We start from the raw sequence: 144,179 nt of genomic DNA, 5'->3' as shown, positions 1-144,179 counted from the left end.
TAAACAATTAGAGGGAAAAGAACTAGTGTTTATACACAATTTGTGATATAAAATATACACATAAATGGGGGCGGGGCCGGACCGCCGAGCAGAGCAGTCGCAGGGAAGATCAGCTCCCGCACACAATGACCCTATAAGCCCACTACAACCGATTTAAATCATCCAATTTACCCATCACTGCGACCCTCGATGGATGGGGGCCACTGGACCGGGGAGAGGCTTGCCCGATGAGTTTTAGTACCCCGGAGGGGAGTTCTCTGCTGCAACGGGCGGGAGCTCTCTTGGCGGTGAGTGGAGTGGACGGCCGCCGCTCCACTATCCTGCCACCCGGAGCCTGATAACCACGCTACCCTGGAACGGACCTGGCCCTGATCCCCCCCCCCATGGACCGGGGGGGTAATCCCCGGTCCTCACCCCGTGGCCGCACTCGGAGACCTCACAGAGACGGCCTGAATCTAAGATGGCGGAGGCCGCGTGTGACAGCATCGCCTCATGGCGCCTGATACAGACCGCTGATCCCCGCAGAACAGACATGCCAGGCACCTCACAGTGACTAGACACAACGCTGCATCCCCCCCCCCAATCAATCAACCCACCAAACAGCATCCCCTATCCAGCAGCAGCCCAAGACCAGCAACAAGCCTCCTAGACACCTCACCTAAAATGGCGGATGCCACGTGCGCTGAAGGCAGAGGGAAGGAACATGGTCCACCCACGCTCATAACTAACAGCACAGCATCCAGACACAAACTGGCCCAATATCAACAGCAGCCAGCTATAAGCACTCACTCTAGCTCCCTGGCAGGCCGGGTGAAGAAGGAAGAGATGGAGATACAGCAGGGCAGCGCACGCATCACAGCAAGGACTAACGTCACCCAGCAGACGAAAATCTACCCTCCAGATGAGTCGGAAAGCCGGTCTCACATGCAAGATGCCGCACACCTCTCCTGGATTGCCAGACAACACGTCCCAGCCAGCTCTGACAAAGCCACGACGTATACCTGACAGCCGGTTTGTAGCGGGACCATGCTAAGCTCACAGAGGGCATCAGCTAAACAGAGACTCATGTGGACATTTTGCTTATGTGCCCCACCGACCCACACCTACCTGATATGAGTATCGCACATACGAGAACCAAGCTTACATGCTAAGTCACCCTCCTTAACCATACTTAAGCTTGGCTACAAGGGCCTCTAGAGTGAATATTTTGTCTCACACAGTTAAAGCAGCCACCCAGCTACCTACCAGCAGCATGTATTGCCCATACATATCGCCCTAAACTGGAAAGATTAAACTACATTACCATAATCTGAAAATAAAAGCTAAACTCACTCATCAATGTTTAGAGTCAACCTGTACACAATACAACAATGCGCAAAAGTTCAGGCATTAAACCTTACTCTTCAGGCCCCTACATGCCTCCCCTCAGGCCCACACTAAAAACGCGCTCTGAGAGGGCTAACATGTTTTATTACTACCTTTTATTCATTTTATTAATGCCCGACATATTTCTCTCACATTGCGTAGCTTCACATGTATTGTGCTTTAACAACAAGCTCCAGGGCGACTACACTTGCTTTGGACATTCAGACATGTACCTTTATTTAATCTTAATGTCAGTATGCTTAGCCGATTGTCATATTAGTTTGTATGCTTGTTTGTATGGCACTTCCAGCATATATGTGTAATTCTTCATGCACTCAAAAATAAAGAATAAAATATATATATATATATATATATACACATAAATAAAAACATTTTAAACCACATAAAAACTCATAAAAAGATGAAAACATTATATACAACTTATATTTATATATATATATACATCTCAAAGTCAATAAGTTAAACCTTCTAGAGAGAGGGTTTTCAATTTGAAAATCCATTTCATTTTTGTTTTGTTAAGTAATTTTAGATGGTCACCCCCTCTCCAGGGTTTATCTATCTTCAGAATACCAATAAAATGTAATGAGTTAAAATCATCATTATGAGCTGAAACTGAATGTGTTTTTTATAGTCCTAATGTGCTCATTTACTCTGGTTTTTAAATGTCTTGTGGTCCTACCCACATATTGTAGACCACAATCGCACTTTAATAAATATATAACACTGGTTGTATTGCATGTAATAAGAGACTTAATTTTAAATTCTTGAGTTAAATATTTTTTTTTTTTGTGTGCTAACTATCATTACTTGGCAAACTCTACATTGGCCACAGCTGTAAAACCCTTTAAGCTCTTAACCCTCTTAATTTTTTTGCTCCTCTGTATACCATTTTAGGCCTATGTCCAATAGCATCTTCTAATTCCTTGTTTTGTTCCAGAATAGGCCAATGCTTGTTTAAAACATTTTTAAGATCATGACTTTGTGTATTAAAATAACAAAATGTGTTCATTCCTTTAAAGATTGGGGTTTTCTTTATATTTTAATAGTTCTTCTCTTGGTTTCAAGTGGACCTCTAAAAAATGCTCTTCTACTTCTTTATTATATAATTTTTGGTAAAATTGTTTTAATTTATTAGATTGTTCAAAAAATGTACCTTACAATTTGGTTTGATCCTCGTGAATTGACCCTTAGGAATGTTTGTTAGCCAAGGTAAGAAATGGCAACTTGTTTTATCTATATAACTATTAATGTCAACCTTCTTTTAAAAAGTGCTGGTTTTAATTCAGTCGGATTCTATTAAAAAAAAAAAAAAAAAATCTAAAAAAATGCACTTCCTGGGTACTAATGTCAGTTGTTAATGTAATACCCGAGGAATTAGAATAAGAATTTTAAAAAGTTAAAAATGACTCAAGTGAGGCACGGCTCCCTTTCCATACAAAGAGTATATTATCTATATACCTTCTGTAGAGGACCAAGTTTGCAATCCAATCATATCCGCTGTAAACAAACGACTCTTCCCAATATGCCATGAACAAATTTGCGAACTTGGTCCCCATGGCCGTGCCTCACTTTTGTAAATAAACATCTCCTTCGAAACAGAAAAAGTTATTCTGTAAAATGGGAAATTCCATTGTAACGGATCGATGGGCACCCCGACTGGGAACCTCCATTGATGGATGCTCCTAGCGCTTCCTGAGGGCTCCAAGCACTCCAGCCGACACCATAACTACCGTAGACTCCTCCAGACAGCAAGGCAGGAACAAGCTCTTACAAGAGCTTAGTAGTGATTTAGCAAGGGAGTATGACAAGCATAGCAATCCCTTGTAGCAGATTCCCCCAATAAGAGACGGCACTCCAAATTTAGGGTGAAGTAGAACTGAACTTTTAATCAAACACTCTGCTTTTATGCCCATTTTACAAATATAGTACCGCCCATAGGGTTTTGCAGAACAACCAGTTAAACACTCCCATTCATTACATGAGAAATCCTCCCCTCTGCCTGTGATACAATTATCTCAACACAATAGACTAACTTAATTATCACAGGCAGAAAATATACAGTTTTTACAAAATATTAATAACTTACAAAATATACATGCCATTCACATAAAACATAAATTTTTCAGTGAGAAATTGACCGACCGCACAGCCCAAATCTATGGAACTGTTTTAGGCAGGAAAATGTGCTTGCGGTCGGTCATATAGGGACCTCCACCTAACTTTTTAACCCCTGAACGGATTGCCCTGATTTTTGAGTATGTTTATATTTCAAGTATGCTGATTCTGAAAATGTTTGTGTGAATGGCATGTATATTTTGGAAGTTATTAATATTTTGTAAAAACTGTATGTTTTCTGCCTGTGATAATTAAGTTAGTCTATTGTGTTGAAATAATTGTATCACAGGCAAAGGGGAGGATTTCAGATGTAATGAATGGTAGTGTTTAGCTGTGTTGTAACGTATTGATTGGTTGCTCTGCAAAACCTTGTGGGCGGTACTATGTTTGTAAATTGGGCATAAAAGCAGAGTGTTGGATTAAAAGTTCAGTTCTGCTCCTTATACTGTGTGTCGTCCAGTTATTGGGAAAGGTGATGGGATATTCTTGGATTGTATTACTGATTGTGCCTGTTACTCTCTTGGATTTACGTGGAACATAAAAAACACACACAAACCCCCGAGATACGGATACACTTTGACGTGAGACCAAACACTACACCTGGGAATCACAAACGGGTGGACCGCACAAGCCCTGCGCCCGGTCCTGTGCAGGTGCTGTCTAGGCTCGATACCCCCCTGACGGACGTCCATTTTGCACTGGTGAGGTGGCAGGTAGGTGGCTCTCCATAGAGTATACCGCTCTACACCCCAGCCACAGGTGTCAAGTCATAGCGGACCCCATAAGTGGGATCCTACTTAAACCCTATATTTAGGGACCCCCCCTCCTCTTTCTTTTTTCTTCTCCCCCACTCTTCCTCCTCCCTATCTTCTCCCCCATCGCACCTATTGCACTGAGAGCTTGGTGCCTTCCTCCCTCTCCCCGGGATGGCCGCCCCGCCTCCCCCTCCGCCGCACTGGCCGACGACTGCGGGGTCTGGGTTTGCCCCGGCACCTCTCCGGCTCTGGTCGAACAATGTGCGAGGCCTAAACACGCCTGAACGGAGGTCTCAACTGCTGCGCTCCCTGTGGGCAGAAAGAGCATCGGTTGCGTTCCTGCAGGAAACCCATATCAGGGGGGTTGTGGGACCCCGGCTGAGGGACTCGAGGTACCCCCAGGGATTCTTTGCAAGCCACCTCGACTGCCAAGAGATCCGGGGTCGCAATCTTGATAGCGAACACGGTACCATTCGAATGTACGGGGCAATTGGCTGATCCCATGGGACGCTTTCTCTTTGTTAAAGGCTCCATCACAGGTACTACATACACACTAGCAAGCATATATGCCCCCAATTCCAGACAGCATAGATTCCTCAAGAAAACGCTGCTTAAACTCGAAAAATTTTGAGAAGGACTACTACTGGTAGCGGGAGACTTGAATGTCGCACTAGAACCGCGAGTGGACACATCTAGGGGAGTTAGCTCCTTCCCTCTACATAGTTTGCAAGACATCAAAGAAACCCTACGCGGAGCGGGCTTGGTGGACTGTTGGAGAGCTCTTCACCCGAGCGACAGGGATTACACCTACTACTCCACAGTCCACAAACGATACAGCAGACTGGACTATATCCTTATGGCCCCCGAATCCCTGTCCCTGCTTGTGTCAGCCGAGATTAGGCCGCTTGGGTGGTCTGACCACCATCCCACACTAATGATTATAGACTCTCCTCTGCACAGACCCAGAGAACGCCATTGGAGGTTGAATGAGTCGGTCCTAGCAGATGTCCCAACTGTCGTGGAGATCCGTTCGGTACTGACCTCGTTCTTTGCCGAAAACGAAGACCAAGACATGCCAGCCCTGACTTTGTGGGAGGCCCATAAAGTGTAGTGCGGGGGCACCTCATTAAACTGTGCAGCCAACGTAAGAAGGAGCAACAATGGCGCATGGAGCAGCTCACCAGACGAATCTCGGACCTAGAGGCGGCTCATAAGACCACACAAACGGATAACGACTATGCAACTCTGCTGGAAGCCTGGAAGGCTCTTCGCGATATACTACACCAAAAGCTCCAACATACTATCCGAAAGTCTCACCGATTTTTCTACGAATATTCCAATAAATGCGGCAGGCTCTTAGCACGCATGCTACAGAAGAAGCGACGGTTGTGCCACATCTCCAAACTTAAAACTAGGGAGCAGACGGTAACCCAACTCCCGGATAAAATTACTGACTCATTCCGGGAATACTACCACGCCCTTTACAATCTGCCCACGGAGACCTCTCCTGACTACCTCCAAGAACACGTTACTAAAACGCTGAGCCGAGACACAACAGAAGCACTAGAGGCTCCCATCTCGATAGAGGAGCTCCAGGTGGCGTTGAAGGGCGCTAAACTTAATAAGGCTCCAGGCCCGGACGGACTGCCCATCAAATACATAAAGGAATTCGGAGATGTGCTGCTCCCCAAACTATTAACAGGCCTTAACTCTCTCCTAGAAGGGGGAACCTTCCAGAGAGACTCTCTCCTGGCAACAATAGCAGTACTACCCAAGGAAGGCAAAGACCCGGCCAACTGCGCCAGTTATAGACCGATATCGTTATTGAACGCAGACCTGAAGCTCTTTACAAAGGTTCTGGCTACACGAGTATGTAGGGTCCTCCCGGAGTTGGTGGACTCGGATCAAGTGGGCTTTATACCAGGAAGGGAAGCGAGAGACAATACCATCCGCGCCCTTAATGTCATCCACGTGGCCACAAGTAAGGACCAGAAGCTCGTATTGCTCTCCACCGACGCAGAAAAAGCGTTCGATAGGGTAGATTGGCGATATATGATGGCAACGCTACAGGTGATGGGTTTTGGCCCCCAAATGAGAACATGGATTTCCTCATTATATACGATCCCTACGGCCAGAATACGGGTCAATGGAGCTCTATCCGCGCCAATCCACATACGCAATGGTACGAGGCAGGGCTGCCCGCTTTCCCCTCTCCTGTTTGCCCTCTCCCTGGAACCATTCCTGGGGGCGGTCAGACGGGACGGGGGAATAGAGGGATTCGCACTGAAGGGAACTATCCATAAGGTGGCAGCTTATGCCGATGATATGCGCAACCCCCTGATCTCCCTGCCAAACTTGCTGATAGCCTTTGCAGAATATGGGCGGATATCCAACATGAAACTGAACACGGAAAATTCAGAAGCTATGCCCCTCTCCATGGCAGAAACGAATGTGACACACTTGGAATCCCAATTCGCATTCTCGTGGTGCCGGACAAAGCTAAAGTACCTGGGGATTTGGCTCACCGCGGACCTCTCGCAACACTACGCCCACAACTTCACCCCGAAGATGCTCACACTGAAAAACGATCTAACAAGATGGTCTGGCCTGTGCGTGTCATGGTTTGGAAGGATGAACGCAATTAAGATGAACCTATTGCCGCGCGTACTATATCTCTTCCAAACCATACCGATAAATATACCCGCGACATTCTTCCGACACATGGATACAGCCATCTCCGCTTTATCTGGCAGTCTAGAGCCCCCAGACTCAAACGAACGCTGCTACACCAACCGAAGGCCCAAGGGGGAGTGGGACTTCCCTCCCTGCTCACCTATTATCGAGCAACGCACCTGCTCCGCATAGTGGACTGGCATGTCCCAAAGACATGCAAGAAATGGATACTTATGGAGCGAGCTCAGGCGGAGGGGAATATACCGGCAACAATATGGTTGAGTGGTCATCTGAGGAGCCCGCGTACCCGGACTCACCCATTTATCGGGGCGACGCTGCGAACCTGGAACCTCATCAGCACCAAATTCTCCCTAACCACGACGCCCGGACCGCTGACTCCACTCACCTATAACCCTGAAATCGCAGGAGGACTCACGCCGCGGGACATCGGGACATTCGGGACGATGGATCAGCCACACATGCGACAATGGTGCACAAATGATGAGCTGAAAACGCTACCGGGACTAATACAGGACAGAATCCCGACGGGCATAGAAAGACTATGCTACCTTCAGATTAAAGCTTACTACATGTCACACAATGGTAGGTGCCTGTTCTACAGACCACTCACACAGTTCGAGACTATCTGCCAGGCTAGAACACACATAGCCAGAGGCATCTCTATGATCTACGCACTACTCCAAGCTGCAGCCCGACCCGGGCTGGCAAGATACATGGCACGATGGGAGGAAGCCACCGGCGTCCCTCTCACGGAACCACAGTGGATGAAAATCCATATACTAACACACCAAAGCGCAATGAGCTCCAAATAACAGGAACTTAATTACAAGCTACTGACTGGGTGGTACAGAACGCCCGAGAGGATACACAGAATGAATGCGGATGCACCCAACACCTGCTGGAGATGCGGAGAGGAGACTGGATCAGACATCCATATATGGTGGGCATGTAAAAAAATAGCCCCGTTCTGGAGCCAAGTCCATGCCCAGATCAAAGCCATCCTAGACTCTGATCTCCAACTTCGACCACTCCAGATGCACCTCCACCACACGGAGATGCCCATATCGAGATTGTAACGGACCGTTTCACTTACAAGAGGATAAAACCCAGTTTAGGCGATCTCCCCCTTTTCCATAGGCCAGCAGCTACAGCAATCACCAATCTCCCGAACTGCAAACTGTACGAATTCTGGAAACTCCCGAACTGGAAACACACGAACCCTGGAATCAGCCGAACAGGAAAAGCATACAATCCGCTTACACTCCTGGCAGTCAGCATACAATCCAATTCCCCCAAAAACGAGACGACACATCGGTTTGAGGGTCAAGCAGAATCTCAGGTCTGGAACACCCAGCCTGCTTTTTATTACAGTTGTGCACATACAGGACACACCCAGGGGGAGGCATAAAACAACCAATCAAGTAATAGAACAACCCACACACACCCTCCCCTAAGATAAGCAGTTAACATAATTTATTACATACTGTAAAAATACAGTTTCTACACATACTCTGTAACTTTAAAACCATACATCACATCCACATAAAAATACATATCCACGATCAATCCATTCAGGGGAACAACATATTAAAAAATGAATCAGACCAGGGGTTCAAAAGTTAGTAAAAGTATCTTTTGTTCCCCCTGGCTGGCAGTATTTTAATCTGGCTCAAACAGTAAAAGTAAAACATCCCCACAATGCATCCTGGCTTCCTCCCTTCTGCCCTGGAGATAATTGGAGAAGTAATCCAATTATCTCCCAGGTCAAAGACAAAACTCCATTACACATGTGGGGACCTAAATACAGGATTATGTTTTAAAATATATAAAGTTACTTTTTATACATTAAACACAGGCATGTAACATATCCCCAGATAGCTCAGGTCTGCGTGCACATTATTAGGTGAATGGCACGCAGACCACACAAATACAGTTTAATTGCCATGGAGCCAAAGTCTTTCCCATAGTCTTTCATTATATGAATAGGCTCCATGGCATAGCTATCTGGGGGTATCACTGCTCACACAGGGCAAGTACCGAATGGCCCCATTGTGTTTAAAGGGCCAGAATGAGTGACATGCACTCTGTTAGGGCCGAATACGTTTTGTAAAAGGGCCCAATCTCCCAGGGCCATAGTCCAAAGGCAAGAGGCGGGCAAGCAGCCCCCTCCAAGGACACGTGGCAAGGTCGGTTTCGCCACAGAGATATAAAAAGACACTCACGAAACACCTTTTAAATGCAGCCAAATCACTGATCCCAATCAACTGGCGGACTAAACGGACACCAACCATCCAACAATGGATGAACAAGGTAGAGGATATACACGGGATGGAGACCCTCACAGCGACGTTAGACAAATACATGCAGACATGGACCCCATGGATGGATTTTCTCTCGCGCAACAGGATGTGAGGGTGCTGGACCCTGGGTGCGGCCGGGGGGGAAGCGCGGCGGGCTCAGGTGGCACGGGGGAACCCGCCATTCTCTCTTTTTTCTTTATTCCTTCTTCTTCTCCTTTTCTCTCCTTCTCCTCTCTTTCTCCCCTCTTCTGTGTCCACTCCCTCCCTCCTCTCTGCCCTTATTCCCCTATATACGTTGATCTGGGTTGACGGAACCTGCACGAGACAAATCTGGAAGACAAATCTGGAAGACAAACGCTGGACATAGACGCGGGGGGGGGAGAGGAGGGGAAGGGTACCCCTGGCATAGAGGACAGGAACAGACAGCCACAACTGAGAACGACAACTCGCCCCTGTCCCACGACAAGAGACTACCCTACAATATACGACGTGAGCATAGGGGAAGCATAAATGCACACTCTTGGGCCCCGAGAAACACGTAGTACCAAAAGGTAACCTTATACTGCAGTAACGCACAATAGTGCCACATAGAAGAGGGGCGGGTGACTAGCTAGCAAGCATGTGGATTAGAAAGTCTCATAAACTACCGGAGAACTACAGGCCCATCTCGCTGATCAACCATGACATAAAAATATTAGCGAAGGTCCTAGTAGACCGCCTTAACCCTCACTTGAAAACACTGATTCACCCGGACCAGGTGGGCTTTATACCAGATCGACAACTGTTTGAAAATACCAGAAGGAACATAGACCTCATATGGCGACAGCAAACCACTGACACACTGTCAGGGTACCTGAGGCCTCTACCTCTAAGGGAGGTAGAGACTTGGTGGTTTGCCCGTTCAGGCGAGCTGTTTCCTTCGTTCCTCGCGGTTCATCCAGTCACTTAAACACCGGCCGCGAGGAATCCACGTCCTTTTCTAGCAGGACGCTCAATACGTGACGTCATGACGCTATCGCGAGCGACCTGTCACTCAAGTGTCCGATATCCAATCGGTACTTGTCAGAGGCGTGATTACCATCCAGAGCCAGGGTATTTAAGCTTACTTCTCACTTCAGCTCATTGCCCTGTCGTGGTTCTAGCTTGTCTAGTCACTCAGTGCTCTGGTATTCTAGTTTGCTCTATTTGGTTTTGACTCGGCTTGTTGTACTACTCTGCTTCTCTGTTATCCCTTGACCCGGCTTGTCTCTCGCTTATCTGTCTTCTCGTTCCCTCGACCTCGGCTTGTCTCTGACTATTCTCTATTACTCTCGGTACGTTAGTCCGGCCATTCTAAGGCCCGGTATACGTACCTTTCCACTCTTTGTACTCTGCGTGTTGGATCCCTGTCCCGATCCTGACATTACGACAGGGCCAATGGATCCTGCAGGTACAAACAGTCAGCTTGGTTCTTCGGATCCCAGGTTTGACGCCATGGAGCATAGGATGGATCAGATGGCTTTGGCACTACAGGCACTTTTGTCTCGTGCTAGTAATCCACCTGAGGAGACACGTACTCCTTCTATTTCTCCTGCAGTCTCAGGTCTAGAGGTAGCCACGGTAGGTGCTTCTTCCCGTATTACCCCACCAGTACGTTATGGCGGGTCACCGGAGAAGTGTCGTGGCTTTCTGAACCAGATTAGCATCCATTTTGAATTACAACCCCGCTCTTATCCTACAGATAGAGCGAAGGTTGGATTTGTTATTACTTTACTCATTGAGAAAGCTCTGAGATGGGCCAATCCTTTATGGGAGAATGATAATCCACTAGTCTATAATTATAATGCCTTTGTAGCTGCGTTTAGAAGAACTTTTGACCCTCCTGGTAGAAAGGTCAATGCAGCTAGATTACTGTTGCGCCTTAGACAGGACAATCGAACACTTGTGGATTATGCACTAGAGTTCAGGTCCTTGGCGGCAGAAGTTAAGTGGAACGAACAGGCTTATATAGATGTGTTTCTGAATGGGTTATCAGATGTAATTCTTGACGAGGTCGCTACTAGAGAACTCCCTGAGAATTTGGAGGATTTAATTTCTTTTATATCTCGTATTGATGAACGCTTAAGAGAGAGGCAGAACACTCGAGATAGGACCCGTAGACCCTCCTTTAAACTAGCGCCTACCTTTCAAGATTCTGAGTTCGAGGATTTACGTATTCCTGAACCTATGCAGATAGGCAGTACTCATCTCACAGAGAGGGAGAGACAGTACAGGAGAAGGGAGGGTTTATGTATGTATTGTGGAGTCAGAGGTCATTTACGCCTAAATTGTCCCAATCGTTCGGGAAACGCTCGCACCTAAGTTTCTCTAGAGGACAGGCCTTGGGTGTTTCTACTTTGTCCTCTATTCAAAACTACAAAGAGCTCAGGCTTCTGTTACCCGTTTCTTTAAAGTGGGAAAAGGGAGTAGTTAAGACTATGGCACTAATCGATTCTGGAGCTGCTGAGAGCTTTATAGATCAGGGTTTTGCTGCCAAGCATGCTATTCCATCCCAGTTAAAAGAGACACCACTGGCTGTTGAGGCCATCGATGGTAGACCGTTACTTGAGCCTGTTATTTTCCATGAGACCATACCGATTAACTTAACTGTTGGCATCCTACATAGAGAGGACATATCCTTACTGCTCATTTCTTCTCCGTCTATTCCCATAGTCCTGGGGTACTCCTGGTTGAGGAGACATAACCCTATTATTAATTGGGAATCAGGGGAGATAGTTTCGTGGGGACAGAATTGTCAAGAGAAATGCTTGCGGAAGGTCTCGCCTCTCGGATTAACCAACACATCGGCTAACTCTGACAATCCTACAGAGACACAAATTCCGCCTCAGTATCTAGATTTAAAGGCAGTATTTGACAAAAAGAAAGCCGATACCTTACCTCCACACAGGTCCTTTGATTGCAAAATTAACCTACTCCCTGGTACCATGCCCCCCAGAGGTCATGTATACCCATTATCTACGAAAGAGAACTCAGTTCTAGAGGAGTATATTCACGAGAATTTAGACAAGGGATTCATTAGGAGGTCCTCCTCCCCTGCCGGGGCTGGATTTTTTTTTGTTAAAAAGAAGGATGGTTCTTTGAGACCTTGTATTGATTATCGAGGTCTAAATAAGATTACCATTAAAAATGCCTACCCGATTCCCTTGATCACCGAACTCTTCGATCGTTTGAAGGGCTCTACAATTTTCACCAAGTTAGACCTCAGAGGGGCATATAACTTGGTGAGAATCCAGCAGGGACATGAGTGGATGACGGCATTCAATACTCGCTATGGTCACTATGAATATACGGTTATGCCTTTTGGGTTATGCAATGCACCAGCTGTATTCCAAGATCTGATAAATGAGGTTCTTAGGGAATTTCAGCAAGAGTGCGTCATTGTGTACCTAGATGATATACTTATGCATTCTAGTGAGATTGAGACTCATCACAAGCAAGTCAGGAGGGTTTTGCACAAGCTTCTTCAGCATGGCTTGTACTGCAAGTTGGAGAAATGTAGCTTTGATCAAACCCAGGTAACCTTTCTTGGCTATGTGATCTCTGGGGAGGGATTCAAGATGGATCCGGATAAACTCCAGTCCATTCTAGAGTGGCCTTTACCCAAAGGACTTAAAGCCGTACAGAGATTTATTGGTTTTTCTAATTATTATAGGCGCTTTATTAAGGGCTATTCTTCTATTATCGCACCTATCACTAATATGACCAAACAGGGGGCTGATACTAAGAATTGGACTACTGAAGCTCTTCTTGCGTTCAAAACTCTCAAGGAACTTTTCGCTTCCGCTCCAATTTTAGTTCACCCCGACACTTCCCTGCCTTTTCTACTTGAGGTAGACGCATCAGAGACTGGTTTAGGTGCTGTCCTATCTCAAAGGTTGGGTGTTGACAAACCATTACATCCATGTGGATTTTTCTCTAAAAAATTGTCCGGTACTGAGAGCAGATATGACATTGGTGACAGAGAATTACTGGCGGTTATCAAGGCTTTGAAAGAGTGGAGACATTTATTGGAAGGTACTTTACATCCTGTTACCATTCTAACAGACCACAAAAATTTGTCTTATATCGGAGAGGCCAAGCGTTTGTCCTCCAGGCAGGCTCGTTGGTCGTTGTTTCTTACCCATTTCAATTACGTTCTGACTTACAGACCTGGCTCAAAGAATTCTAAAGCCGATGCGCTATCTCGCCAATTTGAGCCTTCTGCTTCAGTTGAACCACTTGTGTCCTCCATTGTACCCAAATGCAATATTATTGCTAATACCAGTCTTAAAATTCATTCTCCGCTACTTGACCAGATCTTGAAGTCACAACATCTAGCTCCCGGAGACACTCCTGAGGGAAGAAACTTTGTTCCTCCTGAACTTCAACTGGAACTCTTACAATGTTTTCACGAAAGTAAAATAGCTGGGCATCCTGGTATTCGCAAGACATACTCTCTGATATCCAAGGATTTCTGGTGGCCTTCACTTCGAAAAGATATTGAGGAGTTCGTCGCAGCTTGTGAGACTTGTGCCAAGACTAAACTACCTCATGCTTCTCCATGTGGCCTGTTACACCCCTTGGACATTCCTGAGAAACCTTGGTCCTGTTTGTCCATAGACTTTATCGTTGATTTACCTGCTTCCAAGAGACAGACTGTTATTCTCACGGTGGTGGATAGATTTACTAAGATGGCCCATTTCGTGCCATTACCTAAACTTCCGACTTCTCCTGAATTGGCGGAAATTTTTGCAAGAGAGGTTTTTCGCCTACATGGGATTCCTTCGGAGATTGTTTCTGATAGAGGTTCTCAATTTGTCTCACGTTTCTGGAGATCCTTTTGTTCTCAAATGGGCATCAAATTGAACTTCTCCTCTGCTTATCACCCTCAGTCTAACGGAGCTGCTGAACGTACCAATCAAAAGATCGAACAGTATCTGCGATGCTTTGTTTCCGAACACCAGGACGATTGGGTCGGTCTGATTCCTTGGGCGGAGTTCGCACACAATAACCTTGTTTGTGATTCAACTCGCTCTAGCCCTTTCTTCATGAACTATGGCTTTCATCCTTCGATTTTTCCTTCGGTTTCCTCTTCTCAGGGGATGCCGTCGGTTGATGATCATGTCGCCAACCTGAAGAAATTATGGGATCAGACTCGGCAAATTCTGTTACATAGTTCTTCATTGTTCAAGAAACACGCTGACAAGCATAGAAGAGCGGCTCCTGTTTTTGTTCCTGGGGATAGGGTATGGTTGAGTACTAAGAATATTCGCCTAAAAGTTCCATCTATGAAATTTGCTCCTCGCTACATAGGTCCTTACAGGGTTCTCACTCGTATCAACCCGGTTGCGTATCGCCTTGCTCTGCCACCTGCCTTACGCATTCCTGACTCTTTTCATGTCTCCTTGTTGAAACCCCTTATTTGCAACAAATTCTCCTCTAAGGTCTCCTCGCCTCGTCCTGTTCAGGTGGAGGGTCGGGAGGAGTACGAGGTCAGCTCCATCATTGATTCCAGAATTTCAAGGGGAAAATTGCAATATCTGGTCAACTGGAGGGGATATGGTCCTGAGGAGAGGAGTTGGGTACCTCAGGAGGACGTTCATGCTTCTCGCCTTCGCAGAGCATTTCACCTCCGCTTCCCATCTCGCCCCGGTTCCTTCCGCCCGGTGGGCGTATCTGAGAGGGGGGGTACTGTCAGGGTACCTGAGGCCTCTACCTCTAAGGGAGGTAGAGACTTGGTGGTTTGCCCGTTCAGGCGAGCTGTTTCCTTCGTTCCTCGCGGTTCATCCAGTCACTTAAACACCGGCCGCGAGGAATCCACGTCCTTTTCTAGCAGGACGCTCAATACGTGACGTCATGACGCTATCGCGAGCGACCTGTCACTCAAGTGTCCGATATCCAATCGGTACTTGTCAGAGGCGTGATTACCATCCAGAGCCAGGGTATTTAAGCTTACTTCTCACTTCAGCTCATTGCCCTGTCGTGGTTCTAGCTTGTCTAGTCACTCAGTGCTCTGGTATTCTAGTTTGCTCTATTTGGTTTTGACTCGGCTTGTTGTACTACTCTGCTTCTCTGTTATCCCTTGACCCGGCTTGTCTCTCGCTTATCTGTCTTCTCGTTCCCTCGACCTCGGCTTGTCTCTGACTATTCTCTATTACTCTCGGTACGTTAGTCCGGCCATTCTAAGGCCCGGTATACGTACCTTTCCACTCTTTGTACTCTGCGTGTTGGATCCCTGTCCCGATCCTGACACACACCTACAGCAATAATAGCAATAGACGCCGAAAAGGCCTTCGACAGGGTCGAATGGCCCTATCTGTTTCAACTCCTCGAGTTCCAGGGATTCCCAGAAAAATACGTGGCCACGATTAAAGCTATGTACAATCAAGTTTATGCGCAAGTCAAAATTACAGGAGCGAGGTCCACGCCTTTTAAACTGGGCAATGGGACCCGACAGGGATGCCCCCTATCGCCGCTATTGTTTGTGCTGACCCTGGAACCGCTCTTGCAAGCTCTACGCAAACACCAATGAATACACGGCGTAACAGTAGGAGGACAGGAGTTTTTGGTCTCCGCCTATACCGATGACGTCCTGCTAACGATTACAGAACCAAAAGACTCCATGGAGGCTCTGCAAGCAGTCCTAGCACGATTCGGTGAATTCTCAGGCTATAGGGCTAATCTAGAAAAATCGAGTGCCCTGACAATGGGCCTGTCCGCTGCAGACACGGCAGAGCTGGGGGCAACATATAATATCCCTATAGCTACAGACCACATAAAATACTTAGGGATTCAACATCCAAAGGACCCGGCCAAACTATACCATCTAAACTACACCCCACTGATGCGAACCCTAATACAAGATATGGATAAGTGGCTAGATAAACCTATATCTTGGATCGGGCGTATTCACGCTGTAAAGATGAATGTGCTACCCCGTATCCTATTCCTCTTTCAGGCGTTACCAGTTAAAATACTAAAATCTGATCTAGCTCCCTTGCAAAAGGCAGTCGGGAACTTCATATGGCAGAATAGACGGCACAGAATATCCCGAAACATATTATATAGACACAAACAGAGAGGAGGGCTAGGGCTCCCACACTTTTATTTCTATTACTTAGCTGCACAATTAGCGCAGGTAGCCATGTGGCACACACCTCTAGAGGTGAGAAGATGGGTGGACTTGGAGTCCCTTCTCACCGGCCCTGACTTACCGCAATATCATATGTGGGTGCCCAGAGGAGACAGGCCAATACTGAGAACCACCTGTCCAGCTGTACTAAACTCCCTGAGATTATGGGACGCATCAGCGTCCAAATATAAGCTAGCAACCTCCCCTTCCCCACTTACCCCACTTCTAAGAAACAGAACTTTCCCCCCGGGAATGGCAGCCAGGGAATTCGCGAACCTGGAAAAAGCGTGCTTACAGAGAATATGACACATGTTTGGAGGCAACGGCATAGTTACTTTCTAACAACTAAAACAAGGGACACATCTCACCCCTAGGGACTTTTTTCGGTACCTGCAAATCAAAGATTATGTACGTAGCCCTCATATACAGAGAGCAGGGAAAGCCCCGCTGACGTTCTATGAGAAAATGTGCTTAAAAGAAACCGCGCCATCCGGCCTCATTACTACACTGTACGCACACGTTTGTGCAGAAACCGAAGAATGGGGTACATTAACATACACAGAGACATGGGAAAGAGAACTAGGAGAGGTCCTGGTGGGAGTAGAGTGGAGAGAAATATGGGAAGCAAACACCACGGTGTCCATATGTGTATCCCTCCAGGAACAATCCTATAAAACGATGTTTCGGTGGTATGCCACCCCGGTAAAACTTTTCCACATGCACCGAACACCGACCGACGATTGCTGGAGAGGATGTGGCCACAGGGGCACATATCTCCACATGTGGTGGGAATGCCCACGGGTTCAAACCTACTGGTCGAAAATCTTTGACCTACTTAAACAGATATTCCACAGGGCACCCGAGCTTAACCCTTGGACATACCTATTGAATAGAGCGTTAGATGACTGGACCGCCAGGGAACAAAAATTAATACACAAGGTAACACTGGCAGCACATAGAACCCTTGCACAGTAGTGGCTAAAGGTGGACTTGCCTCACATACGGAAGGTGATTTCCAACCTGAAAGATGTTTACTTAATGGATAATTTGACGGCCAAAGTGAGAGGCTCCATGTCCAGGTTTGAAAAAATATGGGAACCATGGACAAGTAGCGAACTCTCCCGAGACATCAGTTAGTCGAGAAAGACCCAAGGGACGTTGGACACCCCCATGCAACACGGGAATTACGTGCCTACCCCCCCCCCCTCTTCCCAGATCTCCATTCTTCTTACTCATCTCAGTTTTCACCTCTTCTCTCTTCTTCTTCTTCTTCTTCATTTACTCTCTAATATCGGAAGGGGCGAATGGCCCCCAATCCAAGAGTACCACCGACATAACAACTCCTGGCCGGACCAGGACGGCTACAGTAGGGATTGGTGACACAACCCCCAACTGAATTTTGATATAAATTACTTAACAACAGCCTCGTTGGCGCAGATAGTTTGTCGAGTGATACATTCTGCTGGTTCGTTATTTCAGTTCTATAAAAAATACAAAACGTGTAATGTCTCTGTTATAAGACAGGCATGGTAAAATTGGTAGTCAAAAGCATACCTGTAACACACCAGGAACAATGTTAATATTCATGTCAGCTATACAATGTACAATGTATGATGTTAGCGAATGATGTAACAAGACTTTCACACAAAAATAACGTTTTAAAAAAAAAAGAAAGTCTCATAAAACAAGATACGACACTTACACAAAGCTACAATCATCTCTCAAAACCAGCAATGCAGGAGAAAGTAGCAAGCCTCTAAGAAAATGTTATTGAATAGCTACACAATGTATAAATGGCATAGCAATAGCACTTCAACAATGCTAGCTAGACATATCTGGAAATGTACACATGCGAAGTTATTTGTTTCACTGTTTTACCATACCATTTTGACCAAATGGCTTTGCAACTGACGAACACAAGACCGTGTACGACTACTTAAATATGAAAATAAAAATAACGATTGTCAAAGGGGGGGGGAGGGAGGAGGAGGGGAGGAAAACTAACAGGAACGCAGGCTTTGACACATTACCGTAACCCAAGCGATCATTTTATGTTTCACCGATGTCTCTACCCTTGCTTAGTACACATGTCTATAACCAATCTGCTTACCCTATATGTACACCTTATTACTTGTAACCACTGTACTAAAACCTTTCAATAAAAAAGATTGTCGAAAAAAAAATATTAAAATACACACACACATATATTGTATATATAAATACATTTCTATTTTAATTTTACACATGTTTAATATTTTTTTTTTTTACAGCTCCAACCGGCAGGGGGACTGTCTGACATTTTAGACAGTCCCCCTGCTGGCAGATCCACAGCCAGCTAGCTATAGGGGGCCATGTGATCACTTTTTGAGAGCGATCACATGGCCCCCGGGGGCTTCTTTTGCCGGGGGAGGGCTGCCTGGGCTGTCAGGCAATCCTCCCAAAGCGGAGTGCCGGGAAGGTGAGTATCCCGGGCGCTCCAGGGGCTTCAGCCATTACGGCGTTCTATACCGCCGCAACGGCTTTAAAGCCAATTTAAGTGGGGACGGCATAGAACGCTGTAACGGCGTTAAGGGGTTAAAAGTCCAGGAAGAATTAAAGCAAAGTGATATTGGTGATCAGGTTTTGTTTTACCAAGTTTCTTTGAGAAGAGCAGACTGGAAACAAGCAGGTTTGAAGAGTAGATCAAGATGGTTCAAAGTAAATCAGATTTGATCAGGTTTCTCTATATGAGCTAGGAGCAGAAGACTTGTCAGTTTCAGAACAATAACTTCTCTCAATGTAAAGGCCATGTGATGAGTTGGGTGTAACCTTTTGTAGCAGATTTGGATTATCATGGGGTGCAGGTGAAAGCGACTGAGGTGGCTAGTAGCTAGAAACAGGTATTGCAGTAATAAAACAATCCGAACTTCTATATCTATATATATATATACACATAGTTGTTTTGAAAAGCACTCCAAGGACTTCATATAAGGTGAAAATAAACTTAGCTTTATTCTGCAACAACCAAAGGTGATCGACGTTTCAGTCCTACAACAGGACTTTCATCAGGCCCGCCGATGTTCTGCCCGCCGAAAAAACGCGGGCAAAAACCGAATTCTACATATTGTATTCAGCAGCTGTTGCTGCTGTGAACCTCTGCGTGCTGGAGGTTGTCATGGCAACCGGCCGAGACGCTAGAAGGCGTGGTTACATTTGTTACTATGATCGCAAGTGCGATCAGTATTCCGGCCACGGCAACACCACACAGCTCAGTAAAGAAGAACACTTAACACAGGGATTCAGTATGATCGGGCACCCAAATTTGTACAAATAAACACAGATAAGGAGGGAGAGCAAGGTATTAGCTAGCTAAGGTATACATATGTTATACCGGTGGGCAACTTAAAGGAATACTCAGGGACAAAAAATAAATAATAAATACATAAATATATTGATAAATATTCAAATAAAAATACATGCTCTGGTGGCTTGCAGCGCAAAATGTCCATACACTCTGGTATCCTCTACAGCAAATAGTGGTTGAATGTCTATTACTGGGTATAGCTAACTGCATAACCAACCCAGTAGCTCTGGAGTAAATTAGGGTGCTAAAATCACTTATAGCCATCCTAAATATACACACATCCATAAACCCAGAAATGCTACAACCAATAGATATAAAAATAAATGTGTGGCATACATACTGTACAGGGTGCCAATGGGTTGTATCATAGGGATGGATATAGTGACTGAGGGAGACATAGTTGGACCAAACTAAAAATAATGATGAACAATAGTAGTGTCGTCAAAAGTATATACATCTATCTACATATTCATAACTGGGCTCCTGAAGGTACCCATGTATACAATACCATAGTGGTTAATCATGCAAGTATGCTTTACTTCTATGGAGATTAGCTATATTTAATCAAGTGTGAATGATACACAAAGTATTAGTAATAACCCACAATGCAAGGTATATACATAGAGAGATGTCCATATTGCATAACTTGTATAGGTCTTATAGAAAGATGCCCAGACTGCATTTCTCGTTGAGGCCCCTAGGCTGCACCGTGTCCAAAGTCCTAATCCAGTGCAGTTCCCTCTGGAGCAGAATTTTCTTACGGTCCCCTCCTCTCATTGGTTGCGGGACGTGGTCAATTGCTATGAACTTCAACGATGGTAGAGGATGGCCTTTCTCCCAAAAGTGTTTCGCCACTGGTTGTTCAGATCCCTTGTCTCTGTATGCCACTCGTATATTCGATCGGTGGTTCCGCATTCTCTCCCTCAAGGGTAGGTCTGTTTTGCCCACGTATGTCAATCCACAAGGGCAGACTAGTTTATACACTACAAAATCACTGGTGCACGTAAGTCTATGCTTGATGGTATAAGTCTTGCCGGTGTGTGGGTGGGTAAAGGTTTTACTTGGTAGCATATGGCTACATGTAACGCACCCCAAACACCTGTAACAACCCAGATTCAGATGGGGTGAGGGTTGGTTGTAGCAATGAGATGGGTCTGCCTTGACTAGTAGGTCTCTCAAGTTCTTTCCCCTCCGGTAACACATCATAGGTCCATGTTTAAATTGGCTTGGTAGACTATTATCATTAATCATCATCCGCCAGTTGCTGTTAACAGTTTCTTTGATGTGATCTGAAATGGTAGTGTATGTCACGGGGAATATCAATCTTTACTCCTTAGGAGGTTGTACGGGCCGGTCTTCAAAGCATTTACTGAGTGCTAGTTGCAAAACAGTTGGGCTGTATCCACGGGCCAAAAATTTGTCCCACATCAAATTTAACTGTAACTTGGTATTAGCCTCGTTGGAGTTGTTCCTAATGACTCTCATGAACTGGGATTGTGGTAGAGAGTTAATCAGATGTCTGGGGTGGTAACTGTCGGCATGAAGTATGGTATTTCTGTCCGTGGGTTTGTTGTACAGTGTGAAGGCTATTTTCTCATTCTCCTTATATAGGCGTACATCCAGGAAGTCAATAGACTGGTCATTGGTGACCATGGTTAGCCGAACCGGTGTGTTCAAATTGTTTATGGTTTTGAGCATCTCTTCAGGTAATGCACCTTCATCTTTCCACAGTATGATGATATCGTCGATGAAGCGCCTGTAAAACAATATGTTATTTTGAAATGGCGTGAGTATGTGCTCCTGCTCGAACACATACATAAAGCCATTAGCATACATAGTGTCACGTCTAAACATTTGTTATGAAGGAACACAACTGCAGATTTCGTATAGTTTGAATATTTATTATAAAAAGTAAAAGGTATTGACTTTAATTCCAATTTACAGGTACTGTAGCTTTAAGTAATAAACGATAACTGAAGTCCACAATTATAGGCACTGTAGCTTTAAGTAGTAAACGATAACTGAAGTCCACAATTATAGGCACTGTAGCTTTAAGTAGTAAACGATAACTGAAGTCCACAATTATAGGCACTGTAGCTTTAAGTAGTAAACGATAACTGAAGTCCACAATTATTTGCACTGTAGCTTTAAGTAGTAAACGATAACTGAATCAAATAGAGTCCTTTAGAAGTAGTAATTAATTAGGTGATAAGAAGTTACATTAGCTGTTCCATAGACTTTAACTGAAGTAAGATAGATGCAGCTAACTGAGACAAAGTATGAGTTGAAGTTAGCTGTAACGGGTTTGTTTTAACAAAGGACTTTGGAGACAGGAAATAACAGCTTTGAGATGCAACGCTTATCACAGAGGTTTTACTTAGCTTCCGGCACATAGAACACTGGTTCCCGAGATCTCCTCAGAGGCGGTTTATCCTGAATGGTGAGAGTTCAGCTTTAGTCGTGGATGAGGAAAGGTGAAGGGAACTTGAAGTCTTCCAGTCCGGTCCGGTAACAGAGGGCTTTCACAACGATGTTGCAGCCGGTTCGTGAGTACGGAACGTAGTTCAATAATCCAGCCTCGATCAGCTGGTGCGGTCAGATTAAATAGGGAGACCGTGTCATAAAGAGGTGTGGCTAAGCTCCGTGGAACCAGGAAGTAAGAGGATATCATAATTAAGGCATGACACATAGGTGCCATGGCGGCTCCCATCGAAGTTCCAGAGATTTGCTGGTACCATGTGTGTTCAAATCTGAAGTAATTTCGATTAAGCACCAAGAGGAGTAGTTCCAGAGTGTATTCTATCGGTGGTCCCCTGTAGGAAGGTGATACAGTTCGAATTTTCCTCATTGCATCGATGCCTGTATTGTGCGGGATGATTGTGTACAGGCTCTTAACATCACATGTGATAAAAGTCACTCCTTTCTCCAAATGGGTAAATTGTTTAAGTTAGGCTAACAGGCTTGGGGTATCTTTGATGCATGTTGGAAGGCTCTCAATTGGTTCTTTGAATAGTGAATCCAGCCACTTGGCAATGGGTTCTAGTACCCCTCCAATTGCCGAAACAATAGGTCTACCAGGTGGTAGAGTCGGGTGCTTGTGAATTTTAGGTAGTGTATATATTATAGGTGTCCGGGGTTTCTCCTGCAGTAGAAATTGATATAGTTCCTGTGTAATATAGGATGCATCTAGGCCTCGTTGTAGTATTTGTTGAATTTGGAGCATGATTGCCTGTGTTGGGTCGGCTGTAAACTTTAGATAGGTGGTTACATCTCCCAGTTGGGTCAGTATTTCATGTCTATAGTCACTATAGTTCATCAGGACAATTCCTCCACCTTTATCTGCCGGGCGAATAACCAGGCTTGGGTCGTTGGCCAATGAGGCGATGATCCGGCGCTTCTCTTTCGTTATATTCAGTCTAGGTTTATGGCCATGTGTTAGGTGGTGTTGTGTTTCTTGGTTTAATGATTTCAAGAAGGTCTTGATGGTGGATTGGTTAGGTAGTGGGTCCCAGGTGCTCTTAGGTTTGAAGTGGCTCATTGGTGCTGTCATAGTGTCATTGGTTTTAAAGAAGTCTTTAAGTCTTAAAGACCTCCCAAATTTGTAGTTTTCGACTTCTTGGGTCAGCGGTACAGGGTAAGTCGTGGGCACAAAGGTGAGTCCTTTCGTCAGCAACTGGATCTCCGCACTGTTGAGTTTACGTGTGGACAAATTGAAGACCGGAATTACTTTCGTCGAGGTGGTCTCCTTCTCAGACCGATATGTACCGCCTCGCTGTCCTCGTCTAGTGATGAAACGTTTGGTTCTAGGTCTTGTCTGGCCCGTTGTCTTGTAGTTATTCCTGCTGTTATTGTCCCTCTCTCTAAAAAATGACCTCGTGCTTGGTTCTGTGTTGATCTTTGTTGGTTATCAGAGTCTGAGGTGGACTCCCCTGAAGTCTTGTCAATGGTGTATTGTCGTGGTTTTCGGATAGGACGTCTATTCCTTGCAAAACGTGGTAGTTCGTTTTGCCCACTTAGCCACCTGTACACCCTGTGTTCGGCGTAATCACTCCTCACCTTCTCTTGTTTCTCGCGTTTAAACCTGATGAGGTCTGTCTTGTACTCTTTGATATTTTGTTCCAATCTAAGTATGGTCGGGCAGCCTCTGTTGATGTCAAGAGTAGTGCTTCTCTGGATTCCAGTTGCGTGATTCTTTGTCTGATTTTTATCAGATCCTCCTTGACGTCTTCTATTATAATGAGGATCAAGTCCAATGAGCATTTGTTCAGGACCGCTATCCACTTCTTGCAGACTTTTGGTTTGGCCCGTCCTATGGTTGGAATATTCTTTATTCTAAATCCCCTAGGGATCTGCAGTTGTCTGTGATAATCCGACAGGAACAGTCCGTGCAGGTCCAGGTCGGTTTCTTTCTTTTTGAGACGGGTCAATTCTAGGTATATGTCTTTAAGGGTCGTAGTTTGTGGTAAGTCAGTTGTTAGGGAATCCCATCTAATACGGTCTGCATCCTCCTCTGTGTACTGGAAGGTTTCTGCATGTTCCAGCAATCTTCCCGCTTGGGAAAAGAATTCTTCCATGTAAGCTTATAAACTCAGTGTAATCTCAATGTGAATAAAAGTGATTGGTGAATAGTGAATACCAAAATACTGTCTAAAACAACCCTGCAATGCTTGCAGGTTAAAAGAACAGTAGTGCACTAAAAATAATAGGTTGTCGCTTTTGTAAGCAGAGATTCTCCCCGATAGATGGATATTTACACTATGCTCCAAACATTCAAATCAAGGGAGACTGTGATCCACAGGAAATATTCAGAATTCACGCGTGCATAGCTGGTCTTTTGCCATCTAGACCATAATGTATAACAATGTCCAAAAGCTTGCACTCCAGTATAGTCAAAATTATATAGCCCGGTGCTTGTCGGCATCAATAATACACATAGTTGTTTTGAAAAGCACTCCAAGGACTTCATATAAGGTGAAAATAAACTTAGCTTTATTCTGCAACAACCAAAGGTGATCGACGTTTCAGTCCTACAACAGGACTTTCATCAGGATAACAGTGCATTCAAAATGTGACAATTTATATAACAAACATAATAATTCAAGTACATTGGTTACAGCTCTTACCTGAGTTTGTGTGTGCACCAGTGTTCTGCCCGCCGAAAAAACGCGGGCAAAAACCGAATTCTACATATTGTATTCAGCAGCTGTTGCTGCTGTGAACCTCTGCGTGCTGGAGGTTGTCATGGCAACCGGCCGAGACGCTAGAAGGCGTGGTTACATTTGTTACTATGATCGCAAGTGCGTTCAGTATTCCGGCCGCGGCAACACCACACAGCTCAGTAAAGAAGAACACTTCACACAGGGATTCAGTATGATCGGGCACCCAAATTTGTACAAATAAATACAGATAAGGAGGGAGAGCAAGGTATTAGCTAGCTAAGGTATACATATGTTATACCGGTGGGCAACTTAAAGGAATACTCAGGGACAAAAAATAAATAATAAATACATAAATATATTGATAAATATTCAAATAAAAATACATGCTCTGGTGGCTTGCAGCGCAAAATGCCCATACACTCTGGTATCCTCTACAGCAAATAGTGGTTGAATGTCTATTACTGGGTATAGCTAACTGCATAACCAACCCAGTAGCTCTGGAGTAAATTAGGGTGCTAAAATCACTTATAGCCATCCTAAATATACACACATCCATAAACCCAGAAATACTACAATATTATACATATATATTGTTATAACAATATTACACTCGAGTGATGGTTGCCAATACTACGTGATTTGACAACATATTGCTTATTCCATTGGCATTGCCTGTATCATTGTATTCCCACTGTATATCTACTGTACTTTTCATTGTATTTCTATTAATGAAAACTAATATAGAGAATAAACAAAAAAAAAATAATATATCTGTATTTTACTGCAGTTAGCTGCCCATCAACCCTGTCCATCTCACTGTCCCTTCTGATGAAAACACTCCCAAAGTATGCTTTACCAGTGGGGGAAAAACTCCCAAAGCATACCTCCCCATGCTTTACCAATGGAATGGCATGGTGCAGGTGAAGAGCGGTGCCTGGTTTCCTCCAGACATGACACTTTGAATATAGGCCAAACAGTTCAATCCTTGTTTCATCACAGTCCTTAAGGCCTTTTTTTTACCCGCAAATTACAAGCAGGCTTTAATTTGTCTTGCAGTGAGGAGAGGCCTTTGTCAGGCCAGTCGGTCAAAAAAGGCCAGATCAGTGGAGTGTGGCAGTGATGGTTATCAGAGAGCCAATGGTGATGTGCTTGCAAGCATTAAATACATCAGTATTGGTCCTTTTCCTCCCCCCTGTATGTCCTAGTCACAGATCTTTTTAATTGGATTGAGTATAATTTATCTTTATCTCAAAAGGCAACCTCAAAATAATATATAATAAAAAATAATTTAAAAAAATGATCCACGGGATCAGCCACGTTTAAACTCCCCACTGCATTTAACTCAGGGATAGCCCCTAGAGATGTCGTACGACGATAATACTATACAGTGCTACATATGAACCGATTAATGGCTTTGTGATGCCCAGTAGCACACCAATGTTAATCTCTCCCATGCCAGCTCCACCCGTATAATCCTGCCGAGCTTGTCCCGGCATATAACTGTACTAGACTACATTATGTTTATACAAGCTGTGACAACAAGTGTGGTTTAATGTGTGACAGACTTCCACAGTCCGCAAGCGCCAGAACAGAGTGTACAATGTCTCAACTATAGTCTTTATACATGCTTTTACTCCATGTACCTGTCAGACGCATATGGGTCACACCTAGGCACACTCAGACAAGATGCAAACATTCCCACAACAAACCTATAGGAGGCGACACAGAAATGCCAAAGGTGCCCCTTTGGACACACTAGTGTCAACCACCACCAACACAACAATGGTAACGATACACCACCCCTCACGATAAGCTGATTAACATGGCATCACGACACACGACTCGAAGGGCACACACCAACAGAATCTCCCCCGAGTTGCTCAACTTACCAAAGCCAATTGTTACACCCCCATACACTAAAAACAGACCGACCCGGCACTCAGCTACAATCCTTCCCCCACAGCGGCACCCAAAGACAAGACGAGGGCTGAGCGCAAACATACACTTGCTGGAATAACATAGCTTACGGGAAGGGCTTATATCCAGTATGCCCTAGGCCGCTGTCAGCTGGATTCGACCCGACCGCACTACCCCCGCTTGAGAAGTGCCAATTCCAGCACATACCCTTGAAAGTAACTATCGTATTTTTTTTAAGTTTACTGTTTAACTATTTACCCCTTGGTTTTATAACCTATACATATTACCCTATCAGTTCCACCCCTTGGTACCGAGACTCGACCCAACCTAGACCTTAGTTCTTATATGAGGGGGCTTCCTAAGACTCCAAAGACAGGTACCAGACCACCGAACCTAACCAAAACCACCAACCCTCTAAGATACAGAATCCATTTCATAGACTAACCCACCACCTACCCACAGGGCGACACCTCGACCTCCAAATCAGCAAAAAAAAAACAAAAAAAACCCAATAAGTAAATAACAACAAAAAAAATCCCACAACAGAACCACCGTCCCTACACCAATCCCGTCGACCTCCCCCTAGTAACAAGAATGAAAATATATACGCACAACGTTAGAGGCTTGAACACGCCCCATAAGAGATACAATCTCCTCAAAGAGATCCGAAACTCACAAAGCAGACATCATCTGCCTGCAAGAAACCCATTTCAAACACGGCTCTACACCCATCCTAGGGCTTAAACATTTTCCCCACCAATACCATGCCACGTCTACATCCAAAAGCAGGGGAGTATCGATCATGGTGAGCCACACCCTGGCCTTCGACCACGTAACAACCCAGCTAGACCTGCAAGGAAGATACATCATTCTCATCTGTACACTAAACAACAACACATACACAATAGTCAACTCTTACTTCCCAAACGAGAACCAACCTAGCTACATGACCACACTACTAGACAAAATCGGGCAAATCCAGGTGGGCACCCTCTTTCATTGTGGAGATTTCAATCATGTCCTCGACCAAGTCGCAGACTCCACAGCCACACACACACACAAGAGGAAAAAAGCCCTACGCAAACAATGCACCTCTCTGAACAAAACACTAGCATCACATGGGCTTTAGGACGCATGGAGAACCCTTCACCCAACCGATAGGGAATACACCCATCACTCGCAGGTCCACAACACTTATTCACGCATAGACGGCTATCTAATGCACAGCGCACAACTACAACAGATCAAAGCTTGCGAGATAGGCACCTCTACAATCTCAGACCACAACCCAGTGTCTCTCACTCTAGCCGATTCCTACCAATACAAACACCGAAGCCCCTGGAGACCAAACGAACACCTGCTAAACGACTTAGACTTCACTGACAAGATTCGATAAGAAATACAATAATACTTTCAAATCAATGGCACCGGCGAGATCAACCCTACCACATTATGGCTCACGCACAAACCGGTCATACGAGGGCGTCTGCTCAGCTGAGCGTCTTTGTGAAGGATTTTCCATGTACTTGCCTGTGGGCCCTCAGTTAAACCCTCTCCCTGCTGTTTAAATACCTGTATCTGTTCGGTTTAAAATGTATAAAAGAAATGTCTGTGTGTTATGTGTAAAAGGTGACTTTATGTATTTTAAAGTGTTTTATGTCTTTTTGCAGCCATGTGCTCAATGGAGTCTGCCTCTAGCCCTGGATAATTGGATTACTTTCCCCTTTGTCTCCAGGATAGAGGCCTCTGTAAAACCTGTTTAAACCAGATTGCCATGCTGCCAGTAAGGGACAAAAGATACTTTTACTAACTTTTGAACCCCTGGTCTGATTCATGCCATTTTTTAATATGTTGTTCCCCTGAATGGATTGATTGTGAATGTGATGTATGGTTTTAGAGTTATGAATGTTAGGTAAAAAGTATGTTAAACTGTAAATGTTCTGGCCAGCAGATAATTGAGCTATGTATATTGCTAAAACTCAATTATCTAGCCTGGCCCAGAGGAGGAGTTTTGTGTTGCATAAATTGTGAGTTCTGTGTGCCAGTAAATCAGTCTTGTTCCAGCATTAAGCTTTGGCTCATGTGTGGATTATTTGGGGAGACCAGCAAGTTATTACTCTGTGGATTACTTGGTGATTTTATTTTATGGGAAGAAGGGAATGCTTGACGGAGTAACGGATTGTACCGTCACAGTCTTATCTCAAGAAATCAATGCACACAGCTCTGCTAAACCTTCTAAAACAAATCCAAGACCTCCATAGAGACAACCAAACAAATCCCTCCAAGACCCTCCAACAGCAATTGCAAATAGCGCAAGACGAAGTTAAAACAATCCATCTCAAAAAAGCCAGCATTGTATTGAAAAACTCAAAGCAACTTCCTACTCCATGGGGAATAAAGCAACAAAAGTACTGGAACAAAGGCTCCGGACGAAACAGGCACAAGCACGCATCCCATTAATAAACTCACACACTGGGGGCAAGATAATGCAACCCGCACAAATCTGCAACGAATTTGCACACTACTACTCCACCTTATATAACCTAAAAGACCAATGCACTCAGGCCCAACCCACACTCACATCTATTCGCAACTACCTAGCAAAGATTGTTCTCCCCAAACTCCTTGCACAGCACACAGCACACCAATCAGCACCGATCACCGCAGACAAAGTGCTCAACCAGATAGACAAAATGCCGAAAAGTAAAGCACCGGGCCCGGACGGATACACTAACGCTTACTACACTACCTTCGAGGCTGAAATTACCCCAGGCCTCACACGTTTCTTTAACGAAGACACACGACTAGGAACCTTCTGTCACGGTAATATACCCCAACACGCAGGAATAGTTCACAGTCAAGAGACAAGAAACAGTGTTCGTCTTACCGGACCTTAGAATGGCCGGACTAGGACGAGAGAAAGACAGAGTCAGAACAAGCCGAGGTCAAGGGAACTGAGAGACAGCGTAACGTAGAACAAGCCGAGGACTGGTACACAGAGGACAAAACAGCGGATAAGCAAGCAAGGATAAGGAGAGAGCGGAGTCAGGAACAAAGCCAAGGTCAAGCACCAAAAAACCAACTGAACGATACAAGCACTAAAGGGAACTGGACAGAAACCACGATAGGGCAAGGAGCAAGGGGAAACAGGTGAGTATAAAAACCCTAAGGTTCACTTTGATTGGCTCCTGTCATATCCACGCCCCCAAAACGTGAGTGAATGGGGAATGTGGCCTGACAGGGGCCAATGGGAGACTGATTCTAATTTAGTCTCCCACTGTCCCTTTAAGAGCGCGCCCGAGACGCGCGGCGCGCTCTTAGTGTCGGGCGGGACATGTGACCGCTTCTCGCGGTCCCTGCCCGCCTGACTGATCCCATCGTTGGCTGAGCCGCGCGCGGCTCGTGCAGGAGCAGGACCGCGCGCGGCGAGAAGGGAGGACCCCGGCCGGCCCCTGGAGAGGGTAAGTACCGCTACAGTACCCCCCCCTGAAGACACGCCCACCGGGCGGGGAGGAGCAGGCCTGGCAGGAAAACGAGCGTGGAAAGAACGCACAAGGCGAGGAGCGTGAACAGCGTCAGCGGAAATCCAACTGCGTTCCTCAGGCCCATAGCCCTTCCAATGTACCAGATATTGGAGGCGACCCCGAAGCAAGCGAGAGTCAATTACAGCCGCCACTTCAAACTCCTCATGGCCCTCCACCGAAACCGGAGGAGGAGGGGGGACATGCCGAGTAAAACGGTTGCACAGGAGGGGTTTTAACAAGGAGGTATGAAACACGTTAGGAATGCGTAGATTTTTTGGAAGATCCAATGCATACGAGACAGGATTAACCACATGCAAGATACGAAAAGGACCAATAAAACGAGGGGCCAACTTCATAGAAGGCACACGAAGACGAATATTGCGAGTAGAAAGCCAAACCCGGTCTCCCACCGCATAGGATGGAGCCGCCCTGCGATGCTTGTCAGCGTGAACCTTCTGGCGAGCAGCTGAGGCCACCAAAGAACACTGAACCTGCTCCCAAGTATTACGTAGACTAGCCAAATGTTCGTCCAGAGCTGGCATGCCCTGTAAGGAGAATGCAGCTGGAAGAACCACAAGATGCCGGCCATAAACAACGTAAAAAGGGCTGTTACCGGAGGATTCATGAGCAGCATTATTACGAGCAAACTCAGCCCAAGGAAGCAGGTCAGCCCAATTGTTCTGATGGTGGGACACGAAACAGCGAAGATACTGCTCCAGAGATTGGTTGGCACGTTCAGCAGCTCCATTAGACTGGGGGTGGTAGGCTGAAGAAAACGAGAGGGAGATACCCATCTCTGCACAAAACGCTCTCCAGAATCTGGAAATAAACTGGCTACCCCTATCGGACACGATCGAAGTGGGAATACCATGCAACCGAAACACCTCCCCGGCAAAGATAGAGGCAAGTTCCTTGGATGATGGCAATTTGACAAGAGACACAAAATGAGCCATCTTAGAAAAACGATCCACAATCATCAGGATGACAGTTTTACCATTAGAGGGAGGTAATTCAACAATAAAATCCATGGATATATTGGACCATGGCCTCTCGGGTATGGGCAACGGATGCAACAACCCACAAGGAACTCTGTGGGAGGACTTCATACTGGCACAAGTGCTACAGGCATTAACGTAATCGGTGACGTCCTTGCGCAAGGAAGCCCACCAGAAATATCTAGAAACTGCTGAGACTGTCTTAGAAATACCAGGGTGTCCAGCAGTTCTAGTGTCATGATATAATGACAAGATGTCTCGTCTCTCTGGTATATCAACGAATAGCTTATCAGCAGGCCTCTCCTCAGGAGCCAAGTTTTGTTTGGCCTGAATATTCTGTAAGAGAGAAGACGAAATAGAAAGAACAGTAGTCGCTATTATTCTGTCAGGCGGAATGACAGGGGTAACATCGACCTCGAGTTTGTCAGTAGTCTCGAATTGTCTGGACAGAGCGTCAGCTTTAGTATTACGATCACCCGGTCTGTAAGTGATTATGTAATTAAAACGAGACAAAAACAGAGACCACCTGGCCTGCCTAGAAGACAATCTTTTTGCTTCACTAAGGTATGAGAGGTTTTTGTGATCCGTTAAAATGAGGATAGGATCCCTGGTACCCTCTAGCAGATGTCTCCATTCCTTGAGCGCCAAAATGATAGCAAGGAGTTCACGATTGCCTACATCATAATTCCTCTCTGCTTTGGACATCTGTCTGGAAAAGAAGCCACAAGGGTGTAACGGCTTTTCAGGTGAATCTCTTTGAGACAAGATAGCACCTACCCCTATCTCAGAAGCATCAACCTCAAGAATAAAGGGCAGTGAAGGGACAGGATGCTGTAAAACAGGAGCAGAGGCAAATGTAGCTTTCAAGAATTCAAAGGCCTCGAGTGCTTCTGGTTTCCAGACATGAGTATTACCATCCTTCTTGGTCATTCTGGTTATAGGCGCTACAATGGCAGAAAACCCTTTAATAAAACGCCTATAATAATTAGAGAACCCCAGAAAACGCTGAATGGCTTTCAAACCCTGGGGCAGAGGCCATTCCATAATGGCAGACAGTTTCTTGGGATCCATACGAAAACCCTTGGCAGAGATTATATAACCCAAGAATTGGACTTCATATTGATCAAATGAACATTTTTCGAGTTTGCAATAGAGACCGTTAACCAGAAGAGTTCTCAACACTAATTTAACATGCATGTGATGAGTCTGTAAATCATTAGAATAAATTAATATGTCGTCCAAGTATACTATAACGAATGTATGTATAAATTGACGTAGGACATCATTAATAAATTCTTGAAAAACTGCTGGGGCGTTACAAAGACCAAAGGGCATCACAGTGTACTCGTAGTGGCCACTCCTGGTATTGAAAGCAGTCTTCCACTCGTGATCCTTTTTGATACGTATGAGGTTGTAAGCACCCCTAAGGTCCAATTTAGTAAAAACTGTGGCCTGTTTAAGCCTATCAAAAAGTTCTGTGATCAAAGGTATGGGGTACGCATTTTTGACGGTGATTTTATTAAGGCCCCTATAGTCAATACAAGGCCTTAATTCGCCATCTTTCTTAGACACAAAGAAGAACCCAGCCCCTGCCGGGGAAGAGGATCTTCTTATAAATCCCTTCTCTAGAGATTCCTTGATATATTCCTCCATAACCAGATTCTCCTGAGGAGATAAAGGATATATTCTCCCTTTGGGAGGCATCGTACCAGGTAATAAATTAATTGCACAATCGTAAGGCCTGTGAGGTGGCAATCTTTCAGCCTCCCTTTTATCAAAAACAGATTTAAGAGACAGGTACTGAGAGGGTATGACCGTAGGCACGGGAGGAATATGAGTAGAATTCAAAGGGGTGACTTTAACAACACAAGACTCTTGGCAAGAATCACTCCAAGAAACTATTTGTCCTGACTCCCAATCAATGGTGGGATTATGAGTACGTAACCAAGGATACCCTAACACGAGGTGAGAGGAAGGAGAAGTAATGATCTGAAACCGAATGGTCTCAGAGTGTAACACCCCTGTAGACATATGTAGGGGAACAGTCTCATGTGTGATAATAGGAGAGCATAATGGTCTACCATCTATGGCCTCAACGGCCAAGGGTGTCTCCTTCTCTCTGGTGGGTAATTGTTCTGATGGTGGGACACGAAACAGCGAAGATACTGCTCCAGAGATTGGTTGGCACGTTCAGCAGCTCCATTAGACTGGGGGTGGTAGGCTGAAGAAAACGAGAGGGAGATACCCATCTCTGCACAAAACGCTCTCCAGAATCTGGAAATAAACTGGCTACCCCTATCGGACACGATCGAAGTGGGAATACCATGCAACCGAAACACCTCCCCGGCAAAGATAGAGGCAAGTTCCTTGGATGATGGCAATTTGACAAGAGACACAAAATGAGCCATCTTAGAAAAACGATCCACAATCATCAGGATGACAGTTTTACCATTAGAGGGAGGTAATTCAACAATAAAATCCATGGATATATTGGACCATGGCCTCTCGGGTATGGGCAACGGATGCAACAACCCACAAGGAACTCTGTGGGAGGACTTCATACTGGCACAAGTGCTACAGGCATTAACGTAATCGGTGACGTCCTTGCGCAAGGAAGCCCACCAGAAATATCTAGAAACTGCTGAGACTGTCTTAGAAATACCAGGGTGTCCAGCAGTTCTAGTGTCATGATATAATGACAAGATGTCTCGTCTCTCTGGTATATCAACGAATAGCTTATCAGCAGGCCTCTCCTCAGGAGCCAAGTTTTGTTTGGCCTGAATATTCTGTAAGAGAGAAGACGAAATAGAAAGAACAGTAGTCGCTATTATTCTGTCAGGCGGAATGACAGGGGTAACATCGACCTCGAGTTTGTCAGTAGTCTCGAATTGTCTGGACAGAGCGTCAGCTTTAGTATTACGATCACCCGGTCTGTAAGTGATTATGTAATTAAAACGAGACAAAAACAGAGACCACCTGGCCTGCCTAGAAGACAATCTTTTTGCTTCACTAAGGTATGAGAGGTTTTTGTGATCCGTTAAAATGAGGATAGGATCCCTGGTACCCTCTAGCAGATGTCTCCATTCCTTGAGCGCCAAAATGATAGCAAGGAGTTCACGATTGCCTACATCATAATTCCTCTCTGCTTTGGACATCTGTCTGGAAAAGAAGCCACAAGGGTGTAACGGCTTTTCAGGTGAATCTCTTTGAGACAAGATAGCACCTACCCCTATCTCAGAAGCATCAACCTCAAGAATAAAGGGCAGTGAAGGGACAGGATGCTGTAAAACAGGAGCAGAGGCAAATGTAGCTTTCAAGAATTCAAAGGCCTCGAGTGCTTCTGGTTTCCAGACATGAGTATTACCATCCTTCTTGGTCATTCTGGTTATAGGCGCTACAATGGCAGAAAACCCTTTAATAAAACGCCTATAATAATTAGAGAACCCCAGAAAACGCTGAATGGCTTTCAAACCCTGGGGCAGAGGCCATTCCATAATGGCAGACAGTTTCTTGGGATCCATACGAAAACCCTTGGCAGAGATTATATAACCCAAGAATTGGACTTCATATTGATCAAATGAACATTTTTCGAGTTTGCAATAGAGACCGTTAACCAGAAGAGTTCTCAACACTAATTTAACATGCATGTGATGAGTCTGTAAATCATTAGAATAAATTAATATGTCGTCCAAGTATACTATAACGAATGTATGTATAAATTGACGTAGGACATCATTAATAAATTCTTGAAAAACTGCTGGGGCGTTACAAAGACCAAAGGGCATCACAGTGTACTCGTAGTGGCCACTCCTGGTATTGAAAGCAGTCTTCCACTCGTGATCCTTTTTGATACGTATGAGGTTGTAAGCACCCCTAAGGTCCAATTTAGTAAAAACTGTGGCCTGTTTAAGCCTATCAAAAAGTTCTGTGATCAAAGGTATGGGGTACGCATTTTTGACGGTGATTTTATTAAGGCCCCTATAGTCAATACAAGGCCTTAATTCGCCATCTTTCTTAGACACAAAGAAGAACCCAGCCCCTGCCGGGGAAGAGGATCTTCTTATAAATCCCTTCTCTAGAGATTCCTTGATATATTCCTCCATAACCAGATTCTCCTGAGGAGATAAAGGATATATTCTCCCTTTGGGAGGCATCGTACCAGGTAATAAATTAATTGCACAATCGTAAGGCCTGTGAGGTGGCAATCTTTCAGCCTCCCTTTTATCAAAAACAGATTTAAGAGACAGGTACTGAGAGGGTATGACCGTAGGCACGGGAGGAATATGAGTAGAATTCAAAGGGGTGACTTTAACAACACAAGACTCTTGGCAAGAATCACTCCAAGAAACTATTTGTCCTGACTCCCAATCAATGGTGGGATTATGAGTACGTAACCAAGGATACCCTAACACGAGGTGAGAGGAAGGAGAAGTAATGATCTGAAACCGAATGGTCTCAGAGTGTAACACCCCTGTAGACATATGTAGGGGAACAGTCTCATGTGTGATAATAGGAGAGCATAATGGTCTACCATCTATGGCCTCAACGGCCAAGGGTGTCTCCTTCTCTCTGGTGGGTATGTTATTCTCCTTGACAAAACTGGAATCAATAAAGTTTTCGGCCGCTCCGGAATCAACCAGGGCTAGTATATTCCCTGCTATGCAGTTACTATCAAGGTGCAGGGAAACAGGAAGAAGTAACTTATTAAGAGGCAAATGTGAGGACTGTGATGTCACACCCAAAGCCAGTCCTCTATACGGTCTTAGGTGCGATAGTTTCCCGGACGCACGGGACATTCTTGTCTCATATGACCCCTCCTACCACAATAAAGACAAAGTCCCTCCTTTCTCCTATAAAGCTTTTCAGCGTCGGTAAGTTTAGCAACCCCTAACTGCATAGGTTCCTCCTCAGAACCTTTAGATCCCTCGGGAGTCTCAGCTCTAGGGGAGTTAAAGGGAACAAAATGTCTATTTCTGGACCTGGTATATAACCTGTCACGGATCCTGTTATCTATATCGATAAGATAGTCAATCAGGTCCTCCAGGGGTACAGGGAGGTCCTTAGCTGCTACCTCATCTAAGATAGTATCAGACAGACCTTCCATAAAGGCAGTAGTAAGGCCATTATTAGTCCAATCTACCTGTGAGGCAAGGGTCCGGAACTGAATAGCATAATCGGCTACAGATTTAGATCCTTGCTTTATTCTCATTAATGCCCTGGCGGCATTTTTTGACCTTTTAGTCGTGTCAAATGTTCTACGGAACGCTGTGAGGAAGCTATTGAAGTCGTGTACCATAGGCCCATTAGCCTCCCAAATAGGATTTGCCCATTCTAGTGCCTTATCCGTAAGCTGGTGCATAAGAAAACCCACCTTAGATCTGTCAGTGGGAAATGAACGTGGGTACATTTCGAAGTGGAATTCCACTTGATTAAGGAATCCCCTACATGTCTTAGCGTCCCCTCCATACCTAGGTGGCGGGGTTAGATGTGCAGAAGCATTAGACATATTAGCTGTGTCCGGTATAGGGTTTACAGGAGGCGTAGGTACAGGTACCGGAACAGATCTGGATAACAGTGTCTGGATGGCTTGAGCCATTTGATCCATACGGTGATCCTGTTCTGCGAATCTAGCCTCATGAGTGGCCATCTGTTGACCTAAACCTGCGGGGTCCATGGCCCTATCGTAATGTCACGGTAATATACCCCAACACGCAGGAATAGTTCACAGTCAAGAGACAAGAAACAGTGTTCGTCTTACCGGACCTTAGAATGGCCGGACTAGGACGAGAGAAAGACAGAGTCAGAACAAGCCGAGGTCAAGGGAACTGAGAGACAGCGTAACGTAGAACAAGCCGAGGACTGGTACACAGAGGACAAAACAGCGGATAAGCAAGCAAGGATAAGGAGAGAGCGGAGTCAGGAACAAAGCCAAGGTCAAGCACCAAAAAACCAACTGAACGATACAAGCACTAAAGGGAACTGGACAGAAACCACGATAGGGCAAGGAGCAAGGGGAAACAGGTGAGTATAAAAACCCTAAGGTTCACTTTGATTGGCTCCTGTCATATCCACGCCCCCAAAACGTGAGTGAATGGGGAATGTGGCCTGACAGGGGCCAATGGGAGACTGATTCTAATTTAGTCTCCCACTGTCCCTTTAAGAGCGCGCCCGAGACGCGCGGCGCGCTCTTAGTGTCGGGCGGGACATGTGACCGCTTCTCGCGGTCACTGCCCGCATGACTGATCCCATCGTTGGCTGAGCCGCACGCGGCTCGTGCAGGAGCAGGACCGCGCGCGGCGAGAAGGGAGGACCCCGGCCGGCCCCTGGAGAGGGTAAGTACCGCTACACCTTCCCCGTCGAGTTCTTATCGGCACATGTCATCACTATCCCCAAACCGGGGAAACCCCAGACCACATGCCAAAACTTCGGACCAATATCTCTCCTAAATGCAGATGCGAAACTCTACGCCAAAATCTTTGCAGAACGACCATATTACCAACACTAATTCATACAGACCAGGTGGGATTTGTGGCAGGCAGACAAGGGCCAGACAACATCAGAAAAGTACTGGACCTATACAAAATATTGAAGAACACCAAACAACCGAGTGTTGTTATACCTAGACGCCGAGAAGGCGTTCGACCGCCTGAACTGGCAATCAAGAAACCTTACAGGCTTACGGCTTCCCAGCCCCCTTCCTCTCCGCAGTTAGAGCTCTGTATAGTGATCCCATGGCGACAGTACTCACCTCGGGATTTAGCTCACAGGCTTTCCCCATCACGAATGGATCCCGCCAAGGATGCCCACTATCCCTTCTCCTTTATGTGTTAGCCTTGGAACCCCTGGCAATAGCAATTCGGACCAACGATTCCATCCATGGTGTACCAATCGGCCAAAAAGAATACAAACTAAGCTTATTCGCCGATGACATCCTCCTCACACAACCACTCATAACACTCCCCTCCTTACACAAAGAAATACATACATACAGCCAACAGTCTTACTACAAGCTCAACGTCGCCAAAACACAAGCAATGTGCCTCAACACACCAAAACACATGGAAACAATCCTGAAGTCCAGCCATAGCTTCGACTGGAGAGAAGACTACCTGGTGTATTTGGGTGTCAAGATAACTCACAAAGAAAATGAGCTATTCCCTACCAACTACACAAAACTGCTAAAAGACATAGACACCCAACTACAAGCATGGAAGGGCCTGTATCTGTCATGGGTTGGAAGAATAGCGGCGTTGAAAATGACAATTCTACATCTCTTCCAGACGCTACAAATCAAAATCCCGCAAAGCTATATCACAAAATTACAGGCAACCCTCCTCCGATTCAGCTGGGATGGCAAACACCCTCGAGTCCCCAAATCGCTCCTGCTGAGAAATGCGAAACATGGGGGAATGGGCTTCCCCAACATCAAAGCGTATTACCACTCCGTCATCCTTATGAATGTGATCAGCGCCCACTCGACCACATACATCCCCCAATGGGTAGCGATAGAGAACAACTACTGTGGGAATCAGGACCTGACAACAATGCTCTGGACACCCCAGCACCTAAGACAGAAACCTACAACCATGCTGAACACCACCAAACGCCTCCTTAAAATCTGGGACACCTATAGAGACCTATTGTGCTCAGCACACCCGTGGGCCCTAGCAACTCCAATCCGAACCCTGCACCAATGCAATGGCACATTCCCGCATCATAAATGGGAAGAAAAAGGAATTACACATATTTACCAGCTATGCACCAAAGAAGGTATCAAAACGTTCCCAGACCTACAAAAAGAATTTGCCCTACCCCCGAACTACACATTCGCATATCTACAAATCAAAGCGCTAATAACCCACAACAAGATCACAGATAAGAAACACTCACTGCGAACATCCATTTTGAAGCACAATGCCTGAAATTTGAAGCACAATGCCTTTCACTAATCCCCCCGAAGAAAACAAACAGTCTCTACCTGCTACAACTACCTCGCTAACCCTGACGACAACACCACATGGAAGTTCATGCAAGATTGTCAGACAGACCTTCAAGTCACAATATCCCCGAATGACTGGGAAAAGATTTTCGCCTCTCATGAAGGGCTGACAACAAGTACAGCACACCTAGAATCGTCTAGGAAAATTCTATACCGGTGGTACATGGTGCCGACCCGACTACACACCATATTCCCTGCCTCGTCAGACTTATGCCGGCGCTGCCACGCCACCAAAGGAACTATGCTACATATGTGGTGGACATACGACAGAGTGCAAGACCTATGAAAAGATACAGCCCAAATTATCAGAAAAGTCACAAATCTCCAACTAGCTCTTGACCCTAAAACTATACTACTCCGATTGTTACCAGACGACGTTCCAAAACCGATCAAGAAAATTATATACCTCATCCTCGGCACAGTGTCCATATTAATAGCTAGAAAATGGAAAACAGTGGACTTGCCCTCCATCCGAGAAATTGAAAAAGAAGTGAAATCGGTAATGGAGTGCGAACTCATCATGTGGAACCAAGCGAAAATCGGAAAATTAAGCCCCTACACCGTCATGATGTGGCGGAACTATACACAACAACCCACGCAAAACCAACACAGATCTTCCTAGGCCCACAGGGAAGCTTACCTAATGCCCGTAAAAAGGAAAACACCCTACAAACCCGCACCAATCTCCCAACAAACTTACCAGACTATCCCGAAACATAGGAGTCATGACTTTAGGACCCACCTACAGCCACAATCCGGTACCACCGCTACTACACCCTCCACCTCTCACCCACCCTCCCCACCAGTACACTAAAAAAACCCTCATCCCTTGTCACCCTCCCCCCCTCCCTAAGTTCATAACGTAACATTGTCACCCTGCTCAACGACGACAACCCCCCCCCCGGAGATAGGGGACCTTGAACCATACCAACACCACAGGGTTCATGATGATACCATCATACGTAGATACACGAGCTGACACCCCGACCACAGGGAGCTCCTTCCACACACACCACCCATTGAAACACTACGACATCAATGTAGAATACTAGGTGTGGGGATGTTAGGTTGTGTAAAAGATGTGTTAACCCCCCCTCCTTCCTTTCTGTACCCCCCTTGCTTAAAGTTATATGTCAATAAATGTATATCAACGATTGTACAACCCCAATATGTTCGAATGAAGCTCCCACTTCTCTTCTGTACCCCATTTCCTTTCAAATTGGAAAAAAAATATTAATTCTAAAAAAAAAGTGGGTTTCTCCAACCCTTTTTAAAATTTAATTAGAATAATGTCCTATTAGCAGTATTCTCTAGGTCCCCCTGAAACCCTCAAAAAGCGTTACATAGCTGAAAAGAGACTTGCGTCCATCAAGTTCAGCCTTCCTCACATTTGTTTTTTGCTGTTGATCCACAAAAAATAAAAAAAAAGTTTAAAGCACTTCCAATTTTGCAACAAACTAGGAAAAAAAATCCTTCTTGACCCCAGAATGGCAGTCAGATTTATCCTTGGATCAAGCAGCTATTACCCTACATTTAAAGATTATATCCTTGAATATTCTGTTTTTTCAAATATTCATCTAGTTGCCGGTTGAATATCTGTATGGACTCTGATAAAATCACTTCTTCTGGCAGAGAACTCCACATCCTTATTGTTCTTAAAGTAAAAAAAAAAAACATTTCCTTTGCCTTAGACGAAATCGTTTTTCTTCCAGTCTAAACGCATGACCTCATGTTCTATGTAAAGTCTAGTTTGTGAATAGATTTCCACACAATGGTTTGTATTGGCCTTGAATATATTTGTATAATGGTATCACATCCGCTCTCAGGTGACGTTTTTCTAAACTAAAGAGGTTTACATTTGTTAACCTTTTTTCATAGCTGATATGTTCCATTCCTTGTATTAATTTTGTAGCCCACTTCTGCACTTTTTCTAGTGCCATAATATCCTTCTTTAGAACAGGTGCCCAAAATTGCACAGCATATTCAATATGTGGTCCTACCAGTGATTTATAAAGAGGCAAAATTATATTCTCATCCCAAGAATTAATGCCCTTTTTCATGCATGACAATACCTTGCTGGCCTTAGCCACTGCTGATTGACATTGCACATTGTTGTATAGTTTGTTGTCTATAATAATTCCCAAGTCCTTTTCGTGTGTTGTTATCCGTAATTCGTTTCCATTAGGGTATACGTTGCTTGTGCATTCTTTACGCCGAAGTGCATAACTTTGCATTTTTCAACATTAAATTTCATCTGCCATTTGTGTGCCCAGTCCCCCAGTCTATCTAAATCCCTCTGCAGCAAAGTAATATCTTGCTAACATTGTATTACTTTAAAGAGTTTTGTGTCATCTGCAAACACTGAAACATGACTTGTTGTTAGATGTTAAATAGAAGGGGTCCCAGAACAGAACCCTGATGGACACCACTTGCCACCTCTGTCCAGCTTGAAAATGTACCATTAATGACAACTCTTTGTGCTCTATTTTTAAGCCAATGTTCTATCCAAGAACAAGCATTTTCATCTAGACCGATTTCCTTGAGTTTGAACACTAATCTATTGTGTGGAACTGTATCAAATGCCTTGGCAAAATCTATATAGATCACATGCACTGCAACACCCTGATCTATACTTCTACTTACTTCTTCGTAGAACGCAATCAAGTTAGTTTGACATGACCTGTGCTGATAACCATGTTCTTTTCAAGGAATTCTTGAATATTATCACTTAATAAGCTTTCGAATATTTTCCCAGCTACAGAAATTAAGCTCACATGTCTATAATTTCCAGGCAAGGATTTTGAACCATTTTTGAATATAGGAACCACATCTCCTTTCCTCTGGAACACTTCCTGAAAGAAAGGAATCTTGAAAGATTAAAATCAGAGGTTCACTTATTTCTACACTTAGTTCCATAAGTACTCGTGGATGAATACCATCAGGCTCTGGAGCTTTGTTTATATTAACTTTCTTTAGTTGCTGCAGCACCTTGTCTTGAGTTAACCAATCACAATTATTCTGCAAATTTTTAGCAACAATCATTTGCACATCTATTGCCATGGGTTATTCCTTAATATATAAGGAGGAGAAATAGTTATTTAAAATTCCTGCCTTTTCTGATCTTTATTAACTAACACAGCCATTCCAGTTTTTAGTGTACCTACACTTTCATGTTTTGTTTTTTTAGAATGTACGTACTTAAAGAATGCTTTGGGGTTGGTTTTGCTCTCTTTGGCTATCATTTTGAAGTTTAGCAAATCTAATCGCCTTTTTGCATGCATTATTGACTTCCTTATATCTTTTATAGGATGCATCTGATTTGTCCAAATTAAATGCTTTAAATGCCCTTTTCTTATTTTTAATCTCTTGTTTTACTTCTCTGTTAAAGGACCACTATAGTGCCAGGAAAACATACTCGTTTTCCTGGCACTATAGTGCCGCCGGGCTATAGGGTGAGGAAGGGGTTAAATTTACCTCTTTCTCCAGCGCCGGGCGGGGGACTCTCCTCCTCCTCGGCTGAATGCCGAGCCGCACGCACATTTAGCCAGTCCATAGGAAAGCATTCTCAATGCTTTCCTATGGACGCTGGCGTCTTCTCACTGTGAAAATCACAGTGAGAAGCGCGGAAGCGCCTCTAGCGGCTGTCAATGAGACAGCCACTAGCGGCTGGATTAACCCTATTATAAACATAGCAGTTTCTCTGTATTTTCTTTTGTATTTATTACCCAATGGTACATACAGTACTGAGAAATGTACCTTTCTAATATTTGTTGGAAGATGTTCCATTTATCCTCAGTGTTCCTTTCACTAAAGAGTTTATGCCAGTCAATATATTGTAAAGCTGCCCTTAACTTATAGAAATTGCTCACCTACTTGAATGTTGGTCAAAAGATCAACGTTGTGGGGGGCGGGGCCTGACCAGCATGGAAGGCAGACGTGCTTCTGCAGAGCTCCTCAGACAATAGGGCAATCTATGTCAAGTTTGGCCCTACCTAACTCGAAAATAGCAGCCCAAATCGGCTTCCCTTACCCACGAAGGGGCACAACACTGACACGGAGGTCTGCGGCCAACCCGACGCCGGCTGGCCGACCGACTTGCGCCATGAGGCCTGGTGCTCGTAGAGCGGGAGAGATGGCCAATCTCCCAGTCCGACACCACGAGACGCCAACACAGTGCAAGCAGGAGCCCCGTTACTCCCCCCCTGGACCGTCGGGGGTGATCGCAGTCCACCTCTGAGAGACAAATCCGGAACGGGGAGAGCGCAGGGCAAAGCCACCTCGACTTACATACTGCTCAGCGTGACACCCAACATGGTGGCTGCCACGTGCCTCCCCGGCCACAAGGACTCAGACCAAAGCATCACACAGAAGCTGGACGGATACTAGCCAAATTCTGGCGCAAGATAGAGGGCAGAATAAAGCCATCTACCTATCAACAGCCTCACAGCAAAGCAACAGAGAGGCTGCCTCCAACTCAGAGGAATCCTCAGAAGGGCTTACCTGCTGGATCTGTCACTACAGACGGTGGATCACGCCGCAAGAGAGTCAGAAACACCGCGGGAGACACCACCGAGGACGCACAGTACAGAGAAGACGCAGGACCCGAAGTGCTCACCTGCCCTGCATGGCGAACAGCAGCCTAAAGCACCCACTCCATTCCAGATCACAGCTGCGGATGACCGGAAAAACGGCAACTGGAGGGAAATGGCGGCCCCACACCGAGAGAGTGACCAGCGATGGCCCAACCATGATCCACACACCGGGCTCCGACACCAAGCCTCCAGAATAGGAGTGGGGTGTTTGATAGGGACTAATCGTGCACAGGGACTAACAGTGCACCGCTGTATACGGTAACAGGCTCAACACGACAGACCTGTAATTGACTCTCCGCTAAGTTACCTAAAGTTAATCCCTTTTACATGTGTCCCAACACTATCTCGATGTTAGCCCACTGCCTGTGCTCATAATCTCCCCTGAGCGTCCAAACCCTATCGCACCCTCATAACAGAGTGCCATAGAAGTGGGAATATTCATTAAATCAGAATACCAACCAATCTTAAAGTCCTCACATAGCAAAGCCAAGCAGGCCCTCATGTGTTAATTCCTATACAATGGACGTATACACCCAACAAGCCCTGCTAATATTAACAATTAGTTGTACTCACAGGCTCTTAGTCAATCGAGCCTTTCCTCATCTAACAAACTCCCCTATCTTGCAACTATAAAAGTGTACTTCAAAGAAATTGCATATATTCTCATATCTAGACTCTATTGCTAATCTCATCACCAAACATCACTTGAATAACATAGATATGTGCCTAGCTTATACCAAACCGTTTCGAGCATGTACTTAGCTTGTATTAACAACTTATAAAAAAAAAAATTGCGTTTTCTCAGAATGCTATAAAAACTATTAACAAATAAGTGTTATCAAATTGTTGGCGAATGCTGTTGTGGCATTGTTGACATGCAAATGTTATTTCATGCACAGCAAAAATAAAGAATTAAATAAATAAATAAAGATCAACATTGTTTGTTAAAACCAGGTCCAGACAAGCGTCCTTTCTAGTTCAAGTTAAAAAACCTAATTCCCTTTGCTGAACTACTAGTCCCTCTGTCTCAATTTATGTCCGGGTAATTAAAATCTCCAATAATTAAAGTGTTACCCAGATTTGCAGCTTTCTCAATTTGCTCAAACAGCTGTTGTTCCTCGTCACTATTAACATTAGGTGGTTTATAACATATCCCAACCAATAGTTGATTTCCACATTTTCCTCATCACATTCCACTTGCTTAAGATTTGGCTTTAACTCATGGTTGACATACAAACATACCACCCTTCTTGTTTTTCCTATCCTTCCTAAATAACATGTACCCATTTAAGTTAACTGCCCAGTCATGTGTCTCATCCCACCATGTTTCAGTTATGCCTATTATGTCATATTGTTTAGTGTATGCTATTGCCTCTAGTTCCCCCATTTTGTTATTTAGGCTCCTTGCATTAGTAAGCATACATTTAATATCATGAGTCACTTGTACTTTTTGTGAATTAGCATTTGCAAATAAGTTTTTACTTACCTTTATGCAGCGCCATGTGAAGCTCCTGGTCCTGCACAGCACGTCCCATCTGACATCACGTGAGCTGCACCAATGTTCAATCAAAGGCTTTTCGTAGAGAAGCCTTTTGGTTGGAGGATTTAACGGGCTCGGAGCACATACACGTGCTTTGAGCCAGCATGTGGAGGAGACTGAGAGGGAGAAAAATGAGTAAGGGCAGAGAACAGGGGGGATACTTATATCCACTTGGGAGTGGACTGTACTTGTTATGGTGCTCAGAGTGTGCCTTTTAGGGAACACAATAGCGTTAGGAATACAAACGTGTTCCTAATGCTATAGTTTTCCCCTACCTATTTAGGTGCCCCCCACCCTTGTAAAGGCGAGCTTACTTACCTATACTGAGTTTGCTGAGGTCTCACCGCATGCCCCTTCTCCTGACTGAGATTATTAAGATTGGTGATCTCAGCCAATGCAACACTTCCTCATAGAGAAACATTGGAAGGCTAGTACACATATTTTTTTCCCATAACCCGGTAGCTAACTAAAAGCTAGCTACGGGTTGTGTGTTTATTCTGATAATATTATTGGACGTTTTTTTATTTGCATTCCAGTACATAGCACAAAAATTTAATAGCACATAAAATTTAACATGGGTACATGGAATTATTATTTATATAGCGCCAACAATTTTGCAGCACTGGTTCAGCACTACTGAAAGAATACTACAAGCACATATGGCATTTCTGTACAAAAGACAAAAGACCGACCATACATGAAGAACCATGGGATACACATGCTGTTCTGAATAATATGGAGGTAGTGGTGTAACTACAGTGGAAGGTGGCAGTGCAAAAAAATCCGGGGGTGGCGCCAGCAATGTGGAGGAATGACCTCCCGCAATGAAGAGATTATCGCACTTCACAAAGGAACAGGATACAAAAGGATAGCCAAGGCACTGAATGTTCCTAGAGACACCGTAGAAGCATAGTTGCAATTTCAAAGTTGAAGAAACAGAGAGGAAGCAGAAGCTTGGGCATCATTGGACCTTCCAACAAAACAATGATCCCAAGCATACCTCGAATTCCACCAATGCTTGGTTGCAGAAGTCCTGGAAAATTCTACAGTGGTCTTGAAATCTCTGGTGGGATTTGATGAAGGCAGTTTCAGAATGCAATCTCAAGAATATTACTGAACTGGAGGCCATTGCAAGAAGCTGGTGTCTGGCTATGCATATCTTTGGCAGCAGGTCATAACAGCAGAAGGGAGTGAGTGTATGTTTTAGTGTGTATGTGAGGAGCAGTGTATGTGCACAGAACCCAGCAATCAAATGCCAACTCTACATGCAAACACATTCTAACACAAACACTGAACACAAGTACACCACTGCTTTCAAATAGCAACAGTATATACAAACATACAACTGCATTCAAATTTCAACACTACACACAAATGCATGCATACGTACGTTTAAACACACAAAACATGCTTAAATTTGTCACCAGTAATTTTGTTTATTCATTAAGAAGTGTTTATTCATAAAAAAAAAAAGTCATGCTCTTTATTGACAACTAGTATAGTCTTTACCTTACAACCAGAGGGACAAAGTGAATGGGGGAGGGAGGGGGCAGGGACCACATTTATATGTGCCCAGGGCGATCATAACTCTCCTGCATAGAGGCATGCACTTTTTTTTTTAACCTATTACTGCAACACTGTTCATCCCAGTGAACATTTATTGGAATGAGGGACAAGGACAAACTATGGGGTCTGTTCGTTAGACAGTGAGTTATAGTGAGACTCTTAAAATTTAGAATATAACAGTTTAAAAAGAAAAACCTCCAACTTGGCTGAATAACATTTTTTCCCTCTATTTTCCATGTTGCTTACAAAGTCACAATAGCTCCCTGTTTATAGAATAAACATCAATGAAGACACTTTACTATCAGTAAATAAATGTTTACTAGAAGGTACCTTTTTTATTTTTTTTGAGCCGCATATGCCCCTAAACATAACAGGCATCTTTTTCACAGCAGACTTACCTCAGTAACATTTAAACATGTATCCATGTGAACACAAGTTGTTTGTATCACTCCTCTATGCCTGCCACTTGCTGAGTCAGTATCCCTTTAAGGAAACTAGCAAACATTCATGCTTTGCACACACACATAATCAGCTCTCTCTCTTCTAATCAGTGTCCCAGTGAGCACAGCCAGGTGACACATGCCCGTCCATGTGTACCTAACCCTCTACGCCACGCCCCCGTCGCCTGCTGATTGGCCATAACTGGGTCAAGCCCATCCTTGCCGGCTTTTCATTGGTTAAAAATAGGTCAGGGTCCACCTTGCTTCTCCCCATGTCACTGCCACATGACTATCCCAGTGCAACTTGGAAAACACAAACACACACAGGCAGTGTAACTGCAAGCTCCTAAAATAAAAAAGCTCCCAGAAAATAAATAAATAAATGGTGCAAAGAGGAAAAAAAGCTGCAAATCTCACAGCTGATTGGTCTCCACTCAGTTTCATGGATGTAGCTGCAGACTCCTCCTCCTTCTCCTCTCTTTTCACTGCCATAGAGGAAAATAAGAAAAAAGCTAAACATCTTTCCATTGATCAGGAAATGGGTGAACTACCTTCTCCCCCCAACAAGGAGGACAACCTGTGCACCCTATACCGTCAGCTGTCCATGTTAACTTGTTGAAGTGCCAATCTTTATCGAATCTTCACTGATTTGCTATATTCTATTTTTTTTTTTTTTTTTTTTGGGGGGGGGGTTTGGTTTACAGCTTTTTGTCACTTTAAAAAAAAAAAATAAGTCATTAATTATCTGTCTTTTGCTGGAAAGAGAGAGGTTTATTTTGGGTGATCGCTATTATTTTTTGCAGTGCTTATTATTTTGGGATTACATACTTCATCTGCTTCCCATTGAAGTGCATACTGTCAGAGAGTGGAGATGGCACGGCCAACAAGCCAGCTGGCTGGCAGTGAAAAGCTACAGGGCCAACAGCTGCATCCTACGCCTCCACTTGGGATGCCAGGGGCAGGGATGGTGAGCCTGAAAAGCTTGCTGCAAGGCCCTATAAAGGGGCAGGAACGAAGGGCAAAGGACCTCTCCAATTGTAAGTATAGCTGCCATGGGATCTCTAGTTAAAAGCAACAACTTTAGCAATGCTGTCACATACACAGATAATGTCTTTCGCTGAATTAAAATACCTCCTAGGTAATTACCAGTGCAGGTATCTGATAATGACTTTAGTTTCACATTTCATTCTATCATACGACTGTTTAATATTTTCTAAGTGAGACTGTATACTTTGACGAACTAGCCTTCAAGGCTTTATCATCAGTGGCTATTGCTGAGGTTAAATATTTAAATATGTATTTAGTAGCAACTCACTCCCCACTTTTTTTTTTTTTTTTAAATCTGGTACCAAATTAAGTTTCTTTTTGAAACAGCAAATTATCCACGCGCTTATATATCTGTTTCAATTTTAACCTGTAATATCCCTGCATTCTTTTATTTTTATTTATGCTTTGCTAAATTCCAGCTGTCATATGGCATAGGCTCCGATTTTTCTAAACCGTTCACACTGCTACTGGCTGCTTTGTGGACATGGCATAGGCATTCAATAAATAAAACTAGGCACAGATGCACTCAGTGGGTGTAATAATTGTATTTATTTAAGTTGGACTTTAGGGGGTGCGTTCATTAAATATTGAGGTAAATTGATGGCATTATTTTAACAGGTAGGCCAGACTAAAAAGTTGTAAATTATTTTTCTGCACTGTTATGGTCTAATTTTGCAGTTCCTTTCCCAAAATAATACACGTTACTATTGCTTGGCTTAGCTGTTTTCTTTTTCACTTCTGTGGCTAATTTTAGTCCTAAAAGATGCTTTAATGTTATTGTGCTTCTTCTGGGTAAGTTTAGTCTTAAACAGTGCTTTATTATTATTTAGCCTCTCCTTTTTGGCTACGTTTATTCTTCCAATAGGTGTTTTCTGGAAAAAATGTGAAAAGCAGCCATGTTGCAAGCTCTCCTTCGTTTTCATGGCTTCTTATATGCAGCATGTATGTGAACTGGAGATAAAATAAGGTCATGTTCCCAAATTCAGTTGCACATGTATTGCATTGTAAAAAAAAAAAAAAAAAAATGTAACCTTCCCTACAACGTGTTTTTGTAGAAGAACTGACAATTTCAGTTCGTAATTTCAACATCCAAATTAATTATTGTATCTTTTAGTCACAGTGCAGGGGTGGGAAGTGCCTATTTTTTGTTATTTCAAAGTTGTGTTAATTAAATTAGAAAAGTAAATACACTTTTTGATTTCATTCTAAAATTATCATATTGAGGAAATAAATAGCTGTAAAGCAGATAGAATGGAATATTATAAAATAAGTTTGTAACTAGTCTGTCTACCCACTAAATATCACGTTTTGGCAAGTTGACATCTTATTGGTGAATTGCCTATATTTGCCCAAATATTCAAGTGCCTTGTGAATGAACCATAACTCATCTTTGAGGGAATTGAGTCTTAGGTTTCGCATTTTGTTTTCTCTTGTTAAGTTGGTGAATACTGATTCACATTTGTGGTAATTTTTTTTTTAAAGAATAAAAATGTTTACATTGTGAAAACAGAAAAGAATATGTACATTACACTGTGTAATTGCAATATATTACTTAAGATCTTTTGACGTTTAATAACTCATATTTTACTTAGAGAAATGATTGCACAGAAAAAGGAAAAAAGCCTATCTTGCTTGGAAATTTCCATAGTGATTTTGGAACAATGATTAAATTCCCTGATTGTTTTCTGATGTTCTGTAGTGGAATTTTACATTCAGTAAATCCTCTGAATCATCTGTACCCAATTTGAAAGTTTCTTAGGATAAATCTGCCCATCTTCAAACAAACAAAAAGTTAAGTAGCGGGCTCTGTTGCACAATTACATGGACCACTGCTTATTAACCATAGACATCAGGGCGTAGGTAGGGTGCATTCCAGGTGAGCAAGCAAGCTGCAGCTCAGAGTTGAGTCCTAGTCGTCTGACACCTGACTGGATGAATTACTGTAGCACGTGTAGCAAAGAACAGACCATGTGGCCAATTGTTATGTGCTAAATTAAGCACTGTTTATTGTGCATGTGCTCCATAGTAAGTAAACTTCATAATAAGTAAGAGAGAAGAAATAAAAAGGCAATTTTCCTGTTTTTAATTTCTTTTACACAGGCATGGACTGGGGTAGACACAAGTGTAATTAAATTAGACTTTTAAAGTTTTTTGTTTTAAGCATAAATATGGTTTACACATTCTGATTCTTAATGACTGATGATTCAATTCACAATTGCCTTCAGAAAAGGCACAATCTGAACATTTAATATGAATCTATTTATATATGTACCTCAGACCTTCGGCACTGCAGATGTTTTGGACTACACCTCCCATGATGCTTTGCCAGCATTATGTGTGTTAGAACATTAAAGGGGGATGTAGTCCACAACATCTGGAGTGCCAAAGGTGTACCTCATCATGGTTAAATTTCAAAGTGCACCTTTTTAAGGGACACTATATGGTCGCAGAGGGAGGACACTATAGTGTTAGGAATACATCTCTTTATTCCTAACACTAAAGTGTTCCTTTAATGCCAATGCCAAGCCCTAACATTATGACTTTTAACTATATACTAAATAACTACTGCCTATCCTTATCCAATACCAAACTCGAATCTTCTAACCCAGGCTTTTCACACTCCAGCCCCCAGATGTTGTTGAACTGCAACTCCCATGATTCTATGGCCATCTATTGTATTCAAAGAATTCTGGGAATTGTAGGCCATCAACATCTGGGGAGTCGGAATTTGAAATCCTTGCAGCCCAGTGGACCCCAGGTAAGACGTTGGGCTAAACCATTTGACTACTTACAATGGGGTGCACAAAGGCATGCTAACATGCTGTAGTGGTTATGGTGCTTGGAGCGTTCCTTTAACATTTGTCTATAATCAGCAATTATATTTCTAATCCTTAATACATTTCTTTACCATTTGGTCATTCTGCAATTAAGTTTTAGATTTTTTTTTTTTTTCGTTTTTCTTTCACCTGCTGGAGATGGAGTTACACCTCCAGCAGCAGGAGAGGGGATAAACTTCTATGTGCAGCCTTTAATAGCGAAATGCTGTACATACTCACTCTGGACACCATAACGACTTCAAATCACTGATGCTGTGATGATGCTTGGATTAACCCTTTAATGACTTTGCTGTGTACTAATAATGGCCCTTAATGGGCGAATACATTGTAACCACAAGTTAATAATTAATAACCATTGTAGACATATTTTTTTATTGAATAATTGAGATTTGCATACCTTAAATCCACTATTTCTTTGCTGTATAAAAGCTAATAAAATGTGCCGGATTGATGCTATTAAAGGGACATTATAGGTACTCAGACCAGTTGATCTCAATGTAGTGGTGTGAATGCCATGTCCCCCTCGTTTTAACCCTTAAAGTGAAAAAATTGCTGTTCTTAAATGCTCTAGTGACTATCACTCTGACAGTTGCTAAAGGGGACACCTCTGAAATAGCCTAGTAAAACTAGGTTATTTTAATCAGATGGTCATCAATCAGATGCACGAGCCTCCCAATATTTTGCTAAGGGATCATTGGATTGACTGAGATTATCAAGCTTAATTGTCTCTTCCAAGGAGTGAGGGAAAGCCATGGAGCAAGCAGAGTGGTGTGGGATAATACTACTTTTTAACCCATGGACAGTTACCTAAACACTTAATTGGACACTACAGCCTAAGCATGATATCCCACTGTCAAAAATAGCATTTCATTTGATAAAGATAGTAGTTATATTGAGAGTTGCTATTTGATATGCTTACTGTTACTTTTCATGTGTGCTGACCAGTCCTCAAACCCCGTTGCCCCCAACAAAAACACATGACACCAGAATTATGGGTAAGGGCAACGGTCACAGCTTTAACTTTTCCAACTTTTTAACAAACCATCCAACTGTCAGCTGTTGGGTAACTCTCCCAAACAGACAGATCCAACTTCCTTGTCCAGAGTTCGTTTCAGCCTGTCTACCGCCATCAGCCCTCGGCATGCTGCGACTCCCCAAGCCGACTCATCGCCAGGAGCAACGCGAAAACAAAAACCAGAACCACAAACAGACACCAGAAACAACCAACCATCTCAACAAGAACAAAGGGTGGGTGGGCGGGAAAGAGTTTTGGTCCCCTACACTCCTTCTGTATTACTGGTGAGTCCCTTCCCCTGTTTCTTCTTTTTATTCCTTTCCAACATTGCAACATTGTTATAACTTTTAACCAACCCCCTTACTTATAGGCAGAAGTCATGTCTTCCCTTCCTTTCTGTTCTGGGAAGTACTTTATTTGCGAGAGAGATAAGTATTGTCTGAAGGAAACAGATTGGTCAGCTGTTGCTAGGTTCGAGAAACACCTGGGGCTTTAACCAAAGGGAAAACTTGAAGACGCTACACTAACAGAGAGGTGGGGAATATGTCATGACATATCCCTCTTTCTCTCTAACCAAACCGGCGTGCTGTTAATGTTCTCCATGATCATAATGAAAGCGGGGGCGGGGGCACTAAGGCATGTGTCAGCAGGGGACCGGTCGGGCACTGTGATGCTTAAGCGCAACCTGGGCCCCTTCCTGTTCGGCAGCCGGCTGGGAGGAAGTGAGTGCCGCGCGTCACTTCCTCCCACCCGAGATCAGAGTCGCACGGGAGGAGAAAGGCAGGAAGAGGGGCGTTCCAGAGGAGAACTCCCATCTGCCTCAGCCTACCACTGGACCCCAGGGAAACCACCCTCCAGGAAAAAGGTAATAATCTGGAGGGTGGATACATTTATGTCAGTATGTCTCTGTGTGTGTAAGTCAGTATGTCTGTGTGTATGTCAGTATGTCTGTGTGTGTGTGTGTGTGTGTGTGTCAGTATGCCTGTGTGTGTGTCAGTATGTCTGTGTGTGTGTGTCAGTATGTCTGTGTGTGTGTCAGTATGCCTGTGTGTGTGTGTGTCAGTTTTTCTGTCAGTATGCCTGTGTGTGTCAGCATGTGTGTGTGTGTGTGTGTGTGTGTGTCAGTATATCTTTCAGTGTATGTGTTTGTGTGTGTTAGTATATCTGTCAGTGAATTTGTCTGTGTGTGTGTGTATATATGTATGTCTGTGTGTGTGTCAGTATGTCTGTCAGTATATATTTGTGTGTCAGTGTATGTGTGTGTCAGTATGTATCTGTATCTGTGAATGTTTTAATGTCTGCCAGTATGTCTGTCAATGTGATTGCGGGTTGGGCGTAATTGTACTGGGTGAGGCGGGGGGAGGGGTGAGAGGGGCAGTGCCCAGGGGGCCCAAGAAAATGCATTGCCCAGGATCCTAATCATATTATAGACGGCCCTGGCTCTCAGCCAATGCGTCCTATCCTGTATGGTTCTGCCGATGCAGTCATGGTATCCAGGTAGTTGTGGGACCCATGTAAGTTGTCAAACTGTGCATTACCACTACAGCAAGCTTTGATCATGTGATTTTAAAATAATAATACATTTTCTTTATTTTTTAAAAGTCTATATCAGAAAGAGGCCCTAGAAGTAACAAACAGTGATAACCTATGATAATGTGGTATTTATTATAAACTGTAAACTATGCACTTTGCAGATTTCATTTGGAAAGCCTCATGAGTCAGCTAAAAAGTTTATGCAATACAGTGTTGCCAGTTGTATGCCTCATTTACATAGGCTATCTGCATAATCACATCAAGAACAGCCAGGTGTAAAATAGAACTTTAATGAGTATGAGTAACGCATATTTTAATAATATAATATAATATATGTCACTTCGCTGTATCCCTATTCCCATAGCTTGGGTTTTCGCGACATTGAGCTTGTAGTATGAGTGCTCGCCGTATTTTCTAATTTCATGCAATAGGTTCGGGAGCGAAATGTGCGGTTGTGTGAGTGTTAGCAGTATGTCGTCGGCGAACAGATTCGCCTTGTATACCTTTTCTCCTGTTTCTATACCGTGAATCGCAGGGTTCTCCCGAATCGCCAGTGGCTCCAATGCCAGGACATATAGCAGGGGGAACAGGGGGCACCCCTGTCTCGTGCCGTTTGTGAGTAGGAATGGCTTAGATAGAAATCCAGCATTCAGTACTCTCGCCGAGGGGCCGTTGTAAAGGGCTTTCACCACCGACACAAACCTGTCAGGGATACCAAATTTGCCTAACACTCCTTATAGGAATCCCCAGTGTAGGCGGTCACACGCTTTTTCGGCGTCGAGGGAGACCAATAGTCCCCCTCTTCGTCGAATCTTCATGTGGTAGAGAATGTTGATGACCTTCCTCGTATTATCCGTACCGTCTCTCCCCTTGATGAAGCCCACCTGGTCATTATGGATGATGTGCAGTAGTATGTGTCCAAGGCGGTTAGCATATAGTTTGGCAAAAAGTTTTGCGTCTGTGTTGAGGAGGGAGATGGGTCTAAAGTTCTGCGGCACTGTTGGGGGTTTATTCGGTTTAGGGAGTGTGATTATATGTGCTGCTAACGTTTCCCTGTGGAGTTCCCCTTTGATAGCTGCCTCCGTGAACATTCTTACTAGATACGGCGCCAGTATGTCGCCGAACCTTTTGTAATATTGATTGTCAAACCCGTCAGGTCCTGGGGATTTTCCCGACGGGAGGTCTTTAATGATGTCCCTGATCTCCTGTTCCTCTATCGGTTTAGTGAGGGCTTCTTGTTGTTGTGCCGTGATCTTAGGCATTGGAACCTCGTCTAGGTATTTCATAATATGTAGTTTGTCGGGTCTATTGTTTCCGTGTCTTCCTTATATTGTACAGGGAAGAGTAGTATGTAGCGAACACATCACTGATTCCCTTAGGGGTGGAGATTTTGGACCCTTTCTGGTCTGTAATGTAGGATATTTTCTGTTTTGCCTGCCTGGATTTCAGTCGTTTTGCCAGTAGCTTGCTTGCCCTATTGCCCTGCACATAATGGGTCAATCTGAGCCTTTGCATATTTGAGTTAAGTGCGTCTAGTGCATGTTGATGTATAAGCTTAGTGAGCAGGGCTATTCTGGTTTTTGTCTCTATAGTCGGTGTGGTTTGGTTCAGTCTATTTTTCTCGTACAGTTCTGCTTGCCATGCTCTAAAATGGGTTTGACGTGTCTTTTTGACGTATGTTGCCCTGCGTATTAGTAGGCCTCTCGCTACTGATTTGTGTGCTAGCCAAAGAGTAGCATCTGTGATTTCTTTAGTGTCATTTTGTTGGAAGTACGTGCGGAGGTCTCCCGCTAGTGTTTCCGCAAAGCTCACATCCCGCAGTAGGGAGTTATTAATTTTCCTGGGGCTACGGTGTTTGAAATCGTAATTGTTCTTTAATTCTATGGTTACTGGTGCGTGGTCAGACCATGTAATTTGGTGTATGTCGCTAGTCATGATTTGGTCCAATGCCGAACCTGGTACTAGGAAGCCATCAATTTTAGAGTAGGAGTTATGCACTGCTGAGTAGTGTGTATACACTCTCTCCGTCGGATGTGTAACTCTCCAAGCATCATATAGGTGATAGTCGTGCAGTAGTTTTGCTATGGCCCTACATTGTCTATTGAGAGGGCGATAGCCCTTTCTATGCGGCGGTAGTGTCGTGTCTAGCAGCGGGTCTATTATGTGGTTAAAGTCACCCCCTATCACTGTGATGCCCGATTGGATGTTACTTATTTTGGTTAGGATTTTGTGTAGGAAGTTTCTCTGATTGGCATTCGGGGAGTATATGTTTACGATGGTGTATAGCATGTCGTTAAACTCCCCTATGAGAATGATGTACCTGCCATTTGGATCCATGTCTGTGGAGTGGAGTGTGAACGAGACCTCTTTGCTGATAAGGATGGACACCCCTCTGACTTTCGCTGGAGATGTAGCATGGAATTGGTGTGGGTAATCAGTGGTCAAAATTGTGGGATGATCATTGTGTCTAAAGTGCGTTTCTTGGAGGCATAAGACATCAGCTCCCAGGGTTCTAACCTCTCGTGCAAGTAGGTGTCTCTTCACCGGGGCATTTAGGCTCCTGACATTAAATGAACACACTATCACGGTGGTTCGTGGGGTTGGTACTCTATACCTCTCGTGTGATATTCTATGTGTTGAAGGTACACCGCTCGTCCCAGCTCGTACGTGCTCGTACGTTAGCAATGTTTCGCTCAGTGTGCTGGTTAGTTCAATTGTTGGGCCTGAAGAGTTGTTGATAGAATCGGCCCTGCAGCCTCCGGGGTTTGTCAGGGTTTGTGTTGCGTTTGTTGTCGGGTTACCCACTAACCCTATCACCCGTTCATTAGTAAGGTGTACCGTTGAAACAACTTAAAACAACATACAATAATACAGTAACATAAACCAAAGTATTTACATAAACATTCTGGAGTATTAGGGAAGCTGTGTATTCGGCTTGGCACTGCATTGTCGTGCCTTGGGGGAAGAGGCTGATAGCCTCTTGTCCTTTGGGATTGTATTCCCTTTACGGCTCTAACTTGTGTGTACGTTGGGTGGTTCCAACTTAATGCTAAAGCCTTGTGAATGTGCTGGCTAATTATATATATATAGATGCGTTTCATCATGTGGTAATTTTTTTTTTTTTTTTTTGCTATTATTTGTGCTGGCGGGTATGGTATGGTATGCTAATGTAAAAATTGAGGTTTAGCCGTTCTGTGTATTCTGTCTAGTAGGAGCAGATCGTGTGGCAAATCGGGGGCCAGTTTCTGCAGCAGGCCTGTGATGTGGGCTGAGAGATCCTCGGTTTTCACAGTCTCCGCTACTCCCCTTATCCGCAGGTTATTGCGGCGTGCCCTGTCTTCCATGTCAGCTATTTTGAGATCCTGGTTATTAAGTCTTTCAGCAAGACTTTCTACAGCGTCCGCCAGTGAACTGTGGGCTTCCGCCATGTCTGCGATTTGATCCTCAGCGTGCGATGTGCGCTGACCTATGTTGTGAGCTGTGTCCAGCTTACCCACTATTCTGTCTGACATCTCCTCCAGTAGCTTTTTCAGAGAGCTGTGGGTCAGTGGACTTTCCAGTTCGCCGTTCTGTGCCTCCATGTCAGGTTCCCCGCCAGCGCCATCTTGGGAGTGCTCTGCCTGAATTGAGGCCTTCCCTTGCACTGATCGTGCGGCAAAGAAATTGTTTTTCTCCCCCTTCTCACCTGCCCTTTTGGTTTTGGGATGAGACATCGTGAGGGCTATCATGAAGAAGACATTCACTTGTTCGTTACCTTTTCAGAATTTGTGTACAAGTGTAAAGGGACACTAAAGGCAGGGACCCAGACCAATTACTATCATTGAAGTGGTCTGGGTGCAGTGTCCCTGTCCCCTTAGCCCTGCAGTGTAAAAAAATGGCAGGTTTAGTGAAACTGCAATATTTACATGCCGTGCTTTGACTGTGCCTGTACATCCAGAAATGTAATATAAATTATAAAATAAATCATCTAATCCCTCAAAATTTGAGAAGTTCATTTTTCCAGTCCTGGTTTATGTTCCGCTCTTAAAATATATGACAGATGTGGAATAACATCATTCAGGGGTTGGTAGGGCAGGAAGCTCATTGCTGAACCACTCCCTACAGGAAAGAAGTACCGTATATACTCGAGTATAAGACGAGTTTTTCAGCACATTTTTTGTGCTGAAAACCCCCCACTCGTCTTATACTTGAGTCAATTGTCTGTATTATGGCAACTTACATTGCCATAATTCAGACAAGGACCGGGGGCTGGCAGGAAGCTGTTACTTACCTTTCCTGCAGCTCCTGTCAGCTCCCTTCTCTCTCCTCCGGTCCGTGCAGCTCCCAGGTCGGCTCCCTCTGCAAGTCTCCTGAGAGCCGCGGGGTCAGAGCGTTGCCACGGGTTACCGTGGCAACGCTCCGCGCATCCGCGAGACTTGCAGAGGGAGCTGACCTGGGAGCTGCACGGACCTGAGGAGAGAGAAGGGAGCTGACAGGAGCTGCAGGAAAGGTAAGTAACAGCTTCCTGCCAGCCCCCTCCTACACAGTGCACACCACTGGACCACCAGGGAGTGAGAGCCCCCCTCCCTGGCCAACTAACAAGCAGGGAGGGGGGACAAATAAAAATAAATACAAATATTAATAATAAAAAAAATAATAATATAAAAAAATAAAATAATATTAAATTAATAATAATTAAATAATAATGAAAAAAATACCCACCCCCCACCAAGGCTCTGCATCACACACACTGCACTCATACACACACGCACACACACTGCATTTATACACACACTGCATTCATACTCACACTGCATTCATACACACACACACTGCATTCATACACACACTACATTCATACACACACACACTGCATTCATACACACACTGCATTCATACACGCATACACACACACACTGCATTCATACACACACACACTGCATTCATACACACACACACACACTGCATTCATACGCGCACACACACTGCATTCATACACACACACTGCATTCATTATATACACACACTGTAAATAAATATTCAATTAATATAATTTTTTTTAGGATCTAATTTTATTTAGAAATTTACCAGTAGCTGCTGCATTTCCCACCCTAGTCTTATACTCGAGTCAATAAGTTTTCCCATTTTTTGGGGGTAAAATTAGGGGCCTCGGCTTATATTCGGGTCGGCTTATACTCGAGTATATACGGTACATATTCAGTTAATGTAAAGTTGAAATGATTTCTAGAGGAGTGAGCATATTCCTAGCCTTTATTATGCAATGAGGTGGTGGCTGACTTGTTAGGAATTACAATGTTATTTTAAGTAATTGTGAACATACCAAAACAACAATGACTTGTGTTGATGGAATGTTTTAATTTTGTTTATTTCTTTTTTTAAACCAACATAGGATTAAACTAGCAAAACATTTAAAGAGATGCTCCAAGTTGGATAGACCTTGATTTTTAAAGCGGCACTGTCACCCACCTCCCCTACTGCTAATATTGGCTGTATTGGAATTTCACTGAAATTCCAAACCAATTAATAGATTTACTGCAACAAAGTAGGGACTACATTTTCTCTGTATTTTTCCTACCACCATCAAGAAGTGTTAATTCCCCAGCCGTCATCCGTGACTGCTGCATGGAATTTTCTGTATCTATGGAGGTCCTCCATATAGATCAATGCTGTACTCGCATGTGTGTGAGGTAAGTAATGACATCGGCTCCTGGCAGCTTAAACTGGACAGAAAAAGATGGTGGTGCCTGCGAGTTATAGTGTCAAATAAGTTGAACTCGCCTTTCCTGCCCCATCCCCAGCCACCAGCGATCTCACTGTCAGGGGTCAAGGCTTTAAAGTGATCTTTGCTCAGATCAGTGAGTGGCTCAACTATTAGTTACAATGGAACCAGTCAAAGGGAAATTATAGTGCTAGGAAAACAAAAACTATAGTGCCCCCGCCCCATGCTGCAGAATAAGTTAAAAACCCCTTCTGTCACTTATCTGAGTCCAGCGCTGGTGTCCCTCGGCACTGGCTCGAACTCTGCCTCTGCTCTTCCCCGCCCACGTCATCCTTCGGGGGAGACCTAATGTGCATACGTGGCAATGGCCGAACTCGCATTAGGACTTCCCCTGTATTTAAGCTTTTTACAATGCTTTCATATGGGGTTTCGGGTGATGCTGGACATCCTAATGCATAGTGTGAGGACTCCAGCGTTAGGCGACCAAAAGATGTCTATTGACCTGGATGTCCCTCTAGTGGCTATCTGCTAGACAGCCACTAGAGGTGGAGTTGACCCACAAAGGTAATTACAAAAACTGCAATAATATCCTTTGCAGGGTTAAGGGACCTATGAAAATGCACCCAGACCACTTCAATGAGCTGAATTGGTCTGGGTGCCTATAGTGTCCCTTTAAGCATTTGCAGCTATTCCATAGGATTAGTTACATAGCTGAAAAGAGGCTTGCGTCCATCGAGTTCAGCCTTCCTCACATATGTTTTTGCTGTTGATCCAAAAGAAGGTAAAAAACCCAGTCTGAAGTGCTTCCAATTTTGCAAAGAACTAGGAAAAAAAATCCTTCTTGACCCCAAAATAGCAGTCAGATGTCTCCTTGGATCAAGCAGCTATTACCCAAATAATTAGAAATTATATCCCTGTATGTTATGTTTTTGCAAGTATTAATCCAATTGCAGTTTAAACATCTGTAATGACAAAACCACCTCTTCAGGCAGAGAATTCCATATCCTTATTGCTCTTACTGTAAAAAAAACATTTTCTTTGCCTTAGATGAAATCTTGTTTCTTCCAGCTTAAATGTGTGACCTCGTGTCCTATGTATAGCCCTGTTTATGAATAGATTTCCAGATAAAGGTTTGTACTGGCCCCAAATATATTTGTATAATGTTATCATATTCCCTCTCAGGCGCCGTTTTTCCAAACTAAACATATTTAATTTTTTTTATCTTTCTTCATAACTAAAATGCTCTATTCCTTTTATCAATTTTGTAGCTCGTCTCTGCACTTTTTCTAGTGACATGATATCTTTCTTTAGAACAGGTGCCCAAAATTGCACAGCATATTCACGGTGTGGTCTACCAGCGATTTATAAAGAGGCAAAATTATATTTTCATCCCTATTTATATATGACAAAACCTTACTGGCCTTAGCAACTGCAGATTGACATTGCATATTGCTGCCTAATTTGTTGTCTATAACAATTCCCAAATCCTTCTCGAGTGTGGTTATCCCTAGTTCACTACCATGTAGGGTGTAAATTGCTTGTGCATTCCTAACCCAGAAGTGCATAACTTTGCATTTCTCTATGTTACATTTCATCTGCCATTTTAGTGCCCAGTCCCCCCAATCTATCCAAATCCCTCTGCAGCAGAGTAATATCCTGCTCACATTTTATTACTTTACAAAGTTTTGTGTCATCTGCAAACACTGATACATGACTTTCAATGCCTAGATCATTTATAAATATGTTAAATAGAAACAGTCCCAAAACAGAACCCTGAGGGACACCACTTACCACTTTTGTCCAGCCTGAAAATTTACCAAGTTACATTGATGTCTAAGCTAATAGCAGCAGCACTGAGACAGATCTATCCATAGTTTTGTAAAAGGAGCTGTCGGATGCTACTGCACTTGACCATGGCTCAGACTCCTTTTCAGGAGCCTTCCCTTTCTCATAATGTACATGTAAATGTACATGTACAAGGAAGTATATGATCTCTGCTTGTGTCCTTTTTTGTTTGAGGCAAAAGGTCTCAAAATATGATGGGAGACAAGAACCTGTCTACCATTCATGAGAATTACATTAATTTGGTGCCATGTCCTTAATGACAATATGAGTTGTGCGTTCTGAAAAAAAAATAATATATATTGTTTGATTGTTTGTATTCTTATATCTTGAAGGCATCATAAAGGACAAAGAAAGAAAACTGGAAGATGAAATGGCTGGCCCACGTTCCTCTCAATGTGCATTCATTGGATCCCTTCTGTGGGAACGCACTTTGCCATATAATGAGATCGAGTATGTTGATCTGGATGAGTTTCTGCTGGAAAATGGTCTTCCACCTAGTCCACCTCACCAGTCTTTTTCACCAGCTAATCTGACACCACCTCCATCCAACCAGTCAGTGGTTGATCTTAGCAGACCAGCATCCTGCGCATCTTCTACCTCTGCTTGTTCCTCCCCAGTGCAAAGCATGATTGGTAGTGAATTTGAGCACTCAAGTGCCAAAACAGGTACTGTAGTTTGTAATATTATCCATTTTACATGTATCATTTAGATTTCTATATATTGTCTCAAATTAGAAATGTGTAGTATTGTTACCGAGTAAACTAGCAGAAGCCAAACACAGAGAAATGGATGCCTGTCTTCAGGAAGTACGAATTCTTTATTAACATACCGATCGGGCCTCATAGGAACTCCTGATCCAAAAATATCTGAGAGACCAACACATTGTGTACATTCCTTATATAGCACTATAACGCCTCCCATTAATAGCTACACCCACATATACCTTTAACCAATCAATGAGCAGAATATAGACTTGTACATCTGGTCAAACCACATGGCTCATCCAAGACAAAGGAAATAAGTGCAATTTCAGTTCCTGCATTCCTGCACATGCTCAGTACATTGATGACAGTATCCTAACTACGTGTAGCTAACTAACTGACACAACATACACAAATGCCACATGGAAATCATGGCCTACTAAATTTACATTCACCGAAATTCCACCACAGTATAACAACAGAGTGAGTGCAGAACAAAAGAATAGCTTTATGTTTGTTCTGTCATCAACATATGGAGGACAAGGTTCACTTCGAATAAATGAAATACTTTATGCAATTTCTAGAAAATCTATCATTTACACACTACACTTTAACTTTGCAGCATGGTATTCTCAGATTCAACTACCTTTACTGAGGTATAGAAGCATCAAGGAAGCTGGAATAAAAGCTGGTAAAGCCAGATTAATGTAGGGGCTTTTAGAGTAGCCGCTCCGGACCAATATTTTCAAGAGGTCCAGAGAAGATGCAGCATAAAAGTTGTTTTTTTCCACCTTTTACTCTTCCACATGAGCAGCCCTCTCTACTTGTTTTCTATTGAAAGTGTCTTTATTTATTAATGGCTTGACAGTCAGCAGCTATGTCAGTTATGTAGCATTGCAGTCACAAAAGAGGGAGAATAAGGAGGTAGCATGAAACTATGATAGCTGTGCAATATGTCACACATGTAGTCAAAACCAGCTACTATGACAATGGAAATGTGAGTGGCATTCCAGGGCACATGAGTGCCATGATGGTGAGCTGCCAACCAGATCTGCATTTTCAACTTTCTAAGATCTGCACAGCAACCTGGAATGTGGAAGTAATGCGACCATATATCACATTTTTCTTATATATATTTATGGAATATTAGTGTAGTGATATAGTTTATGGATTTATATCCACATGTTATAAAGGGACACTGTAGGCACTACAAAAGTTACATCTCACTGAATTGATTATAGTGTACAGGGTTCTCTGAATGTGTGTCCCTTCATTTTTTTGTTTGTGCTTTAACAATCTTTCTTTATATATTTACAATATTAACAATATTTCTTTATATATTTTTAGTCATAAAATGAAAAAGACAGTTCACTTGGAAAATGTAGAAACGGTTTTGTTTCACAAGTTTCATTGTGGAACAGTTGATTGGCATTGCTCATCTATGGTAACTAAATGAATATGGTTTATTCACTTTTTGGCATTGTTGGATTTTCTTAATTTTAAGAATATTCAAATCTGTATAGTTTAAAAGACAACTGTCACTTTTTTGGAAACTGTACCATTTAGTAAAATATTGAGATTTACCTTTCACTTTTTTTTAAATGATGTGATGCTCCATTGTCTTTTCAATTTACATTAAAGATTTAGCAAATTACACTACAAGGGCACACCTAGCAAATGTACAGGAGGCATTAGAAAAAAAAATAGTTTAAAGGAACACTGCAAGCACCATAACCACTACAGCTCACATTAGTGGTTATTTTGCCAGGGGCAGGGGAGGGCTGGCAGCCTTAGGCCTGGGGGGCAAAACCAGTCAAGTGGCCCATTCCACCACCAAATCAGTGCAATGGTGCCCACCTTTTCCTGGTTTTATAACGGATATTGATGTTATGCTAATCAGCAGCTCTTTGCCATACCCGCTCCTTCACGGCTCTGACTTTCAATGTTGTCAGAGTGCAGGCTGAGAATCTCTGAGCCTGTGCTCCGACTCACTAACTGAGCGCCGGAACCACGAGGGAGAGGCTATAATCTGACTGCACCTACTGCTGGTGCGCACCAGTGGACCACCAGCGAATCGTTTAAATTGAATATGCTGGTGTACCCAACTTGTGAGCTGTGTGACTGCACAGCTTGCACACCCCAACGGCTGGCCCTGCTGACACACACTGATGTTACTACTTAGACATCCCTCAATATTGATACAGACATCAGAGTAAATTTCTAAAGATTTGCTTACCGGATTTGTTGTAAGATTAAATCATGCCTCCTCCTCTCTCTCTCTCCCATGCACTGCTCTGTAGGCTGGGAGGAAGAACAATCTCCCAGCACAGCGGCACCTGTGGCTGCATGGGGAACAGCTGAATTTGCCGCCCCCCCCCCCCATGTGACATCACAATGCCCCACCTATATGATCTGCCATATGAACTAACGCCAGTGCTGCACACAGTGTGTGTTTACATTAAAAAGCCTGCAGGGACCGGCTATAGACTCTAGAACCACTTCATTAAGCTGCAGTCGTTCTGGGGACTATAGTGTGCCTTTAATGTGAGGTAAATTAGAGATTAGTGTCACTGATAATATACTAGATTGCCTACTTACAACCAAATGAGGATGATGATGGGCTGCAGTTTGGCTCCACTGGTCTGGTGTAGAACAGGATCTCTGGAGGCTGTTTGCAACTGTGGTCACAAAATTCAATGTTCTGAGAGAATTGGAAGCAGCTCCATTTTTGGGGGGCCCCTTACACAGTTCAAGGTCTGGGACCCAGGGCCTGACGGTGAGTATGCCCACAAGGCCCACTCATAAGTCCACTTATATGTTCCACCCACCCATGAGTTTGCTCACAGGGAGTGGAGTGTGTAGGGGATGTGTTATGTGTTATTGTAGAGGATCTAATATGTGTGCTTATGTTATGTAGTGTATAGGGATACCAGTTTGTGCAGGTGATGCAGTGTGGTTGTGTGTAGTGGAAGCAGTGTGTATTTGTGTATAAGGGATGTATTGTGTGTTTCTGGTTGTGTGTAAGGGATGCATTGTGTGAATCTGTGTTTGTATGCTTAAGGGATGCAAGGTGTGTGTCTGTAAGTGTGTGCATTGAATGTGTGTAAGAGATGCATTGTGTTTCTGTGTGTATGTAAGAAAAGCAGTGTGTGTCTCCATGTTTGTGTAAGGGTTTGCATTGTGTGTTTCTGTGTATGTCTGCAAAGGATGCATTGTCTTTGTGTGTAAGGGTTGCATTGTGTGTGTGTAATGGATGCATTGTGTGTTTCTCTGTGTGTAAGGGAAGCATGTTGTGTTTCTGTGTGTGTATGGATGCATTGTGTGTTTCTGTGTATGTATAGGGATGCATTGTGTGTGCGCGTAGTGTGAAAGAGCTCCCTGTCTTGCCCCCTGTCCTATGGAGCTGTCCCTTAGAGCTCTCCCCTGACCCTTAGTGGTCTCTCCTCTTCCCCACCCTCCGCTAGCGGTCTCTTCTCACTCTCACCCACCCTCCCTGTGCTCTTCTCATCCACCCTCCATGTGTTCTTCTCACCTCCCCCCTCCCTGTGTTCTCCTCACCTCCCCCTCCCTGTGTTCTCCTCACCTTCCCCTCCCTGTGTTCTTCTTACCCCCTCTCCTCCCTGTGTCCTCCTCATCTCCCCCTCCCTGTGTTCTCCTCACCACCCACCCTCCCTGTGTTCTTCTCAGTCCCCCCTTCTCCTCATCTCCCCTTCTCCTCACCCTTACTCCCCCCTCCTCCTCCTTCTGTTACTCCCCCCTTCACTTACTCTCTCCCCCCTTCATTTACTCTCCCCCCTTCACTTACTCTCTCCCCCCTCCCCCTCCTTCACTTACTCTCCCCCCCTTCACTTACTCTCCCTCTCCTTCACTTACTCTCCCTCTCCTTCACTTACCCCCCTCCTTCACTTACTCCCCCCTCCTTCACTTACTCTCCCCCCTCCTTCTTCACTTACTCTCTCCCCCCTCCTTCACTTACTCTCCCCCCTCCTTCACTTACTCTCTCCCCCTCCTTCACTTACTCTCCCCCCTCCTTCTTCACTCTCTCCCCCTCCTTCACTTACTCTCTCCCCCCCTTCACTTACTCTCTCCCCCCTTCACTTAGTCTCCCCCCTCCTTCACTTAGTCTCCCCCCCTCCTTCACTTAGTCTCCCCCCCTCCTTCACTTAGTCTCCCCTCTTCCTCCTTCACTTAGTCCCCCCTCCTCCTTCACTTAGTCTCCCCCCTCCTCCTTCACTTAGTCTCCCCCCTCCTCCTTCACTTAGTCTCCTCCCCTCCTTCACTTAGTCTCCCCTCCTCCTCCTTCACTTAGTCTCCCCCCCTCCTTCACTTAGTTTCCCCCCTCTTCACTTAGTCTCCCCCCTCTCCTTCACTTAGTCTCCCCCCTCCTTCACTTAGTCTCCCCCCTCCTTCACTTAGTCTCCCCCCTCCTTCACTTAGTCTCCCCCCCTTCACTTAGTCTCTCCCCTCCTTCACTTACTCTCCCCCCTCCTTCACTTAGTCTCACCCCCTCCTTCACTTACTCTCCCCCTACTTCACTTTGTCTCCCCCCCCTCCTTCACTGAGTCTCCCCCCCCCCTTCACTTACTCTCCTTCACTTACTCTCCTCCTCTCCCCTGTAGCGTGGCCGAGCTCCTCTCTGGTCCGCGGTGGCCGGCCGGAGTGATAGGAAGGTGCACACTCAGACTGCTGACTACACACACAGACAGACTGCTTAGTACATACAGAGAGTGCTGAACACATACACACAGTCCGCTGAATACAAACACACACAAACATACACACAGACTGCTGATTACATACACAGTTCGCTGAATACACATACAGACTGCTGAACACAGACTGGTGAATACATACAGACTGCTGAATAAACACACACTACAGTGAGGGGTGCAGTGTATGTGTTTGTGTGTGACGGGTGCTGTGTGTGTGGGTGTGGAGTGCTTTGTGTGTGTGTGTGTGTGTGGAGTGCTTTGTGAGTGTGTGGAGTGCTATATGTGTGTTGGGTGCTCTGTGTGTGTTTGAAGGGTGCAGGTAGCAAATGTTTTTTGTTTTTCTAATACTAATATACATTAAATAAACCCCCCCCGCAGGGGAGATCAAAGGATAAAAGGGGTAAAACGTACCTTTTTCCAGCGCTGGGCGGGGAGCTCTCTGCCTCCGTTCCGCCCCGTCGGCTGAATGCGCACGCGCGGCAAGAGCTGTGCTCGCATTCAGCCGGACACATAGGAAAGCATTTACAATGCTTTCCTATGGACGCTTGCGTGCTCTCACTGTGATTTTCACAGTGAGAATCACGCAAGCGCCTCTAGCGGCTGTCTGTGAGACAGCCACTAGAGGCTTTGGGGGAAGGCTTAACCCATTTATAAACATAGCAGTTTCTCTGAAACTGCTATGTTTATAAAGAAATGGGTTAACCCTAGCTGGACCTGGCACCCAGACCACTTCATTAAGCTGAAGTGGTCTGGGTGCCTAGAGTGGTCCTTTAATGCTGAATTGAATGATGTCACGTAAGGAATTTAAACACTATAACCAGTTTAATGAGATAAAGCAGATACAGCACCTAAAGTATCCCATTAATGAAGAAATGTTGGTGTATAGATCATGCCTTAGCAGTCTCGCTGCTCAATCCTTTGCCATTTAGGCGTGAAATCACATTTGTTTCAGTTTTTTCTGCCCATTTCATACCTAGGCTATTAATAGAGCAGTGGATAAGACATTCTAAATTAAACATACTGTGCAAAGGAAGGGGAGGTGTTACTAGTGCTACGTAAAGAAATTGACTTAACTCCTAAATTTCACACACACACACACATATATATATAAATAGATAGAATTTCTAATTAGATGGCTGCACTCTCGGTCTTTAAATAAAATTCAATACTTTATTATAATTCCATTAAAAATCAACGTTTCAGTCCCCCTAGGGAATTTCCCTCAGGATTATAGATCCTGAGGAAAGTCCCCTAGAGGGACTGCAACATTGATTTTTAATGGAATTATAATAAAGCATTAAAATTTTTTGGGAAGACTGAGAGTGCAGCCATCTATACACAAATACATAAATGTTAAAGAAATGTCCAAGCATCATGCAGTGTGCTGTAGTAGTTATGGCACCAAGAGTGCCCTGGTTCTCCCCACCATTGTAAGTAGTCAAACCATTCAGAAAGTTTTTTACTTCTTATCTGGGGTTCACTGGGCACCATTTGCTGCCTCCAAAACTAATGACGGAGTGTCATAAACTCTCTGTATGAATTAAGTCCTGCAATGCAAGGCTATTTTCATTGGCTGAGCACTATCATCTGACACCCTTAGCCAATGAGCTATCCTTGCACTGCATGGATTAGCTCAGGAGAGCTAACAGAAGCTCCTGCATAGAAGCTTTTAGCTCTTTGACTGATGTATTGGTAGACCACAGGTAAGAAGTCAAACCTTTCAAAAACAATTCCACTACTTACAAATGTGGTCACCAAGGCACAACTGGTACCATAACCAGCATAGCATTTTCTTTTCAATATAAGGCAGAGGTAGACACAACCATTTCGTAGTACTGTACAAATACAAGATTTTTAAGTCGCTTGCTGTGCCAGTCCTATTTTTCTTAAATTGAGGTGTGTATATTGCCGTATTCTGCTCCTGTTATTTATGAGTGCTGCTGTTGTTTTATAATGTTGTTTTTGTGTGGGCACAGTATGTGGGCTGTTATATTGTTTATGTTCATGTGTAGTTTGTGGTATTGTGTATGATACCTATGAATTTGAGCTGTATATGGGGGCTTCTGGGGATTGTGTGTGTGTGTGTGTATGGATTGTCAGTGATGTTCTTTTGTGGAGACTGTGTGTGGGCTGTTTGTATTATTTGTATGAGGGGTAGGCAGTTCTGTGTATATCTAGCAGTGTGGGTGGCTTACCAGGGGTCCAGTGGGGACCAAGCTACCAGCTACTGGTCAAGGGCAGAAGCGGCGTGCTCCACTCCAGTGCGGATTCCCTTTCACAAGCGCTGGGAGGAAGTGCTGCAATCCATAAATGGAAGATTGTCCTCCACCTGCAAACATCGCTCAGTCTGCACTAGCAGATTTCTGATGTTCCACTGGGACTCCTGATAGGCCAGAGCCTGTTTGTCTCTGACAGCCTTGACTGCCGTGCAAAAGAACATTGAGTGCCATGTATGGCACACGTGCCATAGGTGGCTGAACCTTAAAATATAGGGGATAAATAAAAAGATTTGAAAAAACTGGAAATTGACCATTCTGTTTTAATTTGCTTCATGCATTTATTTTTTAAGACATACAGGTTTTGCCAGGTTTATTTACAAAAGTCAAAAAATACTTTTGGAAACTACAATAATACGTAACAGTCTTTTCTATTATTACGATTATTATAACAACCAAATTAAAAATATAATGCTGAATATTTAACCATTGAATAAATCAGTGATCAAATAGGAACAAAAAGAGTTACTGGTAATTGCATCCAGTTGTACAGTTTGGCAGAAACAAAGTGTGTTCCTATTCTTCTGGCAAGCACATGGAGTAAAGAGAGAGGCCAAGACTGTCTATTATTTTGAGTTTAAAAGAAGGAAACTCACCCCAACCACAAACACGTAACCGGTTTGCCATGTTGTGCCAGCCAGAAATGCCACTGTTTGTGCACAGAGAAATTGCATCCTAAGCTATGAGCTGGAACACTAACAAGACATTTATTCTGTTGTATTCACATAAATGGAAGGGGCCAGTGTCATACTGATAAGGATGTATATCTTATGATGTTCAGTCCAAACTACATGTCAATGGGGCACATTATATTTTAATTTTTTTTTTTTGCAAACACTCCTTATCCAACCACACATGCATTCCATATATCATATTGCTTTGAAATGTTAAATGAATTCTGTAATTGCGCTTTATGTGACAAGTGGTTTGTTGTTCGTGACTTTAATTTGAATAAACTGGAAATATCTGTGGACAATAATATTAGTATGTTGCTGAAACACAGTATTGTGCAGTTGGTTTGATGATTACTTTAGTTTTGGACTGACATGCACAGTGTTATCCTGTATTCCAGACAGTTCTAGGTAGATATGTAAATTCTTTGCCCAAAATAATACTGGGAAACTCATTTTCCTAGCCGTCTATATCTCTAGGCTTGTTATATTAGAATTTGCAAGTCCCTGTTGAATTCTATACAATTAACAGTTTAGTAAATAGCCCTGTTATTAATTATTGTAATCATCACACATTGTCTAGTGGATATATTACAGCATGCATTAACATACAGTCTTCTTTTTGCCTTTTGTAATCCACATAATAGTTTATAATGTGACAGGAAGGGAAAGCTCCCCTCCTGTTTTATTATTTTATTGGCTCCTCCCAGAACCTGTGTCTAAAACGTGAGACAGACTAAGCAAACGACTGCTGCTAGCAATAGTGAAGAACAGTCCACGTGCCGCTCTATCGTTCATTCTCATGATGCAAATCTCAGTTATGGTCTGCATTTATACTCAAAACGGCAGGGTGGAACAGATGGCAAGAGGCTTACAGCTGCGTGTTTGTGCGTATGTGTATGTAAGGGGGAAAAGCAACAGAGGGAAGAGTGCCTGTGTATGTGTGTCTATCATATTTTTTGACAATAAGTTTATGTAGAACAGATAATTGATATGCCCCAGTCTGGATGTATGTGTACTGCCTAATTTCCAGTAATAGGCTTTTTGCATATTTTTCCTATCTGATATTCAAAACATACTTATTTATATTGGTGATGTGGAGTAAGTTATCAAGACCAATGGTCAGATGTGTTTGAAGCAGAATACAAGGGACATTTTGTTTGTGGGCGAGATTGGCATTTTGTGCGCAAAGCATAGCAGACCTTTTCTGTGTTACAGCTTTCAAGCAATTTCTTAAAGGAACATTCAAAGTACCAGTCTTTTACTAGTCTTTTAGCCAGGGAGTGTGGCCCCCTGTGATGGAAATTATCATCTAGCATCAAAGGGGTTAGGGATTATAGGATAAGTGAGACCCATGAAAGGTTAATCAACCAATCATGCAGGCGTATTTGTATAAACATAAAGGGTTAATTAGTATCAAATCTAGACATTGGGATCTTAAGGATTAAGCCTTTTGTCATCGTAAGTGTGAGCTCTGAGGATCATTGAGGCTGTTGTGGTTCACAACAGCCTCGGAGATCCTCAGAGATAACACTTACGGTGATGGTAAGGATAACACTTACGGTGATAGTAAGGATTAACCCTTAAGATCCCCTTTTCTATGTTTGATTCAAAAACAAAACATAATCTTTGTGTGAAAAGAGAGTATTTTAAAAAGGGTTTTGTAATTGGGTTGGTGGGACTGAAAAGGTTAATTTGCATGTTTTACTGTTTGTATGCAATTCTCCATTTCATGGCTTTCTGAGCAAAAATCCCAGCCAACTGTGAGTGCACCTTTCCCTTCTGCAACACGTTACACATCCTGGAGCATTAATGGGAAACTGTTGTGCCTGCTGGCATTCAAATGCCTGCTAGTGTTCAGGTGTGTGTCTCTCCAGCTTAGGGGATTGGAATTCTGTTACTTTTCAGGGTAGTTAGCTAAAGAAGTGATATTTGAAGGTTGTCTTGTGATTCATTATGGCAGGGCTTGGCAAGTTTGCTTGGAATCTCGAAGTCCGCTAAAAAAGTTAGGAGCCAGGTTTTTTTAGACTTACAAAGCTTTATTTTCAAGAACAAATTTTTTTAGAGGGACACTATAGTCACCAGCACAACTACAGCTTCTTATATTTGTTCTGATGAGTAGAATCATGCCCTTCAGGCTTTTTGCAGTAAACACTGTTTTTTTCAGAGAAAATGCAGTATTTACATTACTGCCTAGGGATAACTCCACTGGTCATTCCTCAGAGGCTACTAGAGGTGTTTCCTGGGGCAGTGCTGCAAACTGTGCAGTACTGCCATTCAGTGTCCCCACGCCCTGCATGCAGACACTGAACTTTCATCATAGAGATGCATTGATTCAATTAATATGTATGCAGAGATGCTGATTGGCCAGGGCTGTGTTTGACTTGTGCTGGTTCTGCCCATGACCTGCCTCCTTGACAATCTCAGCCAATCCTAGGGGGAACCATTGTGATTGGCTCAGACCACCATGTCTGATGCTGTCAGCAGACAGCAGGGAGGTCAGAGGCAGACAGCTACAGACTTAAATACAAGTAAGATTTTACTATATTTAGGGAGGCAAGAGAAGGCCCGGGAGGATAGATGGTGGTTTTAACACTATAGGGTCAGGAACACATGTTTCTGTTCCTGAACCTGTAGTGTTACTTTAATGTAGTGGTTCTGGTGTCTATAGTCTGTCCCTGCAGGCTTTTCAATGTAGACACTGCCTTTTCAGAGACCCACAATCCCTGATTTGACACTCAGAGACACACACATACTGATACTGACACACACATTTTATACACATACACTTACAGATTATTATTTTTTAAATTTTATTTTAATGTAGGTCCACCCAGTATCTCTACATTTTCCTCTTGTTCAATAAACCAGTAATGTTGTCAAGTGTTTGGGTACAAAGTTTGGAGAGTCATTTATCTCTCCATCCCGTGATTGGCTGATTTTAGGTGTTACTGTAAAAGCTCAGTCTGCTAGGTCAGTAGTGCTATGGTACCAAGTTGTTGCAATAGCTTGTGGAGCTCCCTGGTGGCCCTGTGAAGAAATGCATGCTGTAGCAGGTTCATCTCCAGGTTTGGAGACTGGGCACCCTGATCCTGTTGCATATTGTCAATTAGTGATGTTTAAAAAGGATATTTCATATGAGCAGATAAAACAAAACACAATAGCTTATTTTAATATCTACATACCTAGGCTTGTGGCCATACATATCTAGATTATGAAGAATAGTTGCGTTCCAATAAGTCTTATAAAGTTAATGCACTAAAATAATGAAAAGATACCTCAGAATGTCAAAGTGACTTCCAAATGCCCCATACTGATGGCCTATTGGGTGTATTTGCCAAGCCTAGGTGGAGTGGCATTAAAAGGGAACTTTTGGTCCTGAAAATAACACTATTTTTTTTTTGGGGGGGGGTCTTTAACCCCTTAAGGACACATGACGTGCCTGACACGTCATGATTCCCTTTTATTCCAGAAGTTTGGTCCTTAAGGGGTTAAAGGGACACTCCAGGCACCCAGACCACTTCTGCTCATTGGAGTGGTCTGGGTGCCAACTCCCACTACCCTTAACCCTGCAAGTGTAATTATTGCAGTTTTTTATAAACTGCAATAATTACATTGCAGGGTTAACTCCACCTCTAGTGGCTGTCTACTAGACAGCCACTAGAGGGAACTAGAGGGAACTTCCTGGAAAATCTTTGCTAGAGCGTCGCTGGACGTCCTCACGCTGTGTGAGGACCTCCAGCATTGCTCATTTCCCTATAGGAAAGCATTGAAAATCTTTTTCAATGCTTTCCTATGGGGAGCGCTAATGCATTGCCGCGCATGCGCATTAGGTCTCCTCGGCCGGTGGGCGGGATCAGTCTCACCCACCGGCCGACGGAATCAGTAGCGGAGGAGGAGACAGCGACGAGGGACATCGTCGCTGCCTCAGGTAAGTGACTGAAGGGGTTTTCACCCCTTCAGCAACTGGGGATTGCAACTCGGGATTGGGGGGTGGGAGGGAGAGGGAACCTTCAGTGCCAGGAAAACGTATTGTTGGCACTGGAGAACAGTGTGACCCTTTGTCCATCCCCATTTGATGTAAGAGTGAAGTTATATAAAGATTACTTCCCTCGTTTCCAGTGCCGAGACCACTGCTGCAGCCACCCACTCCATTTTCGTCAGCATGCCTGAAGGGTTAAAATAACAGGGTCACTGCACTCTGACCACTTCATTCAGATGCAGAGGTCTGAGTGCCTTTAGCGGTCCTTAACCCCTTAAGGACCAAACTTCTGGAATAAAAGGGAATCATGACATGTCACACGTCATGTGTCCTTAAGGGGTTAAATAGACACAGCTGTAATTTGTAAATGAGACCGCTTTTAGCTGAATTGCAAAAAACAAAAAAAAACTTTTATTTTCTTCCTAATGGCATTTATCATTGCTTTTTTGGAAACTTCAGGTTAGGAGGAAGGAAATGAAAAGGAGCTTTGTACACATACAGTAACCGGCAATAAGTACATATTTTATAATAGATGACAAGGGAAAAATTCAGAATGCTACAAAGCATAAAAAAAAAATAAAAAAACTTACAGCTTGCCATCCACCTGCAACATCCCCCAGTTAGTCGCCCACTGGACACAACAGGTATTAAAACAAGCAACAGTGTGTGTCTGTGTCAATGTGTGAGTCTATCTGTCAGTGTCAATCTATGTCTATCAGTGTGAGTGTATATCTGTTATGGTGTGTGTGTGTGTGTGTGTCTGCCTGTCGGTCCTGGTATGCGTGAGTGTCTGTCTGTCTGTCATGGTATTTGTTTGTCTGTCATGGTATGTATGTGTGTGTGTTTAGGTGACCAGACCCCTTCCATTCACAAGGGAATGGTGTTTTTACTCACCTTTTTTCCCCAAGACGTCCTGGTCTCCCCTCAACTGGCTCTGCCTCTATAACTGAGATTATCAAGCTTGATGATCTCAGCCAATCCAATGTTTTCCCATAGGATTGGCTGCAAAGCGTTGCACCAGTCAGCCTCTCTGCATAGAGATGGAGACTCTGAATCTAGGTGCTGCACACTCTGCTGGAGAAAGATCACTAAAGATGCGGATTGCTCCTTGACAAGACCGCTCCAAAAATACTTCTCTATGCAGCCTTAGTGTAAGAGAAAGACAACTTTTAGTTTCATTGTTAACTCTTGTTATCAATGAGGTGGGTAAGGCAGCCATGTATGTACATTTTTTAATATAGTTTTACATGTCTGTTTCAATTAAGAGTTATTATGGAATTATTTGATAATAAAACACATTTCTGCAGTAATGTCACTGTGTTGAAGAGTTTGCAGATTAGAAGATCTGTCTATAATTAGCAGAGTGAATCCATGCTGGATTAAATGATTGATTAGTTTGTTGATTGTATCTAAACCTGTATGTATTTAGAACAATAAACTCATTACTTCTTTTTTTCGCTATCTCAAATTGCAGTACATTCTATGACCTTTGCTAGTGCACACTTCATCTGCTCAAGATTATTCTGTAATTATTCAACATGTACCCGTGTTCAATTACACAAAACACAATCTCTTTATTATAGTGAGGGATTGTCAGATGAAAAGGGCTCAGTATAACAAGTTTGAAGTAGTTCAGGAGCATGTAATCCCTTGAGAGGTCAGGTAAAATTCCTTCTCTTTATCCTTTCCTCTTTTTTTTCCCTTTTCCTCTTCTAAATTGTAAGTTCTAACACTCACATTACTGAGCAAAGATAATTAACTACTGATATAATATTATTTTTAGAAAAAAAAATGCATATTTGCAAACTACTCAATATCTCTGGGTATAATCTGAATCTTGATGGTACTTAAGCCCTGAGGTTATAGCTTTCAGAGAAAACATGGATACATACGTAAATGCTTGTGATCTATTTAAATGGGTTCAAACTTATTCAAACTAGTATGGTCCAGGTGGCCAAATCCTTACATTCCATGTATGGTGTCAACTTTTCTTCGATCCTAAAGTTCATCTATAAGGGATGTAGATTCCTGTACAAAATTTAAGATATCCTAGCTTTGGCACTTGGTAGCAATAAAAATTATGTTACTATCAAGACCTTTCTTCAGCATCCCATGTGCCATGCTCAGACATCTTCAGTTTTTAATCTCCATTTACAAAGTTTAATTTGGGGTGGAAATACTAATATTGCAAAACAAGTGCTATTTTTACATAAATTCAGAAGTGGGTGGAAACCAATTTTTTTTAACAAATATTACATTTTTATTGTTTTCACAAAGTTATGCCTTAGATACAGTGATAATACAGTCGTACAATATTGATACTACAAGCGAATATGTTCCATGAATGTAGCCACATTTGGCTAACCGGACCAATGTCTATCAATTGCATACATGAATAAACACTCTTCAGTTGAATTGAGGTTCAATTACATATTCTGCATGTCATGTACGGTATGCAAACATATAACTCGGAAATTAAGTTTTGAAATAACGGAAAAAAGAAAGGAGAAGACTAGAGTTCCTGCCGTGCTTTTGTTCTTTGATGTCTGGTAGCGATAACTGTGCTCTTTACTATTGGACCAGTTATTCTTTATTCTCTGGCACGGGCTTGGAACAACTGTAACGTTAGCCTCACGTTACTTTAGCCAACTATGCCACAACTGCTCATGTTGCTGCACTTTCCCTTTCACTCTGAAGGCCATTTGTTCATATAGGCAGATTTTATCTAATCACTTTGAAATCTCCTCCAGGGTAGGGATCACCATGCTCTTCCGATGGAAGGTTATGGCTATTTTAGTAACCATTATTAGGTTAATAATCAGTGTGGCGTACGGGTTATAGCACAGAGTGGGCAGTATATGTAAAAGGTATCCCTCAGGTGTCAGTGGAAGGGAAATGGTGGGGGTCGTGCGAATGAGACCCTGTATGCATGTCCAGAGGGGCTTAAGTTCTAGAATGTCCCAGAAGATATGTGGCATTGTGCCTTGTGCACTCCCGCACTTCCAACAGGAAGGGGATGTGACAGACCGCCTGGCACCCTGACTGAGTGCCTCCGCCAATCCCTGCTTCCTAGTACCTCCAACTACTTCAAGGCACTCCACCAGACATCATCAGCACTGTAAACACTTAGCCGCCGCAGCTTGACTGGAGTCTCACTGTCCTCCACCCACCCTAGACCCAAGTCAGGGATCCAGCTTCCAGTGGGTAGACCTCTCCTACTCTAGAGAGTATAGCAGGATAGCTCTTACAAGAGCTATTGATATAGCTGGTATAGCTGTTCCCTACAATCACAAGATGAGGGTGAAGTTGAACTGTGTAATGGTAGCCACAACTGGCCTTATATGCAAGTCCCCATGCAATGGGTTTTCCATAACATATTCCAGGGGCATTCCCCACTGGACCTGAGAGGGGACTGTGTCAAAGTACACACTGTAATTACATTGCCTCTCAGGTCCAGGACTCTCCCACACAAAACAGGATAATCCCTCCCCTGTGCCTGAGAGATAATTGAGTCAGGAACTGTACTAAACTCAATTATCTACAGGCACAGAATTTTTTTTTTACAATAAACCGAAAGTACCCCCAAAACACATGGAAACCCCACAAAGTCATATCCCTTGATAGCCCCAATCTGTGGGACCAACATATCCAAAAAGCACTCAAATCGGTTCAGGGGTTCTGGATTTCCATGGATGTCATAATTTTAATTGACCGTGCACATGGTCCTATGCCCAAAACCGTTCCAGGGAATTGGGGCCAATGGTCGGTCTCTCTTTCTGGAGTACAAAAGTACATAAATCAAATAAGTTTTTAAAGGGACCATAGTTTTTTGGCAGAAGGCTGGCAAGCAGGCCCCTCCAAGAACACGTGGCAGAGGCATTTCTGCCACAGGGGATTCTGTATCATAGTTTTTAGCTAATTTATGAGGCAACAGGTACCAGCACATCGTAATTATGCTATATGCCTCCCACAGGGAGAGGCTCCTGGAGGCATTCCTGGTAAGGGAAATGGCCACCCGCCATTGCAGTAAAGTAAATTCCTTTCCAATATCCCTTTCCCACTGTACCATATATGCAAGTGTGTGTGATGTATCAGTATCACATAATGCGTTGTAGCAAAGGGACAGGGGTTTTACGGAACAGTAAATGTTGTGGGGAACAGGCCGTTGGGTGTAGTGCTGTCCCTTTGCCCTGACTAATAGCCTGTAAGATGTTTTTGACCCTCAGATAAAGCAAAAGGTCCTTGGAGGGTAGGGACAATTATTCTTTCAGGGTCGGGAATGACTTCAAATTGTTCTTACTATAACGGTCTCCTACACGCGAGATACCCCTCTCTGTCCATACATGAATCACAAGATTAGGGGAGTGGGCTTGTAAAGCTATGGTGGGGGCCAGCTTAAGTAATGCTTTGAGGTCTAATACCCCTGGGGCCCAGGCCCTCCAGGCTTTCAAAAGTATTAGTGTACTCATTAAGGTCGGTCTGTCTGGGGGAGTCGGGGGACACCCACCCACAGGGCATGGGTTACATGTATATGGTTTAGACAAGTGCTCTCAAAGGTGAGCAAGACAAGGGTCGGTTCTCCAGTTGATGCTCTTATCAGCCTCATTCCCTGTGCCAGCAAGGATGCCCGGTAGTATAACCGATCATCTGGCAAACCCAGGCCACCCAGGTTGTGGTGGAGGCCTAGAGTTTTATGTGATAATCAGAGGGGGGTTTCCTTTTCCATACATGTACCGATTGGAATCTCTTAATGAGGCGGGTCGGCAGTTCGATAGGGATGGTTCTAAACAGGTACAATATATGCGGTAGTATCATCATTTTTATAGAGTTTATGCGTTCTATCCATGACACCTCTAGGTCTTCCCATGTAGTCATTTGGGATTTGAGTTTGTGGAGCAGAGGTATGTGATTCTCTTGTGTAAGTGTGTGTATCAATTTGGTAAATGTTATCCCCAAGTAGGAGAGCGACTTCTTTCTCCAGTCGAATGCATATGTGCTTTCCAGTTGTGACGTGATTGTATTGTATGTGGTAATAGGGCTTGTGTTTTTTTCTGTGTTGTTTTTGAAATAGGATACTTCACTAAATCTAGCCAGTAGGTCAAGTAACTGCGGAAGGGACTGAGTCAGATTGGTTATGTACAGGAGGATGTCATTGGCAAACAGCGCCAGCTTTTGTTCACCATTTGGCATGGACATACCATGTATAAGTGTATTTTGTTCCATGTGCCGTATCAGAGGCTCCAGGCAGAGGATGAATATGAGTGGGCAGAGGGGACAGCCCTGTTGGGTACCATTGCGAATGTTGAACGATGTCGAGAGGAAGCCTGTGCTAAATACTTTTGCATAAGGGTTCTGATAGAGGGCAAGAATGCTGGTTATGAACGATAGGGGAATACCCATTTTGGTAAGTGTCAACTGTATGTCCCACCAATTTCATCGATCAAACGCTTTTTCAGCATCTAGTGCTAACATAATTCCCCCTTGGCCTGTGGAGTGTTGATGAAGTGCCTAGTGTTGTTGCTCACCTGTTTGCCTGGGACATAACCCGCTTGTTTGTCAGATATTAGAGCAGGAAAGAGTGGTTCGATCCTATTAGCTAGTAGTTTGGCATATAACTGGAAAAATGTCTTAAGTTGGCACTAATGGTCAGGGGTTTGTTCGTTTGAAAAGCGTGACTATAGTTACATAGCTGAAAAGAGACTTGCATCCATCAAGTTCAGCCTTCCTCACATATGTTTTTGCTGTTGATCAAAAAAAAAAGGCAAAAAAACCCAGTCTGAAGCGCTTCCAATTTTGCAACAAACCAGGAAGAAATCCTTCTTGACCCCAAAATAGCAGTCAGATGTGTTCTTGGTTTAAGCAGCTATTACCCCACTAATTAGAAATGATATCCCTGTATGTTATTTTTTTGCAAGTATTTATCCAATTGCAGTTTAAACATCTGTATGGACTAAAACCACCTCTTCAGACAGAGAATTCTATATCCTTATTGCTCTTACTGTAAAAAAAAAAACCTTAGATGAAATCTCCTTTCTTCCAGCCTAAATGTATGACCTCGTGTCCTATGTATAGCCCTGTTTATGAATACATTTACAGATAATGGTTTGTACTGGCCCCGAATACATTTGTATAATGTTATCATATCCCCTCTGAGGCGCTGTTTTTCTAAACTAAAGAGATTTACATTTTTTTACCTTTCTTCGTAACTAAAATGCTCCATTCCTTTTATCAATTTTGTAGCTCGTCTCTGCACTTTTTCTAGTGCCATGATCCTTCTTTAGAACAGGTGCCCAAAATTGCACAGCATGTTCAAGGTGTGGTCCTACCAGCGATTTATAAAGAGGCAAAATTATATTTTCATCCCGAGAATTTATGCTCCCATTTATACATGACAACATTTATAAATGACTATGAATGCTTCCAGCATTTCTGTAGGAATAGATCCTGTTTGTTTGATGTAGTTGAAGAGTTTGGTGATGTGTGGGGCTAGTGTAGGTCCAAGGTAGTAGTAGTTTGACAGCCCATCTGGACCAGGTGATTTGTGTTTAGGTAATGTAGTGATTGTTTTAGCTACCTCTTCATTTGTGAAGGGGGCATCTAGAATCGTTAGTTGTTTTGCTGTGATGGTTGGGATAAGGGTTTGGTCTAAGACTTGGTAATCTGCTCGTCAGAGGGTTGGTGCGAGTGTGGATCCTTGTCAAGCTGGTATATGCATAGTAGGAGGCAAGTTCCTCGACTATGTGTTGGGAGTTGTTCAGTTTGTCTCCCGTCTTGGAAGTAATATAGGGAATTTTCGAATGCAGATATTTCATCTTCAATCGCCTTGCAAGTAGCTTTCCTGCCTTACTGCCCGCTATGTAGTGAGTTTGTTTTAAGTATCTCATATGTTTTTCTGTCGTATTCAACAACTCCAGGTGTTGTGGACTACATCTTGATTGAGGTGCTTTGCCAGTATTATGGCTGTAAGAGCATTATGGGAGATGTAGTCCACAGCATCTGGAGTGCCAAAGGTTGCTTGCCCCTGTTATAGTATATAGTATTTATACTTGAGCACGAGGGGGAGTTGCCATCCCACCTTTTTGCACCCTATTTATATTGCTACATATTGTACTGAATTCGATGCCCCTATTTAAACTAACTATTTGACATAAATCCAGAGGTGAGTGGGAACCTATTTAGTCTACAACTACTTTAAAGATGTCGATTAAACCTAAGCCACTAGTGTCCAGTCATGCCCTGCACACTATTTCTTTGGGATTAATTCTCACCCTCATGCTGCTGCTGAAATCCTGGTGCCTCTGCCCTTCTATTAAAGATATGAGAAAGTAGAAAGTCTTGCACTTGGGTTTTAATTCCGTTTTTTCTTTGGCACAATGGCCCCAAACCTGTGGAGATATGTACCAAGTGCCACATGCGATGGAGTTGTTTCTAATTCAAAATACGGATTTAAAAAATGTCAAACTTTCCCTGGGACGCCTTTTCAGGGAGCAAGATTAGGACTGGTGGCATGATGCAGTGTTGCCCATATCTGGAAAGGAAGTGGTGTTCTGTACTGTCCTTGATTACTCCAGAAAATCGTGTGTGTGTGTGTACACCACAATAGATTTGAAATGAAACGACTGCTATGTAATTGAAGTGCAGGCCGTGTTAACCTCTACCACTTCCAGTTGAAGTGGTAGAGGTTTACACAGTGAGGGAGATTAAGCAAGCGTGGGATAGGCATAAGTCTATCCTAGACTTAAGATAAGACCAGGGACCAATGAAAGTACTGTATTTTTCGCTCCATAAGACGCACCTAGTTTTTAGAGGAGGAAACCCAGAAAAAAAATATTCTGAACAAACTGTCCCATAGTGTTTCTTAACACCCCCCCCTCCCCTGTCCCATAGTGTTCCTTACCACCCACTCCTCTCTCCTGTCCCATAGTGATCTTTAACCCCCCCTCCCCTGTCCTATAGTGATCTTTAACACCCCTCCCCCGTAGCATAGTGATCTTTAACATAGTGATTTATACCTGAAACTAATTTTAAATGACTATGAATGCTTCCAGCATTTCTGTAGGAATAGATCCTGTTTGTTTGATGTAGTTGAAGAGTTTGGTGATGTGTGGGGCTAGTGTAGGTCCGAGGTAGTAGTAGTTTGACAGCCCATCTGGACCAGGTGATTTGTGTTTAGGTAATGTAGGGATTGTTTTAGCTACCTCTTCATTTGTGAAGGGGGCATCTAGAATCGTTTGTTGTTTTGCCGTGATGGTTGGGATAAGGGTTTGGTCTAAGAGGGTAATCTCCTGGTCGGAGGGTTGGTGCGAGTGTGGATCCTTGTCAAGCTTGTATAAGCATAGTAGGAGGCTAGTTCCTCGACTTTGTGTTGGGGGTTGTACAGTTTGTCTCCCGTCTTGGAAGTAATATAGATAATTTTCGAATGCAGATTTCATCTTCAATCGCCTTGCAAGTAGCTTTCCTGCCTTATTGCCCGCTATGTAGTGAGTTTGTTTTAAGTATCTCATATGTTTTTTAACCCCCCCTCCTCTGTCCCATAGTGATTTTAACCCCTTCTCCCCTGTCCAATAGTGTTCTTTAACCCCCCTCACCTTGTCCAATAGTGTTCTTTAACTCCCCCCTCCCCTTGTCCAATAGTGTTCTTTAACCCCCCCCCTTGTCCAACAGTTTTCTCCTCCCTTCATCCTATAGTGTCCCCCCAATCCCATAGTGTTCTTCCCCCCCTCTCCTTATCCCATAGTGTTCTTCCCCTCCTCCCCCCATCCCATAGTGTTCTTTCCCCCCTCCCCTTGTCCAATAGTGTTCTCCTCATCCCACAGTGTCCCCCCCCCCTCCCCTTGTCCCATAGTGATCTTTCCCTCCCATAGTGTCCGCCCCCTCCCCTTGTCTCATAGTGTCCCTTAGTTTCTTACCTGTATTGTAGCGTGAGCCGGCAGAACAGCGCGTTCCGCAGTACAGGAACTTAAATTTCAGTTTCCGGCTGGGCTGAAAGAAAGTGTGCACACTGAGTGTGCACTTCCTTTCATTCCGTCCGGAAACTGAAATTTAAGTTCCTGTACCGCGGTGCACGCTGTTCTGCTGGCCCACGCTACAATACAGGTAAGTAAAGCTTCACATTCGCTTCATAAGACGCACAGACATTGAAATTGGACAAAGTGACACAATCATAAATAAAATGTAAATTTGTAATACTTTGTCGAGAATCCTTTGCAGGCAATGTTGTTGGTTCACAGCAGCTGCTTCCAAATGCCAATGCCACACCTGGAATTAACTCCAGACCTTTTACCTGCTTAATTGATGAAACCGCTTTTGAGTGAATCATCAAATTGCTTTTGGTGCCTTGAAAAAGAGGGGGCAACATAGTAAAAGCTGTTCAAAAACCTTTCCTCCAATTTGGATGTGGATACCCTTCAGTTAAAGCCGAGAGACTGCCCTTTAAGCCTATATTCATTATTTAACTGTAACTTGAATCTATTTTGATAAACAGTGGAAATAACAAAACTTGTGTCAGTGTCCAAATATTTCCAGAACAAACTGTACATATGTTTTCACACATTGTCTAATTTTTAATTGTTTGAGTAGTCTGCACATTTCTTAAATATATTGCAATTTCACATACATGGGTAGAAAAACAGATACACATAATAGTTTCAAGAACCTAAGAGGCCTTTAAAACAGTTTTGGATTTTACACCATGTGACAAAGAGAAAATGAAGGGCCTAAATTAGAACCACGGACTGGGCTTTTAGTTCCAGGGTGTGATATTAGCATTTTTATGAATATATATATATATATATATATATATATATATATATATATATATATATGACATATATGTTATACAAAGTTTCGTGATTGATGACTAGTATGACTTATTTGTATTCAACTCTTCCAAGTTTGGTAATGTAGCATTTGATCCGTCATGGTTAAACTGGTGATAGCCACACACTAGTCTACACTGTCCCATATAAAGGCCATAAGTATTGTGATTGTTTTTTAAATTGTATTATTTATTAAGGTTGATTATACGGAGTCAGTTCTCTAACTATAATTGCTATTGATTTTTGTTGGTCACTTGTTTGTGGATTGAATTATATTTAATTTGGTATAAATTCTTTTATAATATAGATAATTGTATACAGATTTTGCCTTTAATGCCCTGATGGCAGCTCTGTTCATGTGTATGCACCAGGGACCGACTTTATAAATGAACTGATTACTATATTTCACTCAGTAGACAAATATAAAGGGTCATACAAAAGATTTTACAAATGGGTTACATGCTAAACAGCTCCTCAGGACCTGTATTTCTTTACATTTTCATTTGTTTCTTTTACTGTTAAATTTATAAGAAAAAAATGCCACAATAAGTAAAGCCTGATAAGAAGAAAGAAAATCTGTTAGACCATATAGTACAGTAATTTACTCAATCACTGGTGTGTTAATGCATTTAGCTGAACGATGGAACAAAATATTGAGCAAATAATGTAATTAACAGATCTATCACATTAGGGTGTTAGGTTGAATGTTTCTGAATTCTTAGACTGTCTTTTTTACTGAAATCTTGGTTGATTTAGTCCCAATTCTTGTGTTTATTACAGACATGATCTGAGTAAGAATTGCTTCTGTAGCAAAATCTTATAGTCCATTTTGAAGAGGATTTGCTAAGGGCCTCTGGAGGGACTTTACAGAAAGTTCATCCAGACTGTGTTTGCACATCTCTGCTTTCCTGTCTCCAGTAAATATAAAGCAGTCTTTAAAATCCTCTGTCTGAGGAGGTCTAAAATGCTTCAACAGAATTTACATTTCTTTGTAGGGTAACATTTTAGAAGTGGTCATAGAGCAAGCAATCTGTATGTGCATCGTATTAGCATGAAACACTGTCTGTAACGGACCGTTTCAGCATAAAAGGGAATAAATCGGTTTGGGCGATAATCCCCTTTTCCAAACAGGCACAGCTACTGCAGAACATCAAAACTCACGAACTGGATATAGATGAATAAGGTAGCACTCCAGCTGGAACCTCACGAATAGCTGCTAGCAGATGAATAGGAAAAGCAGACATCAGCTTACACTCCTAGCAGTCAAATCTCCAACAGCATACAGTGAATCCCCCCAAGAACGAGACAAGGCTCCGTGTTGAAGGTCAAGCAGTGGTCTGAGGTGCTGGGCACCCAGCCTGGTTTTTATTACATGAGTACACATACAGGCCACACCCAGGGGGAGGCATAAAATAACCAATAACATAGATGTTACCTCCCACACATCCCCTCCCCTTAGTGTGACACATAATCCCATTATGCATACAGTTCAAAATATACTTTTACACAACTTTCATAACTTTAAAACCATACATCACATTCACATAAAAATACATATCCACAATCAATCCATTCAGGGGAACAACATATTAAAAAATGGCATGAATCAGACCAGGGGTTGAAAAGTTAGTAAAAGTATCTTTTATTCCCCCTGGCTCAAACAGTAAAAGTAAAACATCCCCACAATGCATCCTGGCTTCCTCCCTTCTGCCCTGGAGATAATTGGAGAAGAAATCTAATTATCCAGGACTAGAGGCAGACTCCATTAACCACATGGTTGCAAAACAACATAAAACTCTTTAAAATACATAAAGTCACATTTTATACATTAAACACAGACATTTAACATATCCCCAGATAGCTCAGGTCTGCGTGCACATTATTAGGTGAATGGCACGCAGACCACACAAATACAGTTTAATTGCCATGGAGCCAAAGTCTTTCCCATAGTCTTTCATTATATGAATAGGCTCCATGGCATAGCTATCTGGGGGGTATCACTGCTCACACAGGGCAAGTACCGAATGGCCCCACTGTATTTAAAGGGCCAGAATGAGTGACATGCACTCTGTTAGGGCCGAATACTGTTTGTAAAGGGCCCAATCTCCCAGGGCCATAGTCCAAAGGCAGCAGGCGGGCAACCAGGCTTCTCCAGTTCTCAGTGGCGAGGTTGGTTTCGTCACATCTCTCCCCCTTTCCAAAAAGACTAACAGGGTACCTGACCTCCTGCCGGTCAGTGCCCTTGTTAGTCCAGCAACCCACCCACAAAGCAGAAACATCAGTACAGCCCACCCACAATAAATGGTTACTACACCTGGGTAGAGGAGAAAGTTGTCCATGTCCAGGTGCCTCACCCCGGCTGTGCAGGGGACTGGTAGGCTGCCTTGGTGGGTTGCTGAGTGGGCAGAGACCAGCGGTACTCTGTCCTGATGCCAGCACTACCACCGGAGTAGTCTGGTTGGAGCCTGGTTGCTGGAGACGGATTGTCTCCCCCTTCGTTGCATAGCTCTGCTGCTGAATGGGGAGACCGGTTGTCTCCCCCTTGGATACATAGTTCTGTCGTGGGGGGGTAGGACCGACCATCCCTACCCCCTGTGTGGTAAGTGCAGAGACCACGGTCCCATCTGCACCGGTGGGGGGTTTACAGTCTCCCCCTGGTATATTAAGCTGCCGCTGGGGAGAGGGGGTAACAGGCTCCTCTCCCACTAGAACACTCTGCCGCTGGGGAAAGGAGACTGGGCTCTCTATTCCCTGCCCATTACGGATCCGTTGCTGCGGAGAGGTGGTAGCAAGCTCCTCTCCCATACATACTTTCCACCTTTGTGGAGGGAGACCGACTGTCTCTCCTCCCAATACAGTGTCCTGCTGCTGGGGAAAGGAGACTGGGCTCTCTATTCCCTGCACATCAATGATCCGCCGCTGGGGAGAGGTGGTAGCAAGCTCCTCTCCCATACATACTTCCATCATCTGTGGAGGGAGACCGACTGTCTCTCCTCCCAATACAGTGTCCTGCTGCTGGGGAAAGGAGACTGGGCTCTCTATTCCCTGCTGGACATTCTGCCTTTTGGGAAAGGAGACTGGGCTCTCTATTCCCAAAACATCACGCTGCTGTTGGGGGGTAGGATCAACTACCTCTGCCCCCTGTAACTCAGCCTGCCGCTGGGGAGGGAGGACGCTGCTCTCCTCTCCCTGCACTTCACATTGCCTTCCCGGCATATCACTCTGCTGCTGGGGGGTAGGACCAACTACATCTGCCCCCTGTAACTCAGCCGGCCGCTGGGGAGGGAGGACACTGCTCTCCTCTCCCTGCACTTTACACTGCCGCTGGGGAATGGAGACTGGGCTCCCAATTCCCAATAAATCACGCTGCTGCTGGGGGGTAGGACCAACTACCTCTGCCCCCTGTAACTCAGCCTGCCGCTGGGGAGGGAGGACGCTGCTCTCCTCTCCCTGCATTTCACACTGCCTTCCCGGCATATCACTCTGCTGCTGGGGGGTAGGACCAACTACCTCTGCCCCCTGTAACTCAGCCTGCCGCTGGGGAGGGAGGACGCTGCTCTCCTCTCCCTGCACTTCACACTGCCTTCCCGGCATATCACTCTTCTGCTGGGGGGTGGGACCAACTACCTCTGCCCCCTGTAACTCAGCCTGCCGCTGGGGAATGGAGACTGGGCTCCCAATTCCCTGCAGGACCGGTGGAGAGACCTCGGTCCCATCTCTACAGGCCACCTGGGGTTCTTTCCAGTAAATCTCTACAATATCTTCCCAGCGGAAGGGGTCTGGATCTGGGTCTGTCACCTTACTGTCCTGCTGAGCCTTCCCAATGAAGCGGAAGAGATCTTGGTAGTTTTGCTCCAGTTCCCACTCCAGGGCTGCTAGGTGAGCCAGGTCTTGCTCTACCTCATGGGGGTCATCCCACTCATGCCTAGCCTCCCTCTCATAGAAAATGTCCTGCAGTCTGGTTTGCGCAGGGCTCCCAAAGCCAGGCTCTGCAAAGGACTCCCATAACAAGCCAGGACCATCAAACTCCTCTCCCTCTGGCTTGTCATGTTCGGCTGTCCAGGGTATATACTGTGCCATATACCACCAGAGCGCCTGGTAGGCATCCTCCAGCCATAGCTCCTGCCATACCCGGTGCTCTAGTTCCTTCACCCATTCCTCCAGGGGCTGCTCTCCCAGGAAGGGCATCCGCAGGGCCACTTGCTTCTGCAACCGCTGCTCTTCACTGGGGAGACTCTCACCCCGCTGGTATTGTACATTATCCAGGGCCTGGTACCAGATGCCTTTCCTTATTGCATCCCGGTCATCCATGTCACCCTTATTGTACTCCACTGCTGGTTCCATCCTGGTGCTGTCAGGGTCGCTGTACTCAGACATGCGTTGCCCTCAAATTGTAAATCCAAAGAAATGGTGTTCTGTAGCTGTCCTTCTGGCTGTAGGAACGATCCCGCCGCTTGCCACCAATTGTAACGGACCGTTTCAGCATAAAAGGGAATAAATCGGTTTGGGCGATAATCCCCTTTTCCAAACAGGCACAGCTACTGCAGAACATCAAAACTCACGAACTGGATATAGATGAATAAGGTAGCACTCCAGCTGGAACCTCACGAATAGCTGCTAGCAGATGAATAGGAAAAGCAGACATCAGCTTACACTCCTAGCAGTCAAATCTCCAACAGCATACAGTGAATCCCCCCAAGAACGAGACAAGGCTCCGTGTTGAAGGTCAAGCAGTGGTCTGAGGTGCTGGGCACCCAGCCTGGTTTTTATTACATGAGTACACATACAGGCCACACCCAGGGGGAGGCATAAAATAACCAATAACATAGATGTTACCTCCCACACATCCCCTCCCCTTAGTGTGACACATAATCCCATTATGCATACAGTTCAAAATATACTTTTACACAACTTTCATAACTTTAAAACCATACATCACATTCACATAAAAATACATATCCACAATCAATCCATTCAGGGGAACAACATATTAAAAAATGGCATGAATCAGACCAGGGGTTGAAAAGTTAGTAAAAGTATCTTTTATTCCCCCTGGCTCAAACAGTAAAAGTAAAACATCCCCACAATGCATCCTGGCTTCCTCCCTTCTGCCCTGGAGATAATTGGAGAAGAAATCTAATTATCCAGGACTAGAGGCAGACTCCATTAACCACATGGTTGCAAAACAACATAAAACTCTTTAAAATACATAAAGTCACATTTTATACATTAAACACAGACATTTAACATATCCCCAGATAGCTCAGGTCTGCGTGCACATTATTAGGTGAATGGCACGCAGACCACACAAATACAGTTTAATTGCCATGGAGCCAAAGTCTTTCCCATAGTCTTTCATTATATGAATAGGCTCCATGGCATAGCTATCTGGGGGGTATCACTGCTCACACAGGGCAAGTACCGAATGGCCCCACTGTATTTAAAGGGCCAGAATGAGTGACATGCACTCTGTTAGGGCCGAATACTGTTTGTAAAGGGCCCAATCTCCCAGGGCCATAGTCCAAAGGCAGCAGGCGGGCAACCAGGCTTCTCCAGTTCTCAGTGGCGAGGTTGGTTTCGTCACACTGTCTATACAGAGAAATTTGCTCTTTTTTTGATAGAATGATGTCCGTTAACAAGCAGTTTAGCAGAAGGATTGGTATAGAGAGATCGCAGATCTAGTTTAGTCAATTGCAACCAAAGCCCAAAAATTCTAGCATGTGATAGAAAGGACTAATCCACTCTGTCAAAGGCTCAGGGCCGGAGCAACCGGTTGGCAAACTAGGCATTTGCCTAGGGCTCCGGCCTGTTGGTGGCACCCACCGTGCAAGATGTTTACTGGTGGGATGCCTGCCCCTGTGGGACCGCAGCGCTGGGCGAACAGCTCTTGAGCTGCCCCCAGTGCCGGGCTAGTCCTCAAGGCGCCTGTAGGTGGGGGCGCCGAGAGGAGCCCTGTCACAGGGTGGCCATCTGGCCACCTTAGGGTGCCCCCGAAGCTGTGCTAGGTAAGGCAGAGCAGGTACCTGCTTACCTTGATGGCAGGTGCCTGCTCTGCCAACAAAGTGGCGGTGACCGTCCGTAGGAGAGGGGGAAGGAGAGGCCAGGTGGCGAGGGAGGCTGTTCTTGCAACCTCTCACTCCTCCCTCGCAGAATATGACATCATTCTGGCCCCGGCATACTCAACAGCAGGCTGGAGGAGTGAGGAGCTGCCCCACGCTGGACTCCAGGGAGTTGAGTGTTTGACTGTCAGTGAGTGACTGCCTGTGTCCGTGTGTGTCTGTGTGTGTGTCTGTCAGTGAGTGAGTGAACGTGTTAGGGATGCACCGAAATGAAAATTCTGGGCCGAAACCGAAAATTCAGTATGCCCTTGGCCGATAACCGAAACTGAAAATAACTTTTATCCAAATTATTTAAAAAAAGTAAGTATTTATATGACATCAAGCTGTGACTTCAAACAAGCTTGATTGACAGCTCCGTGAGTCCTGCTTGGGCTGATGTTAGCCAATCCATCCACCCAGCCAGAGAGCTATGCCCCCCCATCCATATGTGCCCCCCCCATAGGACTGTGCTCCTCATCCAACCCGGGGAGCCATGCAAGCGGGGTCCCAGCCAGGGTAGAAGGCGTCTCTCGTTGTTTTGATTCCGCTGAAAGCAGTCGCTGACTGGGTCACTCGTAACATCAGCCTCCACGTGCACCACGACAGATTGCAGGAGAGCATGTGTAATTTTTGGCAGATTTCACCAATTTTTGGATGAAATGGATAGGCCAATTTTCGGCCGAAAATTTCGGTGCATCCCTAGTATGTGTGTCAGTGTCTGTCAGTGAGTGTGTGTCTGTCAGTGAGTAAGTGACATAAGGGGGCGGAAAAATGGATATTTGCCTAGGGCGGCAGAAATCCTTGCACTGGCCCTGCAAAGGCTCTCTTTGCAGCAACAGTAAAGATTAGAGAAGGCATTTAGTTTTTTGTACAAAGTAAATCAAATGTAAAAACTTGATGGTTTTTACTAATTTTCCCCGTTTAAACCAGTTTGTTTAGGGTGGACCAGTCCTGGAAGCAAAGTTTGGAGATGAAGAGCCAGAATCTTAGCAAAAATTTTAAGGTCTGCATGTATCAGGGAAATGGATCTGAAGCTGCCGAATAGAAAAGGATCTTGAATCTTTACCTGGTTTTGGGAGTAGAGTGATAGAAGCTTCAGAGGAAAAATGGGTAATATAGGATTAGTGGAAATCAAAAAGGGCCCAATTTCTGATGGAAAAGTTTTTATATTTGGAAAACCATCTTCCCCAGAGGGATCTCCTTGACTGCTGCTTTGAATTCCTCCAAGGAAAATGCCTCTTCCAGATAAAACTTAACATTAAGAGAAATTGTATTACTAATATGTTTAGCTAGGTAATTGCAAATCTATGATATAGATGGGGGTGCATCCCGAATTTTATATAATCATTGGTAGAATTTCTGACAGGTCACAGGTCAGGGGTGGAGTGCTTCTGAGAGCCAACATTGGAGTTAATTTTTGCACTGTAAGTGAACGAACGGCACGCCTTCAAAACCTTAGCAAATAAAAGGCCACTTTTATTGGCCTGCATATAGTATGTAGATTTAGTTAAAAGGATCGACTTCTTAACATTCAAGAAGATAAGTTCCCTCAGCTCAGTAAGCGTTTGCACTGATAGCTCAGATTCAAGGTCCCTAATTCTTAGTTAGGTGTGCAATATGCTGTTTCTGCCTTTTATTAACTTGTGAGACAAGGTGTATAAGATGTCATCAAATGACAGCCTTGTGGGCTTCCCATGACATGACAGGGGAGGTATATGGAGTGTTGTTGTGTGAGAAGTAATATGATAGGTCAAGCATGTCAAATTCAAAGTCTAGAATGGGCCACATTAAAAAGGTTTAAGTTTCTGTGGGCCGCAAAAAAAAAAAAAAAAAACTAAAATTTTCATAGAAACTTATTTTTTTTTTTTTTTTTAATTACAGTTTTCAAAAAACCCCAGCATCCCCCTCTACACTAAATTCCAGTCACCCCCCTCTACTAAATCCCAGTCCCCCCATATACTAAATCCCAGTCCTCCCCATATACTAAATCCCAACACCCCCCTCTAGCCAATAAGCAAACTCCACTCACATTGCCGCTGCCAGTATGCGACTCCGGAGTCCGGCCTCTGGTATACCCCAAATAGCGCTGTCCGCACCCTGCGCCAAATCTGATCCTCCCCCTACTTCTTGAAACCCTGTGAAGGTGGAGTACGTTTATGTCACATCAGAATGTGACATGGCGTTGCGTGCCTCCATGCACCTCCAGGTACTCCACTGTCCAGTCGCAGCCAGTGCAACACTGACCAACACACACAGACACACACACACACTGACACTGACAGACACTCAGACTGACATACACAATACCACAAACGTCTCATGAACATATACAGTGTGTGTGTGTGTGTGTGTGTGTCTGTCAGTGAGTGTGTCTGTCTGATTCCTAACTGTATGTAGCAGCCATAAATAACACAAGAAGGCAACATACTTCTCCGTTTAAAAAAATAAAAATAAGACCGGCACGCCAAGGGACTCCAAGGTCGTGTTTTACTACTAAAAGGTTATCTACCCCTCTACTAGTGGTGTATCCTGGTTTTGTGCTGCCCTAGGCACCTGCCCGCCCCCCACCCGCCCCGCCTTTAAAATACACATACACACTCGGTGTCAGACACACACATTCACTGACAGACAGACACACATACACTAGCTAACAGACATACACACTCACTAACAGACACATACAGTCACTAGCAGACACACACACATTCACTAACAGACACACATACACTCTCACTAACAGACACACACACTCACAGACACACACTCCCTAACAGACACACTCACTCACTAACAGATACACACACACTTTAACACACTCACTTTTTAACTTTGGGGCTGGCGGGCGGGCGGGCGGGCGGGCGATCAGTGCTGTCAGCGATGGAGCACTTTCCCCTGAAAGCTCTCTGGTCAGCTCCCTCGCGTGCTGCGTAGTGATGGCGGAGCTGGAATATGACGTCATATTCCGGCTCCGGCATCACTGCGGTGCGCGCGAGGGAGCTGAACAGGAGGATTAGTGCTCCCTCGTCGCCCGCCTGGAAAGTGCCGCCGCTGCCAGCCTGGGGGGCCCTGAGGTGGCCTCCCGGCCAGCTCCTGGGCCCACCAGCATGAGAGGCTAGCAAGGCATTTGCCAGGGCGATTGGGGGGCGGCTTTTTTTGCCGCCCCCCAAAAAGTGCTGCCCAAGGCAAATGCCTTGTTTGCCTCGGGGTAAATAAACCCCTGCCCTCTACTATAATCATGGTGCCATCCACAAAGCTGGTACATAATGTTACAATCTGCATTGACATTTATATAAAAAATAAACATTGACAAATGTAAAAACTGTATCTGTTCCATTGCCCTTCAAGAGAAGAAAATTACCATCATGATTTAAAATAAAAATAAAAAATTGGTACAGATAAGGATGATTAAATCGCTAGCCCTCTAGCTTTAGCTTGATGGTTGTTGCCTGAGTTACTTGTTAGAAACCAATGATTACTGTGTATAACGGCCTTTACCCCTCTACAATGTGCTTCCTGGAGGAATACCATGTTTGGTTTTTCTGGTGGTGAAGCTTTGCAAGAGCTATTGGTATCTTTTCAGGGAAATTCAAACCTCTTAACATTTAGGTGAAAAAATCTTAAGTGTAGCCATCCCATAGTGAAAGAGACACTATAGGCACCCAGACCACTCAGCTCATAGAAGTGGTCTGGGTGCACTGTCCCAATTGCACATAGTGTTTACATTGCAATTACCGTCGGAGGAGGTGGGTGAATAAAGGGTTTTTGAACCTTTATTGCGGGGAAGGGGGGCAGGTGCGGGATGCAGAGGGAGTGATACTGCCAAGAATACAGCTTTTTATTCCTGACACTATAGTATCCCTTTAACGGGAAGGTCCTCCTAGGCTGTTAATATAAAGACATATGCTAATAGCAAATAGAAGGTGTGGCGAAAGCCACTTCGCCACTGGTGTTTGGAAAGGGCTACTTGCCAGCCTTTTACCCTGTGACTATGGCCCCTGCAATAAACCTGGCTTAAATACTTCAAACATGCTCTGTTTGGAGCTTGTTAACACCTATTAAAAACTTGGAACGTTTCTCACTGCAGTGTTCTAATTGTTCGTCTGGGTGGCAGCGATTCCTATGAACAACCACAAGGTTGTTGGCATGATCGCAGGCAGCGGTGTTTGGGCATGAATCTCATGGAACGGAAATGGATACAGAAACTCCCGAACACCGCTGGACTCCATCATCACCTGCGTTCGTTTCTATTCAGCTTAGAAGGGCACTGTGAGATCATTCGTCTGGATGAAGGGAACAAGCTCCAGGGTAAGACTATTGACTCTGTTCAGTAGTTTGTTCGTTTGCAAACTACCAAACTAGACCGGCCGCAAGCCCTGGTTCTCTGGAACTGTTTTGGACATGGGACCATGCCTGCGGTCGGTCAAAAAGAGATTTTTGGATATGTTGTCTCAATTATCTCACAGGCAGAGGGGAGGGATTGTATGCTTGTTATGGGAGTGTCCTACATTTAATTACTATTTTTATTGGTTTGTTAACTTGTGTCCCTGTTCCCAACAAGGTCCACATGGGTGTCACCCTTGTTGGGAACCTTGCATAAAAGGCCAGTGTGGCTCCATTAAAATTAAGTTCCTGCTTAACCCTCAAGACGTAGCCTCGTCTCGTGATTGGAGGGGAACTGCTATATGAACACTGGGGATTGCTATACTCCTTATACTCCCCTGGGTTCTAATCACTAGCTTTTGTAAGAGCTGTTCTTGCTACGCTCTTTGAAGAGGAGAGGTCTTTTCCATACAGTCCTGGATATCCGAGGTGGGTCCAGGGTGGGAGGAAGATGGCGAGATCCCAGCTAAGCTACGGTGGTTGCGGAGTCTGCGGTGCTTGTGGTGTCCAGTGCGGTGCTTACAGTCCTCAGCGTCAGCTAGGAAGCATCTGTTGGCGGAGGTGCCCAGTCGGGGTTTCAGGTGATCCGTCACAGAAGGTCTTAAAGAATGAGTTCAGGGAACTAGGAAATAAGCTAAAGAAAAGGACCTCCAAGGTAATATTTTCAGAAATATTACCTGTGCCGCGCGCTACAGCAGAAAGGCAGCGGGAGATAAGAGAGGTCAATGCCTGGCTGAAGTCTTGGTGCAGGAAAGAGGGTTTTGGGTTTTTAAAGAACTAGGCTGATTTTGCACTTGGGTACAACCTGTATAGTAGTGATGGATTGCACCTAAACTGTCAAGACTGCTAGTGAGGTCCAGCACGCAGAACTATGTAACATCTACATAGACAAAACAGAAAAATGATAGAACGGAAACCGGTCCTTAGAATGGCCGGACTAAAACGTTAAAGACAGAGAATGGTCAAGGGATAGCCGAGGTCAAGGAAGCCAGAAATATACAATATCGTTTAACAAGTCAAGTCAGGGAAACCAGAAATCAGAATAGTCCGGAATAGCCGTGGTCAAAATACTGGGAATATCAAAAACAGAACAAGAAAACACACTCTCAGGAACCAGGAACGGAAACCACAACAGGGCAATGAACTAGGGAACTTCAGGGATTTAAATATCCCTCCTTTGACTGTGATTGGTCATAGGGTAACCTCTGACCCCAGAACGTGAGTGTGCGTCAACGTCGTGACATCACACGAAGGTTGTGTGACCCTGGTCGGCGGAGCTATCTAAGGCCGCGACCGCATGGTCAGCGGCATCTTTAATTCGGGCAGGCGGCCAGGAGAACCGGTCACGTGCAACTGCACCTCGCAGCGAGCCAGGGGCCGTGAAATAAACGGAAGAGGGTCTGCTGTGCTGGTAGATAGGATGGCTAGAAGCCTGGAGGAAATTTTAAACTAGTAGTAGGGGAGGAGGGTCATAGCAATCTAGAAAATGGGGGGAGGAGATGGGGAGGGGCAAGAACAGAGGAGGTATATAATATTGATAAAAATTCACAAAAAATACAAATGACTAATGATAATATTAAATGTATGCTAACTAATGCAAGGAGCCTAGTTAACAAAATGGTGGAACTAGAGGCAATAGCATACACTAAACAACATGAGATAATAGGCATAACACAAATAGGGTGGGATGAGACACATGACTGGGCAGTTAACTTAAATGGGTACATGTTATTTAGGAAGGATAGGAAAACAAGAAGGGTGGTGGGGTAGCTTTGTATGTCAACCATGAGTTCAAGTCAAATCTTAGGCATGAGGAGTGTGACAAGGAAAATGTGGAAGCTCTATGGGTAGATATCTGCTCGGGGCAAAATAAGGGAAATCAATTATTGGTTGGGATATGTTATAAACCACCTAATGTAAATATTAATGAGGAACAACAGCTGTTAGAGCAAATTCGGAAAGCTGCAAATCTGCGTAACACATTAATTATTGGAGATTTTAATTACCCGGACATAAATTGTGATAGAGGGACTAGTATTTCAGCAAGGGGAATCAGGTTTTTGAATGTGTTAAATGGCACCTTCATATCACAACTGGTACAAGCACCTACTAGAAAGGATGCTTGTCTGGAACTCATTATAACAAACAATGTTGATCTTTTGACCAACATTCGAGTAGGGGAGCATTAGGGAAATAGTGATCACAATATGCTAATTTTTAAAATAAACTCAAAAAAACAAAAACACGTGGGGTATACTAAAACATATAATTTTTAAAAAGCCAATTTCAATAAAATTAGGGCAGCTCAACAACATATCAACTAGCATAAACTCCTTAGTGGAAAAAAAGCACTGAGGATAAATGGAAACTCTTCAAACAAATATTAAAAAGGTACATTTCTCAGTATGCAACATTGGGTAAAAAATATAAAAGGAACAAATTGAAACCAATGTGGCTTAGTAGAGAAGTAAAACAAGAGATTAAAAATAAGGTAAGAACATTTAAATCAGACAAGTCAGAGGCATCCTATATTAGAAAGCCAATAATGCTTGCAAAAAGGCAAAACAGAGTGGCTAAACTAGAAAATGAGAAATTGATAGCCAAAGAATCCAAAACCAACCTCAACATTTTTTTTCAAGTACATCAATTCTAAAAATGAAGACCAGGAAAAGGCAGAAATGTTAACTATTTTTCTATGGCAAGAGATATGCAAATGATTGCTGCAAAATACTTGCAGATAACTTGTGATTGGATGACTCGAGACAAGGTGCTACAGCAGTTAAAGAAAATTAATGTAAATAAAGCCCCGGGGCCTGACGGTATTCACCCACGAGTACTTAAGGAGCTAAGTGGGAAAATAAGTGAACCTCTGTATTTAATTTTTCAAGATGTTTTTGTTTCAGGTATTGTACCGGAGGATTGGAGGAAGGCAAATGTTGTTCCTATATTTAAAAAAGGGTTCAAAATCCTTGCCTGGAAATTATAATCCTGTGAGCTTAACTTCTGTGACTGGGAAAATATTTGAAGATTCTTTTGTTACTGGTAATGTGCAGGATATTGCTTTGCTGCAGAGGGATTTAGATAGATTGGGGAATGGGCACTAAAATGGCAGATGAAATTGAATGTAGAGAAATGCAAAGTTATGCACTTCGGGGTCAAGAATGCACAAGCAACTTGAACCCTAAATGGTAGTAAATTTGGGCTAACCACACACGAGAAGGGTTTGGGAATTGTTATAGACAGAAATTAGGCAGCAATATTCAATGTCAATCTGCAGTTGTTAAGGCCAGTAAGGTTTTGTCCTATATAAATAGGGGCATAAATTCTAGGGATGAAAATATAATTTAGCCTCATTATAAATCGCTGGTAAGACCACACCTTGAATATGCTGTAGGCACCTGTTCTAAAGAAGGATATCATTGCACTAGAAAAAGTGCAAAGACGAGCTACAAAATTGATAAAAGGAATGGAGCATTTTGGTAACGAAGAAAGGTTAAAAAACATAAATCTCTTTAGTTTGGAAAAACGGCGTCTCAGAGAGGATATGATAGCATTATACAAATATATTCGGGGCCATTAGAAACCATTATCTGGAAATCTATTCATAAACACAGCTATACATAGGACACGAGGTTACTCATTTAAAAGGGTTTTTTACAGTAAGAACTATAAGGATATGGAATTTTCTGCCTGAAGAGGTGGTTTTATCAGAGATTTTTTTCCTAGTTTGTTGCAAAATTGGAAGCGCTTCAGACTGGGTTTTTTGCCTTCTTTTAGATCAACAGCAAAAACATGTGATGAAGGCTGAACTTGATGGACTCAAATCTCTTTCAGCTATGTAGCTATGTAACTATATAACTATGCTAATATACAGTTGCAAGAAAAAGTATGTGAACCCTTTGGAATGATATGGATTTCTGCACAAATTTGTCATAAAATGTGATCTGATCATCATCTAAGTCACAGCAATGGACAATCACAGTTTGCTTAAACTAATAACACACAAAGAATGAAATGTTGCCATGTTTTTATTGAACACACCATGCAAACATTCACAGTGCAGGTGGAAAAAGTATGTGAACCCTTGGATTTAATAACTGGTTGAACCTCCTTTGGCAGCAATAACTTCAACCAAACGTTTCCTGTAGTTGCAGATCAGACGTGCACAACGGTCAGGAGTAATTCTTGACCATTCCTCTTTACAGAACTGTTTCAGTTCAGCAATATTCTTGGGATGTCTGGTGTGAATCACTTTCTTGAGGTCATGTCACAGCATCTCAATCGGGTTGAGGTCAGGACTCTGACTGGAGCACTTCAGAAGGCGTATTTTCTTCTGTTTAAGCCATTCTGTTGTTGATTTACTTCTATGCTTTGGGTCATTGTCCTGTTGAAACACCCATCTTCTGTTGAACTTCAGCTGGTAGACAGATGGCCTTAAGTTCTCCTGCAAAATGTCTTGATAAACTTGGGAATTCATTTTTCCTTCGATGATAGCAATCCGTCCAGGCCCTGATGCAGCAAAGCAGCCCCAAACCATGATGCCCCCACCACCATACTTCACAGTTGGGATGAGGTTTTGATGTTGGTGTGCTGTGCCTCTTTTTCGCCACACATAGTGTTGTGTGTTTCTTCCAAACAACTCAACTTTGGTTTCATCTGTCCACAGAATATTTTGCCAGTACTGCTGTAGAACATCCAGGTGCTCTTGTGCAAACTGTAAACGTGCAGCAATGTTTTGTTTGGACAGCAGTGACTTCCTCTGTGGTATCCTCCCATGAAATCCATTCTTGTTTAGTGTTTTACGTATTGTAGATTCGCTAACAGGGATGTTAGCATTTGACAGTGACTTTTGTAAGTCTTTAGCTGACACTATAGGATTCTTCTTCACCTCATTGAGCAGTCTGCACTGTGCTCTTGCAGTCATCTTTACAGGACGGCCACTCCTAGGGAGAGAAGCAGCAGTGCTGAACTTTCTCCATTTATAGACAATTTGTCTTACCGTGGACTGATGAACAGCAAGGCTTTTGGAGATACTTTTATAACCCTTTCCAACTTTATGCAAGTCAACAATTCTTAATCGTAGGTCTTCTGAGAGCTCTTTTGTGCAACGCATCATTCACATCAGGCAATGCTTCTTGCGAAAAGCAAACCCAGAACTGGTGTGTGTTTTTTATAGGGCAGCTGTAACCAACACCTCCAATCTCATCTCATTGATTGAACTCCAGTTGGTTGAAATCTCACTCCAATTAGCTCTTGGAGATGTCATTAGTCTAGGGGTTCACATACTTTTTCCACCTGCACTGTGAATGTTTACATGGTGTGTTCAATAAAAACATGGCGACATTTCATTCTTTGTGTGTTATTAGTTTAAGCAGTCTGTGATTGTCTATTGTTGTGACTTAGATGATGATCAGATCACATTTGATGACCAATTTGTGCAGAAATCCATATCATTACAAAGGGTTCACATACTTTTTCTTGCAACTGTATACAGAAATTGTTACTAGGACTTTGCTATGGCACTTACACATAAAAGCATTCATAGAATAGGTTATCAAAAAATTATTTCAATAGTAATTACTTAGCGTGCTAATTACTATTGAAATTATTTTTTGATAACCTATTCTATGAATGCTTTTATGTGTAAGTGCCATAGCAAAGTCCCAGTAACCATTTCTGTACTATGTAGATAGTTGTATATATGTTTACAAATGTTGCACATGTTTTTTCTATTTTTTTTTTTTCTTATTTCGTTTGACTCCTGTGGAGGATTTCACCAATTACCCTAATAATGATGTTTGCAAACAGACACGTCAATTATGACATCACTAATTTGCTTCCAATCACCTCACCCTCCAATGAACATCTGATTATTGTTTATTTAAAGGTTGTTTGTATCACTGTTGAATTGTCTTGATAAAAGTCCGGTTGGACTGAAACGTTGACACATTTCATGTGAGAATTATGCTGCTGCAATAAAGAAGCACTATTTTTTGAATCACATCGAGTCCAGTGAGTGCTTTCCTTCAAGGCACTTGATATTACGGTTGGAATTAGCACCCAGGTATTAACAAGACAGGAGCATTGAGTGCAGGGCACGTGGAGATTATATATATATACAGGGCCGCCACCAGAAATTTTGGGGCCCCTAACTCAGCTCGGGGTCTGGGCCCCGCCTTCAAATACCGCCCACAGGAATACACACACAGACACAAACACACACACTGATACAAAAGGACACAGATACATACCAACAGACACACATACTGAATCAGACACACATGCATACAGGCATACAAACTGACACACACATACTGAGACATACACACAGGCATACATAGTGACAGACAGACACATACTAACATACATACAGACACACATGCATGAGGACATAAAAAACATACATACATACAGACACACACACACACACATACATACATACATACACACACATACATTCATACATACATACTGATAGACATACATACACTGACATCCATACACACATACATTCATAATGGCATACAGACATACATACAGACTGACATACATGCATATATACAGACATACTGACAGACATACATGCATACAGACATCCATACACACATTCATAATGATATGCAGACGTACATTCATACTGACATACATATATACATATATAATGACATACAGACATACATATATACATACATAGACATACATACAGACAGACAGACATACATGCATGCAGACATACACAGACATACATATACATGCATGCAGTCAGACAGACATACATACATAGACATACACACACATATATACATACATACACACACACAGACATGCATGCATCCAGACAGACATACATAGACATACATACACACATACATACATACATAGACATACATGCATACAGACATTCATACATACAGACATGCATACAGACATATACACACAGACATACAGACAGACACACAGACATACAGACAGACACACAGACATACACATGCATACAGACATACATACACAGACATACATACATACACATACAGACATACATGAAAGGATTACTTATATCTCAGACCTGTATCTTCACCCACCCTTTCCTCTTTTCTTTTACCCACTTTACATCTACCTCTATCACTGCCCCTTTATTGCTTACAGCAATATTTTAGTACTTATAGGTACAGCACTTATTTTTTACTTATTTCACATTTTGTTTACTAATTTTCTTCTTATTTTTATCTTCATTCCTATTTTATTCCTATCCTTATTTTTATTTATTTCTTATTCTCGACATTTTTAGGCATAGGCATAGTAATCACTCACTGCTTTTCCACTATATTTTATACCAATTAGGTTGATTCACCAGATTTTTAGCTATTAGTCACTAGCCAGCTCCTGGGGTTCACACACTTTACTTTTACGGTGATTTTTTTTTATTTTATACAGACATACATACACATACATGCATACAGACACATACACAGACATACATACACACACATGCATACAGGCAGACAGACACACAGACATACATACATACACAGACAGACAGACAGACACACAGACATACATACATACACAGATATGCATGCATCCAGACATACATACATACAGACAGACATACATACATAGACAGACATACATACATACACAGACAGACAGACAGACACATACATGCATACAGACACACACACAGCTCATTTCCCAGCCACCCTCCTGTCTCTTACCTTTTCTTTGCAGGAGGGTGGCTGAGGATGATGGGAGTCGGCGCGGCTCCCTCTTCACTGCCTGGCTCTCCCTCTTCACGGCTGGGCGCGCGCTCCTCCCGCGCGGAGTGAGCTGGGAGGAAGTGACCACTTCCTCCCAGCAGCACTTGCTGCGGCTGCTTTTTTTTTTTTTTTTTTTTAAAGGGGCCCGGTCGCGCTATACCACGGCCACAGCGCTGGCCGGGCCCCTGAAGGAGGGGCCCATCGGGTGGCCCTAAGTGTGTGGGCCACCCGATGGGCCACACACGTGGGGCCCGGGCGGCCGGGCCCCCCAGGGCCGCCGGGCCCGTGACAACCGTTATGGTTGTCACCCCCTGATGGCGGCCCTGTATATATATATATATATATATATATGATAAATTAGGTTGTAAATTCTTCCAGTACCAACACTTAAGGCATTTCACCCGGCTGGGCTTCCTCATAAGACAACCTGTTTGGGATGTAGACCTTACATCACCTTTAATGCAAATGTGTAAATATATGTTATGTATTTAACTCTTTTAACTTATATTTTTGCATCTGTTTGTTGGAATGTCATTGTTTTGAAAACTATGTAGAGAGATAACCAACTCCTTTAAAATTTAAGTTGTTTTTTTCTCCCATCTAGCTGAAACAACAATACACATGATGTTAAAAGCTCTACCAGCCCTAGGAGATGTTACTCAATAGATTATCTAGGGGTGGATTCTCCCCCCAGTCATCTCTGCTGTGAATATTCTTGCATTTGAGTAATTTTATTTATTTATTTATAAAATATTTTACAAGGAAGGATACATTGAGACTTCTCTCGTTTTCAAGTATGACCTGGGCCCATTTGTACAGTGCTATGGAATTTTGCTGGCGCTATACAAATAATAAAATTATAATAATTATCACTGCATCATTACAAGAGGCTGAAAATAATATAAAAAATACAAAATAATGGAGTAAATGTGTCACATATAAGAGCATTATATCGTGTAGATGCACTAGATATCAAATTATTACTCTACTTGTTTCTTGCTTGAAACATTAGATGCAAATTGCATTCCTATGTGGGCACAATTCTACCCACATAAGCTAGCAACAACGCTCTGCAGAGGGCTGGCAGCAGATCTGATCCTGCATCCAGCTATCCCTGCCCCCTCCTTTTCCCCCTTAGGAATTTAGGATTTCACATCAATTAGTCTCGCTCGGCCGGCTCCCCTTGTACAAGCACTCTCCCAACCGCTCCCCCACCCTTCTTACTCTACCACCCTCCTTTGCATTCCCTTCCCTGGGGCCACCTCACACTCCAGCTCCATGTGCATGCTCACCGCAAACAAACCCTTCCCTCCTTCCTGGAGAACAGAGCCAGCCAGGGAAATCCACTCACGGGGAGCAGCTGCAGGAGCTGACATGTGCCTAGGCAGCCTGGGAGGCGGGCAGGGCTTGGGCTGATGCAGCAGCCGCCTCTCTGTGCACAGACACGAGACCAGATTACTGTACACAGACTCGTGCAAGGCCAGGACTGTCACCTGTCTGGGATACTCTGCATAGAAGACACTGGGCCACAGGGTCACACTTTTATTGAAAACAGGAAGTTCACATTGTTTTATGTTTTCCGTAATTTGCTCCTTTATTATATTAATTTCTTTAATACATTTAATAAAATCTTGACTTCCCTTCCTTACTTGTTAGGCATTGTGAATTCATTAGCAAAGACACTGCCAAAAGAAAACCACAAAAACAACCTTTACACCAGAGGGGAAAAATCCTTTATTTAACCATTAACTGCCTAAAATGTTACAGGCATGAACAGCATGTACTCACTATACCAACACTCTCAGTCCTGGCATGGAATCTAAATTGAGTTCTTCAGCTCTTGTTTTGGTTGATATTAAATTATCAACAGTGGTCGTATCTCAGCTGGGTGGGTATCTTTGACGAAAAAAGCACCGTAGTTTCCTAGGATATTGGCAGCATCCTTTTTAAAGATACATTCATAAGCCACTAAAGCACATTGTAGTGGTTATGATTTCAGGACTCTGGGAGCAGACCCTCTAGTTTTTCTCCAACTGTTTTCAAGTGGTTTGATTGTCAGCAAAAACATTCCTTATGTTGGCCCATTTATAATCCTTCAAAAATATAGTAAGCAGGATTCAGCCACTCCAATATGCCTTTGACAGCCCTGAATTACCGGTAACACAGGTTCATGTGCCTAACAGGAAACCGGGCATGTTTATAGCATAAGAAGCAAATCTCCAAACTATTAACCTGGGATAGCAAGATCAGGACTTTGCTGTGGTATCCGGGACACTTAGTAAAGTGATGAAATGGTTACTGTAACCTCATGGGCATTGCTACTAGGTGTCCTACCCCTTTTAAAAGCTGCAAAAGAGACAAAGCTCCCGGCGCTGATCTCCTTCCTCTGTCTGACATCAGCAGATGTCTTGTGCGTTCTTTAGATACGCAAAAGGTGACCAGACTAAAAGACTAACTGTCACTTCCCACAAAGTGACAATTTCCAACAGTCTCACTTCTCACATTGGAGGATGCCAGCGAACCCCTGGCACAATAGCCACTACAGTGCGTTTGAATGTTTTGTTAAATAGTATGTCTAGTTTGAGGACAAAACCAGCATATTAAAATAAACTAAAAATATATATATTTTTTTATATAGCTCAACCATCAGCTAACTAGCTAAAATTTAGGAAGTGGCAATTCTATTTAAGGTGTACTGTAGCCTGGCTAGACCCATGCTGCATAGTTAAAATAGGTCAACAGGGGCAGTAGCAGCACTGCTTTGCCAAGTAACATGGAGAGAACCAGTTGACACTAATTGTGTGTTTATATATATATATATATATATATATATAATATCACAGTAAAAGAATGGACCACTTAGCTAATTTTAAAGAATGGGTCACCAAGCTAAATCCATGTATGTAATTGCACTGCACTAGAAAACACATCTGAGCTATTCACAGTGCCTATGAAAAAATATGAGTGCTATTTTAGAAAGTAAAATCAATGCAAAATCAGAGTGATATGTAAAAGCAAATGTATTGGTAAAAATACTATGTGTGTTTATCTAGGTGTGTAAAACAGTGCAAAAACAATGCTAATGCATGCCTCCTCCTTTTGGAGGGATTGGCACGGTTTCTGATTTTCATCCTCTTGTCTTCTAATCTATGCTTATGTCCCACTTTTCTAGAAGCTTAGAATGTATGTATATGGGGTAGATAATGTTCCCAACCCAGTCCTCATGGCTCACCAATATTCCCAATTTGTCAGGATACCTATTTTTTTCAGGATATCTAGTGGAAATGCATGCATTCTAAAAAAAAAAAGAAGATATCAATGGGAATATACTTCAAATATAATTTTCATAGGAGTGCCAATAATTATACCACACATATATTTATATGGGTTATATATTTGTTAAATATATGGGTTATATATATATATATATATATAAAACAAAGATTTTTTTTTTTTATAAACCTGGGTTGTGTTTTCAATTGTTTGATATCCATGAGAGCAGAGCATTTTTGTGTATAATTTTTAACAAAAGGTCAAACAATAAATACAATTTTTCATGGCCTTGCTTGCTCATATTTACCATGGGTGCCAATATTAGTGGAGGGCACTGTACATGTAAAGGTTTGTCTATGAGCATAGTGTATCTAGTTTTTAATTAATAACTGTGAAATGTTTCACGTCAGATGTATTCATATATGAGTTAATGTAGTAAGTGGCAACATGTAAATTGAAAGTTAGGTTAATAGTGTCATGCTGTAACTTTTGCAAGTTTGTTTTCAAGTCAATAGAATTCACTTTTTAGTGAATAAGCCCTTACGAGCATATTAATTAAATAATTGAGGTAAAATGGATATGTGCTGTGTGAGCCATTTATGGTGTCCTGAAAATCTCTCCTTCTTGTCCAATTTGCTTAATGGTATACACTGGTGGATGTGGTCCGTGGAGGCAGACTTGAGTTCTGTGGGGATGTTAAAAGTGAGGTAGATTCATGGAAATATGTCACTATTTTTGTCACAGTGATCTACAAGCTGTTAACATTGCTTAATGGCTGCTTTTTACTGACAATTATGGAAACAAGCCTATTGGGTTAAATACATCAATATCCTTTTATGTGGTCAATAATCAAAGAAGTTTCATTATACTGTGATTACACACGCGCATTAGATCTTGCACGCATTAGATCTCACGCGCATTAGACCTCCCCATATGAAAGCATTATTCAGTGCTTTCCTATGAGGATTCCGGCGACGTTGGAGGTCCTCATACAAGTGTTTAAAACACTTTTCGTGTTCTAAGAACGCGGAAATCCCTCTAGTGGCTGTCTGATAGACAACAACTAGAAGAGAACGTAACCCTGCAAGGTAATTATTGCAGTTTATAAAAACTGCAATAATTACACTTACAGGGTTAAGGGTGGTGGGAGTTGGCACCCAGACCACTCCAATGGGCAGAAGTTAAGAATAGTTGTGTATTCCTAACACGATAGAGCCCTAGTTGCCGTTTAGGTGGCTTGGCCCCTGCTGCCAGGGATAAAAAGATCAGTTTTACTTGGCTTTTTTTCCCTTGCAGCAACGTTATCCTCAGGGATCATGCCAGTCAATCCATTGCTTTCCTATAGGCAAAATGCTGTGCTACCTCAATCTGATGGTCTCTCTGAGTTTTAATCCACTATTTCATGGGAATAAACTATCAGTGTAATCATGTTACAACATACTCTTTAATTTTTTTATTTTTTTTAAAGTAGCAAATCTACATACATTTTGTAAATTTTTCTACCTAGAACCAAGATATAAATGCATCTTCCTAAAATAATCACATATAACCGAGACAATGCAATTTTTATTACATTCACTTGAATCCTGCTTATTTAAGGTTACTTAAGGACAGGTTTGAGAAACTCTAGCCTGTGTGTACAAATTAACATAATTACAATATTAAATATCTGTATGAAATAAGACACATATTGTTTACTTGCAATTGAAGGAAAGGCATTGTGGCTTTCATTAGTAAGTGAATGTCTGGGTTTCTTTGCTAAAATTGCTATTAAGTGAATTTGTGTATTCATATCAGTAGGAAATGTCCAGTTTGCATGGGTACCGGTGGATTTATTTAAGAGCACATAGTGTAAGATCATGCTATGCTGTATATCCTTTCTGCGTGTGTGTTTGCTCGTGTGTTTTGTCATGGTTTCATCCTTTACACGTGCATAATCATGTCTCCTGGTAATGTGACAGCAGCCCAGCTGTTCATCCACATATTGCTGCATTGCTAATCACATGGGAAGTAGAAATCTAACTAAAACAGAGCATAAGCTGCAATCCCAAGACACAGTCTTCAGAATAGCTTTGTTCCTGCATAAAGTATATGTAAATATCTTTGCATTCTGTAACTTTGGGTGCTGTGTATGTTACTTTGCTACTGTAAGTTTAATGTTGATTGACCCTTTGACCTGTCACTTGCCAGATGGCTAAATGGCTTATACCCTTGAGATCATCTTTTATTTTTTTATCAGCAATTGATTGGAGCTGTTATAGTACATGCTCTTTATTATAATGATGTGACTTTGACCAGATAAGAAGTTTTTCTTTGCACTCATTGTCTGGGTGTATCATGTGTCTGAGGTTATTCATTTTATAAGGTTGCTTTATGACTACGCTCATCCTGCAAATCAGTTATGCAGAGAGCTTCAATTACTTTAACCACTTAAGGTCCAGTTTTGGTCTATGTTCTCATAACAATCTGGATTTTAAAGATCCTATTCCAAAAATTGAATGGCCTACTTCTTAAGCAGTAACAGGGTTTTGTAGATCTGCTGATGTTAAATAAGTAGGATGTTCCATAGTGGCACAGGGGTCTTTAGAGACCAGAATGTGAGGATGTCAAAGTGTGACATTTGATCATTAAGTGGTTCATTTATGTCTGTTTTCATTTTACCTTTTTTATTTTTTTATTTTTTTTTAATTGTAAAATAAAAGACAGTGTTTACTGTTCATAACATGTTATGATCTCAGTACTACAACATGAATTGTAACACATGTTTACTTCACATGTATTGCTGTTTGATAAAGTGCTGCCTTCTTAAAGGACCACTTTAGTGCCAGGAAAACATATTCGTTTTCCTGGCACTATAGGGTCTCTAGGCCCCCCTCACCCTCAGGGCCCCCCTCCCGCCGGGCTCTAGGCGGTGGAAGAGGTTAAATCTTACCTGTTTTCCCCCGCCGGGCTCCCTCGGCACGGGGAACTCTCCTCCTCCTTTTCGCCGTCATCAGCTGAATGCGCATGCACAGCAAGAGCCGCACGCGCATTCAGACAGTGTATAGGAAAGCATTCTCAATGCCTTCCTATGGACGCTGGCGTCTTCTCACTGTGAAAATCACAGTGAGAAGTGCGGAAGCGCCTCTAGCGGCTGTCAATGAGACAGCCACTAGAGGCTGGATTAACCCATAGGTAAACACAGCAGTTTCTCTGAAACTTCTATGTTTACAGCAAAAAGCTGTGTGTGTGTGTCAGTGAGTGTGTGTCTGTTTGTGTATAAGTGAGTGTTTGTTTAGGTGACCGCCCCGTCTCTGATCGCATTGGAAAGGTGTTCTAACTCACTTGTTCTCTGAAAAGGCAGTATCTGCACTGAAAATCCTGCAGGGACAGGCTATAGACACCAGAATCACTGCATTAAGCTTTAGTGGTTCTAGTGACTATAGTGTAATTTAGTAACTGATATAAAATAGACGTTGTTGCCTTATACAAAATAATTTTCCCATCCTTAGATAAACAAGGCACTACAGGCATAAACCCTATTAACTGGAGATAAACAAACCCAGATAATTTGTTCTGAACCAAAGAGACATATACCAGATGCTACTTGAGTTATTGTAAACAAATGGCCAGGCAAAGTGTTGAAGATCCAAATTTGTGCCCTCTTATTTATCTAATTTCTTCCTTTTCAGTCTAGTTTACCCATAATTTCTTATTCCCAGTATATTTTCCTTTAAACTGTTTCTCCATCCAGTTTCCCACACTTTTTTTCCCACTATCTCTTCCTACACATTTAATCTTCCTCCCCAACCAGTCTTACTTTATCCTTCACCAGTCTCTTCTTTCTACCCTATTTAGGCTCTTTTTCCTGTCACTCATGAATTCTCTTTTTATCGCCCTAACTTCCTTAAAGGGATACTGTAGTGCCAGGAACTACTGATGTCCCTTGGCGCTGGGTCAAAGCTCCGCCCCCTCCTTAGTCCTGCGAAGAGCAGGGTATAATGCGCATGCGCAGCAAATGCTGCACGCGCATTAGACCTCCTCTTAGGAAAGCATTGAATCAATGCTTTCCTATGGGGGAAAATCTGACGCCGGATTTCCTCATGCAGAGCGTGAGGACATCCAGCATCAGATAACGGACCAAAAGTCAGTTTCGATTCCGAAAGCCCTCTAGTGGCTGCCTGATAGACAGCCACTGAGGGCAGACTTAGAGTTACAATGCAAACATTGAATTTATCTGGATAAGGTTATCCAGGAGCTTATAGAGAGTGGATAAATGTAATTTAATAAGTCCTAAACATATGTACAATAAACAGGAAAATAGATGTGAATTCCAATATTTAAAAAAATATAATCTATATACAATACTTTGGTATATATAGCAGCAATAAATCAAAGTCCAATTGATGAATAAATCAGTCCAAGCTAAAACAGCAGATGAAAATTGAACATATATTCTTTAAGTATGTATCATAAAGCACCTTGGATCTGCCAAAAGGATATATAGCAAGATCAGCTAAGGTCCTTATGAATTATTATACTTTCATTTAAAAAAGGAAGGAAAGAAAACAGTAAAAGATAAAAATGAAATGGAATCTAGGCTTGTGAGTATCACAAAACTGACAGCCTAATTATCAGTCTCTCATCTAAAAAAACTGAGCCTGCCGCCAAAACTATTGGATAAGGGCTCTTTATTACTAATGGTCTTTTTAATTAATTTAAAAAAGAAAGATTTGGAGAATATAGATATTGAAATTGCAAAATTAAAAGCAGCTATTCGCCCCCTGGTGGAAAGTGGAGAATATATTGAACTTCTTGAAAAAATGGAGAAAAGAATTAAGGATCTTGAGGAGAATATTAGAGAGAAAAAAAGAATCTTAAGAGATCAAGAAGACTATAAAAATCAACAACAAAGAACCTGGAGGAAAGATACTAGACCAGGGGTAGGCAACCTTTTAGCAGCACTGTTCCGATATAGGATAGTGATGTCCCGTAGAGTGCCAATCCTATTTTTTTTAATTGAGGTGTGTATGCTGCCATATTCTGCTTGTGTTATTTTGACTGTAATTGCTTTGTATCGTTGTATTTGTGCGTATATGAGCTATTATATTGTATATGTTCGTTAGTAGTTTATGGAATCGTGTATGATACCTCTGAATGTGGACTGTGTATGAGGGCTGCTTGTGGAATTGTGTGTGGATGGATATGTCACATTGTGTGTTTGGTAGTGTGTGGGGGCTGTTTGGGGTATTGTATGTGAGAGGCTGCATGTGGGGTTGTGTGCATGTATGTGGATTGTTAGTGGTGTTGCGTTTGTGGGCATTGTGTGTTGTGTGTGTGTTTGTGTGGGCTGTTCATATTATTTGTATGAGGGGAGGGTTATTCTAAATTTCTGTGTATATCTAGCAGTGTGGGTGGGTTCCCTGGGCTCCAGTGGGGACCAGGCTGGCCAGGTACAGGTTAAGGACAGGAGCTGGGATAGCTGTCGATGGCTGCTCTACTACAGTGTGGATTCCCATTCACAAGTGCTGGGAGGAAGTGATCTGAGATCACTTCCTCTATGTGCTGCAATGCATAAATTGATGATTGTCCTTCACTACCTCTTCGTATTAGCAGATATCTGAAGTTTTACGGAGACTCCTGATAGGCTAGAGTGCGTTTGGCTCTAGCAGCCTTGAGTGCCGTGCAAAGACACCTCGAGTGCCGTGCATGGCACTAGTGCCGTAGGTTGCCTACCCCTGTACTAGACCATCCTACAAGTCCCCCTTGCGGTACAGAGAACGTCAAGTCCCCTTTGTGAAGAAGCAATACAGAGACACTAGTGTGTGCTATTCACCATACAGGGAATACCATCGCCAATATCGACTGTATAAACAGAATATGGGATTTAGGGATCCCCAAAAGAGATATAATTCAGAATTCAGAAGAACCTCTAAAGGAAGGATACAATTCACCAGAGATGTAGATCAAAGTAGATCCCCCCATATGCAACATACGTCATACTCATACAGGCTTTCACCCAGAAGGTATCGACAAGATGGAAGACAGAACACACTCAGGCAGACTCCACCCCCCTCTAGATCTAAGACAGTACATAATCAAGAACCTTCAAGAAAGACACCTCCACTAAATACACTTAATCAAGAAAATGATTTTTTTTAGAGAAAAGGGGGAGGATTCCCCCGAAAAGATTTACGATGGAGGACTTCAGATCACCCAATGTAAGAAAAAGACCACTAAAAGAAATAGAAGAAGAACCAGAAAACCCAGAGACAACAATACAGCAGAAAAGGAGTAAGTAAGTATATTCAACTTGTCGAGTAAGGTGCTTAAAGAGGAAGAAATCTCCCTCCTAAAGAAAGGACTTAAGTTTGCACCTACCTCCAAAAATTCAGATTTTAATGTATTTATTGACCTTCATAAATTTATTAGGAGGATCTCAATCAAATTTTTTTTTAAAGATAAGGACCCTGTTCAGATAAATGAAGAACCCACTTATGAACAAACAAATCTACATCCCATATCAACCTTTTACCCACAACATGTGAAAAGTGACTCCATTAGAGTTTTTGAAAGAATGGTGTAAAAAGATTGTAGATGTCAAATTAAGAGCAATACCAACAAAGACAACCTTACCAAAAAAGAAAGACGGGCACTAAAAACATTAATGAAGATGGAAGATATAACCATCAAATCGGCTGACAAAGGAGGGGGAGTGGTAATCTTGAATACAGCACATTACGAAGAAGAAAACCGCAGACTATTAAATGAAATATCCACATATGAAACACTAAAAGAAGACCCTACCCTCATATTCACGGATAAACTGAAGACCTTACTAGAATATGGTAAGGAAAGGGGTATTCTCAGTGAAAGAGAATTCAGGTACTTGAATGTGAAAAGATTCCGATTTTTTTATCATCTGCCAAAAATTCATAAGAGATTACAGAAACCCCCTGGACGTCCTATTATATCTGGCATAGGATCCCTAACAGCAAATTTATCAGAATATGTGGACCAATTTTTACAGAAGATGGTTTTATGTTTAAAATCTTATCTGAGAGACTCAACTCAGATTCTTAATATTTTATCCAATTTTACTTGGGAAGCAGATATGTTTTTAGTAACTGCCGATGTCACCTTGTTGTATACTGTCATTGAACACCTTCAGGGATGTGAGGCCGTACAATACTCTCTGGCAGCATACTCAGAATTGAAAAATGATCAGATAGATTTTTTAATACAATGCATTGCTTTTATCCTAACACACAATTATTTCTGGTTAGATGGAAAATTTTATCTTCAGCTTGAGGGTACCGCCATGGGGACACGTTTTGCACCCAGTTACGCTAATTTATTTATGGGCAAATGGGAAGATGAATTCATTTGGGATAACTGCCCATTCGGCGCAAGACTGTCCCTATGGCGGAGGTATATTGATGACTGTTTTTTTTTTATTTGGAAAGGAGATCTGGAATTATTGGAAAGTGTTATGACCTATCTGAACCATAATCCATACAATCTTATATTCACCTTTTCATATTCAAGAGAAAAAGTTGAATTTCTGGACTTAAGCATTTACATTGAGGAAGGAAAATTGCATACAAAAACATACAAAAAGAATGTAGATTGCAACAGCTTCATTCCATTCCACAGTCATCATAAACCTACAGGGCTCAAAAACATCCCTCAAAGCCAATTTAGAAGGATAAAAAGAAACTGTTCACAGCCGGAAGTGTGTAATCAACAAATGAATGAAATGAAACAAAGATTTGTAACTAAAGGTTATCCGATTCCACTTTTAGACAAAGCTCTTGCAAGAGCTATAGGTATTCCAAGGTAGGAAACTCTATAGAAAAAGGTGAAAACTCGAACAAAACAGGATCAGACACCAGCATTTATCACGGAATTTAACAATCAAGCGTCAACAGTATAGGACATTCTGAAAAAGCACTGGGGTATCCTCAGGAGTGATCCCAGTTTGTCTTAAATTATATCAGACAAACCTCAGATTATATATACGAAAGCACCAAACCTAAAACTGATGCTGGCACCAACACTAAAAGCAACCCACCAAAATCAAAAAGAAGGTTCTAAAAAAGGTTTTTCAATATGCAACAAATGTCAAGGGTGTAAAAATAATCCTCATCAAGAAAAAAGGAGAGTAACTTTTACATCAGCAGACGATGGGAAGGAATATAAGATCATGTCAAATATGAATTGTAACACCACTGGGGTAATCTATTTAATTACATGCCCATGTCTCAGACAATATGTGGGAAGGACAAAAAGACAACTCAAGACACGAATCTCAGAACACATACGGAATGTGAGAAAGGGTTTACTTACACACAACCTATCTAGGCACTTTAAAGAATTTCATGGTGGAAACCCAGCAGGCTTAGGGTTTATGGCAATTGAAAAGGTAGAGACTAATTGGAGAGGAGGTGATTTAGAAAAGAATCTAGATCAAAAAGAGGCAAAATGGATTTTACTCTTAATACCCTAGTCCAGGCATAGGCAACCTTCGGCACTGCAGATGTTGTGGACTACATCCCCCATAATGCTCTTACACCTATAATGCTGGCAAAGAATCATGGGAGGTGTAGTGCAAAACATCTGGAGTGCAGAAGGTTGCCTATGCCTGCCCTAGTCCCTAAGGGTCTTAATGTGGAGTTTGAGCGTAATGCTTTTTTATAAGTTCTAATTATTGATATACTTCTATATCCTTCATTATCTTCTATTACTTTTTCTATATATCATCTATTCCTATATTTTTTATTTTTTTTGCTGATCCTTCCTATATTACATCTCCGTCAATTATATAACAAAGAAAGCGGCTACCTCTATGGCCATATGTTCATAATGATGTATAGATCTTTGACAAGGAGTTAATTTTTATAACATTCAATATTTTTTCTATTTTTTCTTTTTTATCGTACCAATTACATTAATCAATAATATTTTAAGTATCCCCTATCAAAGTGATGTTTCTCCATCTTTTATTTAAATGTAACCAATTATTAATATACCCTTTGAATTTTTTTATACTTTTCCCATCTTAGTATATGGAATTCATTTGGGATCACCATCTTGATATTAATTCATATATTCGATTTCATATAAGCAAATAAAATGTCAACTAATATATACACTCTGATGAATTTAATAAGAGCAAACAAATAGATATTTTCAATAGATATTGATAATAAATTTTTACATCAATTTTTATTCTTAACCCCTTAAGGACCAAACTTCTGGAATAAAAGGGAATCATGACATGTCACACATGTCATGTGTCCTTAAGGGGTTAAACTTGCTGACCTGAAATTATACATATATGCATCGCATTGTTTCATGTTATCTGATATATCTATTGAATTGTAAGTACTATATTCTTATTGTGCATGGTCTTTTTAAATCCAAGTTTGATACCTAATTAGTTTTTAATTGATGACTTGTTATATTTTATGTATATATACACTGATACTGACTACGTTAAGGATATGCCTCTGATGAAATAGGGCAGTACACTATGATACGCGTAAGGCTGGAATCTATGTGGAGAGAGCTGTTGGAGAAAAGAGGATCTGACGAAAGTGAAGTAGGACTCGGCAAGCTACAATCGTTGCCTGACGTCATTCTGGAGTCTCACCCCTCGATGTGAGGTCGGAGGTGACTTACCAAGAACACGGACGCCGTCCTCACCGGCTGCTGCAATACCAACTTGGAAGGAGAATAACATCATCCACAGCCATCCAGAAGAATGAATCAGGTTATATGGTCCTTTTACTTCCCCTACGTTGGAGAAGTTCCACAGCTCACTACTAACACAGTATTTGCTGCTTTTATTATTATTGCGGATTTTTTATATAATAAAGTAATTTTCTTTTTATTCGACATTTCTGCAAGTCATCTTTGATTCATACAAATCTAATTCAAAAGTATTTTCTAAAGTATCAACACGGGATTTACATTTCTGCACATTTATTTTTGGTTGCTACAGTTGCAATTTTTGGCGGCAGGCTCAGTTTTTTTAGATGAGAGGCTGATAATTAGGCTGTCAGTTTTGTGATACTCATAAGCCTAGATTCCATTTAATTTTTATCTTTTACTGTTTTCTTTCCTTCCTTTTTAAAATGAAAGTATAATAATTCATAAGGACCTTAGCTGATCTTGCTATATATCCTTTTGGCAGATCCAAGGTGTTTTATGAAACATACTTAAAGAATATATGTTCAATTTTCATCTGCTGTTTTAGCTTGGACTGATTTATTCATCAATTGGACTTTGATTTATTGCTGCTATATATACCAAAGTATTGTATATAGATTATATTTATTTCAAATATTGGAATTCACATCTATTTTCCTGTTTATTGTACATATGTTTAGGACTTATTAATTACATTTATCGACACTCTATAAGCTCCTGGATAACCTTATCTTTTTATTTGTGAAAACCTTTGGGATCTGGTGAAACCCCACTTCTTCCAGTTTTTTGAGCTTTTATTCACTCTCTGTCTTATTCCCTCTTACCTAGTCTCTGATAGACATATTCTCTGACTATCACTACTTACCACTATTATTGAATTTATCTGGAACTGCAATGTTTAACATTGCAGCACTAGGTGCAAAAGGAACACAGTAGCCAGACCACTTCAATGAGCGTAAGTCGTCTGGGTGCCTACAGTGACTCTTTAATCTTTTAACTTTTTTTTAACCAAATCCGTTATCTCCTCATTATATTACTCAGCAGGGCTTTTTCCTCTGTCTTGTTTCTCCACCTGTTTCACAATCTTTTCCCATATCTCTCTTTTTCACTCTCCATCTGTTTTTGCTTTATATTTTCTGCTGTTTCTGCTCATGCATTCTTAATCTATTCACTTTCTGTACAGTCTTAACCTTTATCCTTTTGTTCCCTTGGCTCTCCCTACTTCTCCAACATTATCTATTGACCTCCTAACCCAACTCAATCCCCTGGTTTTTCACACTTGCCTAATTGTGTCTTCTCTAATTGTGTCTTCTCTTAGACCACTTTCCTAGGATCATACCCTTTTATATATATATATATATATATATATATATATATATATAAATATATATATATATATATATATGTGTGTGGTAAAAAAGGGAATAAGAAGCAGATTAGTGTTGAGAATTACAACCAAGTGTGAATAATGTTTTCAAACACCCCCAAAAATAAAGCCCTTTTTACATGTTTTCTTTCAATGTACACTATAGCGCATAGCCACACATATTACACCACAAACAACAAAACTGAAACCTATTTACACAAAACACCACATCTCAATCAGCTCACTCTACACATGCAATCCCAAAAGCAGCCACCAAAAACATGCACAGTACTCTTTCCTGGCCCTTTTGTCCCTTGTTATCCCTCTTATGGAACCACTAGAGAGAGACAAGTGCCCTGCACAGAACAAATACAGGGCCTGTAAAAAAAGTCAGGTGAGTCAATCAGGGAGTGAGCAGAACTGCATTCAGGGTGGCTGTTGTGCTATATTCTCTGGTTGCAGCTAAGATATGTTTATATAGATAAATGTTGAATTATGTGTCTGTATGGATAAATGTTGAATTTTATTGATGCACATTTGCCAAAGTATTGGCCATTTTTACACCTCTCCCCTGACTTTAAAATACTTTTCAGTACCATGGACAGCCTATGCAAACAACATTATTGTTGGTTAGGGAATTAATAAAAAAAAGTTACAAAGTGTGGGGATGCCTGTATTAAACTGTTCATTGGCTTACTCTTGTTAGGAATAGTGTGCCTGTATCCAGGTACAATTAAGATGTAATACAGTGATGATTCTGTTACAGGGATTAAGGTGTTTACCTAGCGGTGCTGTGCATTTAGAACTGAAACTTTATTTCATTAAGCTATTCAGTGTTTAGCGTAGGCGTTTCTGCTTGAGCAGAGTACTGTGAAAATAAAAATAGCAGCATCTTCCATTTTCAGTATTTCATCTGATTTAGACACACTTGAATTGCTTCCATAGTTTCTATATAACGGAAGCATTTTTCGTCTTAACTATGCTGTATGGATCACATGTATGTCTGCTACCCGAGGGATTTGTTAAACCATACAGAATATTTATTTTTCACAGTTGGCTTGAATAGTGATGGGTGATGGGTGTACTAGCATGCATGATCAAGGTAGCTGTGTGTTTTAACCCTCAATGTTATTTTCATTTGGTAACATTAATCCCTGGATCAGTAAAGGTTGTAACAGCTACATCATATCTGTCAGGCTCCAGGCAATTGCCCACAACAAATTGTTTACTGTGGCAGCACTGCTTTGCCAAGTAAATGGAGAATCCTTTCACACTAATTGTGTCATATATAATATCACATTGGAAGAACGGGTCACTGAGCTCATTTTAAAGAATGGGTCACCAAGCTAAATCCATGTATGTAATTGCACTGCACTAGAAAAAGCTCTCCCATTGTCTAGGGAAAAATAGGAGTGCTACCATTTTAGAAAATCCAATGCAACATCAGAGTGATATGTAAAAATAAATGTGTTTGTAAAAATACTAGGTGTGTTAATCTTCGTAAAAAAAACCTGTGCAAACGCAATGCTAGAATGTTTAGTATATGGGGTAGATATTATCCACTTGAAAAGTGGTTCCTAACCCCCCAGTCCTTAAGGCACACCAACATTCCCAATTATGTCAGGATACCTATTGGAAATGCATACATTCTGAACTGTTGGTGTGCTTTAGAACTGGGTTGGGATCCACTTGACTAGATCGTGTATGAATGTTTAAATTAAATTTCACCTATAATATGTGAAATGGTAGATGAGAACATATAGTTTTCCAAACCATAGACTAGACACATGAGCTGGTAAAATGGAAGTTTGGAAACAAAAGATTTAGTCAACAGTCATCAGTCCCCACTTGAATGGTAGTATGGTTTTTGTGCCTTCATTTTATAAAGATAAATGGAATGCTTAATAGAAATAAAAACCGAGAGTATTTAAAAACTTCTTCAATAGCATTGTGTGCCTTTTTTTCTCGGTGCTCAGAATATTTAGGGTAGGTGTATTAAATGGACACTCCAGGCACCCAGATCACTTCTGCCCATTGGAGTGGTCTGGGTGCCAACTCCCATCACCCTTAGCTCTGCAAGTGTAATTATTGCAATTTTTATAAACTGCAATGATTACCTTTCGGGTTCTTAAAACATGAAAAGTGATGCATGCGCATTAGGTCTCCCCCGCCGGCTGACGGCGGCGGAGGAGGAGCGTGGGTGGAACCTGACTCAGCACCGAGAGACATCAGCGCTGGATTCAGGTAAGTCACTGAAGGGGTTTTAACCCCTTTAGCAACATGGGATGGGAGGTTGGAGGGAGGGGGGCACTGCAGGATTCTGCAGTGCCAGGAAAACAGATTGTTCCCTTTAAGCATATGATCTAAGTACCATATAGAGTTCAATAGACTCATGTATCCAGTCAGCAGAGCAGTGGATGCAGTGGATTAAAGGACCACTCTAGGCACCCAGACCACTTCAGCTTAATGAAGTGGTCTGGGTGCCAGGTCCAGCTAGGGTTAACCCATTTTTTTTATAAACATAGCAGTTTCAGAGAAACTGCTATGTTTATAAATGGGTTAATCCAGCCCTCAAATCCTCTAGTGGCTGTCTCACTGACAGCCGCTAGAGGCGCTTGTGTGATTCTCACTGTGAAAATCACAGTGAGAGCACGCAAGCGTCCATAGGAAAGCATTGATAATGCTTTCCTATGAGACCGGCTGAATGCGCGCGCAGCCAGCCGAATGGGAGGAGAGGAGGAGGATCGGAGGAGGAGAGCTCCCCGCCCAGCGCTGGAGAAAGGTAAGTTTTAACCCCTTTCCTCTCTCCAGAGCCTGGCGGGAGGGGGTCCCTGAGGGTGGGGGCACCCTCAGGGCACTATAGTGCCAGGAAAACGAGTATGTTTTCCTGGCACTATAGTGGTCCTTTAACCCCTTAAGGACCAAACTTCTGGAATAAAAGGGAATCATGACATGTCACACATGTCATGTGTCCTTAAGGGGTTAAGTTTCCACATTCCCCATTGCCTTATACCTCCCAACATTAGGAGGCACACTCTGAGCTCCCATGGCTCTGCAGCTCAACCCTCCATGAGGAACTGTGTCAAAAATCATAACATGTTACTTTCATAATATCTTACTTCACCTGCTGTCGTGGCTATGATGCCAGGAGTATTGTGGTCTCATTAACCAAGAATGGGGCAAATCATTTAGTAATGGTTTGCCCTTTTACCTGTGTCCCCTCCATGTTCTGAGTCCCCTTCTATATCTGATGATGCACTTATGACTTCTACAGAAGATAGAAGTCTATCCAGCTGCCATTCAGTAACTGAGAGCGACAGCTAACCACTCTCAACCATTAAATGGCACACTGTGCAAAAAACTATTTGCACAGAACTGACATTAGCCAGCCCGGAACTCTTGTACCACCTCCAGCAGCCAATTGGTCAAACCAGGTATGCGTAGCATTTCAAAGTAAAAATGCTGCACGTACAGACTCCAGACACCATATCCACTTCAAAAGACTTAAGTGGCCACGGGGCTTGGAGCACCCTGACTGATTCCTACAATACCGTACTTGGGATTTTCAGGCTTTCACAGGACGCTCTTGGAGCATTGCAGTGTCTCTTAAAGATACTGCATGGAAGTTCATGAGCGGGCTGAGGTAGACAGCACCAGCTCAGCTTTATCCTGTGCGTTGGACTGTAAGGTAGGGGAAAACACTGATGGCAAGAGTTTTGTCACTTGCTAAATTGTCTCCTGAAGCTGGAAACCTTATTTTTTTCCTCATATAGTTTGTTTCTTCTTTATGTTTATACCTGTGGGCCTGTGACCTTGTCTGGTTGTACTTTTTCTGGTCACACCTTCCTTTGCAGGTGCATTTTCAACTCATCTTTCCAGGGGTAAGCACTTTATACTGGCTGTTTACAATGTTTTATTTATTTATTTTTAATGTACATATATACCTCCTTGTGATACCATGTTGCCTCACATGGGATAGTCTGTGTGATCTGAGTCCATATTCTTTATTATTGATATTGCTGTTATACTGAATCATGGAAATGTTGATTAAACTTTTGTTTGTACTACACAAAAAATGTATAGTACTATTTCTGTTTACACATTTTGGTTTTATATAGAGGCATACAATGTTTTAACAAGTATTCATCTCTACATTTGATGTTCAATTAGTATAATTGCAAAAAATTATAACCAAACACCCAATCTATTTTTTTCACTTAAGGTCAAATGACTCCTGTTTCCAGAGACAGTCCAAGCCCAGTGGACCCAGAGACAGTAGAGGTGATGATGAACTTTGACCCGGATCCTGCTGACCTTGCCTTGTCTAGTGTGCCAGGACATGAGACATTTGACCCTAGAAAACATCGATTTTCAGAAGAGGAATTGAAACCACAGCCTATTATGAAAAAAGCAAGGAAAATCCAGGTGCCGGATGAACAGAAGGTAAGACCAGAACAGTTCACCACATTACAGATGATACAATAAATCAATTGATATCAATAGTTATATTAATGCTTGGCTTTTATTGAAGTTATTCTAAATAATTAATATTATATCTTACAGCTTTGTTTATATATTTTCGACCATTACCACAAATTATGTTTGTAATTTACATTTTACTTTGGGACATGTGATCCCGTGCTTGTAGAACTGGAACCCAAATACAAATAGGAGAACAACCTTGTAGCCAGAGAAAGCCAAGAATGAATACATATTCCCAGGGAATGTGACATAGCAGGGATTAGCACCAACAGACTTAACCCCTTAAGGACCAAACCTCTGGAATAAAAGGGAATCATGACATGCCACACATGTCATGTGTCCTTAAGGGGTTAAAGTGACATTCCACTGCCCAAATCGGTGAAAAAAAAAAGTGTAAATCACTGTTTACGCCCACTTTCAGTCTCTTTCTCATTGAGAAGCCTCTAAATCTTTCAAGATTCTTTTGTAGGGTATTGTACCGGAGGATTGGAGGAAGGCAGATGTCTTTCTTATATTTAAAAAGGGTTGAAAATCCTTGCCTGGAAATTATAGATCTGTGAGCTTAACTTCTGTGACTGGGAAAGTATTTGAAGGGCTATTAAGGGATAATATTCAGAAATTCATTGGGAAGAACTTTGTTATTAGCAATAATCAGCATGGTTTTATAAAACTTAGTGTGGCGGAACCAACCTCGCCACTGTGAACTGGAGATGCCTGGTTGCTAGCCTCCTGCCCTGCGACTATGGCCCTGGGGGGTATTAACCCTTTAAGAAGTGTATTTGGGCACAATGGATTTTTGTATGCTGTTCCTGGCCCTTTAAATACTTAGGAGCAGTGTTGCAACTTTTAAACTGGCACTTCGAATGCAGTCAAAGTGCCAAAGTCGTCGAAGTTGCCGCCATTCGACAAACGAACACGTGGCGGCGGCCATTTTAACTTAGTCGAGCGCGGTCAGCGGTTTGTGCAGCCAAATCTATGGAACTGTTGCGGCTACCCAATTGCACGAACATCGCTGACCAGTACCTTCTTCGACACCGCGGCTGGAGACTAAGTCCCATTCGAAGATTCGAACGCTCGTTCGGATGGGACTTAGTCATTTTCACGGTGTAAAATAGACCGACCTGTTTTGGGCATGAAAATGTGCCTGCGGTCGGTCAAAAGTGACTTATACCTATCTCCCGAGCGGCTGAACGGATTCAAATGATTTTGGGGTATGTTTGTATTTGGAATGTGCTGATTAATAATATATAACTTTTATTAATATTGGATGTATGGTTTTAGAGTTATGAAAGTTGGGTAAAAAGTATGTTTAAACTGTACGGATAATTGGGTTACCTCTCAGGCTAAGGGGAGGGAATCTGTGGGATGTAACAATTGTGTGATTGGGTAATGCATAATTGTATGTGGGCGTCTCCCTTGCAGGGGAGAATTGCATAAAAACAAAGTGTGTGTCATTAAACCGGAGTTCTACTTTACCCTCAATTGGAGTGCCGTCTCTTATTGGGGGAATCTGCTACAAGGGATTGCTATGCTTGTCATATTCCCTTGCTAAATCACTGCTAAGCTCTTGTTCTGCTTGTTCCTGCTCTGCTCTCTGGAGGAATCTACGGTGGTTATGGTGTCTGCTGCAGTGCTTGGAGTCCTCGGGAAGTGCTAGGAGCATCCTTCAACGGAGGTACCCAGTCGGGGTGCCAGGCGATCCATTACACATAGGTCATGTCAAACTAGCCTAATTGCATTCTACGAAGAAGTAAGTAAAAGTATAGATCAGGGTGTTGCAGTGGATGTGATCTACTTGGATTTTGCCAAGGCATTTGATACGGTTCCTCACAATAGGTTAGTCTACAAACTAAAAGAACTTGGTCTGGATGAATATCCTTGTTCTTGGGTAGAACATTGGCTTAAGGATAGAGTACAACGAGTTGTCATTAATGGTAAATTTTCAAGCTGGACAAAAGTGGTAAGTGGTGTCCCTCAGGGTTCTGTTTTAAGACCGCTTCTATTAAACATATTTATAAATGATCTTGAAATATGCATTGAAAGCCATGTTTTAGTGTTTGCAGATGACACAAAACTTTGTAAAGTAATAAAATGTGAGCAGGATATTGCTTTGCTGCAAAAGGATTTAGATAGATTGGGGGACTGGGCACTAAAATGGCAGATTAAATTTAATGTAGAGCAATGCAAAGTTATGCACTTCAGGGTCAAGAATGCACAAGCAACTTACACCCTAAATGGTAGAGAATTAAGGATAACAGTGCACGAGAACGATTTGGGAATTGTTTTAGACAACAAATTAGGCAGCAATATGCAATGTCAATCTGCAGTTGCTAAGGCCAGTTAGGTTTTGTCATGTATAAATAGGGGCATAAATTCTCGGGATGAAAATATAATTTTGCCTCTTTATAAATCGCTGGTAATACCACACCTTGAATATGCTGTGCAATTTTGGCACCTGTTCTAAAGAAGAATATCATGGCACTAGAAAAAGTGCAGAGATGACCTACAAAATTGACAAACGGAATGGAGCATTTTAGTTATGAAGAAAGGTTAAAAAATATAAATCTCTTCAGTTTGTAAAAACGGCGCCTCAGAGGGTATATGATAACAGAATGATACGAAAATGGGTGTGGCTAGAATAAAGGCGCTTAATAATTATTTGGCTGCTATGTGCACTTTTAGTGGATACTCCAAAACCACTATAATTGTGAAACCAAAAGAAAACAAAATACCAAGCAGTGAATCAGAATGCAACAAACTTCAAAACAACTTGATATAAGTGCAGCGCTAGAAGTGTAATAATAGTACTCCTTATGCACTTACCCCTTACAGTACACACGGGGTATGTATGTAAAGTAAACAAGAAAAGAGATATATAGAGTAGTACTGTCAAGTAATCTTTTAGTGGAAAGTATATAAATAAAAAAGGGAAACTCACATTGTGAAGAGCCTTTTATAAGGGTATAGGCTCTAAACACATCAGCCAATGTGCCTTTTAAGGTAGGCAATAACACCTAGGGGTAGAGGATATTTATGTATTTCCTCTGTCTGTAGATTGTATCTCCAAATAAAACACAAAAGAGATTCCTGGTGCAGATTATCTTAAACCAGATAGTGCAGAATATAAATATAAGCGCAGTGCTCACCTTTTATAGAGCCTTTTTGGAAACTGGCTCTAAGTACTGCATCAGTGTCAAATTAGAGGTGCCACCTCCCTCAACCGGATACGAAATATAGGGAGGAGATGGAATATAAGTAACTTAAAATTCCAATTTATTCAAACAGAAAATAAAATACATGTAAAAATGGCATGCATAAATATTAAATATCCTCTCTCCTCTTCTGTCAGAAACGCGTTTCGCCGTCCTTTTCGCCTTCCTCAGTCTGTGTTTGTAAGTCTGCTGGTGTCCGGTTTTAAGTCATCTCCTCGCGCCTTTTTTTCGTACAGCTGGATTTCATTTCCGGTTATGCGTCGTCGCGTCACTTCCGGTTCGGCTTGTTCTGCCGATACATCACTTCCTGGCTCTAGTTGTTCCTACAAATCCCAGCATGCTTCAGTTTTCTCATTCGATTCCTAAAGTCTGTTCTTCTGATATCTTACTTGATAAAATGAGCTGAACAAAAAGTCCTTTATAGTTGCTCAAAAAATACAAACATAATTAGTATATTAAAAAGCATATAGGTCTATATCAGAGTATTCGATCAATAATTTAATAATACCCATACATACTGATATAGGATACTACTACAAAAAATATCAGAATAAATTAGAGTATAGGTGTAGTATAAACCTTCATATTCAACCAAAAATAAATATACTTTTAGGTGTGGAGGAGACAATAAGAAAAAATAAGAGTAAATATAATAAAAGTTATTGCTTTTAAGCGTATAGTTGTTAATATCTATAAAATGTATATGAGAAAAAAAAAAAAAAGATAACATGTTTGAAGATGAGATTGTGCAAAATTGTTGAATAAAAGTAGATGTTATAAAAAAATGACACAACTCAAAATCAACATTAAGACCAAAAGGGGCAAGGGTATTGAGATTAAAAATCCATTTACCGTATATACTCGAGTATAAGCCGACCCGAATATAAGCCGAGGCCCCTAATTTTATCCCAAAAAACTGGGAAAACTTATTGACTCGAGTATAAGACTAGGGTGGGAAATGCAGCAGCTACTGGTAAATTTCTAAATAAAATTAGATCCTAAAAAAAATATATTAATTGAATATTTATTTACAGTGTGTGTATAATGAATGCAGTGTGTGCGTATGTGTGTGTGTATGAGTGCAGCGTGTGTGTATGAGTGCAGTGTGTGTATGAGTGCAGTGTGTGTGTGTGCATGAATGCAGTGTGTGTGTGCATGAATGCAGTGTGTGAATGCAGTGTGTGCAGGGCCGGTGCAAGGATATTTGCCGCCGTAGGCAAAAAAAATGTTGCCGCCCCCTCCCCCCCCCATATGTCCTGACTTCCCCTCCTCCTCCCTCAGTGGTCCTTACCCCCCCCCCCCAGTGGTCCTGACTCACCCCTCCCCTAGTGGTCCTTACCCTCCCCTCCCCTAGTGGTCCTTACTTCCCCCTCCCCTCCCATAGTGGTCCTTATCCCACCCCCTCCCTCTCATAGTGGTCCTTATCCCCCTTCTCCCTCCCATAGTGTTCCTTATCCCCCCCCCATCCCTCCCATAGTGGTCCATATACCCCCCCCCCCTCCCTCCCATAGTGGTCCTTATCCCCCCCCCTCCCTCCCATAGTGTTCCTTATCCCCCCCCATCCCTCCCATAGTGGTCCATATACCCCCCCTCCCTCCCATAGTGGTCCTTATCCCCCCCTCCCTCCCATAGTGGTCCTTATACCCCCCTCCCTCCCATAGTGGTCCTTATCCCCCCCTCCCTCCCATAGTGGTCCTTATCCCACCCCCTCCCTCCCATAGTGGTCCTTATCCCCCCCCTCCCTCCCATAGTGGTCCTTATACCCCCCTCCCTCCCATAGTGGTCCTTATACCCCCCCTCCCTCCCATAGTGGTCCTTATCCCCCCCCTCCCTCCCATAGCGGTCCTTATACCCCCCTCCCTCCCATAGTGGTCCTTAACCCACCCCCTCCCTCCCATAGTGGTCCTTATACCCCCCCCCCCTCCCATAGTGGTCCTTATACCCCTTTTTTTTGTTATTATTAATTTTTTTTATTATTATTATTTTTTTATTTATTTATATATTTTTTTTTTCGTCCCCCCTCCCTGCTTGATATATGGCAGGGAGGGGGGGCTCTCCTTCCCTGGTGGTCCAGTGGCAGTTCAGTGGGGGGGAGAGGGGGGCTGGCAGAGCTGTAACTTACCTGTTCTGCAGCTCCTGTCAGCTCTCTCCTCCTCTGCGCCGTCCGTTCTGCTCTTCTGTCAGCTTACACTGTAAGTCTCGCGAGAGCCGCGGCTCTCGCGAGATTTACACTGGGAGCTGACCGAGGTGCTGACCGGACGGCGCGGAGGAGGAGAGAGCTGACAGGAGCTGCAGAACAGGTAAGTTACAGCTCTGCCAGCCCCCCTCTCCCCCCAGTCTGTATTATGGCAATGCAAATTGCCATAATACAGACCTTGACTCGAGTATAAGCCAAGTTGGGGTTTTTCAGCACAAAAAATGTGCTAAAAAACTCGGCTTATACTCGAGTATATACGGTAATTTCTGTTTGGCCAAGTTTTTGTAATTACATCTTCCCCTTTCCAGTTTATCTCCACTTTCTGAATAGCAAAAAATAGGGTCACTATGATGTAGTGTTTTAAAATGAAGGGACACATTGTGTTTTTCATACCCTTTTTTTATATTTCTCACGTGTTCATTGATACATACATGTAGGGGGCGTTTTGTTCTCCCCACATAATACAGACCACATGGACATTGTAGGATATAAATAACCCTTTTAGAAAAACATGTGGTCATAGTCCTCAATCTATATTCCTTTTTACTATGAGGGTCTTCAAATGATGTGAGATGTCTCTTGCTACTACTAGTATGATAACATTATACAAATATATTTGGGACCAGTACAAAACATTATCTGGAAATCTATTCATACAGAGGGCTATATACATAGGACATAGGACACTTGGTCACACATTTAGGCTGGAAGAAAGGAGATTTAATCTAAGGCAAATAATATTTTTTTTTACAGTAAGAGCTATAAGGATATTGAATTCTCTGCATGAAGAGGTGGTTTTACAGAGGCAGTCTATACAGATGTTTAAACAGCAATTGGATAGATACTTCCAAAAACATAACATACAGGGATATCATTTATAATTAGTGGGGTAATAGCTGCTTGATCCAAGGAGATATCTGACTGCCATTTTGGGGTCAAGAAGGTATTTCTTCCTAGTTTGTTGCAAAATTGCACTTCAGAATGGGGTTTTTGCCTTCTTTTGGATCAACAGCAAAAACAGATGTGAGGAAAGCTGAACTTGATGGATGCAAGTCTCTTTTCAGCTATGTAACTATGTAAATTGCGTGCATGCGTTTTGGTTCATGCACACGTGCATGTCTGATTTGAGGTCTGAGAAGGAGCTGAAGACACAGATCTGAAGTCTGTGGGGGAAGGAGGCAGGCGCGCTCAAGTAGAGTGTGCATGCAACGTCCGTTAACTCAGGGCTCTACAAATCCCAAGCGCCAGAATTCGTGAGCCTGTTCAGTCCCGAGGTGACCGGCTGCCTGACATTGGAGGCAAGTGGTCAGCTCACGCAGGGCTGAGGCAGGCAGAACGATAAGCTCATTGAGAGCTGAGGGAGAAAGGTGGGCAGCTGAATGAGGGAGGCAGGCGGCTAAATGAGGGAGGCGACCGCGGGCTGCTAAATAAGGAGGCGAGCGGCTGAATGAGGGCGGCGGGAGGGAGGTGTAATCTCCCTGCTTTGCTCCCTCGTGCGCCCTCCAGTGATGCCAGGAGCCCCCCACATCACTAAACAGTACTCTAGAGAGAAGAGCAGAGAGATGGCAGCAGCCCCACTGAGCCCCAGGGAAAGCTAATATATTCCAGCTTTCCCAAAGGTAGGAAGGCTGGGTGGATTTAAAATTATAAAATAAATGATTTGTGAGTGTGAAATCAATGAGTGTATAAGTGTTTGTCAGTGTGTGTGAGTGTACGTATGTGTCTGTCAGTGTGTGTGTGTGTTTAGGTGACCTGCCCCCTTCCTTCTCCACACTGTACAGCAATGACCAGGGAGGCACTTCTGAGTGACTGTCACTAGAGGTGTTACCAGACAGCAATGTAAACCCTGCCTTTAGTCTGAAAAGTCACTGTTTACATTGAAAAGCATACAGGGACAATATATAGACTTCAGAACAGCTACATTAAGCTGTAGTGGTTCTGGTGACTATAGTGTCCCTTTAAGAATTGTATTTTTGATGTTTTAAAATCTTGCTTCTAACTTTTTTAGCTGGCTCTTAGATTCCAAGCAAATTTGTCAAGCCCTGCGGTAGCTCAAGAGAGCTAATGAAAGGAGGCAGCAAACCTCTCTGGATGTTTGATTGACAGGCAGGGTGGTGCTCTATAATTAAATTATAACACCACTTTTATCAACTGAGATTAAAATAGGTTGCTCCTAACCCATGAAGCACTTCAAGAAGCGTGGAGTGGTCCTTTATGGGGAAAAAAATACAAAATCAAAGGGTTCAAACATATGTGATCAAGGTAACAAAATGAGCAGAGGTTGAAATGGAATCCTACACAAATTCATTATCTGCAGGGGAGGGCTGGCAAATTCAGTCAAGTGGCCCATTTCATCAAGAGGAAAGTAAAAACACCTTTCCCATGTGATTGAAAGGAGGGCAGTCACCTAAATAGACACACTCACTGACATGCACACACACACTTGCTGATCTGACACACACTAACAAACACACACTCACTGACAGGCACATGCACACACTAACTGACACACACACACACACTCTGTTACAGGCATACTGACACACACACACAATCTTTACACTTTTAAAGCCAGTGGACAGGGCTGTTGTTGGGGTTATGAGATGTAGTGGGGGGGATAGGGGCTGAACTAGGTTGATGGCTACAATTTGGGAAAGGGGCTGTGGTGTTGGTTATATGTGTTGCAATTGGAGAGGGGGCATGGGGCTGAGGAAGGGGGACAGGAGCTGAGGGGGGGGGGGCATGATCTGAGAAGGGGTGGACAGGGGCTGAGAAAGTGTGGACAAGGGCTGAGGAAGGGGACAGGGCTGAAGAAAGGGGAAGGGGGACAGGGGCTGAGCAAAGGAACAAGGGCTGAGCGAGGGGACAGTGGCTGGTCCAGGGGGGCAGGGGCTGAGGACTAACTAATGTGTATCCCCCCCCCCTCCCCAAGTCTTACCAGGGAGGGGTGGGCAGGAGTAGGAGGCAGGAGCAGCAGCCAGCAGAGTCGGACGATCTCTCCCGATTATGTCAGGAGTAAAGGGCGTAACTTCCTCTGCTCTTCTCCCAGACTCCCCAGCGGTCCTGGGAGAAGAGCAGTGAAAGTCACGCCACCTCCTCTTGATATCAGGAGAGGCCGACCGACTCCACTGGCTGCAGACTGCAGGGAGAGAGGTAAGTTGAAAAACCCAGCCAGAGGCAGGCGATTCAGATTTTTCCTTTTTTTGCTGGATGCGGCCTACCCTGGATTTAGGGTGGCTTTGGGGGCAATTGCTTACCTGCCCCCATCCCAGCCCGCCCCTGATTCTCTGTGGCCTGATTCTGTTGTTTCACAGCCACTCAATCTGATTTTTAGGTAGATTGCAATGATCCATAGTGTGTTAGGTAAGGAAGAGTTTAGTTACCTATACAGTATTGAAAAAAATAATAAGCTGTGTAAGAAAATGTTTCTGTATAAGACTCTGTTGTTGATATTCGGCTACATATGTTTGACTAGGAAAACATATTGAACTATAAACATTTTGACAAATCAGTGTGCGCTGTGTTGAGTCATCTAAAGAAACAAAAAGAGGTTTTAAATGTTATAGTAAAGAATTTGCTGTTTGCTTTTTTTTTTTTACAGTAATCCATAATGTAATCTATTGTAATTTTAATGTATTAATACTTTTACCAGCATGTTAATAAATTATATTTCTTTGTTTTTATTTGAAACACTTTGCCAGGCTTTTTAAAGGTACATGCTTGCATTAAGCACCTAATTTAAGATTCTACAGGAACAGCTTAATACAATTGTTAAGAAAATATACTAACGTATTTGCTTCTCTCAATCTATAGGACGAGAAATACTGGAACCGGCGGTACAAAAACAATGAGGCTGCTAAACGATCGAGAGACGCCCGGCGGCTGAAGGAAAATCAGATTACTGTACGGGCTGCCTTTCTTGAAAAAGAAAATGCGGTGCTTCGTCAAGAGGTAGCAAAAATTCGTCAAGAACTCTCCCGCTATCGAAATATCCTCTCCAAATACGAATCACAGCATGGAGCCTTGTAAATGTGTAGCTGTCCTGTGTGGTTGCACGAACTAACACTACTTCACAAGAATCTTCCCCCACAAGCTCCTTTTTTGTCACCCTGACAATGGCCCCTTTTCACTTACAAGTAGCACAAGTTTTAGAGGGCATGAGGGACATGCGAAAAGCAGGCCGCTGTACATGTTTTTTTTTTTTCTTGCCCTGCTTTCTTCCTCCATATTCAGCATTCCATCAGGACCTCCTTTTCCACAAGGACAAGGGTGCTGTCGTGACTAATAGACAATATTGGGTATCACCTGGCAGTGGAGACTTTCGGTGAATGAAATAGAAAAGGAAACCAAGAGCTGATCTTGACATATGTACACATACACTATCCAATACACCAGCTAGCATGTGAAGGCTAATAACTTGGTTTCAGATATTCCTTGAGCACAACTCTTCAGTAACATTGCGTATTTTTGTTTTGCTCTTTTAAAATCCTTAGGTAAAGAAGACAGAGGGGCACATAAAAATAATATGAGCCTAGGAAAAAAAAAATATTATTATAAAGAAACATTTTAAAAGTTGACAATGTTCAACAAAAAGCTAGAAAACTAAATGAAATTAGCAAGTGGTAAATCATTACATATAAGCCTTAAAAGAAAAAATGTGGAATTTGCAAGTAAAGCAATCACAAACTGTTAGCTAACAGTGCCCCTACATGGAAGACAATCCAATGTTATATAGCTGAAAGGCATATTTCTTTTCTGTTTTTTAGAAATGTTCATGTTATTGTGTCTGCCATGCTACATGCCACCATGTTGACCAACTGATATCTGATTTGTATTATAAGAAGTACACATTGGAAAAGAAACAACAAATAGGCAATATTCAATACAGTGTCGTACCACTTGTTAATTCCTTTTTGAGTAACTACAGTCATTATATCACTTCATTTCATAGGCATTAAACAACTTGTGGGTTGGGAGTGAATTTTAAATGGGTACATCATTTGTTCACCTAGATAGTGGGTGAAGGAAGTGAATGAATGGACAAGCTAACGTAATCCAATGTATTTCTGTAAGTTTGTTTAACTTCCATATGGAGGATTCAAACAGTTACACCACTGTCCTATGCTACCATTACTAGCAGGTTAATGGGATAAGGCATCTCCTCAAGTTACATTTAAGATATCATGAAATTATGGACAAGTATCTAATGTGGTATGATAACTATAAATATAAACAATACGATCAGGGAAACTAGGATGCTAGCCATTGACATCAATCAGAGCCCAATGATTTTTCCTGTGTTTTGATTATGGGGGGAAAAGGCTTGCTAATCTGCATATTGTAGATTTAAGCAAACTTAAGTGAAACTTTAGTTTATTTTCTATGTTCTTTGTTGAACTCACTGATACACAAGCCTGACCCGTTAGGCAGCAGTCTAGGCATGATAACCACTACTTACCAATGTGGCGGTCATAGTCCCATTCAGCTGTGGACGTTGTCCCATGGTTCTCGATCATACATTTTTTGAGCAGTTTGACCATAACAGGGGTTCTGAGTGGCACCTGGGCCCCCTCTCGGTTATTGTCACACATTAGCAATATCAGTTTAATGCTGATTTTAAAGTCAATCATTATTTGATAGTGTATAAGGCTTGGCAAAACTGTTTGTCCAGGGGACAGTGCCTACAGGCTTGTTGCACCATAACCACTCAATCAGTATATAGTTGTTGTGGTGGCTATACTCTTTCACTTTTTATATTTTTACTAAAATATTTGTATAATAAAATAATTGTGCAGCAAAATAATTATCAAAATAATTGTGAATCAGCTGCTGCTATGTAAAAGGTGCAAACGAAAGATCCTTTTGGGACATCTTTGGGCGTAAGTGGAATTCAATATGTTTTTTAAAATTATTAGAATCTATCTAAAGTTCTATGTGCACAGAAGGTTACTGTGTGGCAAAGATGGTGCAATCACTACAGAAATAAGGACTATTCTAAAGAATTGCTCCACTTTTATGATTCTGCCCTGGAATTACATGTTTTTTTTCTTAACATAACTAAACACACGTTAAAAAAATTACATTTTGTTGTGACACTGTTTGCTACTATTGTGTCATTGCTAGAAAGTAAGCATTTACCTCCAAAGAATAGAAAAGCCACATATCACACAGCATCTACTTCTAATTTAAGGTTTTAACTGACTAGAAGCAGTGAGTACCACAGCAAATTTCTATATGTTTTCATTTCAAGGTGTTCTATGTGGTGTGTGGTGTTTTTTTATCTTTTACTATTAGCATTCCAAAATGAAATATAAATAGGTGCTCCAGCACCAGCTGTTTTGTTCATAGCACCCGTTTGTGTGACAGGCAAGTAACCTCCAATAATGCATAGGCTCTTCGAATATGCTTCTAGTCACCCACTGCCATTGACACTGTGGCATTTTAAAAGGAAGATTGCAACATACACATGTAAAAAGGAATGTTGGAGAATTCACACAACACTGCTTTTTTTTTAAAGGGTTACTCCAAACACTATGACCACTTCAGTGATTTGAAATGGTAATTGTGCCTGAAATCTGTATGTGTAATGTTTCATATATCGAAACAATGCACAAAGTTTTACCGAACTGCTACCTGAGGTGTAACTGTACCTCTTGATGTTTCATTGGGGCATCATTAGCCAGCCTGGAACAAGAACTTCTGGATAGCTAAAGTAAATTATGTTTATATTTTTATGTCGGTATAAATAGGGTGTCATTAACCAGCCTGGAACAAGAGTTCTGCAGTGGCTAATGTCAATTCTGTGTATATTACTATGTACAGAGTTGCATTCAATGGCTGGAAGCAGTCAACCAGAGTTGAAACAAGCCTTCGTGCCCGGTGGGACCCAAGTTTGCCCCATTGCTGTGTAATGGAGCCAGGCCATCCCTCTCATCATAATCACTATAGCAGGCTGTATTGGTTGTATTTGGAGTAACTCTTTAAATATACTATGAGCAGTAGGTTACCTGTCTTAACACATGGATAATTCATAGCTGTATCAGAATATGGCAAAAGAGATCAAATAGATTTTGCTAGCACTTTTTAATGATCCTTCTTTTTATTCTAGAAGATAACTCAGTAGTCAACCTTACACAATCTATGCTTGATCATCTTTGTACAGCTCTTATACAGCAAGTGGTCTGTAGAGAAAGCTTGGAGTTGTGAATGCCTAATCCTGGGCAAAATATGCTGCATACCTTCTTGAAATGAGGAAGCAGATAAACCGACCCTATGTGTGTGCCTGAGTGGCTGGGTTTAATGGTCGGTAATTTGACATTTGTGATTTGCACTAGTTCTTAATTGATGCAGAGTAATAACGTGGAATTCTCTGTTCTTAACCTTTCAAATGAAACTTTACAGAGTTGTTACCTTTTGTCTTTTTTGTAATGTTCCTCTCTTTTATAGCTGTGTTGGAAGTCTAAGAAATGTTTAAACTTTCTTATTGCCAGTGCAGATTTACACTTTTTGCATGCATTTTTGCAGTGCACTGGACATCCCTGTAAAAAAAAAAAAAAAAAAAAGCACACTTTGCAATGTGAACATTGGTCACTAGGTGTCACTAGTTCATAAAAAGTAATGTTTAATCAGCCTCTATATCAAAAACCTTAACAGGGATTTGCTGGTACATTTACTCTTATATATAGTTATTTGGGGCAGCAGAGAATAATACCACTTTGAAATATGGACACTTTTAACATGTTACTTTTACCTTAGGGGAAAAAAAAATCAAGATTTTTATGGTACAAAGGTTCATAGATTATGTATAAGGTCTACATATTCATGTTGTACCCACGGTTTTTAAATTGTGTAACCCAATGCATGCTATAGTGCAAGTAAGGTTTATTGTCAATGGCTACAACAGAGCAGAATACAAACTTTTGATAGGACAATCAATTCCAGTGTGAGCTTTAAAAAAAAAAATGAAAAAGACTATTTTTTTATTGTGTGACTTTCCCAATCCACATCAACCATACGTTTGCTTTACAGTTATTATAATAACTTTCAAGGATAATGTATACCTCTTTCCATTGATGCAGTAGAATACATTGCAAAGGAAAAGATACTGCACAGATATGTATGGACATACGCACTTAAAAAGTGCATTCCCTAAAGTGTGAGAATTAAAAATGTCAGCGTTATGGCTACAATAGCTAAGATGGAAAATTCTCAAAGTCAGCTGTGTTTCCAGTGTAACTAATTTTTTGTCCTAACATTTAAACTCCACTTTGAATTATTGTTGAATTACCCTGAAAACTCTTAATCCAAAATACTTGCTGCCATAATCGTTCAGAAGAAAACACATTGGTGGCAGTGAGTGATAATATTTAATGGACCAATGAAGTGTATATGTTCTAGTACAATCTTGTCACTTAAAGCAAAGAGTATGCATTTTTGAGATACAATTAAAGAGTTAACCATTGTAACATTACATTAACAAAGTGGCTTAAGTAGAACATTTGACAATTCCATAATTTCTTCAAGGAACATTTATATTGAAAATGTATGGCACTTTAATGCACTGATATGTATGATTTATGTATGCCTCTGAATCTTGCTACCTATGTCGCATTATATCAGTGTTTTTTTTTTATCTCCTATCCATTCATTCAGAGTTACAGTTTAACTTTTTTAGTGTCAGAAAAACATATATCAAGGTTAAGCATTATAATATATTTTTGTCAAAATGGTCTAAAAGTGACGATGTTAAAAGCATATTTATGGTAATGGTTTCATATAAAGTCAGAGTCTGCTTACTGGGTATGTTTTTTTTTGTTTTTTTTAGATACCCTTTTCAGACGTGCATCTAAATGCTTTTATTTTCTATAGTATAATAAAAAAAAAACACTTAATATTTATAACCGAACCTGCAAGTTTGGAACTCTGAGTATCAGAGAGGATTGCAGTACCTTGCTCACTCCACTGGTGCTCACAAGGTCACTGCTTAGCTCATCAGAATATACCCATTTGGTTTAAAACATTTTTTTTCCTTACAAAAGCTGCCAAAATATAGTTATATTTAGCACAAGAAAATATATTTAGAGAAGAGAACAATATATAATATAGATGTATAGATATATTTATTTTATCATCCAAAAAATATATTTGTTAGCAATAAAGGTCACAGATAAAGTGGGGATCTTATTGGAGATAAATATGTATATTTTGTAATGCCCTCTGTTTAATGTGTGTGTGTGTGTTTTATGCTCATAGTCTATATTGATGTAACTGCTGAAGCATTATCATGGTGTACTCTACAAATGAAACACCATAAGCCATTTGCTGCAGCTCTACAAGGTTTAATGTAGTATCTGTCTTGACTTCTGCTGTTTCCTGTCAGTCTAAATGGTTTTATGCCTTATTCACTAATGGAGGAGTTGTGGTGAGCTAACATCAAAGTTGCGAAATTTAGGGTATTTGCATCCATGTTGGCTCTTTTCACCTAAATTTTGCAGCTATGTTGCCAAAACACTGCTTAGTGAATAACCCTTTTTGTAACACACACTTTCCGTTGTGCGCTAAACTTTTTTTGGTGAATTACTTCAAGGTAGCAGATGTCACTATTTGCAGTTTGCACAGGCACACGTGTATTACTTTTCCCTCCTGCTCTGGGTATTCTATGTGGATTTTGCTTGGTACTTAAAATGTATGAGTGATCCATGACTGCTCAACTGCCTCTATCCTAAAACATTTTGTGTATGACACCTCTTTTAGGACTGCACAAGTTCACATTCAGAATAAAGATATCAAAACACCTTTTCTGTGTTGAAATTTTGAGATATATTTTGGTTGTTGCAGCCCTTATATAGAAAGTCTTACGTTGATTTAAAATGTTTTATAATTTAACTTCCTTTCAAAGACTTTGGCATGTGCGACTCTATAGTTTTTGTTTAGGAATATATTCTTTGATCAACATTTTGTAAAAATATATTAAACTATGGTGATGGTCCCATCCAGTGAAATCTTTTGTGTTTTCAAACTTTTTTTTTTATCTTTGTGTTTCAAACGTTAGGTGCATGTCTAACGATCAAAAGGATTTTCATTTAACACAACTATTAGAATCTCTATTTTGAATACAAATGTCTATGGTTTGGTTTATTCCAAGTCATTTTAAAATGTGTGCCTGATTGTTTGTAAAGTGAGTGGTGGATGTCTCTGAGGATGGTGGTTTAAAAATACCTGCAAGAAACCTTGGGAAGTGTATGAAAGAAAGACAGGAACAACGAGGAGGTGTGACACTGACAACAATGCATCACAGGTGACACGAGGTGGCCAACTTGCCTGCAAAGAGACACATGTATGTTGTCCAGACAAAAAGTTTGCATGGTAGCTAATATGTAGAGTGTTTCAGAAGTGCTTTTGCATGGGCAGAAATGCTCTAAAATACCCTCATGCAGCTACAAGTGCATGTAATAAAGCACATTATACTTTTCACAGACTGTTATTTTTGGTGTTTATATAGTGACAATATTAGAAACAGGGAAAATTTAAAGGGACACTATAGTCACCAGAACAACTACAGCTTATTGCATTAGTTCTGGTGAGTAGAATAATTGCTTTAAAGCTTTTTGCAGTTCTTTCTTCTTTTCAGAGAAAATGCAGTGTTTACATTACAGAATACAGCAGGAATTCAGCGCTAATCAACACACAATATATGCAGAATGGGCAGCAACCCAAGCAAAGGAAACCCCTCAAGTCCTTCAATGTATCAAATACAACACAAAACAAGATGGAGTAGGGCTGCGCCAATACGAATAAAATAGTCTTAGAGAGGGTAGGAGGTCTCGCTAGAGTAGCAGTAGATAATCAGGGAAACAACAATAATGCTCTCAATTGTGATAACATAGAGTATAAAAGAGTAATACGAGTAATACTCACAAGTGTAGAGCGGAAACACTGCTCTATTGATATAGCGTTGGTGGTATGATCCCCACCTCGGATTTACTTGGAGTAACAGCGTAGGGAAGGCTTACTACTCAATGGTATCAGCTCTGGTGGTATAATCCCTACCTCGGATTTCTTTTGATTAGAAGTAAAAAGCCAAGTAGCAAAGGAAATATATTATCAGATATATTTTAAAATGGTAAATAAAATGTAAAGGAATTTGGTACAAACCAGATCTATTTGTCCAAAATAATTCCTTTATTCAGTAGGAACAACTCCACTGGCCACTCCTCAGATGGCTGTAGAGTTGCTTCCTGGGGCATTGCTGCACAATCTGCATCTCTGCCATTCAGTGTCTTCACCATCTGAATGCAGACACTGAACTTTCCTCATAGAGATGCATTGATTCAATGCATCTCTATGAGGAGATGCTGATTGGCCAGGACTGTGTTTCACTTGTGCTGGCTCTGCCCCTGATCTGCCTCCTTGACAATCTTAGTCAATCCTATGGGAAATTATTGTAATTGGCTCACAATCACTTCTGATGATGTCCGCTGTAAGCAGGCAGCAGTTGCAGACTTGAATACAAGTAATATTTTACTATATTTAGGGGGGGTAAGATGGTAGTTTTAACACTATAGGGTTATATACATGTTAGTGTTCCTGACCCTTTAGTGTTCCTTTAAGAATATATGAGACAATTACAAAATGTTACAGGAACCATAGGTTGATAAGGACCCTGTTCAAACAAGCTTACAGAGATAAGACATGATGTTTGCAGTAGAAGGTGGGTTGAAAGCAACAACCCGGACACAAATAAATATATATATATATATATATATATATATATATACTCTGTTCAAATAAGCTTACAGAGACATGGTGTTTGCAGTAGAAGGTGGGTTGAAAGCAACAACTCAGACACTCACCATTTAACTAAAAAGACAACAATTCATTACCCTGGTGCAATCCGCGTATGATAAATAGTCCAAAAAAGAGGGTGCACTTCAAGGGATTTTTCAGTGAAAATTTTGATAATGCTCTTTATTGCATACAAGCAAACGTATACAAAGTCCAGATCGATGTTTCGACCCCTCTCTGAGTCTTTCTCAAGATCAACATGTGATAAGTGTAAGTGCAATATATATACACAGTAATTTTACAAGTGTACCCGAACCCGGAAGTGCTCAAGCGGGACAAGTGACTCCTCCGTGACAACGTAATACTTGCCTAACACTCTGTACGGTTGCTAGGTGACATTACAACAACCAATAGGGGACGGCTCTACTGTGCAGTGGCATGTGAGTATAGGTGAATGAAACAATAAGAGAAATATAATAAAATAAATATAAATAAAAAGGATAAGTAGGGAACTATGGAGGACAGGCTGCATCAAGATATGTAATGCTGTCCCGGGACAGGGAACAAACAAAACATGCGGGAAAAAGAAGTGAATAACGTGAAAACTACTAAGTGAACACATCAATCAAACAGTGTAACCCCCATTACCCTAAGGCAGCGAGATCAAGATGCAGACATATTCTATAATCTACCTATTGGAGTGTCCTTGTTGCCTCCAATATGTAGGAATGACTACAAGAAGTCTTAAAATATGAACACTGTAAAAGTAAACACTGTAGTAATATCAAAAATAAGGATACTTAACCCCTTCAGGACCGAGGACGGTTCAGGACCGTCCTCGGCATTTTTGCTTTGCCGACCGAGGACGGTCCTGAACCGTCCTAACGGAAAACGGGCGGCGGGAGCGATCGGAGATCACTTCCGCCGAAATCCCGTTGTTACTATCTGTCCGGCATCCCAGGCAGATAGTAACAGCCAATTGCGGCATGTGAGCGATCCGCGATCGCTCACAATTGGCTGGTGTCAAAGTGGGTGTTACAAACTGATCTCTGCCTCTCTCCCCTCTGTAGCGTTTTGTGAGGCGAGAGAGACAGAGATCGTGATATATTAACCCATTCCCTGTCAGATCTGTTACAGACAGTGCATTTGTACTGTCTGTATTTTTTTTTTTTGCCCTTAAGGGTTAACTTTATTTTAAAAATCTGTGTCTTAGACTGTCTTAGTCTGTCTTAGTAAGTCAGTTTCCATCCCCCAAATCTCCATTAGATTCTTTTAACAGGAGTTCGTTTAGGGATTACTGTTTTAGTCTGTTTTAGTAAAAAATAATTTATATATATATATATATATATATATATATATATATATATATATATATATATATAATAAATTTGTGTTTAGTATTTTGTTAGTTTAGTCTCTTAGTGTGAAACATGCAGCTTGGAGGAGGCATATGCCACTGACACTGCGTCCGATTTTGACCCAGGTCAGTTTAGCGACACGTCTAGTGACATGTCTAAAAGAAGCTGTGCTTCCCCTGCCACGCCGAATGTGGAGGAGGACTGGGTACCTCCACAGTCAGCTGAGCCCAACATCCCCCCTTTTAGTGCAGGCATTAATGTGAATGTAAGAAAACACTCTAGATGAAGAGCATAGATTCCAGGAGCTAGCTTAGCGACTAATGGCTAAAACATTGTGTATAGATAATAACGATAAAGTATGTGAAGTAAAATAGCTGATTGGAAAATGCTGTACCTTTAACCCCTTAAGGACCAAACTTCTGGAATAAAAGGGAATCATGACGTGTCACACACGTCATGTGTCCTTAAGGGGTTAAATACTCAATATGTGTAGGGTCCCTTTAAATGAGGGATCATAGATAAAAACAGATAAATAAAGAGAATAAATAAATCTAAAGAGAAAAAAATGTATATGTATATATATAAAAATAAAACATGAAACAGAAAAGAAAAAAAATAATAAAATAAAAATTTAAATATAAAGGAATAAAATACGATAAAAAATAAAATAAGATGAAAAATAAAAATAAAACTAGACTGAGCTCCTGAATGGATGTGCAGCGAATATGTATAGAACAGGTATCTTAATTAATGTGAATGTGGTTGACTTCTCCCCTATACAATATATGGAGTTTTTTTTAGGGGATACCATCTGGGAGGAAATTGTTTCCCAGACTAATGTATACGCTAGCCAATTTACTGAGACCAATCCAGGTAGCTATACAGTCAGGGAGCATGCTTGGCATCCCACAGATGTCCCTGAACTTAAAAAATTCTGGGCTCTTACAATGCTCATGGGGATAATAAAGAAGCCATCAATCCGCTCTTACTGGAGCACCAACCCAATTTGTTTGACTCCTATATACTCCCAAACAATGCCTAGACCAAGATATGAGCTGCTGCTGAGATACTTACATTTCAACTACAATACCCTCTGTCACCCCAGAGATCATCCCCAATATGATAGGCTCCATAAACTTTGCCCACTGGTAGACCATCTTCAGAACAAATTTACTGAAGTTTATACTCCCCAACAAAATGTATCTATTGATGAATCGTTAATGAAATATAAAGGGAGATTTGGATTCAAACAATACATCCCCTCAAAGCAGGGCCGGATTAACATAGGGGCTGATGGAGCTGCAGCTCCAGGCCCATGGAATATGCCCATTTAAAAAAAAAAAAAAAGAACTGGCACAGCTGGTATTTGAGGTTTCCTGGCCAATACAAATGCGGGTAATTTTCTCAGTATAAACGGACATTACTCTGCAATACCAGCATCGGCCAGTAGGGGTCACTGTGTGTGGAGAAAGGCAGGGATAGGAAGTTACAGCATATCCCTGCCTCTCTCTACTACTCACCGATCCGTGGGGGAGCAGCTACACAGCACAGAGAGTTCAGACAGCAGCTCTACAGCTCAGGTAAGTGAGGGATGGGGTGAAAGGCTGCAGGGAGACATGGGGACACTGAGATACTTGGGGACAGTGGAAAACATGGGGACACTGAGACACTAGGGGACACTGGGAGACCTGGGGTCACTGAGATACTTGGGGACACTGGAAAACATGGGGACACTGAGACACTAGGGGACGCTGTGAGACATGGGGACGCTGTGAGACATGGGGACGCTGTGAGACATAGGGACATTGGGAGAAACTGAGACATTGGGACACGGAGACACTATGGACACAGTGTCCCCATGTCCCCCAGCCAGTGTCCCTAGTGGCTCAGTGTCCCCATGGCTCTCAGTTTCCCCTAGTCTCCCAGTGTCTGTGTTCCCATGTCTCTCAGTGCCCCTAGTGACTCAGAGTCCCTATGTCTCCTAGTGTCCCCATGTCTCCCAGTGTCTGTGTCCCCATGTCTCTCAGTGTCCCCATGTCTTCCAGTTTCCCCTAGTCTCCCAATGTCTGTGTTCCCATGTCTCAATGGCCCTAGTGTCTTAGTTCCCCAAATGTTTTAGTGTCCCCATGTCTCCCAGTGTCTGTGTCCCTTGTGTCTCAGTGTCCCAATTTCTCCCAGTGTCCCCAAATGTCTCAGTGTCCCTAAATGTCTCAGTGTCCACATGTCTCCCAGTGTCCCCATGTCTGTATTCACATGTGCTCCCATGTCTCCCAGTGTCCCCATGTCTCACTGTGTCCCCTAGTATCCTAGTGACATGGGGACACACTGGACATGGGGATACTGGAAGATATGGGGACACTGAGACACTGGGAGACTAGGGGTCTGGGCGACATGGGGACACTGACACTGTGATACATAGGGACACTGAGACACTGGGTGACTTGCGAGACTGGGAGACAGGGAGACACTGGGAGCAATTCCTCTATTCAGCAGAATCAAACTGCTTTACATAATTTTCTCTTATGTCACTCCTTGTGATTTACATCATGTGATGTCACGCATAACTAATTATCCAAATGATTAAGGCTGATATTTTTTTTCCAAGAAAGGTGGCAACCCTTACTACTCTTCACATACTCTTGCTTAAAGGAACACTATAGGGTCAGGAACACAATCATGACCCTATAATGTAAAAACCACCATCGAGCCCCCCTGGCTCCTTCTTGCCTCCCTAAATATAGTAAAATCTCACTTGTATTCTTTAGTTTGCAGCTGCTGGCTCTGCCTCTGAACTGATTCTGTCTGCTGACATCATCAAAAGTGGTGGTCTGAGCAAATTGCAATGCTTCCTCCCTAGGATTGGCTGAGACTGTCAACTAGGCAGATTTGGGGCAGAGCCAGCACAAGTCAAACATAGCCCTGGCCATTTGCATCTCCTCATAAAGATAAATTGGATCAATGCATCTCTATGAGGAGAGTTCAGTGTCTGCATGCAGAGGGTGGAGACACTGAATGGCACTGCTGCACACTAGGCAGTACTGCCCCAGGAAGCACCTCTAGCAGCCATCTAAGGAGTGGCCCGTGGAGTTATTTTCTCTGAAAAGACAGTGTTTACTGCAAAAAGCCTAAAGGGAATAATTTTACTTACCAGAACAAATACAATAAGCTGTAGTTGTTCTGGTGACTATAGTGTCCCTTTTTAGTGAGTGCTAGGGGACAGTCCTTAGAAAGTGTAGAGTAGGCGCATCATTTGATGCATTTTTGTCAAGCTCTGGGTGCTGCCTGCATAGTATGCCCTTAGTTGGACAGCATTCATGCCAGGCTGGCCTTCCAAATCTTTGGGCAGACATGCCCCCTTTTTGGGCATGTTCACCCATTTTGGCAGGTCTGGTCATGTGATTTGTGTCAGTGGCACACCCTTTTACCCTTCCCTTTGGCTTCCTGCTTCACTGGACACTGCCGTTAGGGGTTCTGGATTTACTTGAAAGATGAAAGCATAAATTAGAGAGAGATTAGCCAAGAGTATGTGTTTTCATATAGCTGCATCCTTTGAATTTCCCTCCAACACCATCTCCATCAGATAAATGACGCTTGGGAGGTATGGTTGTTTTAGTGTTTTTGGTCGATAATTAGGTCCCATAATAATTGTCAGCTCCAGGCCCACTGGGCTTTTAATCTGGCCCTGCCTCAAAGCGCTCTAAGTATGGTGTAAAATTCTACAAACTGTGCGAGAGCGGAAGTGGCTATACATTTGCCTTTCGTGTATATGAGGGGAAAGATGGTCAACTGGACCCTCCTGGCTGTCCTGACTCTCTGGGGACAAGCGGGAAACTTGTTTGGGACCTACTGATCCCCTTGTTCAATAAAGGTTACCACCTTTATGTGGACAATTTTTATAGCATTGTCCGTTTGTTTCAAACTCTTTATGGTTTGCAGATACTGGCCTGTGGCACTGTGAGAAGAAATGTCAAGGATTTCCCCAGACCTTTTAGAGGCCAAATTAAAAAAGGTGAATGTAAAGGTCTGTGCAAAGCTAAAGTGCTTTCAATAAAATTTAAGGACAGGAAGGATTCCAACAACGGTGCCAGAGGAGTCCAGACATTTTATTTTTAAGATACCACCAACTGAAAAAAAAAAACAAATCCCCTGAAATGTTATAAAACAGGGAAAAGGAAAGCAGCAAATTTTAGTTAGTCAGTTTCCTTCCCCCAAGTCTCAAGTTAGATTCTTTTTGCAGGAGTTAGTTTAGAGAATGCTGTTAAAGGTGCATTTGATACCTGCACATTTGGTTAAAAAAGTTTTATGGCGGGGGCGTGGCTTGGATGCCGAGGCTAATGGCGGTGTAAACCGGGAGCTCTCCACAGGCTCAGCACATATCCTCGCCTGACAAGCACTCCAGACCGCCGAAATGGGAAAGACTCACCGGACATCACAGGCCAGCCAGCCCTCCAGCACCCCGAAGGGGGCACAACATTCCGCCATGAGGCAATTTCTTGTGCCGCCGGCCGAACTGACGACCCAGGCCTCCAATGACTCTGAGGCCTCGGGCCTCTCCCGCCCGCCATCACCACATGTCGACCAACTAGGGGGAACCAGCACCCACCACCCCCAGCCAGAATGGATCGAGATGATCCGGAATCTGCCCACCAAGGCTGACTTGAAGGAGGCTAACACCGCCCTCCATAAGTCCCTCTCAGAGGAACTGCGCACCATGCGGGAAGACATCCAGGGCACCCAACAGAAGGTAGCCCAATTGGAAGCCGACTGCGACCACATGGCAGCGGCGCAGGCCGCAAATACCTGCACACTCCAACAACAGGGAGCCCAACTCCGACAAATGGCGCAGCACATGGAGGACCTCGATAACCGCGGGCGGAGGCAAAACATACGGATAAGAGGTATGCCAGAGGAACTTGATCAAGCCGCCCCGATCAGGGACACGCTGTCT

General features: G+C 42.6%; 1 protein-coding gene across 1 annotated transcript; it reads left to right on the top strand.

Moving 5' to 3' along the window:
- Positions 1 to 48,169: 48,169 nt before the first annotated feature.
- Positions 48,170 to 136,090, top strand: DBP (D-box binding PAR bZIP transcription factor). Its single transcript, XM_063436431.1, has 4 exons — positions 48,170 to 48,512; positions 61,804 to 62,136; positions 120,421 to 120,641; positions 129,903 to 136,090. The coding sequence occupies exons 1-4, from the start codon at positions 48,347 to 48,349 to the stop codon at positions 130,116 to 130,118; spliced, it is 936 nt and encodes a 311-aa protein (XP_063292501.1). The 5' UTR covers positions 48,170 to 48,346; the 3' UTR covers positions 130,119 to 136,090.
- Positions 136,091 to 144,179: the final 8,089 nt, after the last annotated feature.

Source organism: Pelobates fuscus, chromosome 11 (assembly GCF_036172605.1).
Source record: "Pelobates fuscus isolate aPelFus1 chromosome 11, aPelFus1.pri, whole genome shotgun sequence".
NCBI lineage: Eukaryota > Metazoa > Chordata > Amphibia > Anura > Pelobatidae > Pelobates > Pelobates fuscus.
This window is presented reverse-complemented; position numbering and strand designations above follow the sequence as displayed.

Excerpts from the sequence above, each read along its gene's own strand:
- DBP (XM_063436431.1), top strand. The coding sequence starts at position 48,347 with ATGGCACGGCCAACAAGCCAGCTGGCTGGCAGTGAAAAGCTACAGGGC. Across the intron at positions 62,137-120,420 it reads GCACTCAAGTGCCAAAACAG|GTCAAATGACTCCTGTTTCC; the intron begins GTACTGTAGTTT and ends TTTTCACTTAAG. Across the intron at positions 120,642-129,902 it reads AGGTGCCGGATGAACAGAAG|GACGAGAAATACTGGAACCG; the intron begins GTAAGACCAGAA and ends CTCAATCTATAG.